Here is a 144179-nt window from a genome sequence, read left to right on the forward strand (position 1 = left end):
GCTTGCTGCAGATACTGCTGCTCTGCCCCTTCTTGGCAGCACAGTCTCCATCAGCAGGCTGGGAATTCAACTGATGCCAACAGCGGGTTTTGGTGTCCCCCAGAAAGGAAGGGCCTGAGGAGAGGAACATCGACCTGTTTTGTGACAGAAAGAAGTTATTAGGGTCTCTAGGATGAGAAAGAGAGATAGAGAAATAAATGGAAAAAGATGAAAGTCAGATGTCTTGCAGTCACTACATGTAGAATAATTCACTTCCTTCAGGTGAAAAATAGTGATGTGAGACTTAGGGCATCCAAAATCCAATGAACAAGTGAATCAATGAACAAGTGAAACACTGTAAACCTTATTTCCCTCAAAGAAACTGTCTACATCTGAAAGCTCTGTCCTTTTAACTCCCCTCAACTGAGTTTTTTAAAGCAAATGACCAGTGGTTCTATGAAGAACAGTAGGATACAACCCCATGACAGAATTATAACCTTTTAAATAAGATTCATTCATGAATACCTTGAAGCCTTTCTCCTTTGGGAACAAATAGAGCAAAATCAGAGTACGAAGTCCTGCAGATATTGGTCGTCTAATGGAAACCATTCAGTAAGATCATCAAGGACGGTATTGCACAGACTGCAGGCTCTTTCTCACTTCTCATTCAGACAAGGAGAATGCTACACGCTCACACTGCAGCGTATCTCTGGCACAGCAGAGAGGAGCACCGTACCTCTCTGCTGCCAGCTATGACTTGGCAGGATACAGGCATACATTAAAGTGCTTCCTCTCATCAAGTGCATACCTCAGGTGAAATTACATTTTTTTAATAATATAAAAAGAAAGTCTTTGAAAAGGAAGACTTTGAGAATATCTGGCTCATTCATTATTTCTTCTCCCCCCTCAATGATAAATGAAGGATGTCAGGGCTTTTTCTGCACTAAGTAGTTTTTAATGTTCAGGTGACATTTAAAGAAAGCTTTTATTTTTAAGATAACACTTTTGGACAATCACGTATTTTCTTTAAAACTGAATCTGAGTATCCACAATATTGTTTTTTAAATTTGCTGAACATACAGTAATAGGAATAATATAAAGATTTTTTTAATTACAATGAATTAGTGGTTAGAGTGTTCTAAAAGTTATTTTAGAAATTAATTCTGAATACAAAATGTGCATTTGCATTTCAGTTTCTGCATGTACAATACAATCTTTGAATTTATTTACAGTGTCAGATCAGTGTTTGTTTTTCAGGAAATTTAGAATATACGTTCTTCTACATGGATGCTTGTACATTTTGAATACCTATAATGTCACCAGAACTACATCACCTGATGTACTCTGCTCTGATAAATAGGGTGCCAAGAAATTCTTCCAATTTATCTTACTTCATCTTATCCTATCTTATCTACGTATTTATCTATCAATACCTATATATGGACTCTCTCACTGCTATCTTAATGGCAAGAATATTCTTTGGTAAGAGGGATGATGGTCAAGCACCTATGGATTCTAGTAATTGCTTGCAATCAGGAGAGGCTGAAAAGGCCATTTGAGCTGCATTTGAGTGAAAACTGCTGAAAATGCTCTAACTAATCACAGAGACTAGACTTTGCTTTGTTCCTTATCCCATACCTGTGAGGCAAAATTGAGGTAAATGCAAGGATTAGTCTGTGACATCAATTTTCAGCAATGCATGAATATCTAGAATCCTATCAAAGTACAAACACATTTCTGTTCAAGTGAATTGCTAGAAATTATAATTAATATTTATTTTACCACTATAAATGAAAAGCACATTTTTACAGTTAGAGATATAGAATTGTTCAGTATAGCTGTATCACACTGAAGTCTTCTGTATGAGAAGCTGATCTCATACTCTTCTGTTATTTTACTTCTAGGCCTCTACTATGATGTTGGGGGAGGAGGAAAGAAAGATTTTTCCTTCCTTATGGAAATGATGCAAATTTGAGCTTCAGAAGCTTACCTGGGTTATATCTATTTAAAATAATTCTGAACTGCAGGCAGTTGTTAATGGATCTACTCAATACTACAAGCAACTCATTAAATATGATTAATCTCCACAGCTCTCAGGTTGTCAGTGTCTAAATTAAATACTTCTGAAACATTCAGAAAACTTCTGGGTTTTTTTCTCAAGTGTGAAAAAGAAATTTATTCTCAGTCTATAATAGCTTTATAATGTTGTTCTCTTGATGTATTGAATTATTGGTTGCATCCTAAGAAGCAAAATTCTGACAGATGAGAACTTGATTTACAGTCACACCTTTTGAAAATAAAGTAGTAGAGAAAAAGATGCCTTTAATCCCTCCTTTATTTCAGGTTTAGAAGATTTTAAATACCTAATTTATCAATTTTAATTGTCTGAGTTGGAGGTTATGGTTTACTCCAGGAATAAAAGCATAAATGAAGATTTTTAAGAAATATATATTTTTCTGACCTGATAGAGAATAGAATAAAGACTTTTTGCTTTTCCTAGCTACTAACCTAGTAGGGTAGATAGGATAATATGTGTTCTGAGGACAGGAGAGGCTTAATGTCTGTCTGCAGAAAAAATTCTTTTAAGAGGACATTTGACAATTGAGGCTTCTTGAGTTCCCATATCTGTCCTTCAATCTGCTATAAGAAGACTGTGTGACTTAAGTTTAGAAAATTTGGCTTTGATTTGATTTCTTTTCACTAAGAACTCTTAAAGAAATTCTTTTCCTTACATTTATTTCAGTCTAGACATTTCTGAAACTTATGTTTAAATTGCCCACTAACTTATTTTACTCCCTTCTGATTTGTAATAAGAAAACTAAGTAAAACTAAACACAGGATGTTATAAAATGAAACTATTCCTTCACTGTTCTTCAACAGTCATGAAACAGAAATGACCATTCTGAAGAGAAAATTTGATGAATATGCACTTGATTTGGTTCTTCAACTGTTTAGTTTATTGCTCACTCATGTTCAACTTCGTGTCCACCAGGATGCCCAGGTCTTTTTCTGGGATTAGTTCTTCTCATGCACAGGACTTCACACTTCTCCTGTCAGCTAATTTGTCCAGCTTGTTGAGATCTCTCTTAAATCTTACTTGCTCTGCTAATGGTTCAGGTCTTGCTTGTGAAGGTCTGTTTGAATTCCTGCTTAGAGTAACTATATCCTGGTAGTTGACTTAAAGTCATTTATGTATGCTACTACATTTTAGTGGATCTTCAAAGGAGAATTAAAAACACAAAAGGACTAAGAGATCACTTTAAATAGAGTGAGTTGATATCAAGAGCGTTGAACTTGCTCCAAAACGAGGAATACAAGCAGTCAGTGAAGTGCATGACTGACCAGTGTTTTAAAAAATTTAAAAGCCTGCTCTTCTATCTCTATTCCTTCCCCTGTTCAGCACATATTTAAACTTTTTTCTTATGTGGGTGTCCATTTGACATCCTGCTAAATTATGTCAAACTGGTATCTTTTAACTACAGAAAGCTTGTGATGTTATTTCTAGTATTTAGAAGTCATACCACTCAATCTTTACAACAATTATCTCGTGTAATCTATATACAGGTTGGAAGTCTGTGGGCTTCTTATCTGAATGCAGAGAATTCCGGATCAGGAACAAACATTGTCCATAGACAATCATCTGAACAACTTGAGGGACTGTGGTTGCAGGCATGACCCTGCAGTCCAAGTGTCCTGTACTGCTGTGCAGTGCCAGCCTGTGCCCCACAATCTGCTGAGATAAGCTCGCCACAAGACACAGAGCACAGCTGACAGGCTTTCCTTTAAATAATAAGTAACTATGGCTATGTACTAGAAATTGTTCTTAAATGCTGCAAACACAAGATTGTTCGGTTTTCTTTCCAAAAATAGCCATAGATGTGATATAGTCTTGCAGGAAGAGAAAATGAAGAACCTATATTGTGAACGTCTATTAAGTACGAAGATAAGCATTCAGGGCAGATTGCTAAAATGCTCCTGACACAAAGGTTTTCAGCATGGAAGTGGTATAGTTATTTTCTCAGTAGAAAATACCTCAGAAACATAATGCTGAAAGATTACTAATTGCAGCTAGTCTGCTGTGGAAAATGTATGTGAAATATATGTTTTACTACCATGCTTGCAAGACAAATCCTATTGGCTACCCAGGAGGGTGTCGCACACACATTGACTCCTAGGATAACCATCTACCCCTCAGTCTTTTCTTTAAAAATGTTCAGGGCATTGTTCCCGGCTTTAACTGGAGTTTAATTGACAATACACTATTTATTTTCTTTCTATAATACAAAACTAAAGCCTCAAATTCACTTAATTACTTCAGGATGTTACATTTTTTAAAAAATTGTTGGCTTCTGGCTGTTTTGTCATGTAACTTAGAATAAAAAATATAATGACGGTTGAATTTTCCTCTAATGACTTCCTCCTGTGATAAGGATTTCCTTGAATTCCCTAGTGACATGAAGCACAACAAACCAGCAACAGGACACTGGTTATGTAAGAACAGGTTTGCTAAACCTATTCATTTTTTCCAGCTTGTTGAATAGCCTGTGGAGCATACCAAGGACTAGGTCCTTGAAAAAAGACCAAAAGATCCCAGCAACTTCAGGAAAAAACTGTACGTTATTTTATTACACTGGCAGTACAAAGTTTTTTTTACAAAGTGTATAAGTAGTGTTCCGTGCAACCTAATTTTAAATGCCCAAGCACAGGATCCCACATTCCTGTTTAGTGCTGTGTGACTCGTGATATGCACACCACTGCCTTTCACTCTTGTGGTCCAATGTTTCACTGTACAAATAAAAATAACAAACAAGGGAAACTTCCCCCATTCAATCATGTGTAGGAGCATGCTAATTTTTAAGATAACTTTGTTCTAGAAGTCAGCTACAGTTTTACCAGTTTCTCAAAATTAGTAATAGTAACAAGGTGTATCCTGAAGAAGAGGCACAGTAGTGAATGATGCAGGCTGTGGTTTGGGCCATCCTTTCAGAGACGCTGGAGCCTTGGAGCAGTACAGGACTCTGCTCCATCCTGGATCTTGGATTCTGTGCAGTTTCCAGACCTCTTCTGAGGTTTCTATATGTGCCTTTCTACAGGTTCTCTACTCCAAGTAGCTGGATGCTAATCTTGACACTCAACTCCAGCCCAGTTCATCCCAGACTTGAGCTCTGCCTTGCTGCTGCCGCTGGAGAGGCCCAGTCATTTTGCTGTTCTTGCATTGCAGACAACTGGCATGAAGGTACAGGAAGAAGCAGGTTATTTTGTGGACAACTTCACCATTTCTAGTCAAAAAGGGAAGAAAGAGAAGGAGATGAAAGGTGTTAGCCATATATGGGTGTTTGATACACAGGACTATCTGAACGTGAGAAGTAGGATGAAAACTCAAATGCTGACAGTAGCTAGATTTATGAGAAGGAGGAGTCTACATGAATAAGAAAGGATACGGAGGAGGAGAGAGCAGAAGAATAGATGACTCAGGCCTAAACATGTGACTGAATCTGTGGAACAAGAGGGACAAGGCTTGTGTGTTTCCTCCTTTTTGCCTCTCTCTCTGAGCACCCACTCCTGAAGAGCCCACTGCAGCAGCTGCTACAGAAATGACAGTGCAGACCTGAAACCTGGATGCTTCTTAGTATTCCTTACAAAGGAATTGAAGGAAGGGGGTGAGAAATGTACTTTTTTAGCAGTGTGGCTCCTGCACCCTGCCTCAATATCTATATCATCAGACATACGTATTTCTGGGCCAGCAGTTCTTATTTTCTGTTAGGTCAACTTCCCCCCAAGTTCTTTTAAACCTGTGATTTTAGTTTTCTTTCTTAATTGCTCCACTTTGCCTCTATTTCCCTACAAGGGAATATCCTAGAAATAAATGTTTTATTTTGCATATGACCATAGTAAAGCTGCTTAGACAGAATTTGCCTCTGTGTAGAAACTGAAACTACACTACTCATTAGTCTTGCATATACATGCATTGGCAATTTACCTTTGCTGCCATAATAAATCTTTTAGCTGCTTTAGTACCCAGGTTCTCTGACTTTTCAACTTCTTCTTCCTGAATCTTAACAACAAAAGTGTTCTTGTTGTGAATAGCAAGCAAAATAATTTCATGCCTGTACTCCTTTTAAATTGTAACATTTCTTCTTCTTCTTCCCTTCTTTCTTTGGTGTAAGCTTGTTAAGTCTTTCAGAAATAGCTAGAAATAGCATTACTATTTTGAAATTCAGAATTTTCCAGCTTTTCCAGATTTGTGATTCGGCTAAATATATTAAAAAAATTATACAAATATATGAACATTTACTTCATTGAGCACATGTCTCTAGAACTTCCAGTAGTCTTTATATGGGAATGACTGCTCTACTGATTTTAAAAAGTAAATAAAATGCCTTTATGTCTCATTCTCCTTTGTACTTCTTGTTTCTATGTGGTGAAGACCTCCTAACCCAGTAATTTTTGTGCATTCCTCTTTTTTTAGATGTTTGTATGCTCTCAGAGTTTAATATTCTTTTGATGTAGCAAAAGGTAAGTATCCTGAAGATCTTCAAGGATTTTCATGAGCATTTTGTATTATGGGTTTAAGCAAACCCTTAAAAAAATCTCCTCCTACAGTAATACCAACAATTTGATTTTTTTTTTTTTGTTGCATCGGGGATCTGTTTTACTACAATGTCCTGAGGAAAAGGGATGTAATTGCTGGGAAAGAGTCATGCTATGTTCTATGTGAGCACTTTGAACTGCAAGACAACTTTTTCCTGAGATTTGTGAAATCCATGACACAAAGTGGTGGCATGAGTAGGGTGTAAAGAATCATATATGAATAAAAGTATGGCCTTAAAGTAATCAGTTCAACCAGGTAACATACCAGGGCAGAGAAAACCATTTTACATCACATATCAAATATCACACTCCTGAAACAGCATATTTAAAATTAAGTAAAATTTAAGTTAGCCTGTTATTCAACTAGACAATGTCAGGGATAGGAGTTTGTTGGTGTATGGGGCAGAAGAGAAGCCAGGCAAAGAAGAAAGTGACTGGGCATCAGCAGCAGCTTGAGGAACTCTCATTTCCAGCTGGCTGCAGCTTATGGCCAATACGAGTCCTCTCAGGCAAGTGTTCAATACGAAGAGAAGGACAAGGCCCTGCAAGAACACATAGGAGCAGTTTGCACAAGTGAAGATCTGAATGAGAGCTGAAGACCCTAAGGGCTGCAAGAGTAGGTACCAGTATACCTATAAAATAAGCAGCATGGTCTGTGGGAACATCTGGCTCCTTCTGTATGTCCCTTGCAGCTTTGAAGATGTGAATGAAAAAAGGAATATATTTTCATTTTGGGTTGGCATATTTCTGATGTGTTCATTTTATTTTTATGACAAACGTCAAGATGGCATTTCTCAAATCTTCCTACAATCCCCGTATGACTGTTGTGCTATGAGGATGAACTGTGCACTTTCAGCACTTAAGTGCTGAGTCCTAAATTTCAGTGTTGTTTCTTACTCTGGGAATTTATGGTGAGCTTAAAAGAACTTCAACTCTCATGTGGACAAAACCACTATTTTGGTACAAGACCAAAAAAATGAAAAAGGAAGAATGTCTTTTGCTCTACAGAGTTCCGCATCGCATATCTAGCTCCTGCCTTCCCCAAGGGAGAGGTAAGAAAGGTAATTTGCTTTACTTCATGTTCATTGCAGTATCAAATGCTATTGTATCATAGCCATTTCTCCCAAAATAATGCCCAATAATTTTAATAAAGTACTGAATAAACAAAAATAAAATCTGTCTCATAGAACTATTCAAGAGAAGAGTTTACCTAATAGAGTTATTATTGTGATAAAAAGCTGAATAGAAGTCATAGAGCTGTAATCAATTCTCTACTGAATTCTTTTAAAAAAGCTGCTTAGTACCCCTTTCTGCAGCCCTTTGCTGTTTCTTCAAACACTGACTAGTCTTGAGGCTACTGGGTAGTCTAGAAGATGAGATCAATGGTAGTGGTGACTTGCTTACCATGGAATGAAGAATATCCCTGTAAAGGATGCTATTAAAACATTAGAGAACAGCAAAAAAAATGTTTAAGCATTGTGAGTAAATTGCTAGAAGAACTAAATGAACACTTACAACTGAAGAGACCTACTTTATGCTGAATGATGCTGTGGGATTTGTATGGTGCTCATTGTAAGGCTATAGCATTGTAAAAACAAGAGACACTTCAGGTACGTGAGACTAATATTTGCTTTCATGGTATCAAGAGTTACAATATGCTAAGGCAAAGGCAAATTCTCATCAGAGAACTGTCACAAATCACTCCATGTGATGCAGGAGAAATCCAGAAATCTAGTGTCCACTATGAACAAAATTAACTGGGGAGCATGTGTTTTTCTTGTCTCTAGATGACTGTCAGTGTTCAACTAGAGGGTAAAAAGTTTTAATGCAAAAATATTTGGTTACCTCACCTCCCTAAATAGGAAGAATTAACTTCACAAACTCTACTACTACTGTTGTAAGTAGTGTAAAATCCTAATTTACTGGAACTTGTAATAAAAAGAAACAACCTCCCCTAAGACTCCTGAAACATAGATTAAAAAGGGCAACAGAAGGACACAGTCTAAAAGCTGAAAATAGCTAAAATAAAACCAGAAACACTGGCTAACTCTAGGGTAGATGATGAGATTGACAAGGCTAGGATATTGTCAAAGCTGAGGATGGTAAGGAAGTTGGTAGGATTATGCCCACATCAGCCCATATACAGACCCACCACATCCCAACAAACAGAGCAGCGTAGGGCTGGAACAGTAATCAGGGTGGCCAAGGGGTATGTGGCCACTACAGCAGCTTCACTGACGAGAAAATTCCAGGAGCAGCCAGGAAGTCAAGACAACATGTCTGGGATGACAAAGGGTTGCCTGAGCTGACATGCAGCTCCCAAGCCAGGGAGGGAGAGGTGATCAGCAAGTCATCACACAGCTCACTCTTCTCTTTCCGGGAAAACACAGCTGTGTTCCCAGCAGTTCCACTCAAGGTTGTACCTTTGCAGAGCTGACCTTCAATACAGGCAGTTAAATTGTGGCAGAAGGGGACAGCATGTGAGACACTGACTTTTAAAATGCCAGGACATGGAGCTGTTGTCGGTTTTCCTTAAGTAGAAATAAAACAGTCATGTGTTAACTAATGTTAATGCAGAAGACCCGAGAGAAAAGAACTGCTATAGTTACAAAACCAAAAGCTGTGGAAAGATATTTAATGAAGATGATGGAATTGTTTATGTCCCAATAGCTTTGCATGTGCTATACATGGAACAGAATTTACTCAGGAATGTAAGGTTGGCTCTTATAAACATTTTTTCTGTTTTCAGCTCCAGCTTTCACAATAATAAAACAGGATCGGCACAGTACCAAGTCACTCTTTGGTGAAAATCTGACCTGAAACACACATGGCATGTGATCACACTTCTGTAGAACTTGCCAAATGATGTGGCAAAGAAAACAGAAAAGTCAAAATCTTGTCTTTCTTTTATTAGCCAGCACAAAACTAGGCTGAAGCTTGCTTAAGCAAAACTGATCTTTTTGTGAGAATGTGTTCTCCCCAGAACGGTTTATACCACGACAGGACTACACTACATGTCTGCAATGTTTTTGGACCCAACACTGTGAGTTCAAGAGCTAAAGGCACTGTATTTCTTGCACTGCTATCCATGGATTCAATGCCACCAGATTCACATCTAGGTCTTCTCACTCAAACCTAATGTTTACACATTAACTTTACCCTGCCTTGAAAGAGATAGTTATTCTTGTGCAAATGTCAAATGTATTTGAAAAGAGGTAGAATTTTTTTCTTTCATGGGATTAGATAGTGGCCTGCCTCTAGTTCACTAGTGTGAATTTGTTGTTAAAGACTGCATTGCTCTCATTCTTCATTTTTATTTTAAAATATTATCTGAATTGTGTAAGATTTCAACACTCTTTGAAACCCTTAATTCAAAAGGATGATGCAGGATGATTTCCTGCTGTAATCCATTAACCTAACACAACCTGTGGTCTCTGCAATGATGACTGCATCTCAGTGTAAAAAATACCTTGTATTTGAGCTATTCTTACATTTTATGTAGGCTGAAAGCAGTGTAGCATGCAATACTAAAGATAAGTTTCAGAGGAAAGCTGTGCTCATAATCTAAGTAGCCTTCAAGAACAGCAGAAGCCCAGGTCCAGAGAAAACTTGGTAACGTTCATACCTCAGAAGGTATGGAACAGGAAATATCCTGAAATGCTGAGTTCTTCTATGTAGGCATTTATATTTCAAAGCCTAATTCTGGATATATGCAGTCTAGTATGAGAAAAGATAAAGGTTTAGATATCAAGTCACCTCAGTTTTAACATCTGGGAGGGCTATGAGCAATTCTAAACAATTTTTCTGCACAGACTAGAAACTGAACTGGTAAAAGATCAGTGCTAATTTCTGCAAAGGGTGAATCTGTACCATACAGCACATACCAAGAAGCTGTGTATGTAGAGGTGTATGATAAGGACCCAAGACTTGAGGTTGTTTCCTGCTAAGTTCATGAAACTCAGAATGGGGCTCGCTTTTACCAAGTGTTAAGGACAAATGGCCTTTTTGAGGCATAAGCCTGTGCATTTCTGCAAAGAAACCCAAAAAACTGGAATGAATTATATGAGCATACACAGACTCAGGTCTTTGTGCTCCTACAGTGGCTTTCTACCACTGATTTGCTGTTGGATTGAATTCAGTGCCCATATGCTATTTCTCCTACCGGTGTCAGGTGTTGAAGTACAGAGGCAGATTTATTCTTGCACAGCCAGGTAATTGGAGGTAAACACAAGTAGAAATAAAGCCACCCTTATGTGTTGGTGAGTAGGAAGAAAGTAAGAAGGTCCTTACTGTCAAAGTTATGAAGAAAATTGCCTTGGTTGAAATATAGGTAAAGTTCCTCAAACAGTAACAGAATTTTGAATGCTTCCTTGTATAATGTGATAATAGGTGTTAACTGCACCTTCCCGTTCAGCTGTATGCCTTGCTTGTAACTGCGTGGAGGACTGGAGACAGACAGATCACAAAATATTAAGTGAAAATCATCAGCTAACCATTATTTTGCCTCCTTTATTGACTGAATCTCTTCAAACCTTCCTTCTTCCGAGTCTTTCTTATCTTTTTGGTAATGTCAAGAAGAGATGAAACATTCTAGTAGCACAAACAGAAAAGAAAACTAATGTGGAATCATACTGATGCACCTCAGACTTCTGGCACTTTCAGAACTGCATTATCTTTATTCATTCTATCCCACGGTTTTAATAATCAAATGTTAAATTCTCAAAAAATAAATGTTAAGGGCATGAAAAATGTATTTGGTAACTTTTTGAATTAAATAGTGGAGACAAATGGTGCCTGAGCAATTTCCTGTAGCAGGTTTTTTCATGTCCTGGAAAATAAAAAGTTCTCCATTCTTAGTAGTAAAGTTTGCCACTGTATCAGACTGTATCAGACAATTGCTCTTCTTCCCTTTTTCCCATTCCCTGTCTCCTCAGGAATTTTGTTCCCAAAAGGCAATAGTAGCTTCTGATAGAAATTACTAGTAGTATATTATAATTATCAAGGAAAAGAATAGTGAGTATCTCAAACAACAAGCAGGAACTATATATATAGCTGTGGAGAAAGGTGTTTCTACGTTGTTTTTTGGTTTTCTTTTTTGTTGGTTATTTTTTTTGTAATTTGTATTGTTTGCTCTGGTTTGATTTTTTCTTTCTGCTGGGGAAGAAGTTTGATCCTGGCAGATTTCAAAGTTAAAGGATATATCTTCAAGGAACAAGACATATATCTACCTTATTTGCAGGTAGGAATCCATTCCTGACTAGCTTACAGCTCCCTGGCTTCTTTTGGCATGTATGCCACAGAGAGTCTGACCAGAAACATAGACTCTCAGTGGTTCTGAGGCTCTGCATAATCAAGGGAAAGTGTAGAAAGTTCTGAAAAAAATGCCCCACTGTTTGGGGGGGCAGTAGTTTGTGCTCTGCATTTTAAAGCACAGGTTGAGGAAAGGAAGAGAAGAGCCTTCCTTAAATGCTTGTTCCCTTTACATCTTTTGTGCTATATTCAACTCTATTTGCGTGTTGAATAAACTTGGTCAGTATTTTTAATTCTATATGCTATTTATTCTGCCTTACTCTGCAAGTTCTTTGGCTAATTAAAGTGAGAAAAGGCAATGCTTTAATGTAATAGAGGGGTACCATTTGGTTTAGTTCTGCAGCCACTTAATTAACTTTAGATGGCAACAGAGATTTTCAGAATGGGTTTGGAAAGACTATGTAATAACTGTGCTCAGCAATATTAACAAACATGAAAATTTTCTGGCTTTGCTGTCTTGGACATTTGGGGTTTTTTTTTTGGTGGGTCTGATCTCGTGTTTCTTAATTTTCATGAAACTGAAATGTGCAGTCTTGAAATATCCTCATGAGGACTTGGAGATTTTGTCAAGAAGCTAATTTTTCGGCTGCCAAGTTTTGGGACAGGAGCAATGCCAAAGTCACTTGCTCTGTAATGACAACTTAAAAACACCTGGAGAGTAACCCTTGCTTGTCCTGCTAGGTAATCCAATGAAGAAAAATTAATGACTAGTAACCAGTCTGTGGTCAATGCAGCACGTGTAAGACTTAGTGGCAGTGTTGAGGAAAGGCACTTTTTGTTAATTTTTGCAGTAGTGTGGTGGGTACTTTCCAGAATAATTTGCTGAGAATGCACATAAACTGGGACAGAGTAAGGTATGAGAGCAGACAAGATGATTTTGTTAAATGAAAATCAATATGATGGGGTGGAAAAGAATAGAAAGATTATCAAACTAAGAACTGCTTTCAATACCATTGAGTGACTTCTGGATAAGGAGCAGTAGTGGCAGACCTTACAGTCCAATGCTGCTGCCAGCTGGACTACTGTCTGCATACATCAGTTTTTGAAAATGGAATCTTGCCCAAAACACTGATAAATACTGAAAAAACTGATATATATGACAGAAGAGCATTGTAACCTGTGTACTATTAAACTAGCGTAATTTTACCAATTACATTGCTAAACATAGAATCATAGAATCATAGAATAGATTGGGTTGGAAAAGACCTCCAAGATCATCAAGTCCAACCCCTGATCCAACTCCAATTACTATATCATGGCACTAAGGGCCACGTCCTATCTCTTTTTAAAAACCTCCAGGGATGGCGAATCCACCACCTCTCTGGATAGGCCGTTCCAATGCCTGATAACCCTCTCTGTAAAGAATTTCTTCCTAACATCTCAAACAGTTTTCTTTTGGAATGCAAGTATGAGTGGTATGTGGACAAATCAATGCTTAAATATAATACAATACATAATACAATACATAAAGAACTGCACTGTCTGAAAATTTAGTATTGTATGATAAAAATTTCTATTCCTGAAGGAAATTAGAGTAAAAAAGGTTTAATTTGAAAGATGAAATAGCTCAAAGTAACTGTATGTATATGCGAGCAGCTTGCAGATATTTGTGTGGTTATGGAATAAGATGTCACATTTTTAAAAAGCAAAAAACTACATGCTTGCTATAAAAACCTTTTTGCTGCATAGTTTACATGCTAAAAAGATACGTAGCAGTTTGCTCAAGAAAATCATATGCAATTTGCAATGTGATATTATGTATTTGTAAAGATTATGTGGGGATTGTTTAAAGAAACAATTGCCCATATCTAAATACAGCTGTTGGGTGAGAGAAGACTGAGAGTGTTTTCTACTCCTCCTGTTCAGTGAGAAATTATTTCTTAGAACCACAAAAACAAGCAAAGATTCTGTGACCCAGACAACATTTGATTTTTTTTTCTTGTGCTGTATGAAAGTGAACAGCAAAGTAACAAGCACCTGATAAAAATCAACAGCACTTTGAAAGTGCTCTATGTTAGCCTGACTCTCCTGCATAGACAATCCTCACAAGCTGAAGAAATGAAAGTCCCTGAATGGGCACTTAATTCACTGGAATGATTGAAACCATTTCTCAGTGAGCATTTTCAGAAATTTCTGACATGTTCTGGAAACAGAACTGAAATGACAATAGTTTGATGCCTAGGGGCTGCAGTGCAGCAGAGCAGAACAAATATGTGAGGAAGGAATATCCCTCCTCAGAAGCAGATATAATTTGAGAATTATACATCATCCAATACATCCTGATTTCTGTTTTTGAGTACCCCTGGGATCCCATGCATACTGCACAGGCTGATTGGCATGCAGTTTTACAGGATGGGTGAGAAGAAAGATCTGCTTTCATGGATTTCCCCACCTTTACCCCCACTTAAACATGAACAAATCCTGGAGGAACCCACCAGGCTGTCCTGCTTTCTGACCCTGGCACGCTGCCTTCTTGTTAGTGTTGCAAAAGAAAGTAGTCAAGGGAGGACACAAGAGCAGCTGCTCAGAACATTTCAGGGAGGCCATCCCTGAAAGAAAGCGCAAAATCAACTGCAGAAGGGGTAGCCTAGTGCATCCTCCAGATAAGCTTGTGTTGCTGACACTTGATATGTCTCTGGTTGAAAAGTTGGTGGTTTTTTTTAAGACAATCTTTGTCAGGGACCAGCTGCTCCACAAGCCCTGAGGGCCAAGGGTGACAGTGAGGCGGGCAGAGAGAAGCGTGTGTCTGCAAGAGGCTCAAGCAATGACCAAGGAGTGAGAGCCTAAGCTTTAATGTATCTCCTGAGCCAAGGGGGGAGAGGTGCTACGTGAGTCATCACACAGCTCTTTCTCACAGCATAGCTGTTTACAGGGAAGTTTCATCCAAGGCTGTGTGGCTGCACTATGGCAGACCCAACCTTGAACACAGGCAGCTAAACCCTGAGAAGCAGGGTGGCAGATTGCATTCACACAGGGCTCTGACGTCCTAAAGTATTTTGAAAAAACTTCCTCTCACTTAATTTTTAAATTTAAATAGCTTCAGGTTCATGGTAATATGATAATTTATGGGTTCTCTTTCAGACTCATCTTTCAACAAATTGTGCTATATATAGGTTATGGACCTGGAAAACATACTGCAAATAGCAACTTATCAAGCAGGCTATTAAAGTTGATTTCTTTCAAATGCTCAGTTAGAAGTAAGCAGAATAAGAATGTGTTATGAAATTATATTCTCGAAGGAGGATTGTAATGCAGAAAGTATTAGAAATGGAAAACCCTTAACCTTGCCTGGCTGACTACCTTGATTCCAGTACAACATGCCACCAAATGGAGATCTGTGATTCCCTGTTCCCACTCCTACTGAGTCTGCTCTCCAGTTCCAAAAATGAAAGTGGCAGTCACATAGTCTTCCTCTGAACCCTTCCCTTTCATTCCTCCTTCTGGCACTACTTCTTCTAGCAAAACAAATATCAGAAAGGAATGGAACAGAGCAGCTGCAGTAATGGGGGTGGAGGTTTTATGTGGGTATTTGAAAAGAGGCAATGCTTTGCCTTGATCATAATGCTGTGCTATCATGTTAACTCTGTTTGGTATCATGTGAGTTTGAGACATCCACATTGGCAGATATGTGCAATGTTGTGAGAACGGAGTGCGAAAGGCTGTGAATTGTTCAGATGGGACATCTTATACATGGGGAAAACACGTCCTATATTATACTCAAATAATCTTGACAGTTCCCAAGAGTGAATTCCCATCTTTCAGTTTCCTCTCTCCTTTTTGACCTGATATAGTACCAAAATGACCAAGAAAGTAGAAAGGTCAGGGTTTAGAAGCATATTACACTGACAGCTCTCTGTGTGTAAGGGTGAAATCAGATTTGTTTTAAATTGGTTAAGAAAAAATATCTATCTTCTTTTCTTCTGTCAGTGTGCTACCTCTTATTATTTGACAGTGAATTTTTTAGCTTTGAGTACTGTGATGAACCAAGGCTGGGTACTGACAGACCTGTCTAAATGACATCTTCCTATAAATCCAACCAGGAGCAGATGCAGCCCTCATGTTAGTGAGCCAACTCTTGTCCTGTTATATGGCAAATGACAGGTGTGAGACTGGCAACAGGGCTGCAGACAGCACGTCAGCCTCTTCTCTGAGGAGTGCTGAGGAACTTAGCAGGTTCAACTGAGTGCCCTCTTTCTGGTTGGTGGGATGAGAGGGTTGGGGAGCTTACCACAGGTATAGGGAGAGACCTAAGCACCCTCATTCTGTTTCTTTGCTGCCTCAATCCAAACAAGAGCTGCTGTTTGAGTTGAGAGCTGGAAAAGGGCAGAGGGAGGACTAATACTGGAGTCTTGGGGGCTGTGCAGACCTGCAAGGTTTGTTCATATCCCTTTTAAGTGCTGTGCTTCTTGAACACACTGAATCAAGGTTGGGCCCAAAAGTGCCGGTTTGCTCTACCCAGGCATAGCTAACCCCACTTGTTCAAATATGGCAAAATTTGTGCAACTCTTGTTTACACACATGGTATTATTTCACTGCGCAAAAATTTGTTGTTTGGGCACTAAATGGCTTTATATTCTCTGTGGGCTTTTTTAAAATTGGTTATGTATCTCCACTTGCCCTATATGTGCCAGCAGCTACAGAAGAGAGAAGCTATGTCAGATGGGCTAGCTACTGCTCAGAGTGCAACAGCTGCTCTTGGGTGGCTCTTCCTGGGATCTGGGTGCATTTTGTCCCTGCAGATGTCCCATTAAGAAGTTCTGAGGGCCTTTCCCCAGCTGCCCACTTTAGATTTTGCACATTTTTTTACAGAAGTTAATTTCTTGCCAGTACTAAAAAGCTAATATTATGGTCTATGAGTCAAAAAGCTTCCTATTTGTATTAGTTGCATATCTGGAAACTTCTGTAAAGTAATGTGTGCTGTGATTCTGTGTGAATATGTAGTGGCAGCACACACAAAAAATGGCTCAGAATTTGGCAATCCTTTGCAATATAGTTGTCTATTTTTCACCTCATTAGGGAAAAGCAACATTTAGACGACTTCTTGGTTCTGTCCTCTGTAGCAGAGGGGATGGAACATAAGGTGGTTTAACTTGCATTGTAAGCAATCCTAGACTTTTAAAAATAGATTAAGTGTTGTCTCCCTGATAGTGAATTGGCTGCTTCAATCACCAGTGAGAGGGTGGCTATCAGTGCTTGAAAGTCTGGTGCCTTAGCAAGAAATCAAAACAGATAAATAAGCTCTCTGGCTCAGGGAATCTTTAAAAATTCCTCTGACCCTGGTATTGAAAGAATTCTTTCCTGAGGCCGGAAAAAGCTCTCTGTGAGGAGCTTGCAGTTTAAAAGCACTGAAGTTGAACTCCTCAGACACAGCTGCTCATTACAGGCTATTTTGTTTCACAGTCTTCCCTCCAATACAGTTCAAATTTCATGGTAATTTCAATAAGCCCTTACAAACAGCTGCTGCATTTTACCAGAAAAGACTCCTGTATTCTGACACTGCTGAGCTTCCCCTCAGAGTTACTGACAGGATGGCAAATTTAGAAAAAAAAATAACGTGTTGCATCATTATCTCATTTTCAAATTATGATTTTGTGACCAGTCTGAGCTAATTGAACTTCCTATTATGACACCGGTATTGACAGTATTTATAGCAATCTAATTTAAGTTTTCCCTTCCCCAAATGGATATGCTGTTAATACTTAGTTTAAAGAAGTAGTTGCATCTCCAGCCAGGCTGTTTTCTGGTCTAGAAGGCTGTTGTAAGTGGTAGTCAGGCAGCTGCTGGAAGACAGCCTTGTGCTTTCAACAGTAAGTTTGCCCGTGATAAACTGTTCTGGAATTTCAGTCTACTGGCAGAAATGAATGTGTGCTACAGGGCTATGGATTTGTAAATTTAAAAAGATTTTTAGGTACTATAATATTTAAATTGCAGTATTCTTTTCATGGGTGTGGTCACTCAGGGAAAGTTTTTACACTTCATGATTATGAACATCCCCCTCACTGCCCATATCCACACATCTTCTCCCCAGTCTTTTTAAAATTGAGTTAAGCTTCCTTGGGATAGGTGCTGATTTCAGATACCATGTTTGTGTTCTCATATCTTTCATTGTCTCCAACACAACTACTTGCCTGTAGGTAAAAGAAAAGATAAAGCAATACTTGGTCAAAAGGATTCCCTGTCACAGACTGAAGACAGTTTAGAAACTGGTCACAGTATTAATATCTGCATATTGTTAATGAGCTTTTAATCTTCTTTATGTGACAGTTTGTCTTTTCAACAACCCTTTACCTTCCAGCTGTGACCTTAGTTTCAGAAAAATAAGTCCTGTTGACATTTGATGACCTCAGTCATAAACCAGACTCTTCACAAACCTGTAAAAGAACTTTCAGGTGGTAAAACAAAATAGTTCAGATTGTTCAGTATTTTGGCTGCAAAAAGACAGACTTTTATTTAAAAAAACCCAACTTTTCAACTCTTCAGTGTTATCTATCCTAAAGCAGCAGTCATGCTATTTCATTCAATCTTCTTGAGTGCTTCCCCATTCTTAAAGGGGAGTGAAATGGCCATTATTAACGGTTTAATGGTTGCCACCAAAATCACAATACTCTTTAGAAATTTTCCACTAACGTTCAGCCTCTTAGTCCTTCATTCTAGATCTGCGGCTTTTGAGAGAAATGGTGCTGAGGGCTGTAGCCAAACCAAAACTTATGGGTTTTGCCTAAGATTCATAGCATGGCCAGAGGTAAAGGATCAAGACATATTACTCACTCATGAGGTCTGTTATTTAGCTGACTTCCTCGTTGTTGATGTGCAGTCTACAGTTTATGTAAGTACAAGGCAGTTAACCCATGTGGAAGCTATGTTGATTAGGTAACCCCAGCACCAGAAGCTGTATTGCTCAGCAGGGGTATCCACTGAAGTCCCACATCTGTGGAGAACTGCTGTGTCTTCCTGTGAGGATGCAGATCATGACAGAAACACTGCTACTGTCCAAGGCAACCAAACCCAGTTACATATTTTGTTCATCCCTACCACTCATCCAGTTGTTGTTGGGCACATGACTGTGGAAGGCTTAACTCTTCACAGGGACCCTCCACTGTTTAGTGGTACTGGCAAAAAAAAATAGTCTAGTTTCTGCTAGAAGGCAGTCTCCAAAGGAATTCACTGTCAATGTAGCCAGAATTGAATTATTATTCCAGTGTAATCATGGCCAGAAATATCATTACATAAACAAGTTTAGACTAAGGTAGTTATGCATTTAGGAAGACAGAACTGCATTCAGTAATAAGTATATCTTTTAAAATTGTGATTTCTGCACCTTTGTAAGAAATACATGTTTCTGACCTACACTTCTTGACATGCAATTTTGGAAGTGCAGTGTTTTGGTTTTGCCCTCTTTATTTTTTGTCCCTCCCCATTCACAAAGGTCTTATACCTGAAAGCACTCTTTTACATTTTTCTTCATTATCTCATATAGGGAGCATAAAGGAAAAGGAAGACCTTGATAAAGATTTTGGTTCATATTTATTTCTTCTGAAGCAGACTATTTAGAAACTAAAAATAAGCTGCTTTTCATCCTAAATGGGATTTCCCTAAATTTAAAGGAAATTATTGCTTGAATTCATAACATTTTGAAAGAAACCTGTCTGGGACACCATATTCTATACTGGTGTCAGACACTAAAGAGCACAAGCTGGGTGTCTTTGGATATATGTGATACTGTCTGAGGTTGTCTTTGACAGTAATGTTTTAGGGGGACGAGAGGCCACATGAGAAACAAGCACAGTTGTTCCCTATTTTGTTTGCCATCACGAGACCTTCACATTAATTCCTGGTTGTAGCCAGCCTTGTATCCTGCTCTCCATCTGCCAAGGTAATGCTTCACTTGAGAAGAAGTGCTCCCTTGCTCTTTAAAAGGGAGACTGTAGTTAAGATTTATTTTGCAGTATATTACTTAAATTTGCTTTACAATAGTATACTCAACATTCTTACTTAATATATTCCTAATATGAACTACATATTTTCCTTTTAGCATTAGCTTACTCAAGAAAACCAGTTCTGCATCAATTCAAGAAGATCTGATTATTTTTTCCTTTTGTTTTCTCTTACTGTCCACTCAGCCATTTACCTCCAGTATTCATTGAAGTGTCTGGAGGGACAGTTGGTCTTTCCTCTTTCTGCAACTAATTTTGTTAGCAGACAATAGAAACCTCCCATTTCAAGAGATCATGCAGAAGATGTCTGTCTTCTTTATGTGCTGTAGTGCTAAACAACCCTGCCTCTTGCTTTCTGGTTGTCCTGGATTTGCTTTGGAGAAAAAAATAACAAACTACCATTTCCCCTAGCCCTTCCTATTTTCTTTTGTAAATCTCTACAGAATGAGATGGATATAGGGTCTCAAATAACATACAACCAATTTAAGAGAATGGGCACTCAGTATCTGCAACAACAGCAGCAGATGATTCTAATACAGTTCAACTTTAGTTTTTTGGAGAGTGCAGTCAAATATGTTGAAGTTGGCTGATCAAACTAGACAATAGTGTTTTCATTTACAGCACAGGCAGCAGTTTCACTTGTTCACAGAACACATAAAATATCTAGTTTAAACAGATAGAATGCTCAAAATTCAGGAGGGTAACTGTTGTTTAGGGATGCAAAGTATTATCCAAATATTACAATATGTGAAGTATCAGGAAATTTCATAGAAGGCAATGTATTCTCCAAGCTCTAAAAGTAAGCTGCCTATTTATGTACTGGCGTATGAATTTACGTAGAGTCTTTTAAGGCCAACATGAAGAAGTCAATATTTCTCCACAAACTTACATGTAGAAATGTATGACTACTTCACTGTGTACAAAGTCCTGCTAACAGCATGAAAACTTTGAAGTTTATTTATTGTGTTTAGGAAAATCAGGGTGTACCTTATATTCACCAAGAACTTGGTTTCTTTATTGGCATCTCTTTTCTCTACAATTATTTTTCGCATAGCATCACCCCGTCAATTTCTTTTTCTTTCAATCCATGGCACATAAAAGGTAGACAGGTGTTCAGATTTAATGAACTGGGCTCTTTAGTAAAAGCTCTTAAGCAAAAAGAGTCCTAAAAAGGAAACTTGATAACTGATGTGCCAAAGTAATATTTGCAAGATATTTATTTCCAGGGAAGAGCTAATGCTAACTGATTTGGGGGAGAAGAATTTCCGTCTGTTTTAGATCTTGCATGTACAAATGCAATGTACAACCTCTGCCTTGGAGTAACACCTGATTAGTGTCTTCAGAGCTGTAGACTTACTCTGCAAAGTAGTCATGGACAGGGCTGCCCAGATGTGCACAAAAGGTTGAGAATTAGCAGTAACACCTGTAAATTTTTTCCAGTTATGTGTGTGGAGTGACGCACATCACAAAGATGAAGACAAAGTTATTGAAGACATTTATTGAATAAAATCGTCTAGGAGAGCACTACGTGGTGGGCTTTCTTCTCCTATGAAAGCACATGTTTGGGGTATCTGGCAGAGTGTAGATGAGGGAGAAAGGAATGAAAATCTTTGATTTTGTTGTCAGGCTGAAGACAACTGCATAACTACCTCTCCTTCATGTTTTCTGTGATTCTGCGATCTTTAGCAGGCATGGGGTGAGGTGTCCTACCATAACAGTGAACACACTAACCTTATAAAACAGAATTTATAGCTAATATTACATTATACTGAGATGAAATCAAAACATCAGTGGTAAAAGTGGGTTGACAGCAGAAAGTAGACTTCTTTATCTGTACACAAGAAAATGCTGGTGTGCTTCAGCATTTATTTGGCTTAGAAAACTCTAGTCTGAAAAGCTGTATTATAAGCTAGTGAGGGTCTGATGTATTCCAGATCCCATGGACTACAGCTCCCAAGGAACTGACAGTACTAAGTAGTCCTGTAGTTTATGCATGAAGCATATGTCAGAAGTCAATAGGCAAAAATTCCTTTTTTTATTTCTATACAGGCACCCCCTAGCTGTGTCTGAAAGGTGAAAAGTGCATCATTGCCACAGGTCAGCCAGCTGATTTAAGTAACAAATGTCTGCAGAAGAAAGGAACTTTGCAGAGACATCCATTTTAGAATTCTTTGCTGTTGTAAGGAAATCAGATTCTGTTACTCAGGTAGTGATTCACAGTCCTGTCCTACCAACTGTGCAGTAGCTAACTGGTTAGCTAGTTTTAGTAAAGATTAGTATCTTTGTGAATAGTATATAAAGTGCTTTGACCTGGCTTCCTAAAGCAGTGAGGCATGCAGGATTATACAATTAATCAGTCCCTCCTTTCCTCTTAAAAAGTGTTGGCTAATTTCAGAGAAAAATTAATCTTATAGTACAAAAGTAAAACCAAACATTTTAACAAAATTTCTAGGACCTTAGCAGCAGGACAAAGAGACAATCTATTACTATACCTCTTATGGGAGCACTGTGGCATGGAGAAACCCTTGCAAGAGCTGGATCTTCAGATTTCTTTGGGCAACCATTTTTTGTGGTCCCTCCACTCATGGAGATGCTTATTGGTCAGTCCTCGTGAATTGTGTTGAGGGTTTCCAACATTACTCTTGTCTAACTGGCAACATTCTTTTAATTAACGTGGGCTCCCCTCTTTCCTTTTCCAGCTTCATCTGTTGCTACAAGCACTTTTGTTTTAGACTCTGCTAAATTCTCCAGAAAAGTCTGAAGCTTGTTTGGTCTCTTCCCAAGGGTTGCCTTCCCTCAGAGGGAAGTAACTGTACAATACAGTAAGGACTGAAGTTCTTGGGCAAGAGTTCCAAAGCAAAGAGAGAAATTCCAGAAAGGGACAGAAATTAAAGAACAGAAGAAAAACAGCAAAGATGAAATATTCTGGTAAATTAGTTTTAGAAATACATTTTCTTTCAGCTTAAGTCTTGCAAACAAGTTGTCTACATTCTTAGCTTTTTATTTACCTTTCTTAATTTTAGAATGACAGCAGGCTTCAAATTCTTACGTATTTGGTATCCTTCCAGTTCAGTTGCCATGGCCAAGGATATTACAGTGGCTTTGTAGAGAGACCTCAAACTGTGAAACCAACATAATATGAAAAGTGAAAGGAGAATTCCATAAACAGGGATATAAAAATCCAAAGCCTTAGTAGAAGTGTTTAGATTTTTTGCACAATAACTTACTAGGGTCAAGGAGGTTACTTTGGACAAAAAATATCTTGGGCTGAAGACGCTATCTCAATATAGTGCAAAAATGGTACTAATAAAATTGATGCACTGACATATCGGCTCTTTAAAAAAATATAAAGAAAAAGGCAGAATCTGTCATGGCAAAAGCTTTGGTTATGTGAGAGTTCTGCATTTCCTTGTTTATCCTGTGGGAACCTGACTGCCAAAGCTAGGTGTCAAGGATTTGCAGGCAATCTGTTTGAAAGGTTATGTCTCTGAAATATGATATGCAGATTCCATGTGCTTAGCAAAGAACTGCCAAGAGGTTGCTGGCAGAAATACTGGTAACGCAGCAGGTGGCCTACGAGCTTAAGGGTCCAGTCTTGGCTGAGACCTCGAAATTCTGTCATAGGTTCATGTGGCAAATTTGATGGACGAGTTTCTCCCATGCTTTTAAACTTGCATAGACTGAAACACATTCGTGAGAGAGTAGGGATTGTGTCGCTGTGTTCAGTTACACCATAAACACAAGACAACCCCGATCCTTATTTTATCCTATTGCAAATAAATATCATCCACAGTACTAGTAATAAGGAAAAGAAAACAGACAAAAGTGAAGAAGAATTGCATCTGATGGTCACACCTATTAATTTCAGGATTGTTGTTTTATTATGCTGCTTTATTATGTTGCTTTATTATGCTGCTTTCTGTGTAGTGCTCTGGTAGATGTCAAGTAGTTTGAAGCAGAGCAAATAAGGTAACTGCAAAGATGAACAGATTTGTGCAAACAAATGTGTATTTGTACACCTCAAACAACAGCAACAGAAGTACTCTGCTGTTACTGAAGTGAAGGAAAAAACCTGAACAATGTATAAATACCTCCATTAGGTGAAAAAAAGTACCTTAAGGGAAAAAAGTACTATAAGCTGTACTAAACTGTAAATTAAAAAGCTCTGGGCTTTTGAACAATGACAAAACTGACAGAGTAAGGTGGTAACTGTTCTAGGGGGTGAGGAAAATAATGCTAAGCATAGTTGCATCCTGTGAGTTGCATCCTGTTGCATCCTGTTGCATCCTGTGGTTTCATTTCCTCACTAACAAAATTTGCTGATTTGAGTAGTACCACCACTTTCTTCACTTCTCAAAAAAATGTAATATGTGTCACAACTTATCTATAGCTAAGAGCAAATGAGTTATAATTGTAAGTTTGCATTATGGGTCTGACCATGTCTACAGATGCTAGGAGTCTATAGTGCCCTGCCTTTCTAACTCAGTCTATCTATAAATAAATACTGCTCCACAATGGTTTGATTAAATTTGGTGCAGGAAGGGATACATGCTCTCCAGGGGGAAGTTGGCCAAATATGTTTTCAGGGAAATTATTTTTTTCATTGAGGACAAAGTATTTAATTAAAAACTCTTGTTCTCCTTCATGACTTATAAAAAGTGAGATAGACTTCTGCTGAATTGAGAGTATGTGGCTGAAATATGTCCAACAAAAGTATAAACTACCATTGTTTGATTTGTAGGAGAATGCTAGTCTTATTTGCACTGCAAAGCAGGGACTGAGCCACATGGTAAATTGTCAGACTTGAAATGGAGTTGCTTTAAGTTGGTGAAGAGCTGATGAGTCTGGTTGAGAAAAAGATGAGCTGGCTTCTCACTTGTCCTGCACTGGGCTTTGGGAAGACTGAACAACTGAATGATGTTTGGGTGAAATGGAGGCCTCACAGCCCGATGTTGTTTCAGTGAGGCACAAAAGAGCACCAGGCCTCTGTAGCAGCCAATAGCCACACTCTTCCTTAATCACACAAAAGAAATCTTGTTGTAAATCTCGTCCACTGACGCTGATAAGATCAGGACAAGCACAAAAACCCTCTGATGAAGGTCGGAGAGCCGCCACTGCTGCCTCAGTGGGTGGAAGAGTGCCAGAGTGTTTATTTTACCTTTTGCCACTCTGTGATTGTGCAAGTTCTTATTGAACTCAACCAGGCTGATAATGGGTATAATCAGAAATGAAGCCCAGCAGCACCAGCCCCTCTGATCTCTGAGGACCAGCTAAAACACAAGGGATTTTATTTTCTGCCAAATTTCTATGCCCTTAATGCAACAAGCCAGCATCTCCAGCAACAATCCAATCCTGTGCCCTTACCAGCATACTCTTGAACCACTGTATTTTCCATGAATACATTGGAAAGGCTCCACTTATTTTTGTTTTGTCTTTCTGCCCGTACAGAATGAAATCTAGTGTTAGAAGCTGATGTGATGTTGAACTATTTCTCCCATCCTCCAGACCTCTGCAGTTAGATGACTGCGCAGCTTCTGGGAACTCTGTGCCACAAAACAGACAAAGATTTGATTTGCTTTTCCTTAATGGCTGTTATTCACCAGAAGCTGCAATAGCGGGGTACTTCCATTTGGTCCTCCTGGGGAACAAACATGGAGCAAAACAGCTTCATTCCTTTTGAAGACATAACGTGTCATGAACATCTAGTGTGAAAATATGCAAAATTTTTATGGGACTTAAGAAACTGTTAATGCAAACCAAGAAGATGAATTTATATAGTAACAGTGGTGTGTTATCTGTCAACAATGACAGGTGTTTTAGAAAGATCAATATTCAATTTAAATTATTTATTCCTTTAAGTAATAATTCTTTACTGATTTAGATTGAGAGTGTGCATATATGTATATGTATGTGTGTATATATATATATATATATAATATAAATAGAAGATTGGGTGCACTGTTTTCTTTTAATTTTTACTCATTTTCTCTCCATTACTGTCAGGGAATGGCTGCATTGTCTTTGTTTATAATACAGTAAGGCCCAAAGTTGAACCTACTTATATAGGGTGTTATTTGAGGTTCTAGTATTCTCCTCCGGGCATTACCTGACTTTCTCAGAGGCCAATAACAACCAGTTGAAAATCCACTGGGAGTATTTCTAGTTAGCAAGTGGGCAGCTGCTACTAAATTTAACCCTTTCCAACATGTGGAAACAAGAGAGACCCTCGAGAGAAGAGTAAAGGAGGAGTTCAGTTGTAGAGTGCTGACAGTACTTGTGTTAACTAGACTCTCAGCAGATCTGAGAGTGGATGCTGTTTGTCATGTCATGGTTTGAATCTTGTTTTCCCCCAGAGGCTAGAAAAGTGGTAGACCCCAAGGGGTGGAAACCCCTGGAAGTTTTGGAGTTCTGTCCAATGGGCGCTCCTGCAAAAATGTCAACATCCCACAAGCTCACCGGAAAAGAAGAGTTGTAGTTTGGTTGTTGAGGAGAGGTGGCCATGTTGTAGAGCCACGAGGAAGGGGCTCTGAGCCCCTTGGGCCCTCTGGGGCCTCCCAGCCCCTGGCTGGGGGGCTGCAGGGACCTGGAACAGCATAAAGCTGGGCTAGGTGCCTGTAGTTATGCCGGGAGATGTTTTCTCCATGGGCGCAGAGCAGCAGCCGGCACTGACCAGAGAAACGGTGGCAGAGAGCCAGGAGATAACACCTGAACTGAAGGAGCAGCAGAAGCAACATGCAGCACCAGAGAAAGGACTCCTGGAAGGAGAGCCGGGAGAAAGAGAGCCAGCAGCCTGAGAGACAGAGTTCTGGGGGTAAGACTGTACCAGATCCCCTAAAACTCCCTTGAGACCCCTCTTGGAGAAGAGGGACATGGACTCCTATTAAGGAGAAGAGTTTTAGACATGCAGCACCAGAGAGAGAGAGGAGCTGAGAAGCTCAGAGCGTCCCGGAGCTGGACCGGGACGGCCAGAGGAATGCGGGGGGAGTTGACCTTGGCTCCCCCCCCTTGCACTGCTGCCACGGTGGCAGCCTGAGAGACAGGGCACAGAGGCCCTGCAAGGAGCTGAGTCTCCTGGAGATACCAGACCGTCACGAAGACCCCCCTTGTGTCTTCGTGATATGACGTGGTGATACGACCTTGTCTGGGGTTACGAAGCCCACGGAAGACCCCTCGGTTGGAGGCGATGGGGCCGAGAGAGGCTTGAATACCTCCCTCGTGGATGCTGGCAGAAATCCAGCTATCAGCTGCTGCATGTGGAGAAGACAGACAGACTGCTGCCTCAGAAGATGCTGCTGTTCAAAGACTGGAAGGGATCTGTCCTTCTTTCCCTCCTGGACTTTTATTTGGAGGGGAGAAGAGATCTGATCCACTGTAAATACATATGTCATGGTAGAGATAGTTGTGATCATGTGTATAATGTGATGTGGTATTTATTTGTACAGTCATTGTAATATATTCCCTTTCCCCCACTTTGAGTCTGGTGTGTTTTGTCTGGAAAAACCCATCTCACATTAGGTTGAGATGTGGAAGGGGGGAATGGAGCTAGGGAATTGGATTTTGGGGCTATCTCAAACCATGACATGTTGTTCAATAAAAACTGGAAGGATTATTTCACAGAAACCAATAAATATATTCAGAGTTGGAAAGCTGTAGCTGCTACAGGCAAAACAGCACTGGGTCTCGCAGCTGACCAAGAGGTGAGGTGCAGTATTTTCTCTTTCTGATCCTGTTAAATCATTAAGAGTTTTGCCTATAGCTTGTTGAAATCTGTTTAAAAGACTATAATTAACCTAGACTGATTTTGATTCCAAAATATTTCTGTTGGATTTTTTGTAGTTTTGCTTTTAATGAATAACTTGTAAAATCTTTCTGTAATTCTACCCCTACCACTCTGTGTTACAGGAATACTAGACTTCTTTTTTTGGTTATCTTTGTTATAGAACTGATAAGGAACATCTGAAGTTACATGAATGTAAATATTCTGTAGTCCAATGAATTTTTAGTTTTCTCGTCTGGGAGGAAAAGTGAGGTGGTGAGTAACAAAATCATGACCCAGATCAGCTGATGTGCCGCTGGTACTGGTGCTAGATTTCTATGTGTTTGTCACTGCTTAAAGAAAATACAACTGACAAGTGTGTGGAAGTCCAAAAGAAAGCAGGTCATCAGCAGTGCAGCAGGATGTTTAAAAGGACAATCTATATTTTAAGCATGGACTATTTTTTCTTCAAACCACCACACTCATCTCTCACCAGTAATTAAAAGAATATTGAAATAATGCAAATCTGAAAAAAGGGAGAAGCACAACATATCAACTTATCTCATGTACTTCTTTTAGAGTTTAGTACAGTTGAAAACAATAATGTTGCATAAATATTTCACCAGCAAATCCCCATGTGATACTTTTTAAGTGACTGGTTAGCGCCCCAAAAGGTTACATCTTACAGATTACCTCTAAAATTGTTGAACCTCTTGTAAAAGAAATCACTAGCAGCATTTTACATATCATTAAATTCTTGCAATGTTTTAAGAGAGATGTAAACAGCAATAACAGCGTTGGTTTATCATTTCCCCCTTGTTTTAGTGTATAATCAAGTATTCTTCTAGCATTTTTGTTTGTGTGTCTACCGCAAAAATTCCTATATTATACCCCTATGTTATGCCTTGGAAGTTGAGAGAGACCCCATTTAACTGAGGAAAAATGAGGTTTAAAAAATAATTTTAAAAATATTTTGGAACCAGGCCTCTCGAAGACATTTGGGTGCCACTCAACTTGTAGTTTTTATACCTTCTCCCAAGTTAGTCAAGCCATCTAGTGGAATACTCAGACCTTGATTTGGCATTCAAAGCATGTTGGAAAATAACAAGAACTAAACCATTGTGCAAAGATGGTGCTTTGGGGGACCAAGCTGGAAAGATGGTTGGAAGAAACTGTCCAGATACACAAAGATGAGGAGGTAAACTGGGGAGGTGGGAAAGGATTTAGGCATTTAGCAAGCAGAACTACTCTGGGTGCACTGGGTACATCACTCAACTCCTCACAGCTGAATAGGAGGCTCTTTATATGCCAGTTCATCACTCATAGGAATACAGGCACTCAAATCCTTCTGTGAGAAACCAGAACTAAAATGGGAGTTAATGTCTTTAGTGTCTTGAGTCTAGTGACTCAGTTGTTCTAACTGTTCTGTCTAAGCAATTTTAACCTTAATCAGACTAACCTTTCCTATAACCATTACCTAAATAGTATATGATCTAACTTTAACCAGCTTGCTGGGTTTTGCCCATGTGGCATCAAGAGTGTAGTAAAAAACAACTTTAACATTTCTATATGTGGAACATTACATAAAAAAAAACCAACAACCAAAACCACATCCTTTATTGTTAAAGTCAATGCTCCATAGTGGAATTTTTAGCAGCCATCTCTGTGACCTTTTAAGCCAATCTGCTTTCCTAGAGCAACAAAAATGTAGAGTATGGCACATTCTCTTTGCTGATTCATGTAAATGCCTCTGTTTCTTTACTGTAGGAAAGTTTCACAAAATTTCTAATTACCGTATTGATATCTGGAATTTAGGCACTGGCTTATGTTAACAACATCTTAACTCAGTATCTAATACTGTAGTGGAAAAGTGGCTAAAAAACCCTGATGGGCCTGATTCTAAGATGGACCATCTTAGTGTCTCCAAGGGCTGCAGCGCTGTTATAAGAAGTATGAGTGGGCAGGCCAGCAGGATGGCCAGGTTCTGCCAGCTACAGAAGCAGCTATAGTCAAGAAGCAGCATCATGTGTCCAGGCACCATACAAACACCAGGCAGAAGTTTCTGCTCCGATGATCTGCACGCTGATGGGATGCATTTTGGTAGTGTTGATTTGTGGGATATTACTGTGCTCAGGTATAGTGCTTGGACAGGTAAACAGCAATTTATGTTGGCCCAGGTCAGTGTTTATTTTCCTCATAAAGACACAAGTATTGGCAACCTCTTGTGTTGGAAACATTGTAAGTGTTTCTGAATGCCAACAGGGCACTGCAGCTATCATAAGTAAAAGCACCAAAGTTCATAGAGTAACTGGTGAAACTGCCCATCTTCAGTGGTGGATCCCAATTGGATTAGTCTCCAAAGTACAGAATCATTGCACTGTCTGTGGGGGGAAAAAGAAATATTCATTCTTTCTGTTATGGAAGAACTTTTAAAGCAATTATCTTTCTGCTTCCTCTTTTAAAAATGCTATAGGTTCTTTTTTTTTTTTTTCAACCCCCCTTTCTCTCCCACAAAACTAAGTTAGGGATAGAAAAAGCCTAGGACTACCTTCTTTTGAAGCATTTAACAATGGCATTAGTACTCAAACTGTTCCTGGCACTTGCATCATTGAGCTGTTCTCTATCTTTTTTGCTTTCAAATCCCACCAGAGACAGCTTCGTTTTTTAATAAGGTTACACTTGCATGGCATTGCCTGATGCAAATTTTAGACTACCTCTAACTCACAGAGGAAGGAGCAAAGCATCAAGTTGCCAGGGCTTCTTCCCAGCCAGTAAGACAAGAAAAGGCTGTAGGGAAATATGTACTTACTACTTTCTACAGGGATATAAGCCCAGCTTCCCTGCTTTCTAGGGGAGAGCATACTGCCACTGGAAGAATGAAGCTGATGAATGGGTGGCCATTACAGCACGGTCCAGAAAGGAGCAGGAGAAGAAATCTGCTTGCCAGTGTTTGCTCTAAGTACCTTTATATTTGAATCATTTGAGCATTTAGCAAAAATTAGGCAACTAAACCTTGCAGAAATGAAAAACCTTTTTTTTCCCATGATTGTCATTGCTACCCTGCTTTGGGGTTAATTTAAATGTTCGCCTCCCCCCCACCCCAGAAAAAAAAGGAAATGTCTATTTACAGATGCAGGTGATGTACATCCATCCCTGAGGGTTTAGAAAGAAAATCTCAGTGAAGAGTGGTATTTCCAATAGATTACTTCAGATAAATAACTTCATTGTTACCAGAGACTTCTCTTCTGTGGGAGTTACGTTGCAGAAATGACAGGGCTTGAAACATAAATGAATTTATTGCCATCAAGATGTTCTGACAGTCACCTTGCAAAATACTTGGAGGAATAACACATATGCAGCTTCAGGAAAGCTTCTGGCTCTCTTTAAGTGAATTAAACAGAGTAGTGTGAAAACGTTTCTTCATTCATAAGATCAAATCACCACATTGTTTGCTCCTTTGTGCAGCTGCCTTGCACCTAGCCTTACTGCTCAGCCTATTTATCTTGCACTCAGCCTATTTATCATGCACTCAGCTGAACTCAGCCAGAACTGTTCAAACGACTGTGAAACAACTTGTGAAGTGTGAGGTGTGCTATTCTGTAGCTCCTTGGAGGGCAAATAGAATGAGTCATGGCAGGGAGAACTTCATATCCTGAATCATGCATTCAAATGTCACCAGCTAGTATCTTGCTGTTTCATTCACACAAGAGGTGTTTTCTCCACCAACTTAGAAGGTCACAAGAGGCCTCTGCATCTGACAAGGTCTTCTTTACATCCACTAAACAAAGATCAAAGGTGGGGGGAGGGTGTAAACAGCTTGAAAAAAAAGACTTTGCCAATCTGCTTGTCAGTTAGAAAAAGCTTAATATATAAATGTCATGGAAATAAGCTCTTTCTTCTGAAAAAAACCAATACTGTTCTTCATATTTCTTCTTTCTCAATCTTTTTAATGCAGAGGAAAAAGAAGGTAAATGTTAAACAGCTAAGACAAATATTTTCTATGGTAACAGTCTAGCTACCCATTTTTTTTTTTTTGTCTAGTCCTCTTTGAATATTGTATGTTACAGCTGCAGGTATGCAGGAGAAAGATGACAGGGGAAGTAGATGTTCACAAGGGTGAAGTGTGACAACAAACAGATGCCCTTGTGCTGCTACCAGACACCAGACACTGTTGCATCATCTGCAGGTATGGCCCACTTCTTCCCCATGGCAGACGTGAACATGGCCTCCAAAGGGAAACTCAGTTGTACCCACAGACCACTAATAATAGAGTGTTTGTAGGCTCTGCCTGCTGAGTGTCAAACCCTCTCAGTCCTATTTTTATGTCTCTGAAATTCATAGCAAAAATTATTTGCAAAGCCTACCTGCTTCTTGCCCATCTCTCTTCTGATTCCCTTCAACTGAAGAGAGTATCTGAAATTCTGAAAATCCACATATTTCATGCTGCTGTATTACAGCAATTGCTTCAAATTAAAAATAACTGAATTACTAAATACATTTTATGTGCTGGAGAAAACAGGGCAGGAAATACAATCCCGAATATAGAAGTTCTGTAAAAGCAGTCTATTTCTTATGTACCTAAATTCTTACCACTGTGCTTTCATTAACTGAACAGCTTCCTCTGTGTGTAGATGTAACTCAAAAGTCTGAAAGAGCAGAAACTCTTCCAGCTATTCTTCCATCATCTTCCAAAGCAGCTTGGGAAATCATGGGAAAGCTTCTTCTCTCCAGACCTGACTGGGGTTGATGTACTGAGCTGCCAGCAAAAGGTGTTACAGCACCTGCTGACCAGGTGAAATCAATGGACACAGATGTTTTCTGGCATGGCTGTTGGTGCCAGCTGAGCAGCCTAAAGTCAATGCATTCCTCCAAGGCTACTGAGCCCTGCAGCAGGAAGTGCTTTCAAACAAGCTGAAACCACTGAACTTGTAATGTGTTTGATCCACCATTACTAGACACACTGACTGAAAGCTCAGTTGCAGAGGAAGCCAGTGGTTTCCATAGGTGGTTTGCTAGCACATTTTAGCCTCAGGACTGTCTTCTGATCTCGTGTGGTAAGAAGAGAATCTGCATATTTTGACCCACCATCATGCAACACAAGTGAGACTCTGAACTCCAACCAACACAAATTGACCCAATTGACATCGCTCCTTGCACCATTTCCTGCCCCTCCTGCCCCCTTCCCCTCACTTTTAATTTTTTGGAAGTAGATTTAATGTTTAGTCACTTAGAAGACAAGTTCCTAAATCTCATTGCCAAGCCAGAACACCCTTCTTAGTTTACTTTCTCCTTGAATCCTAATAGCTGCTGCTAGTGGAGTGCTGTTGGTTTTGATCTTGAAAGCACATCATTGTCTGAGAGAGGCCTGCTAAGTGGCACAACATTGTTCTGTGCTCACAATGGAGCAGCAGACCTCATGCTTTCTTCACAGTGGTAGCACAGCCTGTCACAAGTGAGGTCTTACCATGCTCAAGATGTGATAGGAAAAGCTTTTTTCAGTCTGTAATACCATTTAAGACACAGAAGAATGCTGTGATACAGTGATGCGGGAGGAAGAACAGGGGTTACATGTTGATGTCCTGCTGAGGGGCCACAACCACCTTCAGGTTGGGTCTTGCTACCTGCTCCCTCCAGCTCAGGGCCACCTCACCTTTCAGATCAGCACTGGCAGCTGTGTACCAGGGGTGCAGAGGCAGTAATGGTCACCAGCCTTCAGCAGCTGCTGGAGGAAAATGCATAAAGTGAAGGGTTGAAGGTGGGCTGGAGCAATGGAGGGAGTAGCATGAACATTAAGAGAGGCCTCTTAATCAAAGCACATGCATGTGTGCTAAGTCATGTTTGCAACAATAAAATCTTGGAGCTCTGATTGCTACTACAGTGTTATCTGGCATGCCACACTATTTAAAACTGCAGGATAAGTTTAGGAGTGATTCTAAGATAGACTTCTTGTTCTCCTACACATGTCACGTTCAAGTGTGTATCACTGGACAGTTCTGACTTTTCCATCAGGAGTCTGGACTCAGTAACAGAGCACTGCCACACTTCATTTTGTGCAGATTTGTGCTTCCCAGTACATTGTGTACTGAAGTTCTGCAAGTTCCAAACTGCTCCCGAGGTACACTTTTTGTTTGATCATTGCTTGAGACCACTTGAAACCTCATCTCTTGCAACTTATCTGGAGGGTAGGTGCCTGTCTTTTGAGACAATAATCCAGCACAGTCTCTTTCAGGTTTTCTTCATATTTCTGTAAGAGTTTGGAGTTCTTTGTAAAAGACTTGTAAAAGACTTGCTTTATACCTGTGTGATGAGCAGCCCTCATATTTCTCTAATAGTTTGACAGCTTCTCCGTATAAGGTGATAGATAGTATTAAACACATACAGTGTGTCCCTATTATTCATTGTCAGGAAATATAATTGCACAGTCTCTTACTTTTCATTGATTCACATGAATTTCAGACCTGGAGTGAGGCTTCACTTAAACCTCTTCTAAGTGCTGACACCTCCAGCTGGACAATGCACCTACTCAAACTTTTTACCTTCATTATTGTTGCTGGTGCTACATGGTGTTTAGTCATTTATCTGGACTGGAGATGCTCTTTTGCTTTGTTGTAATCCACATAAGAGAACATACATCTCCTCTTTAGATTCAAGCTACTTGGAAATTCAGGTTAGAAAGGGAACAATAGGTCAGAATAGGCACAGTTTTAAAGTAGAACCTTTTAATCTAACTAAATGCTTGTAGCTTGTTTCATGTATAATTGAAAACAGTACAGATTCTCCACAATATTTGAAGATACTAATGGGTTTAAGTGAATTTAAAAGAAAGGGAAGTCAGCCTAAAGCTTTTTATGCTTCACTTCTGCATCTGATTTGGTTACTTGCCATGTTAGATTGCAACAGGTTTGAGACTGTGATTTATATTTTTTCTTTCACTGGAGCTGTGTTTCATATCCTCCAGTAAGCAGAAAGGATTTGCAGTCCTCTGTAGGAGAATCTTCTTCATGTAAAGGGCTGAATATTATTGATCCAATAGAGCCTCAACTATATCACTGTAATAAAGGTATATAGTACACAGCAGTATGATGATGCTAATTCTGGGAACTGCCTCCATTTTAGCATGTCTACATACCCTAGTCCAGACTATGCTGCACCTGCTCCATCCATGTGCTGTACTGTCCAGCTGCAAGCAATTCTTGGCAGGGAGTCAAGTGTCTGCACTGGGCTTGGTGCTGTGCTTAAGCCATGGGTCTTGAGCAGAGTGACATAAATTAACACAACTCTCCTATTTATTGTGATCATCTTGCACACCAGGCTGCTCTTGAGAGATGGGACTTATTTGCTCAGTGCTGTGCTTACTCAAACTATAGTGAGAGAAACCTGTTCTTTCTGGAATGAGTAAAACCCTGTGGTTTCTAGACCAGAGCTGATGTGCAGTGAGGCACTCAGGCAGGTCAGAACCATACCTATGTACACCTGACTGCAAAGCATCTCCTAAGTGTCTCTTTTTCTTTATTCTCTCAGTCATGGAGAGAGAAAAGATCCTTACAGATACTCCTTTAAATGTTTAGGGTAAAAAGGCTAATACACATTACAGCTCAGTCTTCTCTGCATTTATGCTAGCAGATATAAGACCAGATTCATAAGCCCTAATTGACAGATGCAGGTTAATTTTATCATGCATATATAAAGTTCCTTACACATAAATTTCCACATAAAAAAATGGTTGGCTCTGAATGGGTGTAAGCCCCATCTCAGGACTGTACTGATATGGCACTGCTCTTGACAGGCTACAGCTGGCTCATATCTAGGTAGCCAGGAGTGGCTAAAATTTGTGTATGTTCCTATCGAAGCTGTTAGATATGCTGATGCAGAGGTGGGTTTCTGAAAATGAGGCACAGCAGTGTTAGCTCTTTCCTACCCTCCCCATTTTAATTTGTTGCTTCTCACCTCTTAATAAGTATTTTGAATGTGGATTAAATAGGCAGAAAGACTTCAAGGACTTTAATAATTAATGAAGGGGTATGAACAACAAAAAGTTTGGCAGACGGAGAGAACACACTAATCAGAAAAATCTTCCTTACATTCATAAAATTTATTAAAATTTTTCATAACTTTTAGTTAGGGGAAAAGAGCTTGCAGACAATTTTCATTTTTAGTATTGATATGGGTAATAACTTTTATTCTGAATTTTAGACACATTTAAACAGTTTATTCTTTTATGCTTTGATATGCTTTTAGTGTGCGGCATATCAGTTCAAATGTTCACATATGATCTGACATGGAAAGAGTTTTACAATCTGTAAAACAGTATGCCTGTCACCTATTTTTGACCTCTAATGATGACAGTGATTCAGACTCAGTCTGGGGAGCCCTGGTTTTTAAATAGCTCACAAGGAAAGGTATGGACTTCCAGAAGGCATTTAGAGCTCCTAACCTGGATGCTTAACTTTTAGATAGTGAACCTCTCTCCATATCAGATCCTTCCCTACCAAGCAGCAGGAAGAAAAGTCAGGCTGAGTTGCACAAGTCTATCTGGAAAGGTCTGCAGGCTTACAATAGCTAATGATTCACATTATTAAGAACTGCAGAGCATTTGCAAGCATAATACATATGAATGTGTTATTCTGATCCTGCAAAAAACCTAAATGTAACTAAAAAGCACTGTTTAAATCAATGCACTGAGTTTTAAGCATAGTGAATAGGCCTATTTGTGATCTTGCATTTCAGTCCTTACAAGCAAGGTATCTTTGCTCAGTCTCTGTCAGACTCCAAAGAAACTGATAAATGGAATCAGTGTCTGGAATGCAGTGAAAAGGAGGAGTATAATAGCAACTGAAAGCTGAATTTTCCTACTGGTGAAACTAAGGCAAGAGGTGCATGAAGCTTTACAACTGTAACATGGTAAATATGCCATATGCTTTGAAAAAGAGTCCTTGTCATTTATAAACAATCTTTCAGAGAAAAATCAACATTTAACTATACAGCAGTTTCCAAGATCTGTCATAATGCTATGCTTTCCTTTTAGTGAGCTCATACTCTAACAACAGTAAAGGAGTAGGTTTTGGAAATAAAAAATCAGCTATGGAATTTGTGGTACTACAAAAGTTAAACAAGGAAAGATGAAAAGGAATTTTGTGACAGGACTAAGAAAATCAAACTAAATTGCTTTGTGCTTTTCATAATAGAAGTTTATATCTGTCTTTTCAGGTAGTGGATTCACATGTACCACTTAAGCATTTTCTAAAACCAGGTAGTACAAGAAAAGAATCACCTGTACTGCAAACACAGATAAAATATTTGTAGTGAGTTTTAAGGTAAATTAAGACGTGGAACTGGAGTATTCCATGGTGTCATCACTTCTTGTTTGCTTTATAAACAAAGACAGAAATCCAAAATAATCTGGCAGGTTGTTACAGAACACCACTGATGCGGATAGTCCTGATGCATCTCACGGGTGCATAAAGCTGTTGCAAGAATTTAGTAAGTTCAGGCTCCTGAGTCCTAGTGTGTAAAAGAAATTGAGAGGTCAAAGATGACAACTGGTCTTTCACAACAGAAATAGCCAGCTCAATACTTATAGCTGGAACCTAATTCAAATTGAAAGACTGACATGAATTTTCAAAGTGGACCTTTGAAAATTCTTAAAAAAGTTCTTAAAAAATCCTGTTGTGCAATTCAGAGGAGAAAAAAAAAAAGGGTTCTACAAAAGATGTTGTAAACAATGATAGAGCTAGTTCAAGCTGACAGGACAAATGGGAATGTATTCAAGCTACAGCAAGTGTATTTCACATTCAATGCCAGGAAAAGTATTCTAAATTAAACACACACAAAAAAAGAGAGAAAAAAGAATACTAAAACTTTAGTATTAAAATTCCAATATTATTAATCACTACTTCTAAACCTGCCAGCAGTGTAAAGCAAGTGGCCACATGACCATTCACAATCTCATCTAGTTAAGGACTGGACGAGAAAAGTATTAGCACTATATAATATCCAACTTTTCTTCTGGAAATGAACTTCATAAAAGCAAAAGCAGAACAGCAAATACTATGCATACTGCTTGTTATTTCCAGTCACAAAATACCACAGTCTGTAAATAAGGCACACCAAAGACATGCAACTGTCCTGCTCTAGGTGGGAAAATACTGCAAAGTCATAATCTTTCTCAAGGACATAACAAGTGTTGGAGAAATTCTTGTCCTTTTCATAAACAAGCAATGCCTCTGGATGTCACTTACATTCATCAGTTATACATTTATAGCACCAGAAAAAGGAGATCCTTTAATTTAAATGGACATAAAGTGTTTGCTGTTTTTCAGATTATGTATTTAGTTTGGGAAATTACAGTTGCTGGAGAGAACAGCTCTTCTGTCTTGTCCGGCAAGGCTCTGGCATGACTTCCTGCATTACTCTCTCCTGCCTGTTCTTACTGACCAGAACTCACAGTGTCTCACAGAGCAATCTGCAATTCCTTCAACGTGCAAGTTAGTTACTTCTAGGTAGACATAGTATTCCTTGGAAACAATCAGACAAGTCTACTTGTTTAGGTACAGTGTCACCCTTGTCTGTAAATTGGGGGAGGGGCAGACTGGACTAGCATATTTCATAAATAGCAAGTACTAAAAAATATTTCATAAAGTCAAATAATTTCCTAACTAGGAATTGTGAATGCAAGTTGCATACGCTGGGCATTTAAGCTTACCTAGTTTTGCTACTCTGGGTATAAACCAGAAGATAAGTCAGTCAGAGCCTTTTCACAAGTGCCTACACTATGCTTTGTGGTTAGTTTGTGTTTTGATTTGTGTTTTTTTTCTAATAAAAGTAGGAGACCTTATTTTTTGTTCATGAAAGTAAAGTACTACAGATACCAGAGTGCCATAACTCCTGTCTACTGCTGGCTTTTTACAAGAATTTTTGGAAATATTGCTAAAAGTGTTTTGCTAAGCTTGACTGCATAGCAAGAACCATGGGGATTACCCAAATATAATGTATACAGAACACTGTGCTACTATCACACAATTGTGTATACTGCAAGTCTGTGTGTCAATCATTCACTCCAGAAACATTAAACACAAAGAAGGGAGTGAAGAAAGTAGCAACCTAACACTTTCAAAACCCAAAGAGCATTATTAGGAGACTTCAGGCTTGAAAGTGATGCTTTTGATCTGGACATACTTACCTGGCATAATTGTGAGACTCTGAATAGATAAGCAGGAATTTTGCCTGTGCTTCTTGCATGCCAGTAGCTTTACAAATAGTCAGTTTAAAAGATCATTGCCACAGGCATTGCTTAAACAATTTTATATACATAAGTATATATGTATAATCTATGTCTGTGTGTGCGTAACAATGCATGGTAAACAAAAGCCCTAAGATTAAAAATCCCCATAGATCACTTCATGATTTATTTTCTAGGATAAATTATATTTTTAATTAATCACTTCAGAAATCGAAGCTGTCAGTGACCTTTTAAAATTACTATACAGATACAGCACACTTTTAGATTAATATTGATTTTTTTCCCCCTCCACTGCAAGCAAAGTTTAGACAATTAGCTTTCATACTAAGAAATAATTATTAAGCTTCACTTTTTTTTTTTCCTTAAAAGTTCATAATTAAGCCTTTTGATTGTGAGCTTTTTTTTTGGTTGTTAAGTCCAAGTAACCAAGCAACTATGTGCAGAAATTAACCTTTTTATTATATTATGTACTTTAGTAGTAAAGCTTGTTTGAAGTGCATAAACAAAAAGTTAGTGAAATTACAGGAAGAACAATCTAATATAGCGATAATAGGTGCATTCACTGTGCATCTGAGAGGAGGAGGGGGAAAAAAGAAGAGTTTTCACTCATTTTGGCCTAAAATGTATTCAGGTTTCCAGGATTCTGACATCAGAACCCAGATAACACTGGCTAGAACCATAGGGCTTTACAATAAAAGCTAAAATATTGACCATATGATGGCAAAAAGTCTTTATTTGCAGTTAACTTATTCTCTTCTAGCTACTCTCTGATGAAGTTGGTGGTGCTGTGGAGGATGATCTCCTTCTTCTTGACAAAGATCGTGATCGTTCAGCACTGTAGGCAACATGCTTATCATAATTTTGTATTTGAGCCTCGAGGAATTCCCTCTGTTGCTGGCTGATTGTCTGGCTAATCAGTCCAGGGAGAGCTTGAATGCTACCAATTAAAGTTTCCAGTTTAGTTTCCAGAGTAACAATTCTCTTCTCAAAATCTTCGCTTCTTTCATTTAAGTCAGAAATCATGTCATACATGATGTTTTGAGTCTGAAAGTAGAAGGATGTAAATAAAAGTAGATTAAACTACAGTAGAATAAACTTTCCACTAAATCTGTTGAGCATAAATGCAATAAATTTTGAGTAGCATTCTAGATGTCAAAGTCTAAATGCAATAAAGGAAAGACCAAACACTTTTTTGAAAGTCAGGTGCTTGGCAGTGCACCAGCCTAAGCTTTCTGAGCAGTCAGTTATGTAAGCCACCAGCAGACTGATAGCTCCAAAGCTGTGCTTCATCTTTGACTGTTCTTGACTCGGGTTTTAAACACATTCTTCTAAGTAGAACACAAATGTTATTTATTTACTCTCTCCTCAAACTGTGCAGGTTTTCTTGAATTGGCAGCAGGAGTAGCTGAGTGGATTGTTTTTGAAAGGTAGCACAAGGAGTAAAAACTCAATTATAAGCTTCTTTTTTTCTGCATTCCTCAATCTATCTTCCCTCCAAAAAACACTGTTTGGTTACAGCAAGTATATAGAGTGCATTTTTAAAAGCCATAGTGGTCAGTAAAAACATAATCTGAAATGTACTATTTCACAGAGAGTTGTAGTTGCTTAAAAATAATGACTGAATTTCTGCCTCATAGACTGAGACTTCAGCTTAATTAAACTAGGATTAAAACTGGATGTAATTCAGTAGTCAAACTGGTTGAAGTTTATAAACCATCCAAAGGGAAGGAAAATTAATTGAATGACTGACTGTCTGAAGTGTAAAGCACTTCAGTATCACGGGAGTGTTGATAACCCATTTCTCTGCCTTCTGTTTCAGGATGCTAGCATAACCCTTGAAAGAGAAACAGTCTACAATAAATAGTATCTTAAAAGTCATTATTAGTTGCCAGAAGCATTAGACTGAATTATATTTTCACAAACTGAAGTGTCAGGTGGTTCTGCATAGCAAGAGAGTAATGAAAACTGAGAGTTTAATCTCTGCTTTGATGCACTTTGAGTCAAGGAGGATTTCGATGTAAATGAAAAGGTGTACGAGAAACCCTTGTTAATGCCTCATATTAAGATCACAGTAACCATTAAATATTGAGGTCTAATGAGAAATCTGAAAAGCTATCAGCTCAGACCTCTAGCTGTCTAGTTATTATTTTATATTAATGACAAATCCCGGCAACAATAAACAAGCAGCCTGAAACTGAATAGCCTCTTTTACCTCAAATCAAATGGTTTAAAAAAAAATTAATAAAGTCTTATGATGGATTGGCAAAGTAGGCAGCTATTACTCATTGTAAAAACTTAAATAAATGCAGGCTTAAACTTATCGAAAGTCATTGCTACTTAAGACAACAGGAATAGAAAAGCTCTAATTCCAGTCTAGGTGGGGGCTATATACCACAGTCGCTCACAGCACAGTCACTATCACCAGATGGCAAATCTCTTTACTACACAGCACTACAGCACTACAGCCCACTCACAGTTCAGCATTTACCATGACCACTGCAGTCACTTCAGGAGCTCTTACAATAAGCCTCTCAATTGTGAAGTCTTTTTCAAATGTACAAAAAAAATAAATAAATACAGTGTATTCACCATGAATTAACCATAAATAAGATATTTCATTCAGTAGGTGCTACCACAAAACACACACATATTTTCATTTGCTACAAATAACAACCTTGTTAACACTATTTGTATGTATAATGCATAACATTTTCACTTACAAACTCTTAATTTTGAAAGGATGAATGTTAAAACAACAGTAACTGCCTACTAACCTTTGCCAGGTCCACCAAAGTGTTGGCTTGATCGTTCAGTTTCCTTTGTTCCATTTTTACACTTCTTAATCTAAAAAGTAGAATTTTAAGTCAGATATTTTTTGTATGTTGCAATACTAGGATTTCTAAAGAGCATGCACAAACTTACAGGAGCAAATAATTGCACGGACAATGCCTTGACTACTTTGTGTAGAGTCAGAATTGGTCATGTGCCTGCTACAATGAGAAGCATGCTTCTTCAACACCGCAAAAAAGGAAAGAGCAAGGAGATGTGATGTCCTTGAGAATACCATTTGCCATGGTCAAAGTTGAATTCAAAAAAGGAGATAACAGTTTATCCAGACTACATGAAAGAAAGCCAAAACATTCCCCAAAGCCTCAGTATCGTGACAAGTAGATATAGGAAGAAACATAGAACAACTGTTTTTTTGTCATTATTGTTGTAGCAATCAAGAATCTTCCCATGCCTACATGACTAGATACAGGTATTAGCCCTGTTCTGTCGGAAATGGATTGGGTTAGCAGGTGTTTGAACCTGATGGAAATACAGTGATAAGTGAGTTTCTCCTTACTTTAAATAGAACTTCCATCTTACCAGCAGCTAAATAACCAACATACTTGCCAATACATTTGATTTTCTTAGATAATTTGTGAATCTAAATATGATTACATTTTCAATTTACATCAGACATTCCTTTGCAATGCACAATTTAAACTACAACACTGAAAACTATGAAAGAAGCAGCAAGGGTATATTTTTTCTTTGATGAGTACCCATCTGCACTATTATTAGTTATGCACATTCTTTGAAAGACATCAACACATGACCTTTCTCATGTGTTCCCTGATACAAAGCCCATATTCTCCAAATTAACTACCACAGGAGTGGTTTGTAGATGTGATTTCCACAAATAAGCAATTTCTGCCTTAAGTACGAGTCATTTGTTCAGCATTTCAGAACAGACAAATACTTGGACTTTCAATGACTTTTCTGGTGGCTGTTCTAAGCAGAAAATACCATTTTTCAAAAACAACATATAATTTTATAAACAATGTGTGATAAGAAACCATTTCAGTCAACTAGGATGTCAAAGGCCAACCAAGATAACAATTTGGTTAGCTGTCAAATGGAAGTAAGTTTGGTAGCAAGTGGGTTGCCAATTCATTCTCTGCCCATTTCTCAGTGATGGTATTACTCTGAAAGCTAGTTTAAAGAAAGCTTTATTGAAGATATTCCAAAATTAGAAAGTTTCTGTTCATATCTTTAGTTTACAAGTATTTCCTTTCATATCTAGACTAACTGCCATGAGAAAATAAGTTGTGGAGAGAGAAATATAATCAAAAAATATATTTTAAAAACAAATGGAAATAACTCTGTTAAGGTAGAAATGAACTGTTCATATAAAACTGGCATTTCAATGGCTTGTTACTTGAATGTCATATGCTCTTCCTCCCCTGGAAGCTTCTTTCAGAGCACAACATAAATGCAAACTGTAGGAATGGTGCCTTCAGAGGCTATAAGATGGAGTTTTTCTAAAGCAAAATTATGGAGGAGTCTCCAAGGCATGGAATTATATCATTACAGTCTCAGAACAGAATAATTACTCAAAGGTGAGCACAAAAGGATTTGACTGGAGAATGACAACCCCAGTGTTTTGGTGAGCATCTCTTAAATAATTTGCAGAACATGTTTTTTCCGCTTTTCTTAAGAATCATTGACTCATTTGTTTGACATTTTAATTTTCAAATTCCAGGAAATCCACTGTTATTGTAGTAATACATGTACCAGTTGACAACAACATGATAATTCTCCATGGTAACAAACCCAAGACCTATCACAGGCTGTAAGAACTTATAGGTAATGGCAAGTCTTTAGCTGCAGCAGCCGGATTTCAAGAAAACCATCGGACTTTCACTCTTAAATTCATTAAGAGAAAATTTTGATTTGATGAACATCACTTATCACAGAAAAAGATCATGACTCTGGATCGCATTTCCATGGTAGCAATCAGACCACTGAAGTTCACAAATAAAAACTCTATTTTTTGCATGCAGACAGTGGTAAATTCTGCAAATTTAGAAAGGAACAGCTTATACAACTTACTTCCGAGCTCTATTTTCATTTTGTTGAAAAAAAAAAAGACAAAACAAAAGAAAACAAAGTGTAAAATATACTAAAACAACCAGATGAGCACAGTGGGCTCGATTCAGCAGGAGGAAAATCCTAGAGGGTCCTACTTCTTTCAGTCAGCTGTCTGAAGAGTCTAACTCACTTGCATTCATGATGAAGGAACTTGCAATATCTTCAAACCTTCCCATTAATTATCATCTGCAGATTTTCTTATTCATACATTACATAACATGCCTTTTAATGTTACCATTAAATGATTACACCTTCATGTTATCTAGTGTGCATGAGAAGCAAAAAAGACTCAGACCAGCTGAAGGCATTTTAGAGTTGTGACCATGACTTTGAGACTGTTACCATGATCTGTTCTGGTTTCTTTTAGAAACTGGCCCTGCAGTGTCACTCTTTTTATTTCGGTCTTCAGTGAAATGGTTGGAAAGATGAAGGAGAGGGACCAAACAAAACTTAAGAATCCAGATAGAAAGACAGAAAATCATAAGTCAAAATGTTCAGAGATGCAAGGGGATAAAATATTAATTTGCATCCATCTACTCAGCTACATCAGGAAGAAAACAAACTGCTAGAGCAATGTTTTCATCCATGGTGCATCCTTCAGCATATTGAGAAAATTCTCTTTTGTTAACTTGTTCTCCTAAATACAAAGGTTTTGGGGTTAGCATCCAAAGTGCTAAAGGAGAGGGAAGTGATTAACATAGCTGTTCAAAGTCTAGCTGTCACAGACAGGAAAAATTACTGCTGCCACCTTCTTCACCCCACCTAATCAACTAATTTTTAAGGGAGGTGCAGAACAACACTTTACATCCTGCAGAGCTCTTGAATGATATATAAAGCTGGAGATCAAGCCTGCTGTGCTTTTTAGATTCTTCTCCGAACATATGTATGCATACACACACAGACACACAGGCAGACACACATACAGACAAAATAAATAGCCAAGTTAGAATGTTAAGAAATAACCTTTGCAATCAAGGATTCAAGTCCAGCAAAGGATGCACAGGACATGCCATCCTCTCTCCCAGAACCCCTGCCACTCCACTCCGCTTCCCAGTCCTTATAAGCTAAGCAGGATGACCAAACTGGGAAAATATACCTTTTACATCCACATAAAAATGCCTCAACTTTTGTTGCATTTTTATTTCTTGAAGTATTTCCACTATAGCACAGTGGCATCTAATCCTGCAAGTTTGTTAAATATAACAGTAATCAAGGTTTATAGAATACTTCACACTTTAAGCTGAGCTACTCTTTGCTTTAAAAGATTGCTATGAAACAGAGAAAGAAAGAGTTACCCTAAATATACTAATATGAAATGTGTTAACGTGGCCTTTCCTTCCTGTTTTCCCTGCAAGATGACACATAGATGTTCATTTCATGATGGATGCTTGCTTCCACCTCTTCACTAGTTGGCTTAGACACAGATTGATACTTAAAAGTTATCAAACCATGAGTTTGAAATTAAATTTACTTAATTTATCTACATCTCCCCTGTATTTCATGGGAGCTAATTTCATAGGCTGTACAAATGGCTGTCACAGATGGGGACAACAGAACAGACAAAGAGGTCCTGACCATTCCTCAAGAATCCTGGTTCCTGGAGATGGAAGTCTCTTTTTTTCGTTTGTCTTTTCCTCCTACGTAGTTCAAGGAAGAGTAATTGAACCATTGTGCAATTCTGATGATTTTGATGTTCTTTATGACAAATACGTACAACAAATGTTAGATAAATACTTATAGTCTGGCAATACCATGGTACAGCTTAATCCTACTTGTTTTAGGTCTCAGGCTCGTTTTCACTCCCTCAAGTAGAGGGAAGAACTCATTTCAATAATGCCAGAGGTGCTGAAAGGTCACATGACTGTTGGCATATACTCCCCATTTTCTAGAACAGATGATAGGAGTCATAGCTGACATACCAACATCTGATCTTATGCACTGAGAATACATAGTGGAGAGATGGAGAGACAGAACTAAATTCTATTAGGCTGTGCAATGATGCTGGGCTCATGGACTCTCTTCTATCACATATTCTGGTTTTAAAATACGAAAACACCTACTACAAAGAAATTGTTTTTTATTTTCTTCTGTCTATTGTAGCTTGCATCTTACTACCTGTAACCAAATGAATAACAAAAAAGGATAGTTTTAGTGGCAAAGAATAAAAAAAGTCTTAGATAACTCAAGAAGCATGGGAAACTTCTTAAAAAACATGAACAAGTTTATATGGAGATAAACAGTCAGTATACCTTTTATTCACTGTAGGCAGGTAATATAGTAAAACATTATCTTTGCCTTATTCTTAACAGAAAAATCAACAATCTTCTACAAAGGGAAGGGAATGGTGGGGGGAGAGAAAAGAGGGGCAGGATGGGACATGGGGACTAAGAGTGACTATGAGGGAAAAGGAAACTAACAGAGCAACCACCTTGACAGGAAAATGAAAGCAAAATAGTACTTACTGATGAATAGCTTGCAAGAATTTGCGCTGATGTTTCCTTACTTTTGCATGGTCTATCTTTTTAACCAGCTTTGTGTTTTTATAAATTAACCATGTTTCCCTGAGTACATTGGCCGCTGCATTTTTCACCTGTTTAATAAAAGAAAAACACCAAGCTGACAAAAGTAGTATTGTGTTATGTTTCCACTTTTCTGGTATAACCTCTTTCTAAAGCTCTTAACATGTTGCCTTAACTGTGGGAAGTAGGTACATCAAGAAGCTGTAGCAGTGAGGGGAGCAAGCAATAACTGGATTAAGGGGACTGCTGAGTGATTTCCTTATTACTTATAGATGTGATATTGGGATCAAATCTTTTTGCATCCCAGAATAATTTTTCCCTCTTCAGAGACTTAGCACTGTTTGGTGTTTATGGCAATATAAATTACAGTGAAGAAATACTAATGCATTATCTGTATGGAAAATAACTGTATTTAATAGGACCATAACATTTCTCTCTTTCTTATTCTGTGGTTAGTACCTCTTAATTCTTTTAGGAATACAATAGTCTTTTAAGCTTCCAGAGCTGTTTAAACAGGTTAGGGGTTTTTTTTTGGTTGGTTGGTTGGTTGGTTGGTTGGTTGGTTTTTTATGTTTATCTCGTTTCTTTTTTATTACTCTGTGAGAAGATGAAAAAATATCTTGTCAATTAATGTGGACAAAGTTATATTTCATAAGTGATTTCATTTTTTTTTAAATGTGGCTTTCCATAAAATGTTAAAGGTAAGAGTACCTACATTTCCTTTTTAGGCCCTCCAAAAATTTCAGTAATGCTTGAAAACAATAGACAAATAATTTCAATGAAATGTTGATTAATGGCAGAACGACTAGGTAACTTGCAAAGCAAAAATGTTTTTATTATTCATCTTTATTTTCTCTGTCTCTAGCTTTACATCATTCCAGTCACTGCAGTGTCAGAGCTAAGTCAGCATCTAAGTAAAGGCACTGCAGGAATGTCATGTAATAGCTCTTCCCAGCAAGAGGTCCCCACCTGTAAGTGGGTTCCTGTAAGTGTTGGAGAACCTTGGTCCTCTCTTTAGTGGGAGCACACTCATGTTTTAGAGAGCTCCTCACAATCTCTAACAAGCCCTTGCACTTCCATAAGGTATGGCTGTCTCCAGGCCGTGAAGAAAGCTCTCCAGCACCTGCACAACTACTTGTGACCCAATGCGCCTCTCAGATTTGTTTACTTGGTTTGTTTTCTATGTGCTTCAAGTTTCATGAGTCTGAAGCTACCAAAGCACCACTTGGATAACACATTAGATTGATATTTAGATTTTTATGAAGAAGAGTCGAATAAAATAAACTTCAAAAGTCACAAATGAGCACCAGACTCAAGATACAGCCAATCTCTACAAAATCTGCTTTTCTTCTGAAAGACATTTTGAGCTCAGCTGCCAGATTACACTAGAAAAATGACTGTTAGGAAGGGACAAATTGTGTTCTGCAGTCTAATATCTGCAGTCTTAACCGACTGTAGTAGGAGTGTAACTCAACAAGATGAGAAAAACACCTCATGTCAGACACCCTATATACCTATACACCTGCCTTCCCACCCATCCTTAGTCTTTCCCCACTGTCACTGCTAAGAGATCCAGGCTGCTAGTGGTAACCAGCACAGAAATGAGAGAGCCAGTACAACCAGAGCAGTGTGCTGAGAAACACAGCATGTTAGAGACATGACACAGCTCTCCACAGCACTGAGGGAGCTGTGCTGAGGAGGCAGCCACCCTCCTCACCTGGAGCAGAACTGTTGTCTCCATCTCAGGCACTGACATCCCTCTGCACCCACCAGTAAGAAGAAACTCTGCTGAGTTACCATTGTGGGTATACTGACCTTTGCCTCCACATTGGCTCTTCTCAATAATGAAGATTAAACACGTTGAGTGGACTGTGCAGTCACTACTCATTTTCTTGTTCTCTCAACACTGACCTGTCTTATTTAAGTAAATACTGCTGCATTTTTTTAATTTAAAATATTTTTATAAATACTAATGATTTCTATTTTTTTAAAAATAATCTCTTCTAAAAATATTATATACAAACATCTTTCAGGGCCCTCTAGTACTATATGATGCTAAATAAACCTGTGTTGAATGCAAAAAAAGCAATCTTCCTCACAAACCCTGAATATATTGTTTCCTTAGAACATGTCTCATAGCTTGAAGTTCTTGGATGTATTGGACATTTCATCTATTTTAGCTAAAAAAAGAGTTATATTCTTCTTATATGCCACACAAAAGGTTTTAGTTTAATATAATAGCCTAGTTTCACTGCACTTAACTGATGGTTACACCAACTATCTTCTAGCTACAAGAAACCTCTAAAGAATATTCAAATCCTCTAAAGTTTCTGAGAATTCAGTTTTCTCTGAGTTGTCCTCAATTCAGAGAAAAACTCAAGGTATTCAATTTCTACTCTTTCAAAATCCCACTCATGAAAAGTTCATCAGGAGAATTGAGCAGGAGACTACTTAAAACAAATGCAGAAATAAATTAATACACATTTCCTTTTCAGTTGTGAATATAAAGTGTGACTTACTCTTTTAGTTAGCTGGGTGTCCATCATGAAATTATGCACATGTTTTTCAGCTTTGGTAAGTTCTAACTTCCTTGCCACCACAGCTACCACCAGTGCAGTGCACCCAGCACCCTGGAAACAATAAAACAAACCCCCAAGGTGTTACTACTGTATTTTGCAGAGTTTTGAGAGCAAGTTTCTCCTTTGCTGTAGAAGTATGGTAGGCATCAGGTGATTCATCTCTGGTAAATACAGTGAACATGCTACAGCTATTTCATTTCAGAGTAATATGAAAAGTCAGTAATTACAGGTTGGTAAACTGTCAAAGCACCAAAATAATTAGTGAGCAACACCATTTGAAAGTTCTACTTTTTTTTTTTTTTCTGCGGAGGTTGAAAATTTGAACACGTCCCATTTCTAATGCATAAACAAGGGGGGTGATCAAAACAACTTTTAAACCCCAGAATATTAGTAAATAAATGCTGTTCTTAAAAATTTCCTCAAGGTTACAGCAATTGCTAATGAAGAAATAAGATTAGATTAGTATTTAGCACATATACACAAAAAGAAAAGTTTTCATAGGATTTTAGGTCCTAAAAATAATAATAAAATTAGTATTTAATCACCTTAGTGTGTTTTCCTGTTGTTCTATGAGTCCTTCAGCAATCTTTTCCTATACTATTTCTGCTTATCTTATTAACATTTAAAATAGCACACATACATGAGACCATTTCTTCAAAACTTGGATGGAGAAAATACCAGGTTTTTAATTTACGCTGTCTATATGTATGCACATTCATGTACACACATGGACATGCATGTTCCCAGCAGGACAATGCCAGTAGGTTCCTGTCCCTTTGAAATGACAGTTGTCTTTATCAGCATCAAAAATTTACTTTTTTTTTTTTTTTTGGAGTGGTGAAAAAGAAAGGAGGCTGAAATGAGCCAGGTAGTAAGAAGCAGTGTATATTATACACATCTAGAGGCATAATTTACTTTCAATTATTTATAAATTCTGCTTCCTGAGTATTTATTTTTTTATAAACAAATTTTTACAAGTTGATTTTAAAAAGGCATAAAAATCTCATTGAATATATAAGGCTGTGTTTAACCTGCAGATTCAGTCCAATCTAGTTGTCATTGCACTTGTGTTAGTTACACTTAAATATAAAGCAATCTCTCACTGCACATTGAGGTCTACCACATTTTCATTCACAGAGCTTTCTTCTACTCATTCTGTATTTCTCCCAAAAATCTATTTTCTCTCTGTCTCCCACCTCTATAACTGCCTTACTATCTCCAGAAAATATAGAAGAAATCTCTTAATCTAGCTTCCAAAATACAAAATCCATTAACAAACACATAAAGACTGCAAAATAATTAACTCATTGGAAACCCTTATTCATATAGTGTCCTCAAAAAAATGAATCTTGTCTCTCTGTGCACTTACTGAGGCACACAATGAATTTTGTGAAAGCCTCCAATTAATTATTCTCCATTCCCCTGGTAGATTGTTCCAAGAAATCCATCTGCTCCCTCACAAGCACCTAATCCTCTGCAATTAGTTGTCACCTACCAAGGCTTCTTGCTGCAACAGCTCTCAGCATTCCCTCAAATGAGTCCCTTGTAATTTTGCTGCATTTCCTGCTTCTCTCCTGTCCTCAATACTAAGCCTTCTAGCTTAGCAGTTCTCTCTCCCTCTCTTCTCCAATCCTGTGTAAATAGAATTTCATGGCAAGTTACTTGAAGTCTTGCTCGCCCCATGAGACAAGTCATAATGGGGCTAAAAGTTCCTTTGCTTCTCCAGTTCCCATTAACAGTTAAAAAGGAAGAAGACAGCCCAAGTGGCTCAAGGCTAAGCACTGCAGGAATCCACTGAGCCTTCTGGGAACAGGACTGGGCAGGGCATGCTCTGACATATGCACTACCTCCCCAGGAAACAGACAGCACTCTTCAGGTCTTCTTCCTGTCACGGGAAACGCTAATGTGCAGAAGACTTCTTTGTGTGCAAATAAATGAATAAATTATCCCATAAAACACAAACAAAATGAAGATAAAAGCAGATACCTTTTGGTCCAGTATGCCAGGAGAATCAGGGCCAGATGCTGATTTAACGACATGACTGGAGTTCTGCATGCAAGAGCACTAAAATGGCACGGTTTATTAATACAGACCCCACTGGCACAAAACAGCTGTTTATGCAAATTAACTGGGGGAGAGAAATACTAGAGCATCCTTTCCCAGTCCCCCTCAAAAAGGTTAGAGGAATGGTGACCGGCAAAAGGAGTTTGGTTTGAGGTGAAAGTGTTCCAGATTTTGTGATTAACCCTCCTCCTTTTTCAGAGTGACACAGTCGTGAGGGCCCAACGCTGTTAAAAAGAGTAGCTTTACGTCTCATGTGAAATATACTGCCTGCAGCAGCACAATACTGTCATGGATAAGCTATGACAACCACCTTTATGGTGTACATGCACTCCTATCTTCCTCATCTCCAGAACAGCTTATTGCGATGGCAAGGTATTCTAGATTCAGGTTAAACCTCTTGGTTTTGTGGTACATGATGGGATCTCAGGATATGCAAATGAGTTCTCTTTGTATTTCTGTAAAAGTAGGAAATATTATACTATCTGCATGTTTACATTTTCCAGTACCTTGAAGGAAAAAAAAATTAATCTCATAACAGGATACAAAATTATGGAAATTCCACTTAAACTCCATAATGGTAGTTAATACTTTATGTTACAGTGGTCTTTCATATTATATGCCTCTTCCTCAGGAGCTCAGCATTGTTAAAAATACTAAGACAGTAAGAATGACTCAAAATTGCAGAAACTAAATAAAAGTGATACAGTTACTTTAAAATGGTAGCACTGTAAGAAAAATACTTTCCAAGTTTTTTGAATATCCTGATTCACGTGAAAATCAGTAGCTCAGCTCATATGCTCAGGTTTTTTCTTGTATCCATACTATGTAGTGGACCAGTTAATTATTTATTAAAATTATTTAGTGTAAGTAAAAGTACCATAATAATTATTTCAACTACAAGAAGGATTTTTTAGAGAATAAAATTCCACAAAGTCTTATATCTGATTACTGCATTTTATAATTTCCAACATCATTTCTTTTTTCCTGTTTTGAAGTAAATAATACAGTAAATCACTGTATTAAGCTCTTGCCTAACTTTCAGGGGAATTATATATAATATGAAGAAAATAAAAAAGGGAGGAATGCGTATATTTTTGAGTATCAAAGCAGCAATTAAGTCTATTTGAAATTTGCAGTCCTCAGTCAGTCCTCTGTCCACCTCTTGCATTACAGAGTTATTGTAGTGCAATACTACAATAACTTGAGTATTTTGACTTGGTAAGCTGCCTGATTTTAAGGGCACCTAGGACAGAAATTATTCCAATACATGCAGTGTAAGTAAATTGGTCAAACCAAAGTTAAGGTTTGACTATATTGCTCATTTGCTCCATTTAATGGAAACAGGCAATAACAGAATTGACCATCCATTAATCTGACGACCATCAAGTACTCTATGGTCAAGTGTTTGCCAGCAATCATCAGTTTTAAAAGCTGATGTACCTGAATTTTTCTATTTTTCAGAAATCATGCACAAGCTGAACCAACTTATCTACTAATGCAAGAGAAGCCCTTAAAGATTATTAAAAACAGGTTTCCTAAAAACTACAAGATCAGGACTCCACTGATGAGTTGAGCAATGCTTATTTCCTATTTGCAAGGATTGGAACATGAAGCACATGAATCTCACCCTGAATGCATAGTATTTCTTGCTTGATGGGAAATGTTGCATATTAGTATACAGGAAAAGCAAGAAGTCTGAAAATAAACATATTATACATCCTCAGTCTTCCAGCTGAGCAAAGCAACAAACTCTGGACTGCACAGTGGCACCATATCTCTGATGGTGACATAAAACTTGCATCTGTGAGCAGTACAATCTTGTAGCATAAAGTTTACAATCATTTAAACAGGACAAAACTCCCCTTGACTGTCAGTCTGTTCAGCTGTTTTCCTTTATGAAAACACTTTGAGGTGTCTGCAAACAATCTGAGGACATTATTTGCATCTTTAAGTCTAAATATGTTGCTCCTGTTCAGGACAAACGATGCCTAAAGTTCAAATGCTCATGCAGGCAAGCAATAGTCTGTGAAAGCCATCCTTCAGTACCCTCTTTAATGCCCATAATCCAAAGCAAGTTTACCTGATAGAAGTGTAAGTAGAAGTGTATGTGGACATCTGACTCACATACATACTGAGGTACTTGTTAAACAGTAGTAGGCTAATCATTTTCCTTAAAAAAAATGAATGGAAGGATGGACTAAATTGAGGGGAAAGAAAATGACATCATCAGACATCAGCTTCTTGGTATCAAGTCCATGCTATTTGTAAAGTGAAAGAGAAGAAAGGTGAAATTAATTGTATTTAAGTTATACTTTAAATTTAGCAAAATTTGAACAAAATGCTTAAACATGCTCCTCATAAAAAAGCACAACTATTACTTGGTGTTATCTTTCACTTTACTCTCCAGCATCATGAACTACAACTTTCCCTATCTATCCGCACAGTGTCTCCTCTTGGCACTTAGTTCTAAATTATGCAACTCTCAGCTGCTTTAAAAAAGCAAATTATCTCTTAGATACATCAGAAATTGCTACAATGGTTATTTCCTTTGCCTGTCATTTTTACTACGTTACTCTGCACTGTATTCATCTGCCCTTCTCTATGGCATCTGCCCTTCTCTATGGCATCACATACAGTACATTTGCCCTCAGTTGCAATGTCTTATGGCTCCTCACGGATTTGAGCTTTAATAAGCTCTTTCAAACAAAGTCCTATTTACTCAGGAAAAGCTCCCTAGAAACATAAACAAATATAATATATAGTTTTCTTTCAAATTCCTGCCCTTCTTTTCTAGGATATTACTACAAGGCCTTGCACAGCCACTGAAGGTACATCAGATTCTGGTATGCCAAGATCACTTATTCTGATTGCACATGAACCCTCCTTGTTCCCCACTCTACTCGCTCTATGGGGATAGTAAACTGTTCAGGAATTTGGACTATGTATTTCTGCTGTCTTTATACAGTACTGGTGAAAAGACAACGCAGAAAGAATCGTGCCTTGCAGAATACACCACCTAAGGAGTCTTTCTGCTGTGCCTTTTGCAATCGGACATGCCTGTGTCGCATTGGCCTCATTAGCCACCAGCGTGCCTGTAACAAACGTGAATAGAGCCTTCCTAAATCTTCGTTCACGAAGCCTAGCCATGATGATACAGTACTGGTATCAGTTGGATCAAGTCTTAAGAGTCCTGAAGTGCTACAATAACATAAATAAATAAATAAAGATGGTAGATCTATATTATCAAATTGCAGTGTATACATCATACTAGACTTGACATTGTGGTTTTTTCTCCTTCAGATCCTGCCGTTGATCGCCAAAATTATGTTTCAACATACTATATATCAGCTGAGATGCCTTTTGCAGTCCAATCACAGTCCTCTGTTCTCTTCACTCATGCAGCCCACCCTGAGCTTTCTGCTGCTATCAGCAGAATCACACCAAAGCTTACTAATGTAGAGCTGCTAAAGAGAATTTTACACTATGGTAAACCACAGTAGACACAGCCACGGCAGACAGAAGGAAAAAGCTGGTATTTCCCAAAGCACAGGATGAGAGTGAGGCTACAAAATCTGGATCAAGATCACGCCTTTACTACCACTCACAACCGCCAAGACTGAGGGTACACACTGGTGCAATACTGTGACTGCAAAACTGCAGGGTTCAGACTTAAGCGGTCTAGTATTTACATCTAGCATTTTGGTAAAAGCCCAGTTTTAGCGACAACCAGAGAGGTGCTTCCAACTGTCCAACTAAAGGTTTATGCAAGACAAATAAAGTTTAGCACGGGCTGCATTTTCACTTAGCACCGAAAGCAGCACGTGGTCAGTAGAGAAACCCTGTACTCCTCTAAGTAAATGCCTCTGGCATTTTTCACTTGGTTCTTTCTTCGATAAGGTTCCAAAATACCTTTACAAGACAACACTGAATTGAGCCATTTGTGCAAACACCTGAAGGTTATATACATGCCTGAAGGGTGCTATTGGTGAGGAGGGAAGCAACACTGTGTATCAGTGACTCAGTTGAAAGTCTCCTGACAGCTTTGTTTTACTGGACTGGAAGCGAAGTGCAGTCTTTAGTGGTGTAGGTGTCAGAAAAATGTCCTGCTATACTTGCCTGTAGCTGAAAGAAGGCAGTTGCCACATTTCTTGCTCACTTCCCTTGGGATCCACTGAGGGACAGAGAAGGTCCGCTTTGCAGACATATGGTTCTGGTGGGAAATTTATCTCTGCACCAGAAAAGGCACAGCATTCCTCCTGCTGCTCTGCATAAAATGAAAATCCTGTAAGAATTTAAATGGGTATTTTGTTCGTTTGGATCTCTAAAAGGTGGACATACAGTACCACCAGGGGAGGGGATAAATAATAATAAAAAAAAAAATGTTCCTTGAAGTAAAAAAAAAGCTCTCCAAAATAAGCAAAGCAAAAGTTGAGGGAGGAATCCATCCACAGGACAGACAGAGTCTAGGGAAATGGTGCTGTATAAATGTGGTTTTGCATGTGTCATTGTTTACTGGGAGAGATGTGTAACCTTGCAAGACTGAAACAAAGTAACATGAGTAATAGGACAACAACTATGCCATCTCAGCCAAAAGGGTGACCTAAAATAGTTTTGCATTATTTATACTTTCAATAGTTCAATAGTTGCCTGGCTACTATTGTCTTCAGCAGTGTTTGTCTGCAACACATCTAGAATTTTATTTCAACATTTAAACTTCTAATCTGTACAACAGCAGATGACCAGATTCCTTTACTTCTAATTATTACATAAGGTTTTTAGCAATGTTTCAAAAATAAAAATTATGAAGAGCATTAAATGTTATGTATAAATGTGAAATTGATTAAATACTCTCACACACAGTAATGGGTAGTGGGGGTGAATTACACTTCTGAAGTAATGCAAGCTGAGTACTAGGAAAGACATGTGGTTCAGCACAGGACATGATGATTTACAAGATGATGACAATATCTATTCTACAGGGGAACCTATAAATGATAGTAGTGTTAACTCAGAGCAGCCTGACAATTGAATGTTCCCTGGTGTCTGGGCTTCCGGAAACCCTTCAGTGGTCCTAACAGCTAAAAAATTCCTGGAGATCAAAACAGTTTATGCCAGTGTGCAAAAAACCTTTTTGCTGAGCAAGGAGGTGAAGTTCGACTTCCCTAAATGAGCAGGCTCACGAGCCTACAAGGGATGATGGCTACCAGTGATGTTCTTGTCCAACACCTATGTTGTACACACAAAAGTTTCGTAAGACTACGTGTAAAAATATATGAAAATTAGTGTATTAAATCTGAAGCTACTGTAGATGAAATTATATTTTTCCAAAACAAAGCAGAAGTCTTGCTGTAAGAGTAATCAGCTCCAGTCACATCAACATAAACAAAGATATCATGGGACAACTGCTGCTCATTCCAGCCAGGAACTAGCTGCCTTTGAATTTGCTGAAATGCATCCATAGCTAGATCTAAGTGAAACAGTTCCCTTGTCCTCTGACAGCTCAGAAACTTCCCTGCTCTACTGGTACAAATTAAAGACCTTCTGAGGAAGTTTTTTTCCTTTAATTTTTCTAATTCTAAATGAGGGTTAAAACTTTCAGGAGATTTTGTTTACTCAAACAGAGGCAGAGTTTCTGCCATCCTCTCACATTTCAGAATACCGCCCTAATGACCACTACTTTAGGGATCACGTTTTGGAGCTTCTCAACTCAATTTTAATACTTTATTTTTCTTTACTTCAGTTAAAAATTTCATTCCAACAAGCCATGGACATAAAATAATCCCAAACAACACTTTTCGTCACAAAAGTTTCTATTTTTACAATTTGTTGTGCTGGAACAATAATAGTAGAGGAGCTGAAGAATGTCTGAGCAGCCCAACTTTTAACAGCTTCATCCCTAAGAATTAAGGCATCATTAATTTTCTTTTCCATAATAAATTTCTGCACAACACACTGTCTATGTAGGTTGTAATATGTTAGAAGGAATAAACACAATCTGTTCTAAAGCCTGATGTCACTTATATTTATTACTGAATTATCAAAACTAACTGAAATTAATTCTAACATATATCTGAGACGTGGAACTGAGATGCTATCAATTTGTAGGAAAAGCTTTTCATATTTTCTATATTTTCAGGGAAGTAAAAATTGAGCAGTGTTCTAGATTTTTGAAACTCTTCTCATCCACAAAACTATTCACCACATTGCTTTGACTGGAATTGATCATACCTTTTCAGCTTTTAGAGTATAATTCAAAATACATTTCTGTGTTTCACAAACAACTATGTTTTGCCAATTAAACAATGTAAATAAAAGTTTTCATAAAACTGCACAATGTTTTAGGCATTATTATGCAAAATAATTTATGAACTTTTTGTACATTGTCCATAGAAAGTTCTATAAAATAATTAAAAATATTTGATTGCTAAAATCTGATGTTTACCTTCTTTTTCTCTTTTTCAGGACTTATTCCAGAAGACATGCAGACCATGTTAACTATTCAGTTAGAATCTCCTTTTTTCTTTCCCTCTTTTTCTTACAGTCTAGTAACTAGTAAATTTCAAAGATGATACAGTTCAGATTTTGCTACTTACAAAAGTCATACAGTTAAAAATTATGCCACTCTAGGTGCCATGTTCCTCTTCTGGATAGTTCTTTGTATTTGTTGGTAAGATCAGGCTGTCTGCAATAAAACTGTATACACAAACACCATCATTTAACCTTAAATGAAGAGCCCCCTATTCTCACAGAGGAAACACCTCATCCTCACCACTTTTTCATGATTCATAGGAAAGAAACTGTTATTGTTTAGAACTAAATAAATACTTTGAATGGACATTAAAACTCACAGCATTAGAACATTTTAAATGAGATCTGATTAATTTTTGATTCAAAATTTAGAACTAATAAAAAGTACTATCCCTAAATCCAGACTGTGCATATTGACTGCATTACAGTTACTCTAATAAGAATTCTTCATCTACATTCGTGGTATTCAAATCCTGTAGTTAAAAGATGAGACTTAAAATTTTTGCAAGAAAAAAACTCTAATCTTGTCTGCCTTTACTGCATAAATTTAAGGACCTTTCCTTATTTATTTGCTTCTTTCATAGGCCTAACAATCTCTTTGAAGTTCATTTCAATAACAGAAGCAATTAAACTGTAATTTCAGCATTAGCAAGGCAGATACTTTGAAATAACAGCTATTTTATTTAAAGCAATCTTCATCAAAACAACTTGTGCACCCTGTGACAGGACAATTGCAGCTCATTCATTTTATTTGTAGCAACACAGGCTTGACCTACAGGTCTGCTTCTAACTGTTTACAGGTGGCTCTGCAGGAAGATTCTGCATCCTAAGCTTTGCATCATAAGTTAAATGCACCATCTCACCACATAATGCTGTATGTATAAAAGGAGAAATGTCCTCTCAAACCTTGCAACAGATCCTTTTATCTGGAATTGGAAGAATGGATTGCCATTATTTTATCTTGCATAACTATAAAAGCTTACAAAGGTCTATAAAAATTGTCCATCTCACAGGCCATAATTATGTATTGTTCCATATCCTCTCACACTTGCCCCCCCTCCCCAATTTCTACTGACCATCTTTAAATTTTTGCTGATTTCATTATACTCCTCATAAAGCAAGGAAAATTTTGCAAAGCACTCCACAGCCTTAACTCCAAAAAGCCATTAAGAAGGTGGAAGTGCTGCCTATACAAGCAGTTGTGCTTAGCAACTGGACAAGCAAAGTTGCTCCACCTGTAGCTGAGATCCCCCTGCTGATGAGGATCTGAGAGACCTACCTGGGTGTGCACTGACCACCAGGCACAGTGTCTTCAGTGGGCAGACATAACCCCAATGAGCTGCACAACGTGCAGCCATGGGTCTCACCACTCCCTCTCTATCCTGTCCTAACAACAGTGAGAGCAGCCATATTTCTATCCATCCATCACAGCCTTGCAGACCTACCCAATGTATACAGAGGGCAGAGGACACGTGCTATTTGATTTATATTCCAACTGGGCCATTGTCTACTACTGCTGCCTAGTGAAGTGTCATTGGAAAAATACTTATTGGTAATCGAGCTGAGGTATCCAGTTCACTCTCACTTGCTTGTCTGTAAAGCATCTCTGCATTAACCCATCTTTGTATTGTGCTGTGCCAGTATTTTCATGAAAATTTCACATATTTAACCGCTTTGCAAGATCAGAAAGTAAACTGTTCAACATGACAATATTTTCTCACTATTTGCCTTCTTTGTTCACAGGACTTTTTTCCCCCCGTTTTTCTAGTACATTAATCAGACTTCTTTGCTCTCTTACTCTCAACAGTTCTCAAAGTATTTTTCCTTTTGGTATAATCTGAATATGTGTAAAGATTTTTTACCAGCAGTGCACATTTGTAGAATTCCAAAGATTGCCACTTGAACCAGTGCCTCAAGAGAGCAGTAGTTACAGTTCCAAAAGCCAGCTCAACTTGGTGCCACCAGCAAACTGCACAAAGTCCACTTCCCAGGTTGAAGTACAAGGCAGAGTTCAGCCTGAGTCCTCCATTTACATTGCACAGAAAGCAATTCCTGAGGCCAAAGTGGGAGGACAGCCAGGGCACCTGGGCTCTTCTTTTCCAAAGCAAGGCCTCCATGGGCCATCAGTTCTGAGAAACCAATATTAACTCTTCAGTGGTCTGTGTAACTACTCCTGTATTCACAAGTATTTCTATTTATTCTGCCTTCTATCCTTTTTAACAGGGACCTTACCCAAAAGCAAACACTCAATGGTATTTTTTATTGGTTACACTAATCCAACAATGTATTTGCTACTTCAGATTCTAGGGAACTACACTTTTCTTCTTAAAATCACATATACAGTTGCATTTTGCTACATACATTCAACAGTTACCCTCATGTATCTTTTAATTAGACCATCAATCACTCCTATGAAATAAAAATCACTAGGTTTGTTCTTTTAGGATCTTATATTTTTCACAACAAACATTAATTAGTTACTGTACAAGTTTCAGAAGAGTAGCTGGTTTTAAAGAATGATATTGAAGACCTATAAGCTTTTTGGTATTGCAGGTTAGGCTGGAAGAGAGTTCATTATTATGTTCACTGTTTCATACTTTGTATCTCTCAGATCCTTTATAAAAACAAAACAAAACAAACAACCCCCCCCCGAGTAATTTTATCATCTGACTTTTTCCTATTGCTCCATAATTTTTTTGTCAAAGAAGACATTAATGCAATTAGAGGTGAGGCTCTATCATCACATACTAGCTACTTGGCTCATTTTTTTGTTAAGAATGCTATCTGTCTCTGGAGGTATTTATCCCAAACTCATTACCATGACAGACTGGAGACTTTGTGCATCCAAAGCAGCTGCAGAATTTATGATCACTAAGAAAAAACAATCACAGACACAAAGGTGAGTGAGTATCATCCATACATTTTACAGGTCTATCAGTTGTGAAAAAGCAATGCCATGTGTGAAAATAGTATAAAAAGTAGTATATATAAATTTGTACTTTAGTTGTTCACGGAAGCAACTGCCAGAAATAATCTGAATCCAAGTAGTGCTATCATAACTGAAATGAAAAATCCATTTTATTATTTCAACTTCTGTGTCCTTCATTCACATGTGTATAGAATAAAATTTGCAAAAATATGTACTATGTTTTTCTAATTTTATTTTTACTTTGTTTTCATCATAATAAAATCATAAGCTGATCCACAGATATTTAAAACAACAGTCCAGCTGCTACTATCCATTTGCACTAGCAGAAATGCATTTGTGTGAAACCCATAGATGATTATTACCAATACTACTATTCTCATTGCACTTCTGCAGGGCTTTGAAAGATCCTAGATTTCTGTGTAATACTTGTTCATAATGAAATTCTGCAAAGTCTTGAATAATTTTAGTGGGAAAAAATGATCTTATACCTGTACTTTCAAGTATTTGCTTCTTAATTAACAGTGCCTGGGAAGAAGGAAAGCTTTATAACAGGGTTCTGTCCCCATTCTGCATGTCCCTGTGGCAATATACACTGCTTCTCCATATTTTTCCTAATGAACTTATGAGCACATTTTATTCTCTCTGGCATCAAAATCTAAGAAAGACAAGCAAAGCCAAATACCCCAGAAGATGGCAGATTTGAGCTCAGCCAACGGCCTTTACAAAAGCCTTCTGAGTCATTCTGCTTTCAGCCTGTACTTTCCAACTGCAGTGTAAACTGTATTTAAGGAGATATGCATCTGCCACCATTGGCAAAATTTACTGCAAGTCTTTCTCAATAAAGTCAAAGACCTGAAACCAATCACTTTGGTGTTTTTTTTTTTAAAAAGCATTTAAATAAAAATCTTTATAAACATTAAGAAAATGCATTTGTCTATTTTAGTCTCTGGACGTAAAATACACACTTACAGAAAAAATTTTACCAAAACGTCTGTTCAAAAGGGGCAATGATTTGATACCATCTGTGGTCAGCCATAATCCCAATACAAGTGTTTTAACAGAGGTAGATATTGGAACTGTATTAATTACAACAGACAAAATTCAGATGTAAGTATGTATCTTATTGTTATATACAGTGTTACATGACAATCATTCTGCCTCTCTCATTGACAGGGACATTTATACAGAAGTTGATATAAATAAAGGTGGCAGAGTCCTGAACTTGTTTACTTCTAATTTACTGCAGATATGTGTAAATTTCCCAGACATTGTAATACTTTGGCTTACTCCCTGCCTAACTTTGACCAAATAGAGTAATACCGAAAAATTAAACCTTGACATGAAATATTGAGTTTGCATGGTCTAACTGCTGAATGATATCAATGGTAGCAAAACCTCTTACGGTGCAAACTGCACAACTTAAATCCACTTACAGCAATGGAATGCTATGGATAGTATAAGACTTGTAAGAAATCGATTAGAAAACTATGCTCAAGCAAAAGGCTTTAGGAGTTTCACCACCATCATGTTTCTTTGTTTACAAATAACTTAATTTTAAGAAAGGAAAGTCAGAACTGAAGATTCATTATTAGTATTTGTTCAATTACACATGTCCAAAGATGATCAAGATGATATGATACCTTAACATTTAATGAAAGAATCTACTGCGATTTCTGAAGCTATGAATTAAGTCAGGGTGGAATTTGTTTCTCTGTATTTCATTATGCAGCTGTTAAATTTTACCTAAAGAAGAAGAAAACTCCATTCCATGACCAGGAATGAAAGACTATGGGAATGGTCTGAGTAAGTATTTATACTCTGCAAGACAGTAAATAAATGTTTCTTTTTGACTACAAAAAGTTGTGGGATTAATTGCAGCAAATGTAATCTCATATGTAATGAATAAATTCACTCACCATGATTCCAGTAAGTAAACAGACTCCTTTCCCACAGTATGTATTAGGTACCATATCCCCATATCCAATGGATAGAAAAGTTATTGAAATCAACCACATTGCCCCAAGGAAGTTGCTAGTAACATCCTGTTGATCGTGGTATCTGAAAAGAAGAAGAAAACAATTTCTTCATCATGAAAACAATTATTAAACTTTCATGCTGCCAGAAAGAAATTGCATTAACTTGTCATCTGATCATTCTTGTATTATATCTCCTTCTTAAAAGCAGCTCTAAGGAATTAAATAAAACTCAAATGCAATTACATCAGCAGTAAAGAATCAGAAGTTATAAAAATAGAATCAGCAGTAGAGATACTTGTGATGGTTTATAATTCAGGATTTGGTTACTATCATTAAAAAAGCTGAAATCTAATTTTTTAATAGAATGCCTTCATTGGGAGTACAGGTCCTGCTAATACTCTTCAGTAGCATAAGACAACAGTCTACTACAGTAGCAGTCTGAGGCAATTATGAAAGTGAGAGAAGGCTGTGAGCACAAGCAGACAGCAGTGCACATCTTCATCTCCTTGGCCTAAATGCAAGTCTATGATCAAAAATCTAATCATGAGGTATTACATAAATGCTGTCTTAGACAACCTATGGCCTACCCTTGCCATCTACATGTTCAAGATAAATAGAAAAATATGCTATCGTATTTCTCATCATCAAAAGATCTTTACCTTAAATATAGCAAAGCCACCCTTTTGTGTTAGGTCAGCTATTAAGTGAAATTTCATTATGTGCCATTTGTTGTCTTGTTTTCTTTGAAGCGACAAATGAACATATTCCACTACAATATTGAAACTAAATTCAGATTAATAACCTTGTCTTCACATAACATACATACCTAATAGATTGTGAAGATATAAGGACACATTTTACGTCTAAAAACCTGTTGTCACCACTAACTCTGTGGAGGAAAAGTGCCTAACGGCCTAAGATAGGTGGAATTTTGCTCCCTGGACAGAGCAGCTTTCCCACAGAGAACCTCTGTGGCAGCCACTGCAGACTCAAGGTTGCAATCACCCCTGCAGCTGCTGAGAAGCCTCAGGTTAATTACATGCTGTTAGATTCCCCAAGGGTATTACTTTACCCAGTTCCTAAATCCATGTCTTACAGTGGGTCACAGAGGGTCATTAACAAATTAGTTCACAAATCTGTAAACAACCTGCTTTCCCCAACTTAAATAATTGCTTGTTTTCCTCCTTTCTGGACCACAGTCTCTGTGACGGAGCAAGAACGCAGAACGAGCACACAGGCTCTCTCAAGAAATTCCTTATTCTATCACTTGTAAGATATTCACTATAAATGTCTGCAAAACTCTGCCTTCAAAGTCCCACCTATGCCCTGATAATCACAAATCGTAAGAACTCTTCGACTACCATAGACCACAGCAATCACTCCAAACCAGTCTGTTCCATATTTCACATGGACTTTTATCTCTCCTGGTATCAGTGTTGTCTCTCACATACTTTATACAAGCTTCTGAAGATTTTTTGTTCTGCTTCAAACAAAACCTAGAACAATGTTGAAGAAGCCCACGTTTGGATTCCTAAAGATGACAGTGACACAAATAATGACAACCACAACAGCAACAAGACTAGTAAAAAAACTGACAGTAAACTTGATATAGCTTATGATCACAGCACTCTGCACAACAAAAAACAATCGGACATTGTTTTTTTTTTCCAGTGTGCATTCAATGTTATGGATTTTATTCTCCACTTAACAAACTTAGCGAATAATGGCTGTGAAATATATGGATACAGGGAGAAAAACACAGTCATCTCATCCAGGAGGCAAGAAGAAAGCATATGTATCTAATCATGCTACTCCCTACAGAGCATTATGCAAGTGATATGACCCATAGGGTCTGGATGAGCTTCACAGAAGGGCACTAAAGCCACAAAACATTCTTCTAAGGCTAGCAACTCAGTTAAATAGTAGTAAATGCTCACATAAATATTTATAATACATTTATGTAATGCCTCTCTTTGGATTTTGAACCCAGCCATTTTCATACTTCTGATAAAAAACAGGCTTTTCTGTGATGATGAAAATGCAATGCAATGCTTTTGACTTTTTCTACATTTTGTCCAAATAGTTAACATCCTCACAAAATTTCAGCACTACACAGTGATAATTATGGACATCTTAATAAGACTGAAAACAGAACATTCAAAGACAGCTCACTGAGTTCCAGAAAAAAATACCAGTTTCACACAAAGAATGCCAAAACATCTCTCTTAAGCCTTGAACAATAAAGGGAAAAGATAATGGAGTCTTTATTCACTTATGATCCTTTACTCATTTCAGAAAACATACAAGCCAACATACACAAAGATTCTTCTTAAAAAGGTGACACAGGGTTAAATTTTAAAAGGCACATGAGAAGTTTTTCAAGTTTCATTGGAGACACAGAGACAATTAAGGTTTCCTAGATAAACTGCTTGTTAAAGCCATCTGCATCCATATTAGGTACCACACTTCAAAGACCTGTTCAAATGTTTTCATCTTGTTAGCTCAGGACTGCTGGATTTCCTACTCTGAATATTTCACCTGGTTGTGACTTTAAGGGTCTAGTTCAGCAATTAAATGTTGCATGCTTACTTTAAAAATCATCAGCAATACTTATGAATGACTTTGACTAAGAAACGAAGGGTACTTTGTGCCCTCCCTGTTGCCTCAACTGCTCAAGCATGACAAAGCATGTAAATTACCTAATTTGCCTAATTTAATCTTTCAACAAAATCTAAAAACTTTCTCTTGCACTGTACAGGGAAAGTTGGAGGGGTGTCTTCTCAAGTTAAAAATCCATAAGCAAAATAGAGACAATCTAAAAGGGTGTCACTCTCCTGAGAATCCCATAATTTCTTTGCCAGATTTACAGGAAGGTAGTTTACTTTTGTCTTGTATATTTTTCCAACTTCAGTCATGATTTTTGAATCTCTGTGATCAGAAATTCTGGTGCATGTTTACATCGTTCTGATTTTCATAAGATTACAACTGTGCCAGCATACATTTCCAAGTGCTCCGTCACTAGGCACTACTACCACTTGGGATTTAAGCCTGAATAAGCAAAGACAAGAGAGTTTTCTGCTGCCCTGTGTCCACAGTCAGGTAGAAAATGATTACATCTATATCAAAGCACGAAAAGCAATTTCTTCAGAAAGTATTAATTACAGCATCTTATTTGTACAGTCATGGAAATGGCTAAAAATTAAAACTGGAGGCATGTAAGTTTGTTTTGAGGAGGGGGAAAGAAATCAATCCACTGCCTTTAATTACTTGCTTTCAAAGTTATCCCATCACTAAAGACTGAACTTCTCAATTTATACAGGGAATAATAAAATGGAGAGAGTAGAAGTTAAACTTTCCCATGTGTTTCTATAATTGCAGCTCTAATGTGTGGCACTGAAGTCACCAGAAGACCCGAGAAAAGTAATTCCTACCACTGTATCTTTCACTTCACTATTGAGACTATCCCCAGTAGAGTCAGTTGCAGTGGATGCTATCGTGAGGAGAAAAGGCATCCACACAAACAGCTGGAGCAGAGCTGTCTCACTCACTGCCAGTCATCATATGCCACTACATCTCCAAATTCCAGCTGGACTGTGAAAGGCAGCTTGGATGTAATACATTTCAGAATTCACCTGTAGTTTTCCTAAACTATCCATTCACTCTGTATCTGAGAGTTCTGAGATCTGACAGGAAAGCACTGTACTATGAACAGATTGGAAACCCAAGCTCAGGAAGCAAGGAAAAAGAAACAAAGATTTTCTTTCAGTGACAGAAAGCAAATCTGTCACTGAAATTGAAACAAATTCCAAAACAGAAGATTTGATAAAGATTTTTATTTTTATTAAGATTTGGATTTTTAAAACTAGAATCACTACAATTATATTGATTTAAATAGTTAAAGTCCACTATTCTTAGTCAATAAAAACTTGCACTAGAAATACAGTGAGTCACTTGAAGATAAGAGCTAGTTAAAATTGCAGCTATAGACACACAGCCTTACATGGCAGCAGAAATAAGGGTCATTTAGAAAATCGATATATTGCCCTAAAGCAGAAAAACCACTGGCTGAAGTGGTCACACAGGCATAAGAATTATTTATCACACTCCTTTTCTAATAAGAAATATACTAACTCAGGTGGTGTTGCAGCTGGACCACACTACTCACCAGGTAATCATCATCCTGTGAAACACCACTATCCAGTTCTCACCAACTAGCATATATAAGTCCTGACACTACTGTAATTTAAACCAAAAATAGCTGAATGACTATATTTGTGCAAAAATAGCATTGCTTGATTCCTTCTTATGCCAAATTGAGTGGGAGTTTTACAACTCATCTCAGAGAAACATAAATATATTCCTCATCTGACAATACTGCAGTGGCTTTGGTTGTCAAAGAAGTATTTCAGTTTCTGCAACAGACAGTACTCCTTTACTTCTGGTATCACTATTGGTATCACGATTTTCAGTACTGCTTCCCTTCCAGAACCATGTTTGTATGTGATGTTGTTTCATTTAATTTGGTAAACATCATCTTTTTAGCTGCACACAATCATCCCAACATTCACATCTTGACATCTAAAACACATTCATCTTAAAAAGTGATGAATAAGAATAAATCAAGTACAACATTAAGCTTGACCACTGATGCATCAATTCACACTTAGCAGCTTCATTTCAGTTTGTCTTGCCTCCATGGACAGCCTCTGATTACTTTCCATCTTTGTTTTTGCTTTCTTGAACAAGTCAAGGAAAGAACTAAAAAATATTTGAAAAGATGACCCTTTTTGTAGGAAAGAAAATGGCCTGCTTTTACCATAATAATTAAGAAATTCCTGGCCTGTACTGGAATGGCAATCCAGGCTGAATTTTGTTTTGTCAAACCTTAAAAACTTTTAGACTAGTAACAGCTGGAAACAGGCTCAGTCCATTACACCAGAAACTTGTGAAGATGCTGTTGAGACACTGATTGACCTAATCAGCTATTAGAGCTCCCCCACAATATCAGGCCATTCCATTACTAAGTGCCTCTTTAGTCTTAGTTATATGGCAGGAACTGGCAGCTTTTTAGCTGTTAATACAGTGATGATAACAGACAGGACTTTTTATTTCTTTTTACTTTCTCCTGTTTAAAACAAAAAAAACCAACAACAACAAAAAAAGAAAACCTCAGCAGCACTAGGAAAGAACAGTGGCACTGACTCCTAGTATGATGGCAGAATTTTTGCCTGCCTTGTCAGGTTTAGGATCAGAAGGGCAGCTTGAAGAAATGCACTCTTGTCCCAGTCTTTTTATGAAATATCTGTTGACGTCCCCCAAATATTTATGAACATGAGCAAAAATGTTCTTTTCACAAAAACTGCTTCATGAAAGTACAGAACGCCACAAAAAAATTACTGGATTTCAAACAGATCGACTCAGATCAGTAGCAGTTGTGAACCCAACCAAAAGTAATGGATGAGAGTAAGCTCTCTGGATTGCTTCTACCATGGTCAAAAATCTTCATGATTTTTCTGCTACAAGTATTTGCTTGCTGTTTATAGAAAGCTAAAAAAACCCCAAGGAATATGAAGCATCATTACATTACTAGCATAAGTTACTATGTTAGTAAGATGGATGAAAAAATAATCTAAAAGAAAAGAGAACAGAGAAGAGAGAAATCACACAAAATCAGAAGGGTGAGATGGCATGTTTTAAGAAATTTTATCATTATTCTTGAATATAAATTGTAGTTTAAACATAAGGGGGAGGACAAAATTACTAAAACTCCTAGCTGCTGCCATACCCCCCTGTCAGTGCTTTGGGCAATGGGTAACCTACCAGTAGTGAAACAAGGAATTAACTGCCATCTTTTCAAAGGGTGTCAAGCTATTCTTTGTCCTCAACTGGTGAGGGTCTTGCTTTGTCTTCCTGGTGTGTAGAGAGATGATGTTCTGCTAAATCCTTATATCTGTCTGCAGCCATAGTAGATGGAAAGATACCCCATCTTCCCAAAAGAAGCCATTCAGCTACAAGCACAAGGTTGCTGAAGTTTCTTAGAAGTACCTTATGTTCTTGGAGTTTTTTTAACTTGCATTCAGCAATAGTTTGAGTGCTAGGTAGAATCTTTGGAATCAATTCTATGAGTATTGGGAAATTTGGAAAGCTTTACATTTGTTACAGACAGCAATCCACTAAAAAGAATAAAGGCAAAGAAAGGAGAATTCAGTATCAATGTACAAAAAAGTAATCCTGTGAATAAAGTGATAACTACTGCTTCAGAAGGTCTTAGACTACTTGAAAACATTAATACGTCTTATTGAAATTTTCACACAGTTGGTTTAAAGAGAATTTTTTCTTGCCTCAATTAAGAAATACAACCAGCACCCTCAACCCATCCCACCCTCTTTTGTATATATCCCCCAATACAGGCATATTCTTACTTCCTACTGTGTTCTTTTCATCAGTTGCAAGCTATTTTGTTTCTGCAGTGGCATAACTGAAGTAAAATTGACAACAGGGGGACTAGGAGTTCCGGTGTAGTGTTTTGGGGTTTTTTTGAGTTTGGTTTGGTTTGTTTTTTTGGTTTTTTTTGTTTGTTTGTTGTTTTGTTTTGGGGTTTTTTTGTCTGTTGGTTTTTTTTTTTATTTCCACAGATTATCTTTCAAAATGTTCCCATTTAGTATTTGCATGATTATCCATTTCAAAATTCTTACTTTGACTTTGTCTTTATCTCACATTTCAGATTTCAATAAAGCTTTTCTGGAATGAATATTGTTAATTATCTCAAGAAGCATCCTAATAAAATTGATAAGCTTATCAAACTCAAAAAAACATATAATGTTATTCTTCTACTCTTCAACATGTAGAAACATAATGAAATGTTTGTTTGGGAATTTAAACTTAACTATAACATATATTTACTTCCAACGTGCTTGTTGTGACTCAGTAGAATAATGAATAATGCTAAAGATCTCAGAAAGCTCTACAAAAAGTCCTAAACAATCCTTAACTCCTAGAAACCTGAATGAGCTTTGCCTGCAGCAAGTTTTTTTAAACATATAATTTGACTGTTTTGAAAACCAACCAGGTTCACTGTGCCTAAACGTGGCTTATTTTAATAAAATGTACACAAGAGAAATGGAACTGAAAGTAAGGCCAGTATGAATATCTTTGTGTCTCTCAGAGATGAAAACTATGACTAACAGTAGCAGCTGTCATGAAGGTTACATGACTGATTCTTCCCATTTCAAAAATCATATATTAATCACTCTTTGTGCAAAAATTTTGCTTAATTTTTAAGTATTTGGACAAAACCATTTTATTATATTCAGATCATCTTTCAGATAGATCTGTCTTCTTCAGGCTATACAGAAGGCTCAGGAATTCAGCTTTTCTCAGGTATTTACATTTGATAACATGCTGTCAACAATAAAAAGAGTTGTCATGTTTCAAGAGGTTGCCTTTGGATTTTAAAAGCTCACCTCTCTAGCCTTTTCCAACTCCTATATACATGTCCAGACTCCATGGTCACACAGCTCAATTCTTCATATAGCTCAAATGTTAAGAGGCAAACTCAGGCTCTAGTGGTTGTTGTTAGCTGCTGGATCAGGACTACCAATCAGCACCAAAACAGTATGGTCCGGAACAACTTTTATTCACAAACTTTGGTGCACATATTACAATGTGCTCCACAAATTCCATCATATGTGACTTCTTAGTCTTCACAAAAAAACCACACTAGTACCTTTTTCAATGCAAAGTGGAACTCTGCTCCAGGTTCATAGTGCCCACAGCACAAAATACATTATTGTCATACCATTTGGGGCCTCATTTTTTGGAAATGAAATATCACATTTTAATTTTTTATAGGTCTCTGACAGACTCCCTGCATGAAGTTAAGATCTTTGTTACAGCCTATCATTATTTTGGTGGTCTTCACCTTCCGCTCCATACTTCATGGTCTGATTAGCCTGCATGCTCAAAGCTCCAACTAAAAACAAATGAACTCAAAGTCCTTTATAATGACACGCAGGTTTAAAAATAAATCTCTTAAATTAGACATCCAAAAATTGCATAACACCAAAATTCTTCATTTTGCCAAATATAGCCGCATGTCCTGAGGCAGCAAAATAGCCTCTTAAATGCCTCAGCATCCATATGTGAAGCAACAAGGAAAAATTTTTAGTGAACAAGCAATCGATCAGGCTTTCCACACGGCCCAGGATAAAGAGCTGTTGACACCCTTTTGTCTCTTTAGCAGCTTAATGAGAGAGCATTGACCATGGGGAGTAAACTTGCTTTAAGGTTCTTCTCAAGTGCAACAACATTTTCATCTCACTATTCCACCTGTTAGGATACAGGCTGTGAAAGTATCTCAAAATACATTTCTGAAGCTACTTGAACTCTAAATTAAATTCAAAATGGAGAGAGCATGACTCTAATTCAGTGGAGAGAGATACTATCTGAAGGGTTTAGGATAGGAGCTGGTAAAGGGAACTTGTCCTTGACAAACACTCTTTTGAGTAAACATTAACTCTGCTTTCAAAGCAAAATTCAACAAGTAATCCAGAAAGGATGGAGACTGCAAACACATTGACTATTAGAAATAAAATGAAATATCCAAGACCTGCTCTTTCTGTAGTTCTATATATCATCTTTATCAAAAATTGTTCTGCAAAAGAAGTTACTATAAATACACATTTAATATACTATTAAAATAGATGAATATGAAAGAAGGAAACTGAAGTGACACAAGCAAGCTTGAGGGAAAACTATTTTTCAGCACCTTTTAGTCTTATTTAAGATATATAGGCGTGTGTATTTCCTTTCTGCAGCCACTATTTTTTACACAGGCTAATCTTTGAGATTTGTCAATACGATAAGAAGGAATTTTATTTTTAAGGTTTGCTTTAATTTTTCAAAGTATACAACAGCACTGGTTAAAGCTGTGTTATGATAGAAATATGAATCATTCAAAATCGAAGTGTTTCTTAATGAGGTCTACAGTGAATCATTCATTATATTTGCTAGCAAGTACTTCTATCCCCCCTAAAATTTTCACTTATCTTGCATTTTGCATTTTGCACATCTGGAGATACCCTGTTACTATTTTATACATAAACTTCCTATGGAAGGAGGAAAGATTTAGGGTTTGTTTTGGTTTGGGTTTGTTTTTTTTTTAATTGAAATCATCAGAATCAAATGATATTTAAATAATTTGCTAAAGAAAAACTTCAGAAATAGAAGTTTTAGAAATTAGAAATAGAATTAATCATTATACACTTCAAATGAAGCCCACCTTTTTTTTTTTTTTCTGTCATAAACCATCAGAATTAGGTAAAAGTTAGCCTTTTAGTGGGTGGACAAAAAAGGAGGAGGGGAAATTATACAGCAAAGATGATGCTGAATTCTTCAGGAAGACTTTCTGACAAACTGAGCACTCAAGTTATTTTTCTCTTATAGAACTAATTTCATTTATCATTACGCAAATTACTATTTTTAAATATCTTGGTTTTCTACAGCAGAAGCTGATGTATTGCCTTGTACAAAAAGGAACAAAGTACAAGTTCATGGCCATAAAGCCTCCTCTCTTTTTCTATTAGTCCAATTTTCATGAGGATATCAACAATTTTATCAACATAAGCATGTTCTCTAATGTAATGGACACTAGAAACAGATGGCAAAAATAAAATAAAATAAAAAAAAAAAATAAAAGCCCATGCCAATTTCCTTTCCCTTGGAAATAAAATAACAAAATGCCAGATTAATCAAACCATAAATTCTGCATAAATTGGAGAATAAAGCTGGTTTATATAGCACAGCAGCTTATAAGAAAAGATTTTTTAAAATCTAGACAGAATTTACGAAGTTTGAATCAGAGCAGAAGCCTGTGGTCAGGTCAATCAAAAGATTTCATTGATTGCCTCAGATTTGGAGTAGCCTCACACCCCGTATCATGAACACTGCTGGAGTCATATGCTTAACTTAAATCAGCTAAAGTGAAGTTGTTCCTTGAATATATTTTAATTTCCTTTATTAAAGGGAAAGACTGTTTTTAGAATTTAACTTCTTTAAATCACACTGCTTGAAACTAGCTAGATTTTACCAAATATTTATAAAGATAATTCCAAACGCAAAGTCTGTGTACTTTTGAGAGTCAGTTGCAAGTTGTACCAAATCTCATTAACTGTTCATTAATGAAGTACTGGGCCCAGTTAGTACATTTAAAGTTATGAAACATAAAGTATAAAAAATAACTATATATTGCCATATGGCAAATGAAACAAGGAAAGCACTTGTAACACAAATATTTTCCACTTATTTTTTTACGTATGAAACTTCAGCATGAGGTTATCAATATTTAAGGGAAAAAACGGGTTCTCCCTTTTTCAATTTTCTTCTTTTCATCAAACCGATTAGAAGGTTAGGAAAATAGTTTGGGATAAATTATTGTGATTAATCTAGAGATGTTCATTTGCAGTGATTGAGAAAGGCTATCGATGTGGAAGACATTTTTGTGACTCTATGTTGTCGTACATCTTACAGTGGAGTGTGTACACAGATCAACTATGGGATGGATTTCTGTCACAAGTTTCTCAAGCCAAATGCAAGATAATACCATTGTTTCAGAAAGGTTTTCAAAAATAGTACGCATGTCATGCTTAACTCTGGTGATTATAACAAAGGAATATCATTCTCATTTGCTTGACCTCTGCAGTGGCACATTTGAAGACAGATGTATTGCCCAGCTAAATGTACCCAAAAAGAAAATGCTTAAGAGACCTCCACCATAATATGTTAAATATGCTAAATGCAATTACAGTTTTCTTTACTCTGCTTTAGGTCTTGGCATGTTATCATCAAATTCTGTAATAATGTGAATGTGAGATTACATGAAGTCTGAACCTTGTACTTTCTTCCCAATTCTGTCATTAAAAAAATTTAAATCAAGGTTTATGATTTTGATAATTTTTCATTTTTAGTTTATTTGCTATTTGCTTTCAGAACAGAATAGTTTCAGTAGGGATCATTCTGATTATAATGACAAATATTTGCCAAACAAAAAGAAACTTGTAGTATTTTTTCTAAAGACCATGAACAGGAGAGGATACTTTCTACTGACTAATTCATTTTTACCAAAACCATTTTGTTGCCTAATATCTTAACCTTCAGTTAAAACTTTATGACTGCATTTCTATAGATTTCAATAAAGCACTGAAGAAAAAAATGAAATTCTGAAGGAGTCTGAGCAGAAGACATTTTCAGCAAGGAAGAGCAGTTACAAATTGTCACTCTATTTTGCAATGGAGGGGAGAAGTCTGGATAGTGTGGTAACTGAATTTACCTTTTGCACTACCTACACTTGAAATGTGTCTTGGAATTGATATGTTAAACATGTTGGAAAAATCCTTTAATAAACCAGAAATTATCTACTGCCTATTGTTTAGCCACTGGCAAAGTCCATGTGAATCTATGTGAGTTATCTATGTGACTTTCACACTTAAACTCAGTTCTTTGGTCAAGATTTAGACAGGCAAGCACATAATCAAGGCTCATGCTTAACTAAGGATGTGTAGAATGGGAACATTTGAATTTGGGCCTGCTGTCTGTAACTTGCTATGAAAACTAGATTTAATTTTAACTAATTGCTCTTTTTTCAGACTGTGGAATGGTTCATAAAGGCTGTCAACATAATTAGTACTGAATTGCAACAAGGAGTACAAACAGCAAGAAGAAATGTAAAACAAACTTGAAATCTAATTTACAGTGCTCTCTTGGCCCCAGAACTGAGATGAGTTCACAGATGTGATAAACACAGGGATGTATAATACACGTGAGCAGATCTAGTTCTAGGAAGAAGAATGCTGCCCTTATGGAGTATTAATCCGCCTCCTTTCACTTATTTGGCACAATAGGCTTTCTGCAGGACTTCACATTTACAACAGAAACTCAAACCAATTGAGGCATTTTTAAGAACTCCAAATGGGACTGGAGAGCTAGAACCAGGTACTTTTGAACTTTTCTGGTATCTTAACTGCTTCACCTGTTCTGCTTCATAAACAGTATCTGAAATTACAGTTTGAAAGCATCACAAAAGACACCAAAAAGGGTATATTTGTTTTGGGTATTTTCCCCCTCATTTTAAATGAGTAATGGAAACCAGCTTACAGGTCAAAGACATCTTATTCTATTAGCAAAAATCCATGACATTAAAGAATAAAGAAGTCAGAGATCTCAGCAGAAAATGCTTGGTTTGGAAAACAAAGAATAAAACTAGACACTGAACTGAAGATGTTTGTCTCATTTTAGAGGAGTACAGGCCACTTAATACGTAAATTATATCTTTGCAGCTACAAAAGTTTCATTGTAAAAATTTATAAACAAGTATATGATATATATATATATGTGTGTACATATGCATACACTGAAAAGTTTTCCTCTATTTGTTTGACTACATTTGAGTGTTACCTCTTAGAGAACTCAAGAAATTATGTGACTAAAAGTAAAATTATCTTTCACCTTTAAAAGAAAAAAATCTTGGTTTTCTTTAGATTGCACCCTTTGAGTTTCAGAAACTCAGTCAGGAGTCCCCCAAAAGGAAAGAGGAGAAAGAATTCTAAGTATATGGGTTAAAAATCCCTGGATAATGAGATATACAGTCTTGGTTTTCCATGCCATCCAGCTTCAGTCAATTTCTCCTTTAGGTTCTGGAGTTATGACTGAAGAAGTAGGTGTGGAGCTGCGGTACAGCCACACAGACCTCTGCAGGGAATGGCTTATGTTTTTTGAATATCTTTCCCAAAAGCATATGAAAGAAAAATGTAAGCAAGCAGAAATAACAACATTTCCTCTATTTTCACACCTCTCACCTTGTTCCTCAAAGTGAGTGTAGCTAGATTGTATCTCTACCTGTACAATAATTTGAAACAATATAAAAGCATCAGCACTGTGAATAGAGTTTAATAACACTTTCTGCTCCCTAAGGTCAAGCCATTTTGTTATTCAGAACAGGGACATCACATCAAACAACAGCAGTAAACATAATTCTCTGCATGAAATAGACATAAATGACTTTGGTCAAGGTCACAAGAGATCTGTAGGACGGATTCTCTATTTCATGCTCTCTATTTCCAACAAACAGAACATCTTCTATATCACTAAATAATGCAATTTGTCACTAAAATTTGCATCGTTTAACGCTTTTATGACTTTATAAATTATTTGCATATATTTAGCATACTTTTGTTGGTACACTAAAACATTTGCTTCAGTGTTCTATACTATCAAGAATGCTACTGCCACTGACCTCAATAACAGCAAAGTGTTAGGGTTGCTCCTACTAAAACTGTGCTAACATTATTCTAGTCTAAATGTTTATTTTCCTTCAAAAAAAATGAAAATGAACTGATAGAAGGTGTAGTAGAGATTACTGTGTCTCCAGCACACACTAGAACACCAGAACACAGCATCTGCTTCTTGGTCTATTATCTGTGCTAGAACTCATTTTCTAAAAATCAAGTGATATCACACTCCTTGACATCAGAAATACAATCACCAAAGGACAACAGTGTCCTGCTGTGGTACACTGATTGCGTCAGCAGGTCTTCTGCCTCCCAGCACACAAAGAATGAGGAAGGCAACACCAATGTGATCTGCTTGCAAGGAGCAAATACCAGTCTTAAAGCAGCATTATCAAGAATTACCATGCATAACCTTTTTTAAATGCTTGTAGGCTTGGGAATTAACTAAATGTAACATATAATTTCCCTTTGAAAACCTTGGAAAAAAAGCAGCTGTGAAAGACTGCAATTTAACATCAAAGTTTAAACAGTCGGGCTTACATTTTAGAAGCTCATTAGTCTGAAGGTGTATGATGATTTTCTGAAAAGATGAATGACTAAAAACAGAGTTAAAAGGAAAAGATATTTGGGCATGAATACTTGATCTGAAATCTCTGTTCAATTTCAGGCAATGTCACATCTCTAATTTCAGACTGTGAGAAGCTTTGCCAGTTACATCCACTGCATTCTTTATGAAATGCAATTCTTTAACCTAAGGAATGAGAACATTCACTATCTTCTTTCTGAAATGTAGTGGAAAGATAAACTGTTTTTATCAGAAGGCTATTACTTAATATAAATAATTTGCAAAGTTGTTTCCCACATGTACTATTGCATGCCCAAAAACATGTAGTCCAGCCCCTGGACTGATACTAAGGTCAGAAAGAAAAACATTCCAGACAATTCTCAGGTCAGGCCAATTAAACTAGAGTGTCTACAAACTGGTAAATTTAGGTTATTCAATAACAACAAAGAACATAGTGACTGAAGGACACAGGAAAAAAATTAATGTCATCCCTCTACCCACCAAAAGTAAGACTGAAGCTTGACGGTGCACTTTCCAAACAGCACCTGCACCAGAGTAAACTCAACAGTCTCCTATCCCACTGCAAGCCCAGCAGTTGGTGTTACAAACCCATGTTTAAGTTTCTCGCTCAGAGGTACTAGAGCCAACTATTGAATTCAAAACAAAGCTGATGATCCTTCTGACACGACTGATTATTAACCAAAATACCTTCCATGCTCTGCCATACTTTTTGCCAGAGCTAACCAAGGGAGTAGCATCTTCCCTTTAGAATTCATGTCCTTTCATGGTCAGTCTTCGTGAACAAAGATTTGGGAAAGGTCATTACCCTTCCAGCCTGCGCAGTGGATTTTTTAGGTGAGACACAGTGTGTGCTGAACTGAGCCCACCCTTTAATCCTGAGGTTCATCTGCCGGGGCTGAGCGAGCTTGGACAGTGGCAGCGAGGTCCTCAGGACGTAGGTTTGTTTAGAGTGACCTTCTCTTAGATGGATGGCCTTACAGGGCTGACGAGCTCCATCTGCCCGGAGGAGTTCCCTAACCGGGAATTGAACCCGGGCCGCAGTGGTGAGAGCGCCACATCCTAACCACTAAACCACCAGGGGGCCCTAGAATTCATGTCCTATATCTATCCTATACCTACGAGAGAGGCAACAGCAGTAGAAAACAAGCCAGAAAAGGAAAACATGCTCAGCCAAAATCCTCTTCTCTCCTCAATCAGCATTAAGTTGCAATGAGACAAAGATATTGTTTCTTCCTTCTTCAAAAAAATTCATCTGTTAAACATTTTTACAGCAGCTAAGGCAACAATGTATTTTGACTATTTGAGATTTCATTTCATTTAAAAAGCATCCAGATCACATGGGACAGCTAAAAGAAAGGAAACTATGGGCAGAAGAGCATTACTGGCTCATAGCTCTTTCTGCAAGCAAAGACAAAGCACTCCGGTTAGGTCTCTCTCCCGTATTTATTAAAAGGATCATAGACTTTAAAGATAATAATTAGGCACTGGTTAAAGCCTTATGAAAAATAATACTTCCATATCACAGAACTGTTAACTCCTTAACAATTTACCCAGTTATTCAATCAGTACCCATTCCAGAACATGGATTTTCATGGCACAAACTAACTAGTTTATAGAGCATGAGATCACCAAGTTACAGTTCAATCATACAGGTTTTGACAGCTGAGTCCCAAACTTTTCAAGATTTTTAGTCACATCTCTGCTTAACTGTTTGCTCTACTATGCAATGATAGAAGCACATTACTTTGAAACTGTGTCCCTTATGTCTTAGTCTGCCTCTGATCCTATAATGGAACACACAGCCAAAGATACAAGGGTGAAATAAAATCAGAGTTCAGCTACTGTGCTCAAGTAGCAAGATGCAAATGTTTAACCATGTTCCAAAATGGCTATGCATAACCGAGCAGTGCCTTGGGTAATACTCACTAAATTTTGCTTAAACTAAAAGGAACTACTACCCCTCTCCTTGAGAGGTATGGTCTGTAGCTCAAGGATTGGAGGTCATTCCCAATGATGAAAGGTATAAAGCCCTAAAAAAACTCCCAAACCAACCAACCAACCAACCAAAACCAAACAACAAAAAACCAGAACTACAAAACAAACAAGCAAACAAACAAAAACAAAACAAACCCCGCCCAACAACAAAATAGAAGGCCAGTCAGGCTGGCTGGTCTGACTGGGGCCGGGGAGGACCTTCCAACCTTCAGTACCTCAGCAGCATGGCAAGAGGTGGCAATGCAGCAGTACAAAGGGAGCTGCAGAGGCCAGACCTTCACTGCCAGCTCACTCCTGCATGGTCAGCAAAGTCTCTTTGGTTTCTTAATGGGATGGTGAATGTCCTAATATTTGTTCTAGTAATTCACTAAATTTCAGCTTAGCTTTTGGGTGGTTTACTTACTAGTAAGTAATATCTGTTTTGCACTTTCAAGCTGCACACACCCTGCTTGTAGAGTTCCTTTTGAAGATGCCTGAATTATCTGCCCCAAAAGAGGGACTACAGCATTACAGATAAGGAAATTGAAGCACAAATGTAGGAAGTGAAAACACTTGAATTGCAGAGATGGGTCTGGAAAAGAGAGACTTTAATATCCCAATCTTATATACAATCCCAATCTTTGAAAGATTAAATTCATTTATTCAGTCTTACACACAACTCTCAATTCCTAGGTTTTTAAAACCTTTCTGCTTTGATGCCAAGGTTGCCTAAAACTCAAAATATTTTTAATGCAGCCAGTCTAATGAGACAAAACAAATACTGTGGAACTACATTTGTATCTACTCAGGTTTATAATTATTAAGAATATTCTTTAGCATTATTATGGCCTGCTTTATTACACTATTGTAACAAAATAAGCACTGGTGAAAAATACATCATTGCATTCCTAAGACAGGGACAGACAGTCTTGCAGTTCTGGCATACACACAATATTAATTCCATTCACTTTATATTAAGTGAATAATTTGTTCACACTTCCAGGTAATCACGTTTATCATAGAACACTACATTAACATTAATATTAATAAAAATCTTCTGTTCTACAGCTACAGATTTTATAACTCTGCCATTTCTTGTTTATGTATCACAATATGTTTTATTGCTTCAAAGACAGCATACACTGTTTTTTACTGCTATTTTTCACCTTTTAAGTAGTCTTTTGCAAGTCAAAGTTATCAGTATTTAGTGAATTAATGGATTGAATAAAACTTTTGAAAACAAACAACCCTTCCCCTCAAAAAAACAGCTATGTTATTCACAGTTATTGGCAGATATTCTTCTCTCTCTTTTTCTTTTCTCTTACACAGAAGTGCACTCAGATAGACATTCTGAGGTGATGATAACATTGATTTTCATGCACATTCATGACAGTAAGAGTGCTGCAGATTTTTTTCTATCATGCACCCCTATTTCCCACTATTGTAAAACCTGTTTCCGAGCTCTATACAATTACTGACACTTAATTACTGATACTTAAATTTGTACCCAAAGCTCATCCCAACAACTTGGCATGATTTGCATGATTACACAGACAGGACCCAGTCATTTTAGCCCCATCACTGAAGGCCTTTAAGCTAATGCAAGCCCACGGGCTTCCACAGATTCTGCACCAGGTTTCAAACCAGGCTATAGCCCCAGGCCACTGCCACCCTCTATTACTGTGTGTGTTCTTATTTAGGTAGCTGCTACTCTGGAACATTTGCAGTACTTTTTACCTTCATTGCACCTTCCCAGTGATTAGGGATTGGTCTCTTTTGCTGTCAAGCCTGGCAATAGAAGATGCACTTAAGCCACGTGTCACAAACACCCTACAGGAAAGCACAGTACAGAGACCTCTGTTTAGTGCCAGGCCTTTCCAGCTTAGCCTGATGTACGACTGCAGCGCAGTGCTGTGCACACACCTAACAGCAGCACAAGGCCATTGATCCTACTAGGTAGTGGACTTTAAGGCACCACCACCAAACTAACATGAACATATCTTCCTCTCTGCAAGTGAGACCTGACAGGCTCTCACCTCAAACTGCTCCACATGGGCAGTGAGTAGGCAGGGGAAACAAGCCAGCTAGCAGGGCGTGATTCCTGCCTGGGCAGTGTTCTCAGCACGAGCTGTCAGCACGGTCAGCATTGATCAAAACTGAACAGTTCCTCTTGAACTGCTCTAGGCATTCATCTTCATTTGAATGCCACCAACTTTCAGAAGTGTTTAGCTCCTTTTTTTCCTCAATAGAAAGTATTACATTCATTAGTACTGCAATATCATATATGTAAGTGCTATTCTTTGATAGCACTGTGCTAAGCAGCGTGCAAACACAGTTCAAAGACAACCCCCAACACAGGAGCTTGCAACTTAAATAATCCAAGATGCTTGTCCAATTCACATTGCACTGATAGCTTGAGTTTTCCATTAATATACTTCAATTCAGTGAACCACTCTTGCAGAAACCCATAGGAATTCTGCCCATGGATTTCATTTACCACAGAACAAGGCTTAAAAAGAAATACTGGATATCAATCAGTTTTAGAGAAAAGCAACTGCAAGTAGATTCACGTTCTGTTTTCTAATTGAGGAATGTTCTTGATTGATCAGCCTATAAGCTCTGAACTAGTATAAAACATGGTTTTCAGAAACACAAATGTAGGTGATAATACACACCAACACTTGCACAGTTAAAATATGAAGAAAGTGATGTATCATGACCCTAACTCCAAAATCATTCTTAGTGAGCACTGCACAACTGAGAACAGTGAGATCCCAGGAACACAGACGCACCCCACTGATAGTGAGGAGGAAAAAGGAGAACAAACACCTTTTAAAACCCTAATGCATTTTTTCTGATTCAGCTGCCCAAATACAAATGTCTAAAACACACTACAAATGTTTGAATGAAGGGTATCCCACTGGGGGAAATTGAGCAAATGGCTCTGGGAGGCTGAGTTGCCAGCTGGGGTTTAACCAGGACCATCAGTATAAATAAAATGAAAAGGAGTCTGGATTTCAGTCCAGAAATATCACTGAAGTTTTTCCAAAATACTAATATCAGGATATGAGAATTCCTGGGGTTTTGTGCCAAAACAGGGAAGAGCCTTGTCACTTGCAATGAATTTAGAAGGCAAAACGTACTTCCTTCTACCACTCTGACACTCCTCCTTTGACTAACAATCTTTTTTTAATATACAAAAGCACTTAAAAAAGAAATACAAATACTAAGGGTGAGTTTCTTGGAACTGAAAAAAAAAGTGATAGACACAACCTTTGGCCTGACTCTTCAGAGACAGCTGCATGTGACAAGCATGCCCCTCTCACAGACTACTGCAGGGGGTATCATGTCAAGGTAAGACTCCCTAATCCTTGCCATACACATCACTCCGGTTTGGTAGTGCTTATTTCCTGCAGCACTAATTTCTTACACTCAGCAAGACAGATCAAGTCATGCAGGCAGAACTGTGCCCTTTTCTACTACCACTAAGAGAAAGAAGATGCCATTTCTCACCTCAAGATATCCTCATTAATGCCAAAGAAGGGATATATCCTCATTAATCCCAAAGAAGGGATATATCCTCAATAATGCCCTAGTGATGGGACATTCTCCCTCACTGGTCACTGGTCTGCAGCATGATAAAAAGTTAGAGCTCTCTGTAACTGCTGTTAAACTTTGTCACAGATTTAAATATCAAATGGTTCCGTAAGGATTATGGTTTTTTGTACATAGTTGAATTGTACTGAAGGTGACACTGTTTGGGATCATATGAACAAGTAGTTCCTATATAAGGCTTTTCAGCTCTGCATAAAAAACAGTACAAATTACCAGATAAAAACTAAAATAACCTATAAATATGTAAAGCTCTATAGTTAGTAAAGATCTGCTGTACTTCCCATATATGTGTTAACTATATGCAAAAGTTGTAAGCATGGGTTGGCCACTAGTGTGATGTCTCTGCAATATTTATTACCAATTTGCTGCAAATCACCTACTTTCTCAAGAACAGCTGTAGTAAAAACTAAAGCTGATTTTGAACCCTTCAAGAAAGAGTTTCGAACTCTTCAAGAAAAAAAACTACCCAAGCAAAAAAACCCAAAACCTGAATGTTTGAGACAACAAGTTAAGCAGGTAAGGATCACAGAAAAGGAAAATAAAGAACATATAAAATATTGAAAAGCACCTACTTATATTTCCCTCCATAAAACCTCTAATTCCCCTAAACTGTGCCATTCCTCAACACTATCTATATACTGTTATTGACCTTATAGTTTTGAATTTCTAGCATAGAATTGTAAATTCCCAATAAAAGCAATTCTTCAATAATTAAGGTCAGAGTTCAGTCAGCACATTGGCTGTTTATTAGCACTGAAGTGACAACCATGGACTGAACTTCTCACTGTGCCCTGCTCATCAGATCAAGAAGCAAAAGAAAATCAATAGTAAAGCTTAAATCCACATTTCAGGGTGCATTTTTCAAACACATTAAACTATTGGAGCAACAAATTATATTTTGAGTGACAAGAAATTGTTTTTTGCTTCAATATGACCTTTTTTCTAAGGACTGCTTTTGAAGTATTATGGGAAATAGCTCTGACTCATTTTGAAGTAAAATATTCTGAATAGTTTAAAGTGCTGATTAAAATTAGGGAATAAAACTATCTACCACATTTAAAAATACAAGGATCCGAGGATGTAACTTTGGATCCAGTAAAGAAATAATGATAAAAAACCTCCATAAATTGCTTTCCTATCTGAAGGAATGTGGAATGTGTACAATCATTCTTACTGACCAGAACAAAGATTCTTCCCTGAATTATGTTTTATAGATTGAAGATTAATAAAAAAAGAAATAATTTTGTCTTTAATAACAGGTAAGTACTCCTCTGTAACTATTTTCATTCTCTTCTGACTTTTCTATTTACAGAAATAGTTCTTCCTTTGTTCACCATTCTTGGAACTCTACATGAGCTTTTCCACTTCATTCTGCTCTACAACCATTGTACATATAAATCCTTTGTAAAAAAAAGATGGAATTTAACCTAAAAAAAGTTTTCCTAGTCTAGTTAGATGACCCTGAAAAACAGATATAAAATCTTTTTTTTCAGTAAGCAAGGAGATTTTTTTCACTTGTTTTTTAACTTTTTTTCTTTTGCACTATTTTCCTCAGAGTTAGGTCTGCTATTTTTGGACTAGAGACCCACCAATCTACCTTGATACATTTTTGTGAAAGAATGACTATATCCACTGACATTGCACAAGCTATTGCTACTTTCCATATCAATAAGGTTAATTTTAATAACCCAAACAAACCTGAAGAGTACATGCTTACTTATACTCCCAAAATTATTTTGCTGAGAATACACAAACAGCATTACTCCAAAGGAAAGTAAAACATAAATTTAAAAGAACAGCAATCAAACTCTACATGCATTAGAATAGGTGCTTGTGGTTCCTCCCTTAAATGTACATAAACTGTTCTGTCTTGAAGCAGCAGCAGAACTTCTGTGACAGACTCCCTTGTTGCCTTCATTGTTGGAAAAAACAATAGATTTTATGTATATTGATAACAATTGCAACAAAAATGCAATTTTTGTTACATCTGGTTTTAGTTATTAATTGCTTTGAGACTTAAATATAAAACAGTAACCTAACATTTACAGTTAATCTACACTCAGTTTGCAAAACCAGGAATGAAAACTTGTAGGCAGAAAACCATTCATTCATGGCACAGGTGCAAGTCAGGATGATGATGGGTCATCATTGCTCACTGTTGTTTTGAATATTTAACAGCTAACTTTTGCCACCACTGGAGAAACCCGACTGCAAGTAGCACATTTAGTTTTAGAAAGCCTAGAGCCAAGTGAAGGTAAAGAACCATGATAAACAGCCAGCACTGTCCACACACAAACACTATTTGATCTGTTGACAGTCATGAGACTGAAAAAAATAAAAATAATATGTCATTGTTTCTGACCTTCTGAGGCTAAAAATAGGTTTAAAATTAAATATCCAGGCTTGGGTTGTTTTTATTTGGTGGTGGTGGGGGTTTTGTTTGTTTGTTTATTTTGTTTTTTGTTTTCAATGAAGAAAAAGAATCTTCATAATTGCACTGCAGAGAATGCTAAAAGCAATTTCCACAGGAGTGTGGCCTTGAGAGTATGTGTGCAGTGTACAATGTCAGATAAGGTCCTCAAGACAAGCAAAGAACTGAAATAAATATTGAGAGAAAATTAGATAGCTAAGAAACATTTTTTCCTGAATGAATTACAACTGAAAGTGTCAGTGTATCCACTTGCTTGTATCAAATGAGTTCTTACCATTTGCCTCCCAGTTGTCACGTGTGACCTGCTTACTGGAAACTTTGTGATGGCATCATATTTCCAACAAATAAGATAGATATTTATTTGTAGAAAAGGAGGATGAGCAAAAAGCAGAAAAGGATTTCACCTTCACACACTGATGGATTTTTTTTCTGTGTGTTTTTTTTTGTTTGTTTGAGTTTGTTTTTGTTAAAACAAGGAAAGAATACACAGCATAACCTGACAGAAGAAAGAAATGCTGACTAAACAAACCACTCAATCTGAATCGACTTCACTGCCAGAAGTTAGAGAGAGGTGCAAATAGAACCAAAGATGGTGCCAAAAACGTGCTCTCTGCAGAAGAAGAAAATCCAGTTCTGTTTTCAGCTCTGCTGCTGCAAATCCACAGTAACTCTGGGCATGTGATATGAGCTGCCTGGATGTACAACAGTGTAACGTGGGCACATGTAGTTCATACCGCCTTGATACATGGGCACATTATTGCCATGTATACAGAAAACAAGGTTCTTTCTTCCTTCACACAGGAAAAATAACAGATCAACGTGAGCAACTACCTTCCACCTAGAAAAGCTGTACACTTCTCACAGCAGAGACAGTTCTACAGAAGAGTGAAGCAAATTTGTCAGCTTTTTCAATGACATAATGCTATACATATTAACTTTCTTTTTCTTAAGAAATCAAACTTTTCTCTTTCTACTGCTATAAACAACTGATGACCACACACAGAGCTATTTTCAGCAACAAGATCTGTGTGGGAGACTGCTAAAAGTAAGTTGCTTGCAGGGTTTATAATTCATATATGAAAGTATCATAGTCAAAAATCTATTGAGTTAGATCTAACAAAAAATTTAGATTTTCATTATGAAGCCCTTATATGACAAACAACAATATATGGATGCTGGCAATAAGAAGGTAGATATTAAAACCTATGAAATGTAATCTTCCCCTCAAAACAGACATAAAAATTTGAGCAATAAACCAGTAAGAGCTTCTGGCACTGTGTATCCAACACTTCATGCTTTCCCTACTTTTCTTTAGAGATTTCCTTAGCTAGATCACTCTGCAGCCCTAGCAACCCATTTATACTCAGTTGGCTGTCCACCACCATTATCTGTACCACATTCTGCCCTCATGGATGACCTTATACTGAAGTTCTGGAAAATACCTTGCTCACCAACCCAAACTGTCACTTGCTATAATTAGCATTCTGGGAGCTAACAATACAGACATTAAGGCACTGAGAAAGACACATGCCCTGTCTTAGTTCAGTGTATATCAAGTGATCAGTCAGATGACCATTAAAGCAGTGAAGTCTTTTTTCAGGCAGTCGACTTGCCTGGCTCAACCCATGACCTGTCTCTATAGGGTTGTCTTCAGAGAGATGGATAATGATGCTCTTTCATGTTACCTTCCTCACTATGAAAATCAGTGCTTCCAAATTTCCCTTCCTATTCCCAGGACAGCCCGCAATAAGAAAAGCCTGACTTTCAATAGAAGAGCAATCTCAAAATCAGGCTGTCATTTAGCAGCAACAGCTTTTGCTGAGCACACACAACTTCACAGTAAAGGGCACTGCCTACTTCAATTTCCCTCCTCACTGAGAACATGGAATAGAATGAGAATCTTTCCTATTCAATTGTCACATTTCAATTTTCTATTGAAATTAAAAAATTCCAATACTTTAACCTATTAAATATTATCACCATCATCCTCTTCCAATTTGGATGGTCAGCTAAATGATTTAATACACCAAAGAAATGCTAAAATCACAAGGGTAAACTTTTATGTAAAGCTTCTATACAATAGAAAGTTGGTAAGCTTGGTGATAGAGTGATGCAGAGAAACATTTAACACCATCAGATTTCATTAATGTAAATCATCCCTCATCAAACCAAATTCCTAATTTCTGTTAAATGTATCAAAATTCATTATGTTTTCCTATATATTCTCAAGTGGAACAGTAAATACTCCTTTCAATGATAACATTTATTTTCAGGATAATTTTATGTGCATAAAATAGTCTATTGCAAAAAAAAAACCCAAAAACCTCTACTTAAAGCTAAGAAAAAGATCAACTTAAGAGCAGTTGAAAAAAAATGTACTTTATTTTTGTAAACTAAACTTCTAACTACTGAGCAAATCAAAGCCACTAAGATCTTGGGAGACATCTTCTAAGGACTATGATCTCTACACAGCACAGAAAGGATTGAGTGGCCATATTTGTCCTTTCTCATGATAAATGGCTATTGTATCTGTCCCCAGCTAGGCAAAAAAGGGATGTTTAGTTTCAATTGGCAGAGTGTTAAGAGCATTCCAATGTGTCAGGGTTTCGGGTTTTCCTCTGAAAGCTTTTTTTTTAAAAGGTACTTCTCTATGGGCCATGGATTTAGCTGTTTCTGATGGACTAACAATTAACTGGTATCCACAGCCAGTATCATTCATTTGGTAAACGCAAACATTTTTCCCTCAGAGGAAAAATATGAGTCAAAACATGCAAAATTGGCTGTGCAGCTAGCATGAATGACATAAGTATCTAATTCCCAAGGCGAAAATACATCGCATTTTGTGTTTTTGAAACATAAAATTAATCATTTTTTTTAAATGTGAAGGAAAATAACCTTGGACTGGACTCCACTCACAGAAGGTAATTATGCTAGGGACATACTAATCTGATGCTCACATCTATATTTAACTTGCTTTCAGTTGTTTTTTTGTTTCAGTTTTAGAGGAGTCTGTAGCTATCCAGCCTACCATCCAAACCATTACAGTCACTTCAAGAACAGCAACTGCAAAGTAAAATGTGGAAAATCCATTACTAGTTTAGCAGAGAGTTGAAGAAAATTCAGCTTTTTGCAACCCCGAGTTCAGTTTATCTGACCAAATAAATAACCTTCTTCCCAGGATCACAGTGATGCAGAATTGTGTCACTTTCCAAATACGAATAAACACACAAAATCAAAACTTTATGAGAGTGTTGCCTTCACTCTCCCTGACTGGAAAATGGGTGAGGTGGTTTTTGTTTCTTTTATTTTTAGTATTACTTATATACTACACCTTCTTGTCCAGCCATTCTTATATAAGAGAAATAAATATGTTTTACAAATGTGTATCAAACAGAAGTTGTTATTTTTCAGTAATTTTCCCTGTGAGAGGCACAAGTTTTATAAGCTTATTTTGAATGCACATGTATTAAAAAGTTAATAACACAACAATTATTTAATGCTGAATAATAAAAACTATCACCACCAGTTACATGTATAAGTGTGATAGCAATGGATGCTTAAGTTATTCAAAATCACTTAAGAAGTGACAGTCTGGGAAATGCCGGAGCAGACACTCGGGAATTCCTGAGCAGTAATTCTATTAAAAAAACCTGGCAGGAACAGAAGCAAAGAATATGAGACAAAGAGGAGATACTTTGCAGAAGTCAATTACATCTGAAATAAGAACGTGCTTATTAAAACACAGTTACTATAGATTGAGTCAAAATCTAGGGTGCTCCTCTGCTGCACCATGGGGAATGTTTTGAAATTATGTTATTCTTAACATGGGGTTTTCAGAATACTCTTAAATTATTAGATTTGCTGTAATATGATGTAAAGACATTGACATAAAGCATCTACTGTAACAAACTACACTCCACAATTCTGGCAATTTTAACAATAAAACTACAACAACATGATTTCTACACTCGGTTTATAAGATCAGATATTTTTCTTTTTAACAAGTTGAGAAGTAATGCAAGAAGTAATTTACAAAAGTAACAAAAGCAGAACAGTTGGTGTGCAATTTAACTGCTCATTTAAATCAGCTTGCTGTCACAAGTAACTCCCCTAAACTGCTTCTAAAATGGGCAGACACGGAAAGGAACAGGAAAAATAAAACAGACAACAACCAGCAGCAGAAATGCTTTAAATATGTTGATGATCTTCCAGCTTCAGTAAGGAAAATCCATTCCAGGATCCAGGACCTGTCCCAGGCATTAAATCTTCCATAGAGAATCATCCTAATTGTCTTAAGAGTTAACTGATCTCATATTCCTAAGCAATTCTATGCAATCAGAAGCTCATTTCTTTTTTTGTTAAAGCTGTGTTTGAGAAATTCAATTTCAAGGTGTCAACACTGATAGCCATTTATTCTGCACCTACACTGAAGTCTCTGGAAAGGGGAGGTTGGAAAACTAGATGAAATGAACAGAAGTCTGACTCTCAAAAGCACTTTTTCTGATTTTCAGAGGAGGAAAGAAAGAGTTATATTACTGCAAGTGTTCTGCCTGTTCTCCTTTACTGATCTTGCCAACCTCTCAAAAGTATTTTGCAAGTTTTTTTTAACAGCACAATAAAACTCAAATTACAACCCCCGTGTTTTATCCTCACTAGATTTATATTACAAACAAAATAAATGAAAATTGGTATCAATGCAAAATATCAACAACTACTCTTAAATACATTTTATGATATCTCTCCACTGTTTTAAGTTATATCAAAACACTGAAATCAAATTGTAATTCTACAGTAAACAGTGGGTCACAAATCTCTCTGCAGAAGGCCTTCAGACTAAAAGGCAAACCACTCCTGACAATCTCTGTCACAGAATACAAACCACCCACCACTCAAAATACGAAGGACTAGAGAGCCCCATTCTAATAAATATTTAGGTCCCAAGAATTCAAAACTTAAGAGACAAAACAATAGGGAAAAACAGAAATACAGACAGAAAGAACTAAACAAACAAAACAACCTTACCTTTCACAAGCTCGGACAGTCCATGCAGCAATTATCCATAATGAGATACTAAAAACCAACAGTACAGTTCCTGGACATATTGTCATTAGAGTCTTCATAACAAAACGGGTATTGAAGTTTATCTTATTTAATGCTCCAATGCTTCTAGATGAGGCATCAGTGAAAAGTTTGCTATGCAAAAGCATAACTCTGGCAATAAGATATAGTCTTAAGAACATTGGTATAGATAAAATAATATCCACATCAGCTGTTGTTGTGGATGGAGCGTAAGAAAAGGCGAGCCGGGCTGTCCATGTGAACGTATAATTCCCAGGTATGGGATGTATAGCACACACCAGTATTTCCAAGCAGATAAAGAAAATACGCTCATAAGTCATGGCTATTCTCCAGTCATCTGCTCCATTGTCCACCATGAACAACTGAAATAATAAAATATAAGGTTGACTTTAGTACATCATTAACAAAAGTTGTTATAATTCCATTTTAAAACACCATAGTTTTCAGAGCTGCCAATGACCACTAAAAAAGAAAAAAGTACGCCATTTCAGAAAATGACATTACTACATCACTATGAAGAGAAAGATAACTCTGGTTAAGACAAAAAGAATTTTTTCAAGACCTATTTTTAAGACTGCATGTGATGCTAAATTTTCATATATTATTTACTAAGAATTCTTCATATTTTGTTTAATTGTAATTTTTGATAAAATAAAATTCTGGACTAAGCCTTGTTCATTCAGAATCAATTGTTTACTCTAAGTTCATAAAACTGAGACTTATTTAAGTGTTTTCAGAATGGATATCTAAAATACAAATTAAAAATACTTTCAAAGATACAATGTTAAGCCTGCACAACAGCATATCCACATTTCAGCCAAGGTGATATTACAGCTTTTATAGAACCATCCAAGCTGTCTTCAAGGTACCAATAGTGAATCATGTAAACTGTAAAACTATGTCAGAAAGTGCACAAATACTCAAAATGATATCTCATGGTGAAAATATGAAAAGCAATGTCCAGCAAATATCAGAGTAGCCCAGGCAGCTGGGTGATGTCCACCATTAGCTGAAAATTAAATGCACATGTTGGTTGTTGCACAGTCAAGGCCTTCACCTTGCCATCCATGAATAAAGGTTCTAAACATTTCACACTGTTTAATAAATTATGTTCCTGATGATTTACTAAATAAATAGTTAATCAAACAACACCTGTCACTAATAGAGTGTTGAGATATGCAAGAACTTGCAAATAGGTAACTTTTTAGGAAGGAATATAACCCATATGTAAAAAGAAGATACAATCTCAATGACAGAAAAAGACTTTCTCATCAACTACAGTTAGAATCTAAACAAGGCTGTTCAGCAAATAGTTAATAGGAAATAAAAATACTTTTGCAGGATTTTTAAAATTAGATTATTTAAAAATGATGGGTGAGAAGGTAAAGAACACAATGTACTCCCTAATGGAAGAAAAGTACTTTCAGCATGCTAAACACTATATACGCAGCGGAAAAGACACTCATCTGCACTGCTCTCTGCCCCTTTCCATCTTTCAGGAATTTAAAAATACAAGTCTGATTTCTCTGTATGTCTTTTTTAGCGATCAAAAACACACTCTACATCCTCCTCACTATACATTTAGTTTGTTTTTCATAAAATTGCTCTACTGAAATTGTTTAGAGTAGTGATAACCTTAAATTAACTTTATCATAGTGGAACTGATACCAAAAGAAATAAAGAAGTTAACCATAGTAAGGAGTACAACAAACCAAAATAAATGTATGTCTTTGTGGACTTGTTTTTTATGTTCTTTCCCTCCATCTTACTACAGTCAGTGTCAGTGACAAGATTTTGGTACTGGGGGTGGTTGCAGGTTGGGTGTCAGCAAAAAGAGGTCAGGGGCTGCTCTGCAACGTACCCATTGCAGGACATAGCTGAGTTCACCATTGAAGCTTGTGGTGCTTCTGTGAAAGCATATTTAAGAAAGGGCAAAATGCTGCCCAGGCAGTGAGGAGTGAGAGCAAAAAGTGTGAGAAACAATGCTGGAAATGCCAAGGTCAGAGAAGAAAGGGAGGAGGCGCTCCAGGCAGCCTGCAGGCTTTGGAGGTGACCATGATGAAGGAGGTATTTCCCTGAAGCCCATGGAGAGGACCACTCCTGAGCAAGGTGGATATTTCCCAAAGGAACTATCACCTCACCTGCAGAGAGCCCACACTGCAGAAGATTCTCCTTACAAGAACTGATGCCCATGGAGGATTCATGCTGGGGCAGATTTACCCTGAAGGGCTGCAGACCATGGAGAGGACCCACACTGGACCACACAAAAAGCATGAGGAGAAAGGAGTGGCAAGGAGAAACTGTCATGGACAGATTCCCATTCCCCATAACCCCTGTACTCATGCAGGGGAAGATAAAGGAGTTGGGAATGAAGATGTTCATCTTGGAGAGAGTGGGGCAGGGCAGCGTGGTTTAGTTTTTGCCATTATTTCTCACCATCTTACTCTACTTTTAAATGTCAATAAATTAATTTCCCCCAAGTTGCGACTGTTTTTCCAGTGCCAGTAATTGGTAAGGGATCTCCCCATTTTTATTTCAATTCACAAACTTTTTCATCTTATTTTCTCTCCTTGTCCTGTTGAGAAGGGAGAGCAAAAGAGTGGCTGGGTGGGGGTCTAGCCAAGGTCAAGCCACCACACTTAAGATACAATTCCTACTTTCACTGCAATATTATTGAAGACAAAGACACTCTGTGTTGAATTAAGCTAAAGAAACACATTCAATGTATACAACATAAGCACATATACTTTCTTTCACCTCTGGTCTCTCCGCAAACTTCGCATACTAGATAGATGAATTGACACTGGAAGGCCGATTTATGTATGTATGTTTGTCTGTCTTACCAAAACACTGCTGATTTACACTTAGCAAATGCACTATTTGGTATTAAGGGCCAAACTTTCAAAGTACTATAAGGCTCCAGTGCATTTGATTCTTGTAATTAGCCCATAAATTCTGTCAGTCAGATCACAGAAGTGCTACATCAGTTACAAAGAGATCAAAGTATTTAGAACACCCAGAATACAGATTGACTGAAACCAGCTTGACTGAAAAAGAGAGAGAATATCAAATGTCTCAAATGCTGTGTGGGTTTCCAGAGAAAAGAATAAATTAACAACAGATTTAAATATTTCAATTCTAAGATACATATCAAATACATGTCAAACTGGCAGAGTTAAAAAGTTTTAAAATCTGGTGAAAAAGGTGATGGTCTTTTCTCCTCCCTTTTTACTTACCATCTTCACAGATTTAAAAAAAGAATTCTATATGCAGAAAGTCAATTCAAGAAAAATGATACCTTCAGTACTGGTTCAGTTTAAAAGATGAGAATAGAAGAATGTTGAGTTAAACACAGGCATTAAAATTTGATCTTACAATTTTCACAGAAGAAAATGTTATTTTATGACTCAGTTTTTTAAAAACTTTGAGATGTCATTATGGAATATATACTTGATAACATATTCACCTGTCAGTAGAAGGAAACCCAACATGCTACACAGAAAGAAGTTTCTCTGCAGTGCTCAGTGGAAGAGGTTATGCTTACAGACACAGAAGATCTTTATCAACCTCCCTTGACCTTAGCTGAGCCAATTTCTTCTAAGGAAAATAGTATTTTAAAGTGATAATATCTTCAGCTGTCATATAATGAGATTTAGGAGGTGAAAACATGAAAGGCAGAAAATACAAGAAATTACAAAGGACCACAGATCCAGTACAAAAATTTCTACTCCATGAAAATATTAATATTTCAAAATCACATTTATGAGGTAGATTTCCTTACAATTCTTTGCATCTAAGTTCAAACTATGATGGATATCAAACACTCTAGAACATGTATGGGCCTCTAACACACACTCTGAATAACAATTAAGTTCAGACATAAGAAAATGACACAGAAATTAGTACAGGATTTCACGTCCATTTTATATACTTTCAATTATGCAATCTTCTAAACGCAAGTTTCCCTTTTAATTTGGAAGATACAGAGGTATTAGTGTGTGGCTGTGTCCTTGGCTAGGTACTTCTAGTTTGGAAAGTGAGGAACATAAATGAATGGAAATGAGAAAGGACAGCTGAACAGCACAATTTAAAGGTTATTTACACACAGTCTTAGATGCTTTCAGTTAATCCTGTTATAATAACCATGCATTAATTTCAAGATACTACTCCCCATTTGAATTGAGTACGATGTTAGCAATAAAAAGAGAACATAATAAAAGAGTGAGACAACTTTTCCTATACATTTGAGTCCTGCACAGAGAAGGACAAACTCCAGTCAAGGTTAAAGATGTTATGCCAATTTATAGCTTTCAAATTTCGTGTAATTTTTCAGTGTTAAAATCTAATTCAAGTACTTCATCAGTGTACTGCAAGGTTCTTCAAATACAGAACTCTCATATCCCTTTACTTAGTCTGCACTCTGTATGAAAAATTCTAGTTATTTTCACTTGGAATTATGTAATGTATGCATGTAATGTATGCATGTAATCTATGTATGCATATATGCATGTAATGTATGCATATTTTATGTAATCTTTAACTTCAAATAAACTTGATATTTGTAATCCCACACATTAAAAGCATAAAATAAATATAATATCATAGATATTTATATGGTATGTGTACCTTTCATGTAATACCATAGAAAAAAAAGAGAAACATATTCAAAGTATACAGATTGAACTCAATGATAAATTAGATCAGACTCCATGAAGGACAGAAACAAAAGGAGAGAAGTTAATTTTCTAAATCATTAGTAAATAAAAACTTTCATAGCATGCTACCACAGGTTGTTAATGAATGCAAAGAACAAGGAAGCTTATCTTCCTGTTTTAAAAAAGCCTTTATAGGTAAAACAATAAGTTTGAAAACTGTAGCGCTACCCTGGTCTAATACTGTGGGGATACATTAGTACAGAAGTAAAAAGGAAGCAACAAAGTGATAAAGCAGCATCAGCTGTAGTCCTGGAAGCATTCCTTGGAGAAATGGAACCAACGTTACTTACAAGCAAATTGTTGCAATTGTTTAATTTAAGAATCAAAATTTAAAATTGTCAAATACTGGAGTCACTTAAACCTTATAAAAGAACTGATGGGACTACAATTTAGAGTAGCAAAATATACCCTCTGGGGCTGCTGACCTACCCAAACTTTTGAGAAGTCATTTTTCTATAGTTTGGAGTGCCCAAAATACCATTTACACAACTAAAAGAAAGCCATTATGGTACTCAAGGAGGAAGAAGATATTGCTTTTGTCTCCCTACTCCAAATAGCCAAGTCATTGTCCCAAAACTCCCCATTAAGTAAAAATTATTTAAGACCCTATGATGATGGGAGATTGGTATCTCAGGCCTTTAGCACAGTTGCCTCTAACTAGAGGATGAAAATTACTTTCTTACATCATCAGAAGGCACATAATCCAATAGTCTGCAAAATTACCTAAAGGCCTGTGCTTGACCTTGGAGAGCCTGCAGGAATTCCTGGCAGCTCCTGTACTCCTCATCCTGAATACAATGCCACAGATCACAGATGTTAGTGGGTTTAATACATATGTAAAGTCATGAGGCATCAAATGTCCTCTACATACAAAACCCAGAAGGCAAACAATATCTTTTTTGACAAAACTACATGAGGGATTAGCTACCTTGTATTTGCCAGAATGTTTCTCACACCTAGAGTTGAAGTCAAACTTTCTAGTAGGTCACTAGAAATTGATCAACAAGAACTTGTGGATATACCTATCTATTGAATGAAATATGCTTAATTCATTCAAATGAGGAAGCTAGACTGCTCTACTACTTCTACAGGTACACTAGCATAAAAACACATATACCCCTGCTGACTATAAACATGCCAATTTAAACAGCAGATTGAAAAAGTCTTGTAGTTTCAATACAAAAATTATTATTTGCATAGTATATTTATTTAAATTTGCATCTCTTTGCAAAATCAGTTTTTCAGAATTATTAATATTTTGCTATAAACACTGTGTACATCAATGCATGTAAAGGAAACTTCATGTTAATGTGTTATGGTGGCTAAAAAGGCTCAAAACACTTGTCTCAAATACTGCATTTAAACAATGCCATCTCAGGAAGGGATATGTAAAAGAGGCTCAGAGCATTTATAGTCTTTGTGAACTGTATTTTCAGAAGTGCATTACCAAAACCTTCACATTAAAATACATCTGAACTACACATCTTGGTTACTCTGACAAGTCACACATAACCTTAACCATTTCGAAAAACAGATATGTGTTAAACAATGCTCTTAACAGATTTGTCTGTCTCTGTCCCTCAGAAAATTATAAAAAAATGGAGACCTTTTAGAAAGAAAAGAATTTATGATCAAATAAACTAACAAAGGGTTAAAATCTGCATGAGCCCACACAGTTAAATTCTGCCTACCCATATTTCCCTTCTAGTTTAAACCACATACTGACAGTACTTTTTTCTATAGCTTTTTCTCTCTAAAGGTATTCAGAAGCATCCCTCAATATTCTTAAACGGCACTGGCCAGATTTTCAGCTCTACTCTTCATCTCAAACAACTACACGCTTTGATCTTACACCCCTGACAAATGTCAAAAGACCATTACAGCACTCAGCAATTGCTGGGACGTATGTAATTTCATTTCATACAGGTCTGTCCATGTATATATATGTGCTCCAGGGACATAAAGAAGGTGAGATGCTCCTGAAAATGCCATTAACTTTCTATGCCAGTAATAGTACTAAGAACTGAAATCCAAGGACTAGAAAGGGGGAAAAAGAAAAAGACATTCCAACATATCAGGATTTGTTTTCAAATGCTATGGAGAAGAAGAACCTCCTGAGATAATTATGGATTGAACTAGGTGAGATAATTATGGATTGAACTAGGAAATCATCACAAGTTTATATTAAAAAAAAAATCAAAGTAATTAGATAATGAGCTCACTATTACTAACAGAGTTGATTGTAAACAAAATTAATATAAAACCATTTTTTTTCACTTTCATTATTAAAAAAGTATTTCACAGGATGATCTCCTAGTACAATTCAGTTTGGACTCCTGCTTGAATAACCACAGCTGAGCTTCCTCAGATCAGTAATCAACAGAGAGATATTTAGTTACAGGAATTTTTATTAACCTTTAAACAGATCGGAGCTCCATAAATAAAAGTCCACCACTCGTGGTTACTATATTCATTTGAGATATTCAGCAGAATAACCAGTAAGCAACTCAGTTAAACTGACTGGATCATGAGTTTCTACTCAGTCAATTTCTATGAAAGATATTTCTTAATTTTTAAAATACTCTTAATTTAACAGCTATTTCATTACACCAGATCCTACCCACTCCAGTTGCTTAAAATACAATGAGAATAAGCTCCTTAAGTTACCACACATAGAAGGCTTCCATCCAGCATCAGCAGTTCCCAAACGTTTTGTGCCTGGGGTTGACAGTCAAAAATGTTCTCCAGTCAGATACAGAAGCAACACGACTTAATAAAGCTCTGAATGTAACTTAAGTGCAAGAAGAATAACAGAGAAGGAACAAAAAACAGGTGGGAGTGGCGATACACCTGAAGGCTGTGCTGCCATTCTGCAGGACCTTGATAGGCTGGAGAGCTGGGTGGAGAGAAACCTAATGAAGTTCAATAAAGGCAAGTGTAGGGTCCTGTACCCACGGAGAAATAACCCCAAGTACCAGTACAGGTTTGGGGCTGACCAACTGGAGGATATGGGAATCTTGGTGGATGACAAGGTGACCAAGAGGCGGCAGTGTGGCCTTGCAGCCAGAAGGGCCAATGGGATCTTGGGGTGCTTCGGGAACAGTGTGGCCAGCAGGTTGAGGGAGGTGACCCTCCTTTTCTGCTCAGCCCTAGTGAGGCCACATCTGAACACTGTGTTCCATTCTGGTCTTCACAGTTCAAGAAATACAAGGAGCTATTGAAGAGGGTCCAGCAGAGACCACAGAGATGATGAGGGGTCTGGTGCATCTCCCTTATGAGGAGAGACTGTGGGAGCTGGGCCTGTTTAGTCTGGAGAAGAGAGGGGATCTCACCAATACATGCCTCAGAGGTGGATGTCGAGAGGATGGTGCCAGAGTCTTTTCAGTAGTGCCTAGTGACGGGATAAGGAGTAATAGCCATAAACTAAAGCACAGCAAGCTCCACCTCAACATGAGGAAGAATTACTTTACATTGGGGGTGGTAGAGCACCGGAACAAGCTGCCTAGGAGTCTCCCTCTCTGGAGACATTCCATGTTCCTGTGTCACATGCTCTAGGTGACCCTGCCTTGGCAGGGGAATCTCCAGAGGTATCTTCCAAACCTAATATTCTGTGATTCTCTGATTCTGTGATTTAAGATAATCCTCCTGCATAAACATACAAACTGGGAAAATGGGACCAGTTCACTAAAATAGCATTCATCTTTTTCATACTATTTATTATTCTGTCATTTAAAAAGCGGAGTAGAAATAACAAAGAAAATAAAAAGAATATATATGTTACTACGTAACAGATATAGTTACTAAAGAATACACTGAGTGATCCAGAGCAACTCACTAGACCACTTCTTACAATTGACCATGGGATGGAAAAGATACCTAGTTTTCAATATCAGCTTTTCCTATTTCCCCCCGCCCCCCTTTCTCTCCCCACACACCCCTGCAAGAACCTAAGGACTGAGTAAGGTTATTGGGATGTAGCCAGCCCTCAGGAAACATTTCAGCATGTAACCTAACCACACCACAACTTGTCAGAGAGTTCAGCTTCCACCAGCTGCCAACCCACACTACCCTCTGCTTCTGCTGGCCTGCTCTGGCTCACTTTCCCTGCTAAAAGAGTGCACCAGAACATTAACTATTTATTACACCTAAAAGGGAAGGTTGCAAAGAAATAGTAAATGCATTCCTTAGGTCCACTTTCACAGATATAAACAAATGACCACACTGAAAAAACAACCATGCTAATACAATAATCTCTAACAACAGCAAAAAACTCTTCAAAAATTTCTTCTAGTCTTTTAGGTCTGCTTCAACTACTACACTGAACGTGGTAGCATGAGGATGAAAACACTGATTTCAAAATAAGGGATGATTTTAGTTTTGCACTGAAGCAGCAGTTCCAAAACTTCATATATAAAGAATATAGCACATCTGCCTATAAAATAACTGCTATTTTGCAGAACTAATGTTTAGAATGTATTTACTAAGAAACACAGTGGTCTGTGTTATGTTTTTCTCCATTACAAGTACCTCAGAAATAAAGTAATTCTGATACTATATTCTTGCAGAAACAAAATTCACTGGGGAGAACCATCTACATTCCAATATATTTATACTATTAGTTTTAAATAATTATTTTACAATTTTTCCTTTAGGATTTGTTTTTCTTCATTTAGTACTAAAAATAATTTGTTCTACAGATCACTGCACAAAGAAACACCATCTCCCAAAACAGCTGCCGTCTGCCACTGCGAGAAACCTCTCACTCTCTTCAGGGATGCTCAGTTTCATTACTCCTAAGAACACTGGAACCAGTTAAAAAGAAGGATGTATTTTCTGAAGAATTGGCAAAATTTTTGCAAGGGAAACAGAAGTTAAAGGAAGAAACATTGGATGAGAGGCTAGATAAGATGAGTTAGCTCATTCATTCTGCCAAAGGAGTACAACAGTACTAAGCCTAAGCTTCAAACTAAGGAACCTGTTTTTAAGGAATGACTGGTACCAAAACATCACATACACAAGAATCTCAGTTTCTCCTTTAGTGTATACTTGTGACATAAATACTTCAAGTATACTTCAGGAATACTTCAGTAAGTTTGATTTTTTTTTTTAAATTGATTACATTTTTATTTGAATGACAATCGGTGAGTACACACCAGCATCACAGGAATTATAAAATCCCTGTAAAATGTTCTTACTGTGTCAGAAACAGTTTAACCAGGAACTTCATTTAAGTGTATGTTCATAACAATACATAAATACAAAAATCTAAATATTTGTTGTCCTAGAGCATGACCACTTAAATAAGGGAAAGTATATTGTGCAGAAGGAAAAGTGGAATGGAGTTAGAAGTACTCGTGTATTTAAAAATCCTGATAAACATAGTCATGCACTAATGCCAAGTGTTCTGAGGCATTCAATCTTATTCAACGTAAATGATTCTACGATTCCTGCAAGAAATGCCGCCGTAATTCATCCTTGCAAGTAAAATTGTGAGGGGGCAGCAACAAAGCAGCCATGGATGTAATACCTTTTATTAATGAAGGCCTAAAGTGGGCTTCTGGCTAAACCATACAGCAGATAAAAACTGCTTCAAAGATTAAGTTAAAGTATCTTTATAAAGGGCAGCTTTCAACATCAGGTTAATAAACATAGGCATGAGTATATTTACAGGTGTTTACCTGTATTTCTTTATGGGTTAAATATGGTTTTACTTGATCACTACTAATTATGACTACAGCTGCTTCCTCAGGAAAATAAAAAATCTTAGCCTATGTCTTAGCATACAAAGTTCTTTTTGCTGCACATTAATTATTTGAATATTACAGTTTCATCAAATCTGTTGAGTTTACAGCAGCTATCAGGTAAAAGATGCTCCATCCTCAAAGCTATTGGGTTTTTTAAGATGTCTGAAAACTAGATACATGAAACAAGTTTGCACTGATTGCTGCCAACCCCCTTATCATCCACAATTTAAACATAAAATTGCTATTCAAAATGTTTTAGAAAGTTTTATTTTTACAACCCTCATGCTTAGTAGGACAGACCACAGCAGCAAAAATTCTGATGTCCAGCAGTTAACACAGGATGCTATCGGCCACAACATACATAGACAAGTCACTGGTGAAACACAAGAATTATTAATTTTGGATGAGATGACATCTCTGATCACAGGCTTGATATAAAAGAATCTTTTTTATTTTCCTTCCAAGTGCCAAATGATAAGGGAAAAGAATGGTCTGCTAGCTGACAATTTAGCAACTGCTAAATTGCTCCATTGCATCCCATTCTGTTGTGGGAGGTAGACAAATGCCTACTCATATATGGCTGCACATAAAGATTGAGAACCAAACATTTTCCTATCTGACAACCAAATCTGAAAGTCAGACTAGCCATGGGTAGTCTTCTATCAATATCTTTTTTACATATTTTGCCATTAAACTGTCTTGAAACTATATTGAAACTGAACTGGCAATACATCAGATCCAGCACTTGTCCTATCTTACTGCATAAAGATCTAGTTATTCTAAACTATCATAATGTGAAAATCACAACAGAATGCAAATTATTGGCTTTTACCATGAAGTCTAAACCTGAATGAGGACAAAATAAGCAGGTGACCTTAGTGTGAAGCCACTTACCTTTGATATCATTCAGATAAGGAATATGCTCTGCAGCAGCTGCCACAGGGCACCTTTACAGCTACACTCTAATTTGGACGAGAATTGCTGTTGTATCAGCCCATTCATTATGCAGAACCCAAGCACAGCTCATAGGTAGTATACTACAAAGGAATCTACAATAAAAGGAACTCACTACAATCTGGGTGTAGTAGCTGCATGGCCAAGACTGAATTTTATGGCTACTGGAGAGAGTAGTTCAATGGGCAAAGGGAAAGTGGGTTAACAGCATCCTTAGCTTATTCATAAATAAATGTCTGTTTAAGAGCTTTCAAGTCTTCCTGACAAAATATTTTATTAATAAGGGTGTTGAGGATCAAATTCTTAACATATAATAAGGATGCTCTAAATTGAAATGGTCTAAAAATCCCACTAGATACTCACAAATACAGATCCTTTTCTGAAGCCAAAATACAGCTCAATTGTGTATGACTGGCATAAAAATGGTAATTACTATTGTATCAGAAAAGTAAGAACAATTTTGATGAATCCTTTATTAAACTTAGATGTTATCAGTGAATGCTTGGGAATCATTATTTCTAGTAATTTTTATTATTTGTTTAGGAAGGAGATAATTTATTTTATGCTGTCTAGCCACACTTGGACATTCAGTATTTCTCCAGGTTCCCAGACTGAAATCAGAGTTCTATGTATGTGGATTTTCTTGATGCAATGGTGCAGACTGAATCAAAGTTACTATGCTATTTTCATTTTTAAAGACATGCCTCATTCTCTGGCTGCAACAGATCATATTCTTAAAAGCATAACAACCTTCACAAAACAAGATATATTAGTCATTACCTAGAATGGATCTCAGTTTTGTTAAATGACTGAATATGAAAAAGTGCTTCATAATGTATTATTCTAGTGAAAGTCACTACCATGAGAGGTCATGGGTAGAAGTAGGTGTGAATGTCTCTATACACCTTTCCCTACAGAAGCTGCAGAGCTATGAAAGCTGGAATAAGCAACTTTAATAGGGATAAAAGGCTTCATAAAGATTTCCAATAGTATCTCATTAGAACACTTTCTGGAGCACTGCATTCATTTTACATGGCAATTTTTGGAACATCCGCTAAAGCAGGCATATAATTCTTGAAAGTTATAGGCATAGCTGGATGGCAATTACAGTGTCTTATTTACATGACAAATGACTGATCTGAACATAAGACTAGAAGATAGGCAAGCCTAAGCTCCAAATCTAGCTACAAAGCCATCCCCAAATTACTTCCACAGCATTTGAACTCTTGGTCTCAGTGTTCCCTTTTGTAAAAATATCATTTAAGTGACAGAAAAAATGTGAGGACTTGTCCAGGTAATTCCCTTTGACAATGAAAACTAGAACATAAATATTTGTTGTAGAATCATTTCCTTTTTTCAGGCTATCTTACATCTACCCATCAAACCACAGAACTGATATATAACTGCTTATGGAAGATACACAGCTACATTCTGAAATACTACCAGGAACAATATTTATTGCAGAATACAGATAAGAAAGCTCAGGAAGCTCTTTATCCACAGCTGGCAATATCTGTGGATATGAGTTCATATATATTTACTTTTCAATTATTTTTTATTTCAAATATGCTCTTTTACAAGCAGTGGTTTTGCAAGACAAATTATACTTAAGAGTCACATATGTACAGTCTTTTAACTCTCTACTTCTGACCTTGATGGCTCCTGCAGCCTTCAGTAACTTCGTGACTGTGTTCAATTAGAATTCAATAAACAGTGTATCCAATATATAGCTGTTGGTCAGGTACATAACACAGAACCCAGTTCTACCCTATTCATCTGGAAAGCTGCACAATATTAGCATGCACAGAAGTTTAGAAGCTGCCATTTGGATACAAAATGTTTTTGTTTTAATATGTTTCTTTACAGAAAACAAAACAAAACAAAAAACCAAATGCCAGAGCACATTACCCTTAAAAAGACTAAGAACAGTGACTTTAAAATATAAAGTTATTTGAGGCTTACCCTTTGACTTTACTTTACATAGAATTAACAGAGATGTTTCCATTTGTCATGAAAAGGTTTAGTATTTCCTCTAAAAGAATCTACTTCCAAAAGATCTGTCAGCCTCCACCAAAATTAAAGATAAAGAAATACCTTAGAAGATGCACACATTGCTTTTCTGAACTCACTTCTCTTCACTCGTTCATGAAGTATCTAATATTCACACCCTTTAGCATTTAAAATGCCAACACAAAACTATGTTTATTAAGGACTGTTTTCACACAGATGAAAAAGCACATTTGCACAAACTGTTCAAGAGGAAAAGGTAAGTTACAAATATGTGACACCCTGCAACTATGAAAATATGTATGATATTAACTGAACAATTCAGTTTGCAAAAGCCTGGGTTCCTTTTAAAGTATAAAATGTTCCTGTTTCACCACTCCATTTACAAAAGAATTATTTCTAAGCTGTAAAGCATGTTCTCATGACAGTCTCTCCTGACCTTTCAACAGATATAAGAAGAAATTTCTTAATGTGGCTTTCATTAAAATAATGGGACAAAGTAATTTTACACAACCTAATCAAAAATACACTGAGACATAGGTATTTCTCATATCATATTTTTTGAATGGAACTTTTTCCATTCATGTTTTTCAATGTAACATACTTTATGTTATTAAATAAACAAACAAAAAAACCCATGCATGAAAAAAGGTATATTAAATCCTATTTGTGTGTGTTCTCATCATGTGTAACTTTTCTCTTTTCCATACAACAGAGCTGTGGAAACTTTTTATAGTGACCAATACATCCAGCTTACCTGAAAGCTAATTACAAGATCAATTACAGACTCTTCTTTTACGGACAATTCATATTTTAAAAGGAGCTTCATAGGCTCAGAGCAGTATTTCATCCTCTAGTAAGGGAGTGTAACAACAACACTTTCATCATCAAGGGGGAAAACGATTGATTGAAGTTGCATAGAAGCTTCCACAGAGCTTTTTAATTGCCCCAAGTCTTAAACAGCAGCCATTCCTGTTCTGATCTTTGCTCAAAACATATGAGAAGTATGTCTCAAATCAAACTCAAAGCCCAAGATACTTCATTTAGTAGATCATATACAATCCAGAACCAGAATCAAAAAGCATTAATTTACACTTGTCAGTTTTGGCACACTTTCACTTAAAACTCAGGCAAAACAAAACTGCAGTCAAGTACCTGATAGAATTTTCTTATCTGAAGGCCTCACAGTTGAAAGATCTGGCATGGACAACACTTTCACAGTAAGATGGGCATGCAGAATGCCTCCAAGATTGTATACAGCAGTATCTTTTGCTTTCACCTGAGCTATACAATTTATACAAACCCAGAATCTTACCTCTGGTTAGAAATGTTCTCTCTCCTCTAATACGGGCAATAACACACCTTCTCACACTTCATAGTGCACTACTATGTCTTGATAAACTCCCAACAGTCTCATTAAAAAATGCTCAGAACCATGCCAGATATGAATTGATAATGCTAGGTACGGCCAGGCCAATCACTTAGTGTGACTGGCCTCCTATGTTCTAATGAAGCCTGTTGGAAATGGAGGTATAATACACATGTAACTTTAATGCCCCTTCTGAGGTTGGTCATTATTAAAGGATTTTCCAGCCTGTCTTCCATGCCATATGCATTAAAGTGCTACATCTCAGAAACACTGGGCAGCTGTAAGTTCACCTACATCAACAGGATCTACACATCAAAAATGTACTGAACAGAATTAAAACTAAGCATTTCCACAAAAACTCTGAAGTGTTAATTTGACAGATATGGTGTTAATTTGACAAACATGGTGTCCTTGGATTCCTATATGATTTTCTGCTGTTCACGGCGTATATGAAATGTAAACCTGATCGGTAAAAGAGAATTTTTGAGTCTGTACATAAAGTTACTGTGTCCTGGATCAACTGCTACGCAATGAGTTTTGCTGTTGCCTGATCCAAGACCAATTAAAATAAATAGAAAAAAAAATAATCACTAATTCTCAAAAGACTTCAGATCAGGATAAACACCACTTAAGGTTTATTTCTTGGTTTTCACCAGTTTTTCACCAGACTTGCTCTCTGTGCTCTAACTCATTCATTTCTGCAGCAGAAGATCTACAGCCTGTGTGAGCAATCTCTGGTGCTTCACTATACCTAAGCAAATGTAAGTTGGACTTAGCACAAAGTCAACAGATTGCCAGCAAGACAGCTAATAAGATGTAGAATATCCATAACTTCTTATGAAAAGAAACTGTAAGGGAGCTTAACTTTGGTTCATGAGTGCAAAATTTTTACTGCAAAACTTTCCAATGATGCTACTAAGATAATGAAGCTCCTGTAAACAGTGTTTAATACCATCATGCATTATGGGGTTATGTGCACAATAAACAGGTCAAGATATGTATTTATTACCATTCTTAGCTGTTACCTGATACTGCCTGTTCCATTTTTACAAGTTTTCAGGCACAGGGAGAAGAAGACTCTGATTCTTCAGAAAGACATTTGGGCTCTCAGCTGAGATAATTTTTTATAAAGGTAATGAAGACTGGGAGTGTCCAAACCTATCAGTAGCATGTTTTCCCATCACTTCAGAATCATCTAGGGATTGAAGGTGCTCTCTCCCTGGAGCCCTGGGAGGTTCTGCTGTGAAAGCAATAGCTTAACCTTAACCTTGGAGTTTGCAAGACTTTCCACAGGAATTCTACCTAAGTATGAACTAGCAATACATTTTAGAAGTGGTTAAAAATTTCAACTGACATTAAAAAAAAATTCTATTGATTTCTATTCACTTCTAACAAATAGCAACAACTATCATGGTTCTGCATGAGTGACAAAATCTGCATTAGGGAGAAGGAAAAGAGGCTCAGATGCTGTCCAAGAAAGTACAGGTTAGCATTACTCAGGTTACTATTATTCAGGACAGGCGGTATGTTTATTTACATAAGAGATACACTAAGCAATCCAGCACTAAAAGAGAAGCGTTCCAGATATATTCTTCCACTGACCACCATCTCTCAATAACTATTAGGTGGAATGCTCAGTAAAAGACATTAAAGACCTTCTACTGGCAATCTTGCAGAATTTTGATTTTAATCCTTTGCTCTGAATAATATAAGACAGCGCCAGTGGAACTTCAGGGGTGCATAGTTAAAAAGCTTTTCTACCTCCAGCAGTACTAGAGACAGGTAAAGAGGTCCATTTTTTAATAAAAGTAGAAAAACTGTAGCTTTACCATGTGAACTGCCACCCTAAACTTTCTTAAATTCAATTTTATGTATGGATCTAACAGTATATTGCACTAGAGAACTGTGGAATGGAACAGTAAGTTCTACAGATTTTACAATTTTAATTATGTTATATTCTGCCTCTGCTTTAATTACGCAAAATACTATTAAGTAACAAACTGTTTATGCATGAATTGGATCATGTTGTCTTTTTAGCTCTTCTGTCCTTCACCTCTTCAAACTCTCAACTGGAGTAACAGTCAGAGAAATACCTGTTCTAGGCTGGGATAATGATGATTTTTCATTAGGATAATTACATTTTTCCCATTGATCTTTCAAACACAAAGCACTTCCTCTGAAGAACTGAATCAACAACCATACAAGCTTGGAGTGAGAGCAATGCATATTTCATTACCTTTCAGGGGTGATGTTTTTAACAGTATTATAGGCATGACAACAACGTAACAAAAAGAGAACACACATTTTGGGGTTGTCACTATCTTGAATTTCAGCTCTGTTGCTGTTGCTCATTAGGATTTTTTTTCCAGAAGGGGGAAGGATGTGATGCAAACTTGCTTGTAATTTTATGCTCTCTTCTGGAAACAGTAAGGTAAGCTATGAATTAGCCCTTGAACCCAACTGGTTTCATCTGACTTCTATTGTATTCTTAACAGTAACTTACATTTATTAAATTGTTAGACCTATACAGAATAGTACACTGCCATCACTGAAAACCTATTTGATAAAAATATTTTAACATTTACAGTATTTTACAAGACTATGCAACATTCCTACAGTTGTCTAAATACTGCAGCTACCACCCTTCTGGAGACTATGGTCTGCCAGATGCAGAGCCCTGTACGTTCCAGAGAGCCCATAAGCAGAACTGTGCAGCGAACAGGTTTTGAAGGAGAGGCAGAAAGGGAGGGATGTGCCGCCCGGGCCGGGCGCTCCGCGCGGAGCTGTCCGCGGTGCTGAACAGGCGGCGCGGAAACCGCCGGGATACTGGGAGTGCTCCAGCTCCTGCACCGCACATCAACCGCGGGAAAAGGCGAAGAAGAAAACTCACTTGTCTCACGTCGCTATATCACTGTCGGCTTGGGAAGAATATTAGCAAGCCTTTATAAACTTCCCTTCCAGTGTCCTTAAAAAGCGCAGCAGGTCTGGGACAGGCAAACTCTGGAGTCTGGTTTAACTGACTCCGGCTCACTGTTTTCAAAGCAAAATGTTCAAGCCACGTTGTATCAATGGGAAGACTAAAGCCACCTGCTATGCCGCTATGGGCACTGGTCCATGGACATCTCTGCAGTATGGTTGTTCGATCTCCCTACCAATAAATCATGGTCACAGACTACTGAAAAGAACGAAAAAGCTGATTTCCACTCACCAGCATTTGAGGTCACCAGAGGTTTCTCTGTATTCATCCAGCAATCAGAAATAATTACTAAAGTGTCAGCTCTTTGTTTCCTAGCATTTTTTTTTTGCCTCATGCTTTGTAGAAAACTTTACTTATGCTTAGATTGGTTTGCTTCTACCAGAGTATGAAAGTCACCACACCCACAAGCAAAATACAGCAATCTTCTTCTCTTCCATGGAACAAATTCTCCTCTCTCAATGAATTCCTGCCTATTTACACCACAAAAAATGCTTAAATATGTTTCAGACAATAATCAGAAGACAATAATCAGAAAGGAATATTTGAACTGGAATGGGACTGACAAATAGTTGGTGCAAATAGTCCTCCTGGACACAACCAACCATCTGTGGGCTCTATTCTACAAACCTCATTCATTCTACTGCACATAGCAAGGTGTTTACTTGAACTAAAGGCATGTCTGCCTTCAGAAAACAGTCAGCTTTAAAGGTTATTTAACAAACATTACATTACCAGATTTACCCACTGTTTTCTTTTGCCTGGTGAAGATTAGATAAGTCACTAAGCCAAAGTATTTTTAAGGTACTTCTTTTTTTCAGGTCTCAAATGTAACATAAATTTTACAACTGTCGGATGGAGGTAGCTTTTGCTGTACATACTCTTCACCTTATTTTTTAAAAGTCAAGTGTATGCAGAAAAACAGACCAAGCGTAAATTCAAAACGGAGCAGACATCTAATAGCTAAGGGAAGTACTGTGTGCTTTCCTTCTAACAAGCTCCTCGAAACAGAGAACTTCCTTTCATTTTCAACACGAATGACAGAACCCCTTGAAGTTGCAGCTCACTTCAGGCCCTGTCATGACTACTGCAGTTTTTGGTGTCTCTCATTCTAAAACATGGGGTATTGCCCTTTTACAGGCAGGTATACTTGTGTTCTATACAGTCAGGCAGCACTGAAAACTACATTAATCATGATTAAGTCACATGATTGTGTAGCTCCTTTCATGTAGTTGCATACATGAGGAAGTTCTTTAAAACAGTCAGTTAAAAAAAAACAAAGCGGAATGACAACTTTAGTTCTTTATTATTATTTCTTTCTGATCCCTAAGAGATCTAATTCATAAGATAATGAAAATTTGTAACTCTATCTGAAAAAAAAACAGCAATGAATTGAATCTTGAAGTAACTACTTAGTATATGCTGATGCTTAAAGGGACCTACAACTATTTTGTTATCTTCCATAAAATTTTCAATTTAAGGTTTCTGGAAAATGCATAGACTAATTCAAACATTCACAGAGGAATTGTTTTCAGCTTTGCTCTTCATGCCTGAAGCACCACTTGTGGGATGATACACCAGAGAAGGCTCCCACACTTCAGCAGTGCTACTTATTTATTTTTATACAGATGAAGAGACCTCTTCATGAGTACTTCTGTAGTTTATAAATACGCTCTCTCTTCAAAACACTTGCTTACTGAGTACAATATCATTAAACAGTTTTCAATATCTTTGATATTAATGCAGAGAAACTGGGTTCTGAGCCAGTAAAAGAAGTTTTGCATGTGCAAGGTCTGCACAACAGGATCCGATCTGGCAACATAATACTTCTATAACATTACCCTAAGTAGGGGACTATGGTACCATTTCACATTGAAATTACAGCATTCATTTGCACAGAAGCAGGGTACTATACAATTCTTAATTTATCTTTTTTTTTTTTAACTGATTAGTATTAATCAGGGCAAAAGTCTTCTTTGCCCTTGAAATCTGACATTTCAGTTTTCAGCTCAAGGGATCTCTAATCCGAAAAAGCAAAAGCACTGTAAAAAGTACTGGAAAAAGCACTGAAAAAGCAAAAGAGAACAAGGTATTTTTCTCTTTAAAACTTTGAAATCTGTCTGTTGCATGTTTCAGTTGAGCTGAAATACCAAATTTTAATGTCTCGGTCAAAAAAAGAATAAAACTGAAATTAGAATTAAGTCACTTGGACAGAACCTGTGACAGTATTTGTAAGATTTATTTTACAGCTTTAATCATTATGTTCCTCTTACCTTTAGCCCTACCCTTCCTGACACTTTTCTTTGGTCACATTCCTAGAGACTCTGCATCATTAAATAAAACAAGTCAAACATCAGTCTTCCCCCTCCTCTTAAACACTCTCCTAGACCCTCATATCGGCGACAGTGCAGTGAAGATTACATACCTTGCACAGTGAAAACCATTCACCATGCTGTCGAGAGAAAACGCACAGCACGAAATTGAGTCATTGGGAAATAAAAGATTGTTGCTGTACATCTGCTACAGGAGACAGCAGGCACGTCACCTAGAAAGCATGTTATAACCTCAGGGCAAAGTGATCCTATAGTATAACTGCAGGCAACAGTCCCTAGCAGGGAGAACTTCGGAGCGAGCAGAGTTTCCCTGGCTTGTATCCCACTTTATCTTGCCCTGTCTCCAGGGCTGAGGTCCATTCACCAACTTCGGCAGGCATGCAAAGACTACTTATGCTTTCTGAACCAGTGGGATATGCCCAGTACTTACCACCACTGCACTCCTGGACAAACCGCCTCACACCCCCATCTAAACCCGGAACTTTTCCTGATCCACACAAGGAAACCTTACCTGGATTTCCCTTGCATGGTACACGATGATGAGCCCAAGCAGGATAATCGTAGACAGGCTAATAAGGCATTTCAGAGCGAGGGAATACAGCGACTCCTGCAAGAGAAAGACACCGCCGTCCCTCAGAGACCCACGCGCTGGGGCCGGTCCGCCCCACGGCCACCCCGGGGAGGGGACCGGCGGCACCCACCGTCCCACGGTGTCCGCACCGTCGGGCGGTGGGACCCGCTGCCGCCAGGGCTGGTACCTTGGTGTAGGCGCCCCAGGAGAGCTCAGTCTCGATGACCATGACGACGATGCCGAACATGCCGAAGATGAGCGCGTAGTCGCTGAGGCGCTTGCGCTTCTCGAAGAGCGCTCGGCGGTGCCCCAGCTTGTAGCCGATGTTCTGGTTCTTCTTCTTGCTGGACTTGCCTCCGCCGTTGTTGGTGCTGCCCGGGCCGGGGCCGGGGCCGGCGGAGCTGTAGAGCGCCAGGTTGTTGGAGTTGTTGTGCTCGGGCTTGGAGACCACGATCTCCGGGGCGGCGGGGCTGCCGGCGGTGGCGGCGGCAGCAGGGCTGGCGAGCGGCGGCTGCAGCGGGCTGCGACTCGGAGTCCAGGTCGTGCAGGTTCCTGCGGGACGAACTGAGGTTGCTGAGGGGCCGCATGACGCCGCCGTTGTACCTGCAGCTGCTCATGGCTATTTCGGTGAAGGGGTTGCTCTCCCGGCGCTGCTGCTGGTGATGGTGGTGGTGATGATGGTGGTGGTGGTGGTGGGTGCTGCCGCTGCTGACACTGCTGCTGGGGCTGACTGCCTGCTGCTGCTGCAGGCTATGGCACTGGTGGTACTGGGAATACTGGTGAGGCTGCCTGAGAGCGCCGGCATGGCTGGAGGGGGTGAGCTCGTTGACGTTCAGCTGGCTGCCCTGCCGGGAGGACGCGGCGGAGGAGAGCGGCGAGGAGTGCGTCCGGAAGGCGCCGGAGAGGGGCGAGGAGGCGCGGAGCAGCAGGGGCAGGTTATCCCCCGCGGCTGCCGCAGCCAGCCCCGTAGTAGTTCGCAGTGTTGCACTTGGAGGCATGGCCTCTGCTGCTGCTGTTTGCTGCTGCTGTGCTGGAGGAGGCCTCATGCGTGTCTTGGCCGTTCTGCTGCTGGCATTTGCGGCGGCGCCGGCACCGGCGGGCGTGCTGCCTTGGCTTGCTGCTTGGTCGGGCCGAAGGCCCGCCGAGGAAGTGGCGCGGCGCGTCCATTCGCGGGGCCGTTAAAGCCGCAGGAGGACCGGTCGTGGTGCACCCGTGACGCAATGCGTGATGGTCGGCAGGGAGCGTCCTGCTGCCGCCACGACGGGCCATCCCGGCTCCCGTAGAATCCAGCCGGCGTGTCCGATTGGTCGGGCGCACCAAAACAACGGGCATCGACGTTCACTGCAGGGGCGGGGACCGTGCCGCGGCGTGAGCGGCGGGCGGGGACCCCCCTGCCCGCGGGGATCCCGCTTCCGCGGAAAGGGCTGCCCGGCCCCCCGCCCGCGGATCCCGCCCCCCGCCCGCGCGGATCCGCTTCTCGTGGGTAAGGGCTGGCCCGCGCCCCCCGCCCGCGGCGGATCCGCTTCCGCAGGTAGGGGCTGCCGGTCCCCCGCCCGCTGGGATCCCTCTTCTCGTGGGTAAGGGCTCCGCGCCCCCCTTTCCACGGGGATCCCGCTTCCGCGAGGTAAGGCTGCCCGCGCCCCCCTCCTGGGATCCCCCTTCCCGCGGGAAAGGGCTGCCTCAGCCCGCGCCGGGGCAACACTAGGCTTCCCGGGTTGGGGAGCGCGCTCGCTGCTGGGATCGCCCCCGCCCGTCGGGAAAGGGGCTCCGCGGCGGCTCTCCCCGCTTCCGCTACATCGCGCCCGCCTCCCGGAACATGGGCGCCGCGTCGCGCTCCGGAGCTGTCCAAGCAGAAGCGCGCCGCCCTGCAAAAACACAGCGTCCAGGCTCAGGCTCCGCTCCCGCCCGACCGAGACGCGCCGCCGCCGGAGCTGGAAGGAGCCGCGGCCCCGGCGGGGAGCGGGAAACCCTTCCCGGCACATCCTGAGCCTGTCCCAAAGACACACGGCCTCGGCCGGCTGCTGCTTCTCCCCTCCGCGGGAGAAGGGAAAGCCGCCGCCGGACTGTCAGCGCCCGGGAGAGGCCGGGGGTGGTTTGGGGCTGTAGAGCCGCTCCGGCGGCTCGGTAGGAGCTCTCCCGTGAAACGGGACCGGGGCCACGGATTGTCTGCGTTGCCCTCCGGCTCCGGTTCCCGGGCATGCAGTGTCGGTGCAGTACATTTTGCCTCTTCCCCTTCCTTTTCCTCCTAGACTCTCACTGAATAATCCGTTTTTGCAACTCCCTTTGGCAGAGCAATGTCTGCGCCAGGTAAAGTCTCTTTCCTGCGTTTATTTAAGGGAAGATTTTTTTTAAGGGAAGAATGAGTAGAACGGTAAGCGTGTTACAGCTGTGCCTGTCACCTAGGCGAGATGATAACAGCGTGGTGTTTGGGGGGGGGAGTTGTGTGGGTTTTTTTGTTTTGGTTTGGGGTTTTGTTTGTTTTGGTTTTGTTGTTGTTGGTTTTGTTTGTTTCCCCCCACGCACAGTTGGGCAGCACTATCTTTACAGCTTGAAAATTAGCTGCAAAATTTGATAGCATGGAAGGTTTTTCTTACGTCTTTAACTTCTCAGTAATGTTCAAGATTAAATCTAACTAAGCTTTTCTAAGATCCTTCTAATTTCTGTATCTCCCATGATACTCAATTTCTTTTGAAACCCTTGAGTGACTTGTAGTTTAGAAGTATGAGTGAGGCACTGCCATTAACAAAGTTTTTAACTATGCTGTATTATGAAACTTAAATGACTTAATTCCTAATCAAAGTGTACCTTTTAAAGCAAGCGCACATAGCACGTACACAATCACACCACTCTCACTAGTGTAGTAAATATCATGGTTTTACAACATAGATAGATTATTTAGAGACTGACCAAAATTTAAACTTGACTATGTTTAGATAGTGTAGGTTATTTTGAAAAAGCACCCATAAAAAGGAGTATTTGTGATACACAACATCATAATGCCTTGTGATAATTCAAAATTTGTCTAATAACAGAGTTTTGAATAAAAATCTACACATTTATTGCATGAATGATAAAACACTTTAATTTTGAAATTGCACTAAAGTGTATTTGGGTGCTCTGATTGCACTCAGTTCCCCACAGCACTGATGACCAAGCAAAAAAGGTGCTTTTATTTTTAAGAATGACCATGCTGTTTAATACAGCTTCAGATACTGCACTGTTTGTTTGAAAAAACTCACTATTGTTATTCCATCTCATTGGTTATATTTTGCCTGTGTTTTCAAACACACATGAAGTGCATGGATCTTAGAAAATTAAAATCTCAGGGAACTCGGGCTTTTGTCACTCTGTACATAAAAACGATGCTGAAGCATGCTTTCAAAATATGAGTTCTGTGAATTAGTTAAAGATTAGGTAGACCTAAGTTTCATTTTTCCTTTTCTGTTCATACTGTGTCCTTAATGTTTGCTTAAAGATACTTTCCTTTAAGCTTTCTCTTTACCAGAAGGTAAAGTCCTCATGAACTAGTTTACTGTGGAAAACTTTTTAAGAAATTTGTAAATCTCCATGTTTTATTTAGAAGTCACCAAGGCTCTGTCCTGTAACTTCATCTATTCTGATCATACAATCTTATATTAGAATTCTGAAGAAGGAAAAAAATATCTTTTTAAAGTATTGGAACACTAAAATATAAGATAAATTAGTTCTATATGAGGAAATGATTGCATTTATTTTTCTCGTTCATATGTAAAAGTCATAAGTGCCAATTTTAATACCTCTACTGCTGCTGTCCTGTTTATTTGTAGAAATACAAGGGCAGTGCTGTTACTAGCTTTTAGATATTCGATCTACTTACTTGTTTGTTTCATTCTGTGAATAAACAAATGAATATTCCCATGTTTAACACAAGAGGTCATACTCATCACACAGCTTGTTATAAAACTGATCAGCTTGGATTTTACTTGAGTTCCATTGTGCAACCTGGGATATCTCATCACAATTTCAAGGTATAAATTAACAATTGTTGAGAATTTGCATTTTCAGAGCTAAAGAAGTAAACCTTCCTCTCTGTGATGCTGATTAATGGGACAGAATAGAAAAGTGCTATTTATTCTAACATCTTCCCTTGTAACATAATTTTGAAGTTTCCTTTAAAAAATGAGTGTATTTGTTTTCAGAAATAAAATCTATTCTTCACATGAGCTGAATTGTTACATTCTTTTGCACCACAAATTAATTAGTGTGGCAGCTCAGAACTGCTAAATCATGCTAAACTGGTAACAGTGAACCCCCCGTGGAAGAAACATTATCTGGTTGGGGTTGGGAGCTTTGCTTTTATGTCCTATCTTCTCACTGTATGCTGGATGGAACTGCTCTTACTGATTATTATAGGTCCTGCTTCTGCTTTGCCAGAAAGGTTGGTTTTACACATAAGCATTTCTGTGTCTACACGCATGTGCACACACACCTTAATATAAAGTAAGAGAGAGATAGTTACTGCAGATCTCACTTGATTCTTTATGCTCACTGGAGATATTTGAAAAACAGATTTTTTTTTTTTTGTCTAAACTCTAATTGCAAGAACAGTATTGCAATTGCAAGAAGAAGTAATTGCAAGAACGTTGAGCAGTACTGAGCAAAACTACCAATAGCAGGACAGGAAACACAACAGGCACAAGAAAAATTGTATTTTTGAGAGTAAAAAAATCACTATGAAATATTTAAAGTGACAGCTATTGGCTAGTCATTTGAAAAGCTCACACAGCAACACGTAATGGAGATACGGCACCTACGGGCTACAATAAAAGATATTAGAAAGCTCCTTTTGCTGTTACCCTATTGTCCCTACTAATGCCAGACTCCTGTTAAGGTAACTGAGAATTCTGCACTCATAAAAAGGTAAAAAAATGTAGAAAGATAGTAACAGAAAGGAAAAAAAGGAATAGGGAAAAAATGTCAAGGAAATTCCTTTCTCAAAGCATATTCTGCACTAGACCTAAGAGTTTTTAGATAACATTAAAGGAAAAAGCCTTGACCGGTTCAAAAAAAAGCTATTAGGTATACAGCTTAATATATACACAGAAAGATACCATTCAGTTAAAGCAGAGTCACATTAATAAAAGCAGAGGTAACACCAGCAGCAATAGGGTAACATAAGATCATTCAAGGGTATCCATGCAGCAATAAAAATGCATAGTGAGACTACACCAAATGACTGCCGTACAGCTGCCAAGATGCTGGGCATGGAAACTAACCATATGAGCCCCATGTGTAAACTACCTTCTCCATGCCATCTGACAAGGCTTTTACACACCAGATGCCTCTAACATTCAACCCAGCAACTTCTGGTGTCGTGTAATTATATACCCTAACTGGAATCCCGCCCCTACTGGACCTGTGCTCATTTCAAAGATCTTTTGATAATGTTCCACAGTAGTGGGGAAAGGAGAATAAATACCATGACTCCATGCAGATGGTACAGGTATGTGTCAGGAGGATGCCTGCCTTACTGTTTCTACTTTTGATTTTATACAGTTTGACTAATCTGCACTTTCTTCTGCTTCCCCAGAAATATCACCTATGAAAACGCAGGTTCACTCCAATTCAAAACCTTCATCTATTATCTGGGATGTATAGGATACAAAACCTAAGGACACTGGTTTGATGACAGCTGTAAAACAGTAACCAAAGTTTTCAAAAGTGAGGGTGTCTTCATTCATAGGGGTGCAGCTTCAGAAATATCAAGAATTGCTTCATGCATTTCCTCCAGTCAAGGGGCATTAAGGAATGAAGGGTTTCTTTTTTTTTTTTTTTTTTGCTAAAAAGGGTTTTTATTGTTATTATACATGTTGAAAATACTGAATGCAGTCCACAAAATACCTGGTAAAACTATTTCTTCACTTAATTCACTTTCCCATCTTTTCTGGATATTTTTATAGTACTTGAAGGTCACACAGACCTAACGACTTCCTTTCTTGCCTTTGCTTTTTTGTCATATCAAGGGATACTGCCACCTACAAAGAATTTCTTACTAACTAATTGCATCAATATTAATACTACTCTGACCAGGTGATACAGGTGCTCCACAGGTGACTCTTACATTATGTTTAATCAGACTGCTTTTTATTATTCTCACCAATTGGTGCAGTTTTGTAACAGAACTTTAACTCAGTACAATTACTGAAATGCTAACATCATGCAGCTTTTTCTGTTTCAGCCTACGCAAAAGCACAGAGTGACTTTGAGTGTGTGGGGGATTATCAAGAGTGAGAATTTACTTTTAACTTTGCAGAATGCAGTATTTGAAGAACTTTGACTTATTGCATCCAGTGAGACAGTGCTTACACTGAAAAAAAAGATTACTTTGCACACCTTGCAAAGTTGGTAGTGCACAGATTGAAGATATTAGCAGTGCTTTTTCTCTCAGTAAAATATGTCATTTGTGATTTATGTAGCAATCGATTCTAAATAATTAAATTTCATTTACCCATGTTTTAAAAATAAAGGATTTTTTTATTGGTACTTTATCATCAGGGCTTCCATTTTTTCATGAGAACAGAGTTACTATAGATTTGGACTAGTATTGTTGCATTTGGAAAATTCATTCTTGATTACTTAATAACAAGGTCCCTTACTAGGCAAAATGTGAAAGATAGACTTTGCTTTTATGAGTTGACAAGTATTTGGTGTGTATCATGCTTTCAAATCTTAAATGCTTTGCAGATTTTTCCAGTCAGCAGCCCTCCCAATTGGAAACGTATAAAATGTAAGGTTGGTTGTTTGGTTTGTTTACTGGGAGCTTTTTTATTTGTTTCTGCAGTCCTGAAAGACTCTACAATTTCCACAGCACATTCAAATCTCTTGTCACAGAAGTCTGTTCATTTATTGCTGTCATCATCACACCTAAGGCTTTTTGGATGCATTCATAATGCACACAAATGTCAATGTATGTTGTGGTCCTGCTTGCAGAAATCACCTCTCTAATAAGTCTGGAAAGTTTATGCACTTGCAGAACAAATGGAAGCAGGGAAAATATAAAAACCGATATTCAGTTTTATGTTTCCTGCTGTCCCACTTCCTAGTCAGTATACACTGAATTGTATTTGTGTGGTTATTTCTCTAGTTTATGAGATGGCTGATTGAAGAAACAAGTTTGGGAAGAGGAATGGGGAAGGCACTGACAGACTATCTCACTCCTTCCTCTCTAGCTAGGCCTGTCTGCAGTACCTTCTTTTCTCCTCTTCCCTTCACATTACCCCTCCTTCTCACTCTTCCCTGCTGCAGAGGAAACAGGATGCTTATGTTATGTGGCACCACCTCTGGGTCAGGTGGTAGAAGACAGGGAAGAATTTGTCAAAGTAGGGAGTTACTCAAGCAACCTGTGCTCCAGGTTGCAACTCAGAAACCAAACAACTATTTTAAGTGATTTTCCAGGAAGTGCTGGGAAGTTTTATAAAATTTTAATTCTCTGAAGTATAATTCTTCTCTACTTCATCCTTTGTATTTCCACACTACTCGACCAAAAGTTAACTGTGTGTTTGAGGAAAAGACTAGGCAGTTTTAATTATCAAAACTCTTTAAGGAGAAACGGCTTAAGACTTTCCACATAGCCCATAAAGTCTTACCCTATTCAGAAACTTTTCTATATAATTGAAATTCATTCCTTCTGGATGGGTAAAAGACATCTCTACAACCCATTATATGAGATTAGTAGCTCTTGCTTTAGCAAAGTGACATCTAAAATAGGTATAACACTGTAGACTGCTTTAAACAGTTAGGATAACCACACTGTTTCTCAACAGAAAAACTACTATAAAAAAAATTATTATTCTCCATATCTTCACACATTCAGAATATATTCTACATTAGAGTAGTCTGATGCAAAAATGGGAAATATATGGACTTTGTTTTTTTTACCCTGACCAGCATTTTAGATTCTTCATATTTTCAGAAGATCAGAACTAAGTTTGAAATTGAAAAGGTCTTCTCACTTAAATATGAAACCTCTGCTGTAACTGTTATAAAATCTGTCCTGAAAGTTCTTTCTCAGATTTAATTCAATAATATCAAAAATATATGAGTGTTCAAGCTGGTCTGCATAAAACTATTTTTTCTGTCCCACAAAAGCCTATCCTCTGGAGAAGAGAACCTCCCACAGGGCATAGTAGGAATATATTTTCCCATTTGTGATCATTACTGCAGAATGATCAAGGCACATAGGTAAGAGATCTTCCTGTACTGACTCAGGAAACAGCAATACGGGTGACAGTGTTGAGAGCAACAAGTCATCAAATTGTCATATACTACTTGGCAACGAAAGTTCTTTTCAAGGACAGGATTCCAGTATTCAGCAAGCCATGTTTTCTGAAGGCTGGAGAAGCAACACCTACCTGCACCTCCACCTGCCTGGTTTCTAGGCACTTGATCCCCACTGCAGAGTTCAAGCATGTGGATTACAGGGGTTAGCAACCCAGTGTGCAGAGCTTGAGCTAGTCAGGAGTATGAACTGAGGAAGCCCAACACTTAACCAATGACTCTAGTATTTAGAGTGCTCTCCTTATGGGGTAGGAGCATAATCATTTTCTTTTGAATACCATCAGTCCTTGTGTTCTCCTCTTAAATGTAAGCTAAATGTGTCTGGGTGGGTGTTTATTCTTCATATAAACATAGTAAGGAAAAAAAAGTGATTTTCTTTTCTGCCATCCTGGATGAACTCACACACGTATTCCATCTCAGAGAGCAGGTCCTAAAAATAAAGTTGTAATGTAGCTGAGGGAAGGAACAACCAATCCCTCCCCCTGCAATTGCCTACCCATGAAGTTTGAGATGATTCATTGGGTCATTCAGAATGAGAGTACACAAGATACATGAATCTAGCCAAAAATCAGTCATTGTCACCAGAGTAGAAACAGAATACCCTCCTAGGAGGTGCAGTGAGGCCCTTTAAGAGACACCTCTCCAAGAGCAGTGTGCAAATATTCACTAGTGCTGTCCTCTTTGGAGAAGACACAGGAACCAGTTAGCCATCTACAGACTCTCATGATCAGACTTTACATCTGCTTCAGTGCAGTAACAACATTTGAATGCTCAGGGGAGCACACACTTTGAACCACAGATCCTAAAGCTACTTTCAGAAATGCCCTGAAGTCTTGAGGCTCATATAGTATTTGCTAGAAATATCTGACAATCTCTAAGTTTATTCTGACACTCAAGAGTTGCTTATACTTTACAAAACCCTAACCTAGTCATGCAGATTAGTCTTGCATATTAAATTCAGCATTTCATCTCTCTTGTTATATGTGTAAGAAAAAGAAGTGTCACTACAAGCCAATGCCATCATACTCACTTGTCATTCAGCTTACATACATCTGTCAGTTTGTATAAGTTTTTGTCCTGCTGCCCTTCACATGCACATGCTACATAACTGATAGGACTGTCATTCCAAGACGTGAAGCTGCTACATGGCTGCTAGTTTAAAATGATCTGAAGTATCTGCATGTGATCTTTACTAACTCTGGAAAGCAACTTCAACTTTGGCAATTTCTTTTTCAACTTCACAAATATTTTTATTATTTATGCTTTATGAGCATGTTTTGCATAACAGAAAAAGGAAAAAGACTATATTTTTGATGCAAATATCCACAGCTTTATTTATAATGAAAAAATTAATGAAATGGCATTAATGAAAAAAAAAAAAGCCACATTATAAAAGGTTTGACTTTGTATATTCACGAAAATAAATCAACAAAGCCCATTTCTGCTTTCTCAAACAATCAACTATTAATCAGTGCTCCCATTTCACACCCTTTTCATGTTCCCTTCTCTGCATGATGGGATTAGAACAGAAGGTTTTGCCTATCTCCTTCTGAGATTATTAAATTTAATGTTAAACAAAAAAAAAATCACAGAATGCATTCATGCCCTTGAAGTCTGGCAGCCAAGCCTTGAAGGTGAACACTATCCTTTCTGCTCCTGCACTGATGAATAGCTATGTATCCAATGCAGAAAAATACCAAAAGGGTGGCAAAAGAATGTCTGCTCAAAACACTTTGTGCTATCCTGTGGGACTGGATCTCCCAGACAGATCCAGAAGATTAAAAGTTTGCAATGTGCTCAGTGACTTAGTCTAGCAATAGCATTACTGAATAAGGGAGACAATAATGGCACCTACTATGAAATTTTGTATTATGTATTTCCCCTTTATTGCAAAAACTAAACCACTTTTTTTGTTTGTTTGTTTAATGTATTGACAGTTTCTGGTTTCATCAGACATAAAAAAGAATTTCTAAATCTGTTTTGATATGAACATAAATTACCTAATCACTCTGTTGAAAAATAAATTATTCACAGTTTTACCCCGGTAACCTTATTCAACTGTTTCGAGTGTAATGCTGTCATTTCTACAGGCAAGTATTTGCACAGACCAAATGTGTATGCCAGTGAATGTTTGCTCATGTCTTTCTACAAAAGTATCTCTTTGCAGGTGTAAACATATATTTTGTAGACATAGCTCAAATGTTTACTCTTGGAAACTGTCCTAGTGGACAGTGAAAGGTGTAATTGCAGATTCTAGGTGAGGATGATAAATCTACATCATGTACCAGAAGCATTAATAAAAAGATGTATAATTACAGGTGTCATTTTCTAATGAAATGTGGTGATTTACATTTGCAAAACAGTGGCTGCTGGATGGTAGGCACAAACTCGGCCGGTGTGTTTGCACCTGCATGTGTACTTATGTGACGTCAGGGCTGCAAGCAGATGGGGCAGTTAGGTGCTAACACAACAGAAGTGGTTGCACACTGGAGGGAAGAGTGTCACTTCTGTTTATTAAGAGGCAAAGTGTGACCTTGCATGAAAATGCCCACTAGTATGCTCATAAACGATTTGTTTGTAAGCAGCTAAAAGCCACTCAAGTGGATCAGTATTGCTTATTGGTCTCTGATCTGTAATATAAAAGTAACTCATAGCAGCAAAGCTAGAAATGGAAACAAGACAGCAGTCACTGTGAAGGAGTACTGGAACTATGGCAGAAAGGTGGAAAGAATAGTAATGAGGGATAAAAAAAGCTGCAATTCCAAAATAGATGTGACAACAGATGTTTAAAAAAAAATATCTGAGACACAGGAATTGAAAAGTGTAATTACAAGAAGAAGATGAGATGTTTTGGCCAGAAATACAAAATGCATACAAAAGAAATTGTCTATATTTCATGTGTTACCATCACAGACTTTCTTAAAATGCAAGAATACTAGTAATTAAAAGCCAGTGATAAATTCTGGGAACAGATTTTCTCCATGTAGAATACAAATACCATTTTGGCCTAAGTCCCAAACAACAAAAAATGTCTTGCTGATGTAAGGTACTTGATCTTTAAAGAACAGCCCTGCTAGTGAGAAGATCTTGTAATTTTTACAGACTTGATCTAGGTCCTCAGCACATGGAGGAGATGGCTGATGTGTCATGCCTCTCATGCTCAGATACAGAAGGCAAATAAGGCCTGTAAGCACCAGGACTTCCCCTCCTTGTAATCTGTGGGGAGAAGGCAGTGCCCTGGCTCCAGTTTTAGGCAACTATCCTTTCCCTGATGGGAGCTAATAAGAGAGTGTTTACAAGGGTAGGAAACTAGGGAATGCGTCCACTCTGACTTTAAATGATGTGGGTAACAGAAGGCTGATAATTGTGGCTGTATCAGTCCAGCCAGGGACCAACATAGCTCTGCTGCTGGTAGGAGCCCCTTTTCAGTGCATTTGCACTATGCAGCAGGCTGACAGGGTAGGCAGAGCTTTGGTTGTCTCAGCTGTGCCCTGTAGTAGTTTTGACAGTGATGGCTATGATATAATTGGTTGGATCTCCCTTCCAAGGTTTCTTATATGAAACACTAGTTATAAATCTAAATTGATACACCATCTGCCTTCTAATCTCTCTTATTTAAAACTCAGACTTACTAAGACAGTAATTTGCAAAAGTTCACATTTTAGGAAAAAAGAATCCCATTATAAATTTTGAATAATCCCATTTATAGTGTTTCATTTACTCGCTGCTAACTTATCTGGTAAAAGAAAGAAGACACAGGTCCTGTTTCTTTTGTTCCTGTTGTATTTTATTTTTAAGCTCTTTTATTTAAAAAGGACTATTCTTACAACAGTGTGTTTTACAAGAGAAGACCATTCAAAAAAGCTAAGAAATAAGAAGTGCATGTAGTTTTTTCTTTCACAAGTGTTTTCTATGCTTGGCCAATGGAAATTATCCCTTTCTTGGCTACCTTTAGAACTTCCCTTCTTGAAAGGGAATGTCCAGCACAGCATTTGAGAGAAGGCTACTGCAGTGTCTTCAGAGTTACTAAGTTATTCTTGTTATTCTTCATCCTATTACTTTTTTATGCATTTTATTTGTGACAGTGTTCTAAAGCTTTTCACTGAGCTACCTGCAGTGTGACTTTGTAAAAGAAGATTAAAAATTGTTCATTTATTGCTACATTAAAGCAGTAGTTTCCTAAAGTTCCTAGCTTTTATGTCATTTGCTTTCAAGTTTATCTATAAAGTCCAAGCAAAGAACTCTAATTATTAGTAATGATGAGCTCACTCTAACATCCTTTATCCTGTTAAGGCATGTGCAAATACTATGAGCAAGATTAACCCACTTTACTCTTCAGGAGGCTTATGAATGTTCAAGTTTTTCTAAATGTACTTATCACAGAGCAGTGCAGTCAAGAAGACAGATTTGTTTCTTCTATACCTGTGAAGAATATGACTCAGGCACCCAGCAAGTTATGTCAAACACTTGGAGGCAGTGTGACAGATCTTTTGGAACTTTTTGGCTGATACACTTTGCCAAACTGACAATTGGAACAGGTGCTTAGCAATTCTGAAAACTAAGTCAATTACTTTTGTGCTAGCATATTTTGTACTCCTTCTTAATTCTAGTACAAGCTTTTATTTTTCAATACTAGGCAGAAGAAAGGTGCAAGTAATCCAGGCTAAGGAAAATAGTGTCACAGTGCTAGTGCAAGCAAACTCAGGTGATTCCTCTGTCTGTAAAGAGCACTTCTTTTTCTAAAATAATACAAACAAGATACATTAACTGGAATTATGCTAATTCAGATAGAAGGAAAATATAAGAAAACAGGCATTTAATAATAAAATCAGATGCACTGGAAAACTAGAGAGTACTTTCTCAGTAACAATATTATAAGGGACACAAGTAAGACATGTTAGAAGAGAAGAACTTTCAAGGACAAATTTAAAGAACCGCTTAATAATACTGAGTTTTTCCAGCTGCTGTACTACTCTTGTATTTCGGTGTAAAGAGATTGCATGAATACAGATTCAAAGCATAAGACTATGTCTACTTCTTACAGAAAGCAAATCCTTAATTTAGCTTTGTATAGTTGCCTGGCAATATAGCTTTCTAGGAATCTCCAAGAATAGAGCTACTTAATAACAATTTTTTGTATAATTCTAGAAGTTTCCATTACTAAAGTTATCCCTTTATGTCTATTTCACTGAAGAGAATCCTGTTCATTTTGACTAACTGAAAGAACATGAAAGAAAGAGATCACTGATGAACTCTAAGAGGTATAACAACAATAGGCCTTTATCTCTAAATAAGCAGCTAATAATAATGCAGAAACATTAATTGACTGCTTGCATTTTTTCCCTACAGCTCCTGCATGTAGGAATAACATTTATTGCAATACTATGTCCAGTCCATCATGGATGTAAATATCCCATTTTTACAATATTCTAAGTAAAATTATTTTCTTAGTCAAGGGGAATATCAGCATTTTTATACCTTCAGTTAAAACATCCTTTTACGTTTTCTTGTTTTTCTCTGAATCCCTCCATTCTCTGAATATCTCAAAGTGAAGTTTTTAAGAGGTGATTTTTGGCCACTTAATTGCGTGTCTCCAGTCAGTTTTTTCCAGTGATCCAATTGAACACTAACTGCATGACCAAACTGGGATGAAAATGTAATAATAATCCTGACACCTGAGAAATTTTAAAGGGTCAGTGAACCACACAGTACCACTGGCAAAAGAAGAAACTATTAGAACAGAATTCAGACTAGGATTAGTTTACAATCTTATCTTTGTAACAGTATTTTCTTAATTTTACAAATTAATTTGAAAAGGTGCTCACTTATACTAAGCAAGTATTATATATCCTACATCACCCTTCTCCCTCCAAGATTTGCCTGTTTTGAGTAGCTTGCATATTCTAAGTTCCTGCTTTCAGAAAATTTTCTAGTAGATGAATTTCTTGATTGGGGTTTACATTGTCTTTCCCCTGAGGATATCTTTACAATAATTTCATAAAAATTATGAACTCTGTTACAGTAGAACATAAATGATATATACTTAAAATTGTTAACCAGTGAAACTGCTCACAACTGAATACCCACCACTCTGATACCACAGAGCATATCAACCTCTGTAACATGAACTATAGGCTCAAAAGCTGTGCCCCACATCAGCAGTAGTTGTAAATGCTGTATTTCTCAGCATTATAACAGTTCTTGGGTATCTAGCCACCAATATAATCCAGAACCTTTACCTGCCAATTACAACTTGAAACTTTACCTAATGCATTGGAAGAGTTAGTCATCTTAGCTGTGAAACTGAGAAGCAATGTGAACCTGATATAACCAGCAGGAAACTGCCATCTGAGGGGCAATGGCACTTCATGAAAGTAAAATGCTACCATGCAGTACCCAGGATAAAGCCTAGATCCAAATTGTTTCCTGAGGCACAGTATTCATCACCACTCCCTGCAAAAATGGAGAGGAGGAAGAAGAAGGACAAAGAGGATGCAGCGGTGCCTGTGCCATGTTTTATCTGCTCAGCCCATGCCAAATCAAAGAACAAATAGGGTCATCTTCCTCTGAGTGATAAGCTTTAATGTACATCTCTTAGCTCAATGCTTTAGCTACTAACCTGGGGGGTTTTCTGAAATAAAAGTCTTAGAATGAACTTTAAACACTCATTAGTACAGGGTCTGGAATTCAGATTTCCAAGTCCCAGATGACTTCCTCAGCCATTAGTCTGCAGAGCTTTGCAATGGCTATTTAATTATTCTCTTCAACAGTAAGAATAATTGAAAAAACCTTTCCCTATATTCTAGCAATTAGAGTCCTGCTCTGTGGGATTTAAAATTTTATCATGCAGACCTGTAGCACAGTCTCTCACAGGCTAGGGGACCCTTCTAGGTCTTAAGATTATTTAATAAATGAATTAGTGGGAACAGGTAACAACACTTCTGTTTTGAAAAGAGCAGTGAGGGAAGGAGAGAAAATACATAATGTGTTGCAAAAATGTCCAGTGAAGGTGGCCATGATGGTGAGAGAGAGGTAGAAAAAATATTTAAGACCACTTCTGGGCAGACATAGATATGAGCTGGGTGCTTAGCTGATCATTACATGTAAGATTTTAGTGCTGGGTATCCCCAAAACCAAGTGACTTGAGAATATGGCTAATGAAAGTGAAAGCATCTTTATAATCAAGTAGCAGATGTGATGGAGGACCTCAAAGCCTTGAGTCCCGATCTTACATCTTTCACCAAGTCCCCCATAAAGAAGAGATCCAGATGGACAATTTGAATATATATTCTATATTGATTTTGCAGTAAAAGAGGATATAGGGAAAACAAATAAAGGAGAGAACATCTGCCAATATTTATATATGCATTTCAAGATGAAATAGTTCAATTGCTAACTGTGGAATACATAGCCTATTGCTTAAGACTACATCAATATCAGACAGCTGGCAAATGGCCTATATGGTACAAAGGTTCCTGGGAAGATAATTGACACTACAGACTAGTAAAAGCTGACATTAGGACTGCAAAACTGAGTTAGAACTATAATAAAAGATAGAATTAATGCACACTTGGATTTATTTGATTTTGGGAAAGAACCAGGTTTTTTTCTTCCCCTTTAGGAGGGGCCCTATCTAAAAATAAAATGGATTTCTTTGAAGAAGTCAATACAATGGTGTTAGCAATGGTCATTTAATACACTTGGAGCTTCAGAATGTAGAAATGTACAAGACCCTGAAATAAAGTTGGTTTTGCAGTAAATAATCATTACTGGGTTTTAGCCAACCATGTAATTTTTTTAAGCATTAAGATAGACATTTTTGTGGCAAGGGCACAGAAGTAAAATTTACTAAATCATTTACTGAGGCAAAATAGCAAGTAATTTCATCAAGGCATTTCAAACCCATTAATTCTAACAGTGAGTTGTTTTTTTCCTGTGCCTATACACTTTCAGATTATTTTTGTAAGTACTAAGAGGATACATAGCACCCTTAACAATCTTACTGCTGTTCAGCCAAGGTCGTACTGTAAATAAATAAAACAAGGAGAAATGGTAGCTAAATATAAACAAACTTTGCAAGAAAATACAGCATATTTTTTTTTGCCTGTTGTGAGGGTGTGAGGCATGTGGCAGGAATACCCCGCTAGATGGCTAGTTGACCTTTCAGTGGGCAAAGAAGAGACTCCCCCAGCAAACAATCTGGAGAACTAAATACTTATAAAGCTTTTTTTTTCTGACTTTGGAGGCCAAATATTCACATGACTGAGGGAGCTGGATAATCAGAGCAATTAGATTTCAAAGTGAAACATAAATAGGTTTTTATCAAAAGTGATAGTTTCATCAAGCATGATACACAGAAAAGTTTCTCCTTCTCTTTAGTACAGTGTAATTTTAATTCCTTTTCCTGTCACTCTGTGTGTCTATAGTAGCTTGAGTTTTATACATAAGCATATGTAATTGCAGAGTGCCTTAATTAAAAAACAATGCAGTGGAGGTGGAGGGAGTAGGGTCCTTGAGTCACTTTTTAATTGACAGCCCGTCAATTATTTTCATGCAACATTTTTCTTCATTTTACAAAAAGTGCGTAACATTCTTTTATCATGAGTAGAAAAAAAAGTTTCAGATTTTAGGATTTAATTACTATTCCATTGCACTCTATCTCTGTTATTCATTTAAATGAATTTAGGAAGGAGTTTTAGCTGACAATATAGATTTCAGTTATATGAAAGGAGAAGATATAGAAGGATTATTGAAAAAGAGGAAATAAGGAACAGTGTTGAGAAATGCTGATCTTATAAAAAGAGAAATACCTCTGTAGTGGAGATACTCAGTTAATGAAAGACAAGTCAAATCCTCTTTATATATTACTTTCTCCTTTGAATTCTTTTTCATCTAACAGGAGCAGCATTAGAAATCTACATAAAAATAGTTGTGCTTACCTTGTAGCTGTGGAAATGTAAGAATAATAAAGGGGAACTCTAGAAACTGAACTTCAGTACTTGCAGTTGGACTATTTATATCAATCTGTAAATATATAGGACATTGTTTTGTACTCCCTTTGTTTTATTGTACTCCCTCACGTGGCTAAGCCAAAGAGAAAAAAAAAATCTATTTTAGATTTATTACAGCTTTTGCAGCATGCAGTATTGTGAAAAAGACATCTTTCTACTTCAAAACTGCTTCCCACAATATTTGTACTTTGCAGATGAGTTACAAAATCTTTGATTTTAAGTTGGGGAAGAGTAATTGAAAACTACTGAGGCATCAGAGAACTGAATAATTCTTCTAGATCTCTTCTTCATAAATTGAATTGAAATCTGGATAACAGAGTATGGTAGGGGTTTTTATGCCATCATATGTATATGCATACTTTTTGTTCATTTGCTTAGTTCATCAGTATGCTTCCTCATAAGTGCCTTGCTGAAGAACCTAATTTTTCTGTATCTTTTAAAGCAGTTACTATTTTTTTTTAGAAATGTCTTTAAAATTTGGCTGTCTTAGTTCTTGACACATATACTTGCTACTTTAAAAAGACTCTTGAGCTTCAGAAGGCACTGATAATCCAGTCTCAAGAATCATGCCTTGAAAATGTATGAAAAGCAGTGGTTCCAAAGTCATTGCAGGCTTGCAAGTCTTGGGCTTATTAACTGCCCTATGCAACTGCAGCAGATGCAAGGAGAAATATCAGTCCCTCTATAACATCCCTATCAGAATTGTCTTTAGCCTCTCTGTTACATTTAGCATACTACACCATGATGCCACGCTGGTGTCACAGTTCTAAGCATTGCAAAAACATAACTTTCAGGTAAGTGAACCAGCCTTAACCATTTAGGGTCCCTGTGCAGATCCTGTTTTCCAAACAGGATCCAGAAGAACTAGCTAACAGCTAAACAGAAGTGTAAAAAACATACATTATGTGTCCTGCTCCCCAGGTTAGTAAGCAAATGTGAGCATCTGTCTCCAGTTCAGAGCCTGAAACCTCTCCTGAACACACACCAGTATAGAAGCCAGCCAGAAACAGGAACAGCATCTACATCTACATCATAATCTTGGGATTAGAAATTCATCTCCTACCTTTTGGAAACCTTCCCAAACTAATATTTTGCTATCTGTATCTCTCTCCTACCAAGGCACTGAATAGAGTCTTCGAGAAAGAAAAAGATAAAGAACATGACTATACAGCTATGCAGGATTCAGTGAGACAGGGATTCTTGCTGTCTAAGACTCTGATACTTGTCCTATACCATCCAGAGCATCACCTCCACCTTCTCTTCCAACTGTGCATTGAAGAAAGCAATGTCTGTGGTTCTATTTCATGAAAACTCCAGATCTGTAGAATTTGAACACAATGTGTGTTGTGTAAAAGCCTACCAGAATTCTGCCTCAAAGAGGCTGATGTAGTAACATCTAATTTCTGTGTCTAAGTGACCCTGAGATTAGTTCAGTTGTTTAAAACATAGTGCTAATAATGCAAGGTTGTGTGTTTAATCTCTTATGGGCCATTCACTTAAGAGTTGGACTTGTTGATCTTTGTGGGTCCCTTCCAGCTCAGAATATTCTGTGATTATGTATTGGCTGCTCAGCAAAGACAAGACCAATATTTTCTAGTGTAGGAAACCTGTAGAGGCAAAAGCTAAAGTGATTGTGGGTTAGGGCCTGTAGATTAGCACTGAACAGATCCCTGGAGGCCTCCCAGATGAAAGTCAGTGTTTGGGAATACTTATGTTTTCTTGATGGCAAAATATCACGGACAAGGAGAAGAGGGGGTATAAAAATCCTTCTCAGCTTGTGTGTCTGTATGTCCTATATATCAACACTGCAGGGGACCCCTGGTGGTCTAGCGGTTAGGATGCGGCGCTCTCACCGCTGTGGCCTGGGTTGGATTTCCGGTCAGGGAACTCCCCCGGGCAGATGGAGCTCGTCAGCCCTGTAAGGCCATCCGTCTAAGAGAAGGGCACTCTAAACAAACCTACGTCCTGAGGACCTCGCTGCCACCGTCCAAGCTCGCTCGGCCCCGGTAGATGAACCTCAGGATTAAAGGGTGGGCTCAGTTCAGGCGCACACTGTGTCTCACCTAAAAAATCCACTGCGCAGGCTCGAAGGGTAATGACCTTTCCCAAATCTCCATTCGTGAAGACTGGCCATGATGATGATCAACACTGCAACAAAATACAGCTGCAATCTTGTGCTTCCCTTTGTTACCATTTTGCTCTAGTGATTTAGTCTGCCTACATTTCCCATGTGACTGGTCCCTAATAAAAAACAAAATACAAAACATCCATGGTTCATCTGAGGTCTCTTATTTGTGATTCATTAACAAAAGCTTTAGGGTTTTGTAAAAATGTGTTTATGGGACTCAGATGAGATGGCTAACAGCAGCAGTGATCTGTCTTTGTTCATGTAATATCCCCAGGGCTGAATTTTAAATATTTATGTGTATTTGGCAATATTCATCCTTCTAACTGCCTTTTTTTTTTTCCTTATGAGAGTTGTGAGAGTTGTAGATCTGTTAATGTGATAGACACAAATTGGATAAGCTAATTGTTGAGAGCACATTACTTTGACCTGGGAAGTACAAATTGTTTGTCCAGTAAGTTCAGATATGTCCCACAGCATTGTTTCTTGTACTTAGGGTCTCAAGGTGAGCAGCAGAAAGAAGCAAGCTCAAGACTATCTGGCTTTGTTAGTGATAAAATGTCCTGGGTCTCACTGCTCTCCAAGCCTTCTGTTTCAGTCCAGCATTGTCTTCCAATCACAATAGCTAGGCCACAATTTCTAGAGAGAACAAAATTCACTGGACCAGAACAAGCTGAGAATTTTGTGAGGTTGTTTGTTAGTTAGTTTGTTTGTTTTCTTTAATAGAACAATTACAGCAAATGCATTTAAAATTTTCAGTAAATAATAATACCAGCTTGAATATGTATATTAACAATTACTGAAATTTACTATACATGTACACTATATTATCAGCTGTAGAAATCACTTTTTTTCCTGTTGGTAATAGTTGAACTTTATTATCACTACCAATTTGGTAAAGTCTGTTTCCTGTTTTCTTTTCTGTATAGTTTTGGTGTCTTCTGCTGTTTAGTCACAGGTGTGCCACTACTACAACCACATATGTATAAGTATGTGAAAGCCAAAGAAAATGTTTACTTAGTGAAGCTTGATGAACAGAGAGAAGTATTTAAAAAGTTGGAGCATCAGCTGAATATTTTATTTATGTGGTGATTTAGAAAAAACAAATTGCAGTACTGGTTAATAAAACTGCATAACACAGGCTAGAAATGCAGACATTTACAACGCATGGAAATGGTTGTTGCATTGAAGTGATTTAGCTAGAGAAATTTTGCTAAGACAGACACTGATGAGGTGAAATTTCTCTTCTCTATATGTCTTTGACTGAGCAAGGATAACTTTGTTATCTTTCTGATATCTTTTATATCTTCTGCATTTTCTGGCATGCCCTAGTCAAGCTCAAGGTGAAGAATTGCATTTATTCAGAAATAAGTTTTCCTGCGCTTCTTTAACCAATGGTATCTCAACTCTCCTGTATGTGACAAGTCTCCTAGAGAAACTCCAGCCCCAGCACACAGACAGAACACAAGTTATCGTATGCAGTTAAAATGGGGAAAAAAACTGTTTATACCCTCTATACTCCTTTCCTAGTATTTCTTTACCCTGACAGGCACAAATAAAAGCAGTTATTACATCTCTTTTCAATGCATCTTGAAGCACTTGTCTTTAAATGCTGGCTCACAATTCTCCCTTTCTGCCCATTGTTCCTTCTGGTGCAGTTATGTCACAACAGTGCTCTGCGAAGGGATGGGTGCACACATGCCTGGGCCTGAAGCAAGGACATACAAGTGGCTCCTGCAACTCCATGGAGTTTGCTTTAAGCAGTATTGGTTTCAAAACTTCAGTGCCCAAGCCCTTGAAACTTGCTGGTGGCTTTCAACTAGGAAAATGATAGCAGAGCAGATAGACACTAAGGGAGTCCAGTGCAGACTGACAAGTTATTTATATTGGTAAAGCATAAAATATACAACTACCAAGAAGGTATGAAAGCAGACACTCTACTGAGATTTTATTGTGGGATCAATCCTTACTTAGGGATGAGATGTATACCTGAATAACCTCTTCCCATGTCCCAAAATATATTCTTCACCAACAACCCAGTGTATCTCTTTCTTCCAACTCTTTCTTGGAGCATATCTAATTGAGTTTTACGTGATAAGTGTCTGGAGGCTGCATTCATCAGGCTTATATAAAGCCAGCAGAGTGCCAAAGAACATTCTTCAACACTGTCTTTCTATCACAGAAAATTGGGAAGAAATAGTCTTCAAGATGTCATATAGTAAATTGTCTTAGCCTTCAGGCTCCCTTCTGGCATTCCTGACACCAGTTTCTCTCACCTAAAAGCTACAAGTAAGGGAAAATACATTGCCCTCTAAAGGCAATCTCCTCAAGGGCTAAAAAAGTCTTAGGATGCTTTGTAGATAGACAAAATACACTACATGCAATATCTCTTACTTTAGGGGGGGGGGGTTGACTATCTCTCCTGACCTTTCCATAAATGTACTGCAGAAATGCAGTTCAGGTGGGAGCTGCCATGAACCAAATATAGAACTGTTTAGAAAAGTCAAAGTCAGTTCTTAGTTTCACCATTAGACTGTAAAAATATATAAAATGGGTTTTCACACGAATGATTCCAAACTCTTGAGTAGACCGTGCACTTAATATGTTTGTGTGTGTTGGAAGTGGAAAAGATTGCACCCACTTTGGCAGAAAGAGAGCATGCAAAATTATCTGGACAAGCCAAGGAAATGATCTGTGCACAATATTATTTTTCTCTGGGAATAATCAACTGCGGAAGTTCAGCTTGAAGAATATCTATGCAGCAACTTTGCAGGAAAGGAGCTGGGAAAAAAAAATGACTCATAGGTTAAAGAGGCTCAAACAACTCATACTTTTTAAATATGGCATCATCTGAGGTATTAATAGGACTATCAGTAGTCAAACTGAATAAGGAACCCATACGAATAAAAGCCTAACTAATGGGAATACTCTGCTTTAAGCTCCACACTTTAGAAACTCTATTATATTAGTGGAAAGCTTTCAGTGGAGTCTAACAACAAATGGAAACAATAACTGCAGGGTGGTTGGGGGAGTCAGAGATTACAGGGGTATTTATTTAGTTTCGGGACTACGCTTCAATGAGAAAATTAGTAGATATTTCCTTGTGTCCCCTGGATGTAGAAGAAAAACAATAATCCTGAATTACATATAGATTAGATATCTTTGCTGGTGTGGATGGTTAGTGTCAAGAATGTATTATGTAAGAAAAAATGTAGCATCTTCTAGAGTAAAAGACTTTCACTAGGAAACTTTCAAGAAGAGTTCCTGAGGTTGAAGATGGACTAGATAATCTCAAAAGGTCTCTCCTAGCTATATTATTCGTTCTGCCTATGAGAGCTGAGTGTTCATCTCCTGCACTTAACTATTTTTAGAAAAGCTCATGACATATTCTTGGTCCAATGTATATAATGGCTCACCAGCTTAGATCATTTCCTGCTGTGGACCTCATCTCCATGTCATTCTTACCACAGTCAATACTGCTGTCTCTCACTGACCTCTCCAGCTTCACTACAAAAAACCCTGTGTTTTCTGACCTACCTTGTGGTTGTTTCCCTGACACATTACCGGAGGGAAGATTCCTTCTCCAAACCCATAATTGTTTGTCTTTTAATTAAGATTTATTAAAAAAATATTAAAATCCAGTACTGTTCCAGCCATGTTTTTTTTTCATCAGCTGCTCTGTGGGAGAAACATAATTGAAAGTTCCATTTAATGGCACACGTGACACAATTTTAAGTTCCATTTACAGGCACACAAAGACAGATCGTTCTCTGTACTCAGTGTTTTGGGACTGGTGTTTTGCCAATGCCATGTTATGCAGATGTGAGCAGCATTGTGTTCACATGCCTGTTGGAGCACAACGTGCAGTACAGCACAATGCCATGTTTCAGCTTTTGTCTGCTGATGGCAATAACCCCTTGAGCCAAATGCATCAATGTCTCGGAACAATAGATTTCTTTCTTTTTGATGTTTCTAATTTAAAGTAACAAGTGGTTTTTGTTTATTTCAACTATAATTAGTTCTAGTAATAGAGTTGGACTGCTACGCACAGAAAACAAAGCTGTGTATTCATTTTTTCTTCTCTCCTAGTCCTGCAGAAAAGCTTTAAGTTGCAAATACTTTAAATATGGTGTAGGTAAGCTATCTGGTAAAAAAAACACCTAAATTCTCCTCTCTCCCTTCTATCATCACAAAATTATCTTCATAATATTTTTTTTCTTTGTCCTCCTCCATAGGAAATCATGTAACATTGCTGAGAACAAGTTCTGGTCCCAATTTACAAGAATGATCCATACTTTGGCTGAGGGAATGATACTGCTTACTACTGGCAAACTTCTCTCAAATCTCAGGCTTGTCATCCTCCCTGACTTTCATAGCAATACTAGATACAGAAATTTCTCCAGTTACTGCTGAATATAAAATCTTACTTCTTTAGAAAAGCATTTAAAAATAAAGAAAATTAATTCACACATCTGAAATCAGCCTTCAACATGGAGATGCCAGACAATTCTGAAGGAATAGATACCAGAGGACAAATTACCTCAAAAAACCTGAGTGGACCATGATCTTACATGCACATCCCAAATTGTCCTAATATACCAAATGAAAGAAACTTAACAGATCCCTAAATCAAGATGATACGGTGATACTAATGGCACAACTGTCCCTTTATGCCTACAGCTCACTGGAAACTGCAACTGCCCAAAGAGGAGAACTTGGTTGCAGCAACCTTGCTGTATATCTTCTCAATCCAGGACTGTGGTGTAACTCTTATATATGAAAAGCATATACATCTATGAATTAATAAAAATGTGGAAATAGTTTAGTTATCATGTGACATGTCAAAACCTGTTTCAAGTTGTCCGTGTGAGGTTCTAGTTTGTTTTCACTGCAGATTTTCAAAGATGTAGCTGCTCCAGAGGCACATCCCTCTCCAGGAATCCTCTAAGACCACTGCATATTTCTAAAGTGAGGCAAAGCCCACAGGTGAAGCAAGTGAGAAGCAGAGAGAAAAATATTTCTCTTTGAGGTCCTCATGGGTTGTATGTCTAGAAGAGACCAGTTCACTCTTCCCACATTGCAGAATTTTCCCCATAGAAGGTCTCCTGATCATAACCACAGAAGGAGAAAAGAAACAGACATGTGCCATGCACTCTTTCTCTCAGGTAGGTTGTTCTGTACAAGCATGGAAGAAAAGATTAAAACTCCTTGCACCAGACATTCTTGACCTCTAAATCAGTTTGCTAGGGTATTGCCTAGGTGACAATTGCTTTAGAAAGTTCCTAATATAGATTAACACTCTGGGCAACAACTTATTCAGTAATTTGAAACCAAATCCTGAATATACACCACTGTTCCAGACCTTTTGTAACTCCTGCAAGCTGCATAATCTATGAACATGTTGGCACACAAAAGTGTATGATAATTAATAGATTCTTATCACAACGTGATACACATCATCAGATTTTTTCATTGTCTTTGATCCAACAGTCACTGGCAGTATTACAATGCAGAGTAATTACTTTATCATATTATTATCCTCCTATGCATGGTAAAAATTTGCATAGCTGCAAAGCATTAATTTTGTTCACAGTTGGGGTTTTTGTACACTGATGTCTCACTTGAGCAGTTTAAAGTAAGAATTGAAATCTCTCTGCCAAAACTTTTCTTCATTAATTTTCTACACCCTTGAGTCCTTGAGTGACATTTTTGCTGCCTTGGAAATACTCCCTCTTTGTAATGAGCAGGAGGCACAGTTGCTTTTGGATCATAATTCGTCTCTTTCTTTTTTCTTTTTTTATTTTTTACCAAAGCAGCCTTCCAGTACCTGAAGAGAGCCCAGAAGAAAGATGGAGAGGGACCTTATACAAGAGCATATTGTGACAGGAAAAGAGGGAATGGTTTCAAACTAAGAGTAGGTTTAGATAAGACTTTAGGGAGAAATTCTTTACTGTGAGGGTGGTGAGGCACTGGATCAAGTTACCCAGAGAAGCTGCAGATGACCCATCCCTGGAAGTGTTTAAGGCCAGGTTAGATGGAGCTTTGAGCAACTCAATCTGGTGAAAGGTGTTCCTGTTCATGGTTGGAGGGTTGAAACTAGATGATCTTTAGGATCCCTTCCAACCCAAACTGTTCTGTGATTCTATGCTTCTATCTTTTCAGTAAGTAGAATATTTTAATTAATTATTGCCTACATCAGTCTGCAACCACAGTAGAAATTAAAATGCCAATATATTCTTCATATTTTATGAAAGGAATTCCATGTAAAAACAAACAGCTGTTGCAGTTTTTCTGCATAAGAGTTAAGTGCTTGATCTGTTACTACTATTGTGGAATAAACACCTCCAGCCACAGGCCCTCTCCATACCCAAAATTAAAAGGAAAGCCCAAAAAAACTGTGTGATCATTTTGCACATCACAGACAGTATTGGTTGTGCTCTTGCCTTATGTTCCTTTAAGAAGATTGAGGTGGGCAGAACTCCCTAGAGCAGGGGGCAAAAGAAAGGGCTTTGTCTTCTACCAGGCCCTTCTCAAACGCATGTGCCATCTCAGGGGGAAGGTGTTCCAGCAACCACAGCATTTGGCTGGCAAGACAGCAATAGACTGTAAGGCTTATACAGACCCTTTTTATTTCTGTTGTGCCCTAATTTGATGGTTTGTTTTCTTTATTTCAAAAGAACAACATTTCTAGTGTTTTCAGTGAAAAACATGTTTTTCGAATTATAAAAATCTTTCAGTCTTCCATTGGGATTTCTCTGTAAGGAGAATGTCTGAGCAGATCCATGTCAGAGCACCAGATTAACCTTCCATCCAGTTGCCTATAAAGCAATATCTTTTCATTGTTGGCAACAGTCATATGATACTACTCCATCACTTTGCAATTTAATATAAAACGTGAAACTCATACAGTGTCATGGTCACAAAACCATCTGAACATGGTGCATTGCAGATATTGCTGTCAAAACAGAGAGCAAAACATTTTGCATGTTGCAAAATGAAGAGAGTAACAGCAATGAATAACTGATGCATGTGATGTCTTTAAACAGAATTCTCTGCATTTTAAGTAGAATTCTCTGTATCCTTAAGTTCTGAGTCTTTTAGCAGAATTCGATGTCCCTGGCCCTTCCTTTGATCTCTGTTGCAGATGAACCCGATAGTATCATTCTCACCTTTAACCCCTCCTTTAAATGTAAAAAGGTGTACTCAGGTGTGTTAGAACAGGTGTTGCTCAATGCTTATGGAAAGCTTTTGTATTTTATGTCCTTCTTGGCAACTGTTTTAGCCAGAGCAGCAGATCACATCCTATTTGCCGCTTAGCCTTGGGTTCTGTGTGTCCTGAACTTAACTTACTCAAAGCTGACTAGGAGGCACCTCCCCAAATGACCACCAGAGACCCTCAAAGAGTACCCCACAGGTGCACTGACATGTATTACATCAGGCTGCTCAAGCTAAACAATTATGCAATAGGTAAGTTGTAACCATGTATTAGATTGGGGTGGTTATGTAGAATTCAATGTGTAAATTCTCTTGCTTTTTACTCCTTGGCGTGCTTGGTTCGTGGAAAACTTCCACCTTGCACCCTGTGCAGAATAAACAATGTCTCCTTTCTAAACCTAGCTCTTTGTCTGTGTTTAGAGAATTCCCAAAATTGGCAATGCATGTAGCAAAATAAATTGGAGGAGGAATAAAGTCAAGGGACAGGTATTTATTTCTAGGAGCTATAGAAAAAGGATTTAATTAGGGACTTTGTATTTGGGGGTTTCCCTTGGATGGTTTTTAAAACCATCTCATTGCATAGAATACAAGGAGCACTATCTGAATCTTACAAGCAAGAATCTACTTACATATCACACATGTTTTTGTTCCAAATCTGGCCTGACAAACAACTGCATCTAATTCAAACAAATTTAAAGAATGGAGAAAGAAGCATCAGGGTAAAGATTTTGTATTAGGAAGAATTTCTTTACCATGAGGGTGATGAGGCACTGCAATGGGTTGCCCAAAGAAGTCATGGTTCTCCCATCCCTGGAATTGTATTGCTTTAAGGCAAAGTTACATGAGGAAAACTGGTCTAGTGAAATGTATCCCTGCCCTTGGCAGAGGGGTTGAAACTAGATGTTCCTTAAGGTCCTTTCCAACCCAAATGATTTTATGATTCTATGATGAGTCTGTGTTCAGCAGAGCTAGCAGGAAATCACCCTATTTTACTGGCATTTTCAAATTAATGTCTGCTCCAAATTCAGATCACAAAATGTTGATGTTTCCCACAGAGGGGAAAGCTCCCTCAAAAGTTTCAGAGGGAAAATACTGGAAACATGCAAATTATAAAGGATTGCTCAGTCATTCCTAGTTGAAAAAAAATAAATTTAATTTTTTTGTTTGTATGTTTGCTGTTATTGCATGCAGAGGGAAAATTAAGCTTCTAGACCTGAAAATCATTTACCAATTTATCAAAGTCAATATCTGAATAACAGCTTGGAAAAATCAGCATTTTCTCATGCTTCCATCAAAGCAGGATGGTAACCAGAGACAGATGCTTACTACAATGGTATAAAATCTTATTGCCCAAAGTGAGTATTCAGTTTCTAATCCAGAACCTGTGGGAATCATCCTCTGCCTTCTTCTCAGAGACAGTTCAGCAACTTGGTAATATTGATATGGTTCTCATTTTCCTACGGGCAATGATGAACACTGGAAAGATTGTTTCCATCCATTTGTTTTAAGTTCTGGCAAAGAGATTGTAGCAAACAATCCAAGGAAAATAGTTTTTTAATCCAGTGCATTTCTGAAGTGAACATCTAAGTTAGACTTGATAAATTTTTAACTGTTTTAATTCTACCATCCAAGTTATGAAAACATAACCACCTAGAGGAGCTTTCAGCAGCATACTAGTGAAACGTTGCAGACTAATTTTTCTGCTTTTCCTTTTTCCCCACAGGCTGTTGTGAAGCCATGCACATGCACACAAGGTTTTGCTTAACATGAGTGCTGAAAGATGTTGCATTAAGTACAAATGAGAGTCAATGGACCAAACTTTCCAGCATACAAACTCCTTCTTTCAGTGAACATGAAAACAATGGGTTTGAAATAGCCAGAAGTCTGGATCTGAAGATTAATTGAACAAATAACAGCAGTCTTTGCCAGCCTAAAGCTAAAAAGCCATACGACCACCTTCCGTGCTTGTTATATTTAAGAGGATGTTTAATGTTTTCTGGGGGCACGTGGCAGTGATGTGCACGGCTTGTATCTCATTACTTTTCATTACTCTAAGCTTGTACTACTAGCTCCATACTACTTTAGTTTAAAAGGGAGAACCAGGGAGGTAAACCCACTTCCCAGATGCTGCTCTCCAGCAGTGTAGCAAAGAATGGGGACAAGGAGATTTCATCCTCTTTAGTTATGGTATTTAGGTGATACAGCACATCAGTATACAAACACTCCTTCCCACAGTGCTCCAAGAAGTGCCCTAGAGAGTGCTGAAGGTTTATGGAAAATATACTGTACACAAGGAAACCAAATCTCAAGTCCTAACTTGATACCAATGCTGTCCTTAGAGCTTCTTTTTGAAATCTCCAAGAAGGAGAAAATTATCAAACCTTAGAGGGAAATTGCATGGCTTTTGAGCAGTTTTACATGTATATCCATTCTCATGTAGTATGTTAACATGTTTTATATTTGGCATTTCATTTTTTATTATGGTTTTCATTCCAAGATGATCCTAAAACATAGAATTCTTTAACTGTGAGATAAGTAAATAAGAAAGAAAACCTTCTTGTAATCACTAGTCAACTAAAAATAGCATCAATATGTGCATTCAGTAGCTACCAAAAGTCTGCTGAATTTTTTTCTTTTTTTTTTCCCCCATAAAGAGGAAAGAATTCAAGCTGATATGATATCTGGCTTTATCTGATTACAGACTGAGCCTATATTTGTTTAAGCTCTGGAATTGTTGTTTTGTTTTGTTTTTTTTTCTTTAATTGGTTGGTTTGTTTGGTTTGTTTGGGTTTTTGGGGGTTTATTTTAGCAACAAGTACACAGAAGTCTAGTCTGTTTCAAAAGCCCTGGTAGGTTTTATGTTTGTTCATTTTGTACAAGTTGGTTTTTTACCCAGAAATTTAATTCCAGGATGTCAAAGCTGTGGTGCAGCCCAAAGCCTGCCACAGGCTGCCAGAACTACCAAGAACACAAAGATGCCTGAAGGCACCCCATGGAAAGAAGACTTTTTCCAAGATAATTGCAAGATAGCTGTCTGGATTTTTGTTTGTATTTTAAAAATCATCAAGTTTCAGTAGCAAAACACATGAGACAGAACGACAGAGTCAAAATTTAGAAGTAGATCCCTTGCAGCCACAGTGAGAGCTGAAAGACATTATAAGAGAGCACAGGGAGTTATGACTGGAAAGAGAGAGAAAAAAAAGTTTAGCCAAATGCTCATAATGTTGTGCATATGGCTAGCTAGGAAGCCCTACTATTGCTCATCAAACTCTATCTTTTCTTCAATTTGGAAAATTCTATGTGTACTAAGGAACTACATATATTTTCATGTGATCAGCACAGTGGAGTTCCTATCTTGGTCTAGAATAGTTTAGTGCTGCAAAAACATAATAATAATAGTCATCATCGTCTTTACAGATCCTGTAGAATGCTCAGTTTAAGGGTTGTCGAGCAGTTAATGTTACTATGGGAACTGATTCTTGGTTAGTCACACATTTTATTTATTTATTTCACTCTGCACTTAAAAATTGTTTGCTGATTTTGTTCCAGGGCTACCTGCTTTTCATGGAACAAAGCACTCAGTTTATTAGAAATTAATTTACTGCAATAAGTAAAACGTGTTGGGGGGGGGGTTGTGGGGTTTGTTGGTTAGTTTGTTTTTTTGGTTGGTTGGGTTTTGTTATTTTTTTTTCTGTAGTGACACATTAAATCAGGCTAAAGTTGGATACACTTGTAATTCCAACTTGTAATTCAGAGTTACAGAGCAATCAAATTTGCAAATCATTACAGCTCCTGCAAGGCTAATCTGGCACCTAACTAGCCTAGACATGGAAAATTTCCAATAGCTATTATTTCCTATAGAAAGAACAGAGTTTTTCTCTTCTTACTGATCAAGAAGTCTCAGTTTACTTTCCAAAATAAGTTAAATTAAAGTCCTCTCACAAATTGCATCAGACAACAATGAAAACTCCTGTAGATCCAGGATTAATTTTATACACATATGTATTCATCTGGAGAAGTTATGGCATTTGTCTGCAACATGGGAAACTGTCCAGGACTCAGTGGTAGTTGGTAGAGACTGCACTTGAACCAGAGTTTAATTTAGTTGTTAGGAGTTTCTCTCAAGTTACCTACTCTACTGAGCTATGCCACACAACTGTGGTAGAAACAGGAGGGTGAAATGAAAAGACTTTGATTTCTTCCCAGTCCAAGGGCACTTTTATGTACAAATTCAGGGGTTTTTTTCCAAATTGCTCAGCGAGTAAATTGTCCCACATATTTCCAGAATGAAAGAAAAGAGCCAGGACTCAGGAAGGGTTTTTTTCAATTTTTTCCAATTCACTAAGGAAGAGATTGCCGATGTTCAATATTTTTCAAGAAGCCACTCCCCTTTCTTGTCTCTCATACAATTAGCAAAAATAAATACATATTAAATATCTATGTATATAATTAAAAATACAGTTATATATAATATATGATAAAATATATAAATAAAACTACATATAAAAAAATCGGTGTTTCAGACTCTCTATATGAAAACCAAGAACACTATGTTTACACTTCACATATGTCATAGATTTTAGGAATCCTAGAGGCAAACAATCACTGGAAATTTTATTCACCTTTTATTGCTTAAAAATTGTTATAACATCTGCAACAGCCTCCCTATAAATGACGTTTTTTAACTCCCTCCACAAGTCTCAAGTCATCCTCTGAGGCATGCTGCTATAAAACATACTAGTAAAGGGTGGGAATGTGGCCCTTGTGAGGTGTGCATGTGTGAGAAAAGACATATTTGTTTTAACTACATACTCTCTGAAGAATGATAAATTGTTGTCACAGAAAAGCAAGACTCTTGTGTCTCATTACATTACTGCATCAGTAACAAAAAAATACAGGGTTTTTAATGGCATAATAGCAGATCCTCCACAGACTACACCTGCTACCTCCTTGGAAACTGATAAGCGCATGATCCCTTGAGATTGAATTCAACAGTAAAACCTACCAAACTAACGACAAGAAAACCCATAAAAGATTACTGAATACCCAAATATTAGTTCATACACTGCAAAAGCAGGAGGGGTAGAATTTAGACTGTTCCCTTGGTGATTATCAGCTGCAATATCTATTATAATCTGGCCTGAAGATTTAAGGTTGATAGAGGTTAGTTAATAAAACTTAGCCTCAGGCTGAAATATGTAATTCCTCAACATTTCTGCATACTTCTGCTTTCCTGTGTTACGATTCTGTCCATAGGGTATATAGTAGCTTTCAAGTATTTTGATTATTATAATCTTCCATTTAGGAAAAAAATAATCAAATGAGAGGGATTTTTTTTCACATAACTGATGAAATGCACCTACAGGAGTGTATGAGAGAAGTGGTCAAGATAATAGAGCCACTTAAGCTCAGAAGAACCTGAACATGAAGTGTCAGGAGGGAAACAGCAGGAAATCATACTTTTACTTCGAGTTCTAGTTTCTACTGGTTGTAATTTAGGAGTAATACACGACAAAAGCAGTTGCTTAATGATAAAAACCAGTCCTATTTTAAAAATATAAGACCAGTAATATTGTCTTGTTCTTAGTGATAATAGCAAATTGGCAGGACTACAGTTTTCTAATGTTCATGGTATAAAAATCCCAGGTGGAGTGAGGGGTAGGAATTGTACCTGCCACTAGGCTCACAGTTCAGAGAGAACTGATTACATCAAACACACAGTGTATACAGTAAATTTTGGCATCATCTTGACATTGTGGAAGATCTCAGTAAACACAGTGACAATTTCATTGAAGTATGGGATGTGGAATTAGAGAGTTGTATTCTGCATCCAAGTCCTGAACCATTAGCATATTTGGGATGGAAGACAGTTCTTCATGGTACCTCTTATCATACCTCTTGTTACAAAAAAATAATAATTTTCCGTTAGCAAAGGGCATACTGACTCTTTATCCATCCAAAATCCACTCTCAGTGAAGGTGCCAGAAGAAGCAGAGGCACATTATACTCATCGGGGTAAATTTCCATTGTTGTGCCTCTGAGTGAACACTTTTTTCGTTTAACTTAAGACCACCTTTTTGAAGGTTGAAATTTTTCCATGTGTTTTGAGAAAGTATAGCAAATTCACAAGTCACAGCAGTTTTGAGTTATGCCTCTTTCAGAAAAGAAAGAAATCACCACTGGCTCACAGAAAGTTTTCCAATACAGATGCTTTTACTGGAGCTTTTGACAGCAGAGCTATGCCTCCAAATTGTAAACATAGTAGCTGCTTTGGCCATCAGGAATTTGGTTCAAAAATAATAAATAAAATGCCTTTTAAATAAAATAGGCATGAACTGTAATACCCTGTGAATTATTGAAAAAGAGGTAGATACAATTGGAATCCATTCTTTCACAAATGCTCAGAAACCACAGCAACAGTAACTATTTTTCCTCAAATGCTTTTAAACTCACTCCAGCCATTGTTCAGTGATTTATAGGCTCTGCAAAAAAGTAGCTGGTGTGCTTTGACCATTGTTTATTTTACCAGCCAATTTTATTCTACTGGTTTTTTAATATCCTTTCTCCTGCTTGTTGCATTAGCTCATTTCCTCAAGTTATACTTGAACAATTCTCGTGGGCTGGGGTGATTTCTGTGTTGTGTGTTGACGGTGCCCAACACAGGATGGCTGCACCCCTAGAGTTAAACACTAAACACTTTGGGTGTAATTTTTCCCAGTTAAGAGACTCAGTAGGCAAAAAAGCACCCTTCACTTGGTGGATTTCAGAAGAAGGTGTCTAAGAAGCAGCAGAAATAAACTGAAAGTTAGCCCACTTAGACATCCTCAGGGGAAAAAAAAAAAAGGGGAAAGAACATGGGCAAAGCCAGGAAAACTGTTTACAATCCTCTCAATGGTGCAAGTAGTAAGAAGTGGTACTGAGGAGCCACATATACACATTTCAGTATTTGATCCTCTGTAATCCAATAGATGTAATAGATGTCCACTAAACCTCATGTCTATCGTTCTAGTCAAAATGCTAGTCTCATCTCTAACTGTTCTCATCTTTATAGTTCCAAGAACTCTCTATCATTCTAGTGGACTTGATGTGAAAGTAGGTTCAAATGAACAGATAAACTCATTCCAGTTACCTAACTGAAGGTAATTCAATCTCTGTCTGGAGGTAATTCAATACAGACTGTCTTGCAATTGACAGAATTCAACTCACAGAAAACAAACAGTGTGTACTAAGTATTAATACCACAATGCCCCTTCCAACCAGTAAAAATAAGTAAATAATTTCTGGATTAAATAGTTTTTCCTAAGCAAAACATTCCTGAAAAACGAAACCATGACTTTCAAAATGTTCCTCTATTCTTCAGCTCTCTTTTACTGTAACTTGTCAATACCATTTAAGAATTGGTACACAAAGAGCAGCTGCTTCCTTTTGCTTAGTCTTAATGCAATTCATTTACTTAAAAACAAACAAGCATGTAAATAAAAAAACCCAACACATCAAATGATGCTTTGATCAGCATTTGCACTATACTTTCCCACTGGACACCTCAATCTGTAGGC

At 37.8% G+C, this 144179-nt stretch overlaps 1 protein-coding gene across 1 annotated transcript; it reads right to left on the reverse strand.

The window, feature by feature from the left end:
- Window positions 1-35697: 35697 nt before the first annotated feature.
- Window positions 35698-111288, reverse strand: KCNN2 (potassium calcium-activated channel subfamily N member 2). Its single transcript, XM_018085848.2, is given in 12 exon segments — window positions 35698-39853; window positions 41584-41653; window positions 46189-46316; window positions 48765-48875; window positions 62262-62403; window positions 89233-89651; window positions 109897-109992; window positions 110144-110476; window positions 110478-110921; window positions 110924-110986; window positions 111050-111225; window positions 111228-111288. Coding segments are annotated over 12 exon segments (2331 nt in total). The 3' UTR covers window positions 35698-39565.
- Window positions 111289-144179: the final 32891 nt, after the last annotated feature.

The sequence above is a fragment of the Manacus vitellinus genome, unplaced genomic scaffold, assembly GCF_001715985.3.
Source record: "Manacus vitellinus isolate BGI_N305 unplaced genomic scaffold, ASM171598v3 scaffold_9_pilon, whole genome shotgun sequence".
Lineage (NCBI taxonomy): Eukaryota > Metazoa > Chordata > Aves > Passeriformes > Pipridae > Manacus > Manacus vitellinus.